The 144,179-nt window shown below is 45.4% G+C and overlaps 1 protein-coding gene, 1 non-coding gene and 1 pseudogene across 10 annotated transcripts; 1 reads left to right on the top strand and 2 right to left on the bottom strand.

Moving 5' to 3' along the window:
* The first annotated feature begins 56,061 nt into the window (after positions 1-56,061).
* GABRA5 (gamma-aminobutyric acid type A receptor subunit alpha5) lies at positions 56,062-135,847 on the top strand. 9 transcript variants are annotated; one of them, XM_008998268.5, is made up of 11 exons: positions 56,062-56,109; positions 57,621-57,680; positions 58,064-58,223; positions 69,949-70,070; positions 74,167-74,234; positions 74,334-74,554; positions 95,190-95,272; positions 122,445-122,588; positions 125,335-125,487; positions 129,210-129,421; positions 134,611-135,847. In XM_008998268.5, the coding sequence occupies exons 3-11, from the start codon at positions 58,138-58,140 to the stop codon at positions 134,908-134,910; spliced, it is 1,389 nt and encodes a 462-aa protein (XP_008996516.1). In that variant the 5' UTR covers positions 56,062-56,109; positions 57,621-57,680; positions 58,064-58,137; the 3' UTR covers positions 134,911-135,847. The 9 variants fall into 9 exon arrangements, with proteins under 9 accessions (XP_008996516.1, XP_035159436.1, XP_035159432.1 ...); XM_035303541.3 differs by having other exon boundaries at positions 56,103-56,336; XM_035303548.3 differs by lacking the exon at positions 134,611-135,847 and adding an exon at positions 129,661-133,334 and having other exon boundaries at positions 56,103-56,336.
* Positions 77,241-78,508, bottom strand: LOC128932484 (small nuclear ribonucleoprotein G pseudogene; annotated as a pseudogene).
* Positions 132,364-132,503, bottom strand: LOC118154834 (U4 spliceosomal RNA). Its single transcript, XR_013519441.1, has one exon. It is a non-coding gene; the product is annotated as a U4 spliceosomal RNA (small nuclear RNA).
* Positions 135,848-144,179: the final 8,332 nt, after the last annotated feature.

Below are 144,179 nucleotides of genomic sequence, written 5' to 3'. Positions count from 1 at the left end.
GACAAGAAGCCTCATCTCGTTTGCTGCTCCTCTCACAGGGATCACAGCCCTGAGCCCATTAGAGTTGCTGGGTGGAACCTGCAGACAGCTGCCAGTTAGCACAGACCTGCCTGCTTCCCTGCGAGAAAGGCTTCCGCTGCATCCCACCACACATTTCCGAGAGAGCAGAGGACAGATGAAAAAGGGAGGCTGACTGTGAGCCCACAGAAATGCTCATGTGTTTGTGACTAGTTTTCTAATGCTCTCAAATATACTAACTTTCTTTCTCTTTTTCTCTTTCTTTTCTTTCTCATGGTCTTGCTCTGTCATCCCAGCTGGAGGGTTAGTGGCACAATCATAGCTCATAGCAGCCTGGAACTCCTGGGCTCAGGCAGTCCTCCTGCCTCAACTTTCCCAGCAGCTATGACTACAGGCGTGCACCACCACACTTGGCTAATTTAAAAAAAAATGTGTACAGTTGAGGGTCTCACTAGGTTGCCCAGGGTGGTCTCAAACTACTGGCCTCAAGGGATCCTCCTGCTTGAACCCTAAAGTGCTAGGGTTACAGGCATGACCCACCGTACCCTGCCAGAACTCTCATTTTAAAACTTATTGGTGCCAAATTTATTGGTGAACAGAAAGTGGAAAAAGGTAAAAATTGTAATAATCACAATTTTTTTGCATAATATTCGTAACATATTTGCCTACAAGTGTTCAAGGGAAGGGGAAGCAGACACACCTAGAACGAAATATACTCCCGTAAGATTGAGACGAGACTTTCTCTCTGCACTCGTCATGGTGGGTCAGACATATACAGCCATGAATGGAGCAGAGGCCACTTTCTCTTGGCTCCAGTGCCCTGGTTTGAGAATAATTGCAGGTGTTCTCACTCCAGGGTCTCGGTGACGTGAACCTGTCAGGAGTATGGTACTAGTAGGTAAGCACCGGGAATAAAGGTAAATCGGAAGCTACCTGACGCTCTCCCCTTCAATCTGATGAGGAGAGTCAGGTAGCAGCTGCGACACGGTGCTTCCCATCTGCAGGAAGATTGACAAGGAGCCGTCTCCTGCTACTGGGGATCCTGCACTGGGTTCTGGCAGAGGTGAAAAGAAACACAAATATTGGAGGTAGTGTCACTGGATTCATCACGTTTTTACTATTGCTGCCACATAGAGACGATGTGAGACAGGCTGGACAGCAGAAGAATAGAGGCAAAGTCCCTGCAGATCTGTGCTACCACTGACAACGGTCATCCATTGCTTTCTTTTTCTTTTTTGAGATGGAGTTTCGCTCTTGTTACCCAGGCTGGAGTGCAATGGCGCGATCTCGGCTCACCGCAACCTCCGCCTCCTGGGTTCAGGCAATTCTCCTGCCTCAGCCTCCTGAGTAGCTGGGATTACAGGCACACGCCACCATGCCCAGCTGATTTTTTGTATTTTTAATAGAGACGGGATTTCACCATGTTGACCAGGATGGTCTCGATCTCTCGACCTCGTGATCCACCCGTCTCAGCCTCCCAAAGTGCTGGGATTACAGGCGTGAGCCACCGCGCCCGGCCCCCGTTGCTTTATTTTTCTACCAAGTCACATTAATATCAGCTTTTCACTCATTCAATTTAAACAATGTAACATAAAAGTCATGCTATACTTAATTTCTGCAGTAAGTCAAAGGAGATTGAATTGCATCCCAACAGAAAATCCACCCTTATGTTCAGTGTTGGAAAACAGATTCAAAGACGTCTGCACAGTGGAAGATACATCGCATTGAATGTAAGGTTGTGAAGGCAAAGAAACAAACTTGGTACAAGCTCGGGATCTCTTTGGCTTTGCTCACTGGAAACGGTAATTCTCTACATCCTCCACTTAGCCGTTCTGCTTACAGGGCTTACGGAAGCGACTCTGAAACTGGATTCTGTCCTGGGGGCAGCTAGTTCAGTGACTGCATCCTGTGGAACCCGGCACACAACGGTCTCTCGGCCTGATGTCACTTCTACCCCCTGACTGACCTTGGGTTGCTTTACAGTGGCTCTTTTCCAGCTTCAGTGCCTTTGGGAATCCTGGTACCTGGCTTTCTTCTTGTCTATGTTAATGGTGTCCCCAAGGGGTCATTAAAATGGTCCACTGGAGGTAGGAAATGAGACCCCTTTTTTATGGACATTAAAAAATTCTCCTTAGCATTAATGCATTTTATAGAAAGCATAAGAACATATGGGTAGGATTGAATTATATTTTACTGTTAGTACAGGTGAGCGAAAAGGCTTGGTGGAAGCTGTTTCTCCAAAGTCCTCCTTCCTTAGTCCACATTCCCTGAATGTGCTATGAAGGCGGCTGCTTGCCAGCAGTCCGCAGAAACTCTCCGCTTCCAGTGCTGGTGGGTGTGTCCTGCCGCTGGGCATGCTCTATGCTGATAAAATTGTGGGCAGAGCACGGGGCGGGCAGGAGGTGGGGGACGGCCCGTCTGGGGAACAAGGAAGTAGCTACGTGGAAAGTTCCAGGGACGTCAAGAGAAGATGTACGCTGACAGCTGTCAGTCAGCAGTAAAACGCAGCGAGATGCAGCAGGAGCTTCAGAGAGCACGAAAACTGACACCAACAGCAGAACCCAAAAGGGAAACTGAGCTCTCAGCGAGTTGCAGGCCAGGATCTCTCAGCAACAGGGCCTGCCTGCGGCCTGGCAGGAAGCCCAAGAACGTTACAATTCTGCAAGCACAAACCCGACAGATCAGGGAGCACTCTCTCCCACTTGGCGTTTTCCATTTTGTGCTCAAAATAATTCCATCAGTAAACTGTGTGGAAGGATGATCGGGACGATTTTACTGTTTCTATAATTTTTCGTAGATAGTCACGTATGAAAAAAGACAAACAAATACAGCATGAGACGCGTTTCGTTGGAAGGGACACACATCAGTAGGTCACTGCAATGAGGAAATGAGTCTCCAACGGGTCAGCGTTTATTGAGAGGTGCCTGATGTCTTTAAAATACTCTCATTTCACTGGTACAAACTGGATCACAGTTATCCAAATTCCAAATCAATAGAAAGATATTTTAGTGTCCAGGCCCATAAATCATTCAGTAAAATACTTTTAGCGTCCAAAATATAATAACCTAGCTTTCCACTTGTCAGCCATGACTGACTAGCTTTCAGGAGACCAATCTTCCCACTCAGAACAAGCAGAAAATAAATGGATAAAAATAGAAAAACCTAATGTATGAGGGCGTTTGAGAGCTCTTCAAGTAGCCAGGACTGAAGGGGCCAAAATCCTGGAAGGGAAACAGATTCATTGAGGTGAACCTGACCTTCCACGTCACGTTTGCTCTGCTGCCATGCTCCAGCAGATTTCAGTGCCTGTGTGTGAGTCTCAGTGCCTGACGATTTGGGGTTTGGGGAAGCTCAGAAGGCTGTTCTGAGCGCTGGCGGGCTGGATGTTAGGTGGGGGTAGGGTGGTGGATACAGACACTACTCCCTCCCAACGTGGCCCTTGGGAGTCAGTGCAAAAACCCCCTAGATCCCTCAACAATGAGGCATGACAAATCTGAGACAGGTGTTTTGAGCCATTTTCCAGAGCTTCCCTGAAGGGCTGAGCCCCAGTTGCTTCCCGTGGGAACTGGCTTAATGAAATAAATGTATTAGCTGCCCTCTCATCTCTATCATTTCCCCATGCCATGACCAGTGTCCCTTGCAGCCTCCAAATAAATGACTTTTACTGGAACATTTATCTCAGGGTCTGCACTAAGGCAGCCCAGCTGATGATTCGTGAGCCGTGTGGGGCAGAGGCTGCGAAGCTGAACGGAAAGCAGCTGTGAGGGCGGGGGGCCGAGCAGGGCTTTCATGAGGCTGGCAGCCCTAATGACATGAGCATGGAGGATCAGGGCTGCCACACAGCCAGGGCCTGCGAGGCCAAGATCCCAGAAAAAAAGAAGTGCAGAAAAGTGATTTCAAGAGTTTGACCCGTTACTGTCCTAGGGCCTTTGCCAGTTTCTGAGAGGCACAGGCCAAGCAAGACACAGAGAAGCTGAGCAGCTGGCAGGTGGTGGCAAGCTGGAAGGCTGAGGAGGGCCCCCAGGGTTCCCATCATCCTAGGAAACAAAAAACTGGGATTCAGAACTGGGCAGGGTGGAGGCCCAGGTTCTCATGCTTGGCTTTCATGTATGACCCTGGAACACCACAAACTAAGAGGCAGGGTAAACAGAGAGAGAGTCAAGGCAGGCAGAACTGTAGCTGGGCCACTGATCACAGTACGGTGATCTGCTCCTGCTCTACCTCCTGCTGGGACCTAAAGAATATCCTCTCTGGTGGGAGGAAATATCAGCCAGAACATGTGCAATATTTACCACACAGTGCCAGACAAGGAGCTTCATCTGGAACCGTGCAGACCAATGTCAGCCCCAAGCCACATGGGGCTATTGACATTTAAATTCACTGAAGGTATATAAAATTAAAAATTCCTTTCTCAGTCACACTAATCATAACAAACCTGTTCATGCGGCCAGTGGCTGCCATACGGGAGAGCACACACAGCACACACAGAGAACACACAGAGAGCACACACAGCACACACAGAGAGCACACAGAGAACACACAGAGAGCACACACAGCACACACAGAGAACACACAGAGAGCACACAGAGAGCACACAGAGAGCACACACAGCACACACAGAGAACACACAGAGAGCACACACAGCACACACAGAGAGCACACACAGAGAGCACACACAGCACACACAGCACACAGAGAACACACAGAGAGCACACACAGCACACACAGAGAGCACACAGAGAACACACAGAGAGCACACACAGCACACACAGAGAACACACAGAACACACACAGCACACACAGAGAGCACACACAGCACACACAGAGAGCACACAGAGAGCACAGAGAGCACACAGAGAGCACACACAGCACACACAGCACACACAGAGAACACACAGAGAGCACACACAGCACACACAGAGAACACACAGAGAGCACACACAGAGAGCACACACAGCACACACAGAGAGCACACACAGTACACACAGAGAGCACACACAGAGAGCACACACAGAGCACACACAGCACACACAGCACACACAGAGAGCACACACAGCACACACAGAGAACACACAGAGAGCACACACAGCACACACAGAGAGCACACACAGCACACACAGAGAGCACACACAGCACACACAGAGAACACACAGAGAGCACACACAGCACACACAGAGAGCACACACAGCACACACAGAGAGCACACACAGCACACACAGCACACACAGAGAACACACAGAGAGCACACACAGCACACACAGAGAGCACACAGCACACACAGAGAACACACAGAGAGCACACACAGCACACACAGAGAACACACAGAGAGCACACACAGTACACACAGAGAACACAGAGCACACACAGCACACACAGAGAACACACAGAGAGCACACACAGCACACACAGAGAACACTTCCATCTCCACGGAAAGTCCTACCGCACAAGATTGATCTGGAATTTTTATATTTTAAAGCAGATCTTTGGCATTAAGTCAGATTTTAAAAGCATACCAGGACCTAGCACCTGAAAAACTAACAATAAAATAAATGCTATGGTGAGGCAGATATTAGAGTTATCAGATACAGACTCTAACAAAACTTTCATTAATATGCTTAAGACACAGATGACAATGTAGAAAAAGACTTCAGAGAATTGAGACCTATATGAGCTAATTAAATGAAAAATCTAGAACTGAAAAATGCAATGGCAAATTAAGAATGCAAACTATGGGCCAAATGGCAGATAGGACACAACGAAGAAAGAAATAGTTACCTGGAAGACAGGTCAGTAAGAAATAACCAGACGGAAGCATGGGAAAAAATGAAGTATAGAAACACAGAAACAACAATAAAAGACCCAAGACGAAGGCAAAACAGGTGTAACACAGTCCTAACTGAAGTTCCAGAGGGGAGAACAGATCTAATGGCAAGGAAACAATATTTGAAGAGGTAATGGCTAAGAAGACATCTCTCAAATTGGTAAAAAGAGATTACGCCACAAATTCACAGGAACTATAAAACCAAAGCATCTATAAAAAAAAGAAAATGGGCTGGGTGCAGTGAGTGGCTCACACCTGTAATCCCAGCACTTTGGGAGGTCAAAGCAGGTGGATCACCTGAGGTCAGGAGTTCAAGACCAGCCTGGCCAATATGGTGAAACCCCATCTCTACTAAAAATATAAAAATCAGCCAGGTGTGGTGGTGAGCTCCTGCAATCCCAGCTACTCGGGAGGCTGAGTTAGGAGAATTATTTGAACCTGGGAAGTGGAGGCTGCAGTGAGCTGAGATTGCACCATTACACTTCAGCCTGGGCAACAGAGAGAGACTCTGTCTCAAAAAAAGAAAATGAAAGAAAAGAAAAAAGAAAATGATACCATAGTAAAAGTTTTGGAAATCAGAATCAAAGGAAAAATTGTACACACATCCCCAAAATGTACAAATTAACTTCAAAGAACAGCAGTAAGACTGATGGTGACTGACTTCTTAACAGAAGCAGGACAACAAGAAGACACTGGAATCCAGTCTTTAAAGTGATGAAAGCAGTACATGCCAACAAATAATTCTACTCTCAGTGACAACAGGCTTCACTTCTGAAGGGAAAATACATATCAGACAAGAAACTTAGAGAAATTGCTGTCAGATCACTCGCACTAAGAGATACGAAAAGGAGTCCTTCCTGTAGATAACAGAATTGCTAAGAGAAACAGAATAGTGTATAAAAACACTAGGAACTACATAGGTAGTAAATATGTCGGCACATCTAAATGAACATTAAATGTGTCAAATATACTTTCAGGCTAATTATAACAATTTGTAGGGTTTAAAATGTATATAGAATTAAAATTAATCATAATTGTGAAGAAGGAAAATTATAATTCCTTATGTATTAGACTCTAATAAAAGAATGCCTACCATGATATCTGTGGTAATCAATAAAAGAAAAATATAACTAAAAAGCTGTTTGATCAGCGGCATAAAAACAAAGTGCTGAGGAATAAATCTATCGTGTAGAAAATCTATGTGAGGAAAAGTACACAACTACGACCTCGATGAAAGAAATGAAAGATCTAAATAGACATTTCAGGGGCATGAACTGGAAAACTCAACACTGCCAAGATGTCAGTTCTTTCTAACTCGATCTATAGATTCAACAGAGTATCAATCAAAATGCCAGCAAATTGCTTTCTGAATGTTTACTAACTAATTCTAAAGTTTGTATGGAAAGGCAAGAGGTCCAAAATAGCCAACAAAAGACTGAAGGAGAACAAAGTCAGAGGACTGACACTACACAGCTTCAGGACTTATAAAGCACTCCCACTGCTGGGCATGGTGGCTCATACCTGTAATTCCAGGACTTTGGGAGACCAAGGAGGGTGGATCACAAGGTCAGGAGTTCAAGACCAGCCTGGCTAAGATGGTGAAACCCCATCTCTACTAAAAATACAAAAATTAGCCAGGCATGGTGGTGGGCACCTTTAATCCTGGCTACTCGGGAGGCTTAGGCAGAGAACTGCTTGAATCTGGGAGGCGGAAGTTGCTATGAACCGAGATCGTGCCACTGCACTCCAGCCTGGGCAACAGAGTGAGACTCTGTCTCAGAAAAACTGGCTTAAGCAAGACAAGGAAGCTGTCTCTCACCACTCCTATTCTCCTACTCAACATAGCATTGGAAGTCCTGCCCAGGGCCATGAGGCAAGGGAAAGAAATAAGGAGCATCTAAATAAGCAGGGAGAAAGTCAAATTATCCCTGTTTGCAGACAATATGATCCTGTATCTAGAAAACCCCATAGTCTCAGCCCAAAAGCTCCTAGGCAATACCATTCTGGACATAGGAATGAGTAGATTTTATAATAAAAGACAACAAAAGCAATCACAATGAAAACAAAAATTAAGAAATGGGGTCTAACTAAACTCAGGAGCTTCTGCACAGCAAAAGGAACAGACAACCTACATTGGGAAAACATTTCTGCAAATCATGCATCTGACAAAGGTCTAATATTCAGAATCTGTAAGGAACTTAAATTGACAAGAAAAAAAAACCATTTAAAAGTGAGCAAAGCACATGAACAGACACGTTTCAAAGGAAGACATACATGCAGCCAACAAGCATATGATAACAAGCTCAATGATCAGTGATCATTAGAGAAATGCAATTAAAAACCACAATGAGATACTGTCTCTTACCAGTCAGAATGGCTCTGATTAAAAAGTCAAAAAATAATGCTGGTGAGGTTGCAGAGAAAAGTGGTCACTTACAAACTGTTGGTGGGAGCGTAAATTAGTTCAGTCATTGTGGAAAGCAGTATGGCAATTTCTCCATGAGCTAAAAATGGAACTACTATTTGACCCAACACTCTCATTACATTATAAATCATTCTATCATAAAGTCACATGAACCTGTGTATTCACTGTAGCACTATTCACAATGCAAAAAACGTGGAATGAACCCATATGCCCCTCAATGTGTCCACGTGTACTCATCATTTAATTCCCACTTATAAGTGAGAACATGTAGTACTTAATTTTTTTGTTTCTGCATCAGTTTGCTAAGGATAATGACCTCCAGCTCCATCCATGTTCCTGCAAACGACATGATATACCCAAAGGAATATAAACTATTCTGTTATAAAGATACATGCACATATACATTCATTGCAGCATATTCACAATAGCAATGACATGGGATCAACCCAAATGCCCAACAATGATAGACTTGATAAAGAAAATGTGGTACATATACACCATGGAATACTATGCAGCCATAAAAAGGAATGAGATCATGTCCTTCGTAGGGACAAGGATGGAGCTGGAAGCCATTATCCTCAGAAAACTAATGCAGGAACAGAGAAGCAAACACCACTAAACATAGCCTATGTATACTGGCACATATATATGAGGCATATATATACATACATATATTTGCATGTGGACATCCAATTATTTCAGCACCATTTATTAAAAATTCTATCCTTTCTGAATTGAATGGCCTTTGCTATTTTGTCAAAGATCTGTTGATTACATTTGCATGAGTCCGTTTCTCAGATCATTGTTCTGTTTCCTACATATGTATTTGTGTATTCTTTTACCAATACCACACCCTCTTGATAACTGTAGCTTTATGGGAAGTCTTTTAACTTTTCTTTTAGGTTGAGGAGTACATGTGTTGGTTTATTGTACAGGGAAACTCAAGTCATGAAAGTTTGTGTACAGATTATTTCATCACTCAGGTACCAAGCCTGAGTACGCAGTAGTTATTTTTCCTGAGTCTCTCTCCTCCCATCCTCTACCCTCAGGTAGGCCCCCAGTGTCTGTTGTTCCCCTAAAACATCAATGCCATGGCCCTACACACCTATTAGATTGGCTAAATCGAAAACACTGACAACACCAAATGCTGGCTGAGCTGTGGACCAACAGAAACTTTCATTCATTGCTGGCTGGGAGGCAAAGTGGTCCAGCCACTTTGAAAGACAGTTTGACAGTTTTGTATAAAACTAAAGATATTCTTACCCTTGGATATGGTTTGACTGTGTCCCTGCCCAAATCTCATCATGAATTATAATAATCCCCATGTGCCAAGGGTTGTGTCAGGTGGAGGTAATTGAATCATGGGGGTGGTTTTCCCCACAGTCTTCTTGTGGTAGTGAGTAAGTCTCAAGAAATCTGATTATTTTATAAATAGGAGTTTCCTGCACAAACTCTCTTGCCTGCCGCCATGTAAGACATGACTTTGCTCCTCATTCACCTTCTGCCATGATTGTGAGGCCTCCCCAGCCATGTGGAACTGAGTCAATGAAATCTCTTTCCTTTATAAATAACCTGGTCTCAGGTAAGTCTTTATTAGCAGCATGAAAACAGACTAATACACCATTTAATACAGAAATCGTGCTTCTTGGTATTTATTAATTTGAGTTGAAAATGTATGTCCACACAAAAATATGCACACAACTGTTTATAGGAGCTTTACCATAATTGTCAACACTTGAAAGCAGCCCAGAGGAGAATGAACTTTGCCTGGAATGCTAACTGATTTGGTTTGGAGGTTGGGAGTGGTTGATATCTAGAGAAGTTTTAACTGTGAAGTTGTAGTGTAGCTGACTCTTTAAAGATTTTTAAAAAACTATTACACCATTAGTTTCCTTAAAATATAAAACTTCTAAACAGTTTCTGCAAGATTTTGTTGTCAGTTTGTTTCTTTCTAAGAGACTATCAACTGGAGAACATGATTTTATATGCACAAAATGATTGCATGGGCATTTCCTTGCCAGTCATTGTGGGGCGATTTGAGAGCACAGTGATACAGGTAAGGAATGTGTTTTCCTTTTTTAACTCTGCTTCTGAGTAGCCGTGTGATCTTGGACAAGCCTAAACTTCTTGGGCCACCTTTCCAAAAGTGGCAAATGAGATTTCTGAAGCTCCTTCTCATGCTAAACCACTCGATTTTAAACCTGCATACACTTAGTCCTAGAATCAGATGCCCTGAGAGAATTCAACAAAATATCCATTTAAAGTTACAACAGAATTATACAAGTTAAGGTGATACCATTTCATCATTATATTCTTTTAGTCTCTCTATATATCTTTCTTAACATAATTTTGACAAGCATTTCAAAAACAAAATACATAAAATAAGTTATGGGCTCATATTACAATCACTACTAATATTCATAGCATTAGTAGTAAGTGAAAACGTTTCACTGATAAAATGCAGGTATCACAGACTTACCTGGTTTCATAAATGGCATAAAATTTTCTGTGTTCTTTGACTGCATTCCTGAAAAAAACAAAAAGAACAAAAAAGATAAAATGTAACTTTCATGATTATTGCTAAGGTCTAAACTTCATTTAATAAGTATATTCTCAAACTGTGTCTATTTAAAATATCTTGACTAGCATTGTGTGAAATTCAAGTAATAATATTTAAAGAAATGTATACACACTTTAAAAAGTAATATACATCATATTAGATAAGGTTAGGCCCTGGTTTCTGCTCCAACAGTAGCTAATGTGGTTACTGAACCACTGTTTAAATATTACTGAAGGAAACAGAAAACCAATAATAAAGATAATTCCTAGTTGTGGTATGTCCAGTCACAAAATTAAAATAATATAACGTAATGGAAAATTATCTAAGAGAAATCATTAAATAGGATGCAAAAGAAATAAGTTTCACTGGCCAGGTTTGGTGGCTCATAACTGTAATCCCAGCACTTTGAAAGTGGGAGAATCACTTGAGTCCAGCAGTTCAAGACCAGCCTGGGCAACACAGTGAGACCCTGTCTCTACAAAAAATACAGAAATTAGCTGGGTTTGGTGGTGCAGGTCTGGTCCCAGCTACTCGGGAGGCTGAGGTGGGAGGATCACTTGAGCCCAGGAGGGTGAGACTACCGTGAACCAAGGTAGCACCCCTGCACTCCAGCCTGGGCAACAAAGTAAGACTCTGTCTCAAAAAAGAATAAAGTAAAATAAAATGAACAGGGCATGGTGGCATATGCCTGCAGTTCCAGCTACACAAAAGGTTGAAATAGAGGATTGCTGGAGCCCAGAAGGTGGAGGCTGCAGTGAGCCAAGACTGTGCTGCTGCATTTTTAGCTTGATGACATAACGAGACCCTGTATCAAAAAAAAAAAAAGTTTCCTTAGAAAATAAATTTGTCGTTGGAACCTAAGTCATAGAAGAAGTTAGCTATGAGATTTGTAGGAAAACAGAGGCAAGACAAAGTTCAACGTTCCAAAGGTGAAAATGCAATCACCCAACATCTTCACCGTCATCATACGATGCTGAATGATGATTCACCACTACGGTTTTAGAGGCACCATAAACCCACAGTAAAGGAAGCTAGACAGGATGGTATTGGTGAGAGGAAAGACATATAGGTCAATCAAACAACACAGTGACTCCAGAAATACAGCAGAGCAAATCTAGTCAAATGATTCTTGACAAAGAACAGGCTTTTCAGCAAATGGTGTTGGAACAATTGGATATTCACGTGCAAAACTAAACCTTATTGTGAATGGTAACAATAGAAATAATCATTATGTATTGATCACTATGCTCAAGGCACTGTATTTCTTATGCTGAAAGCGTCATTTAAAATAAGAATAATAATGCAAGTAAACAAGTGAAAGAAAAATCCATAATTAAAGGCAGGAAAACCATAACTGACAGTATAAAAAAAAAAAAAGTGCCAGTGATACAGAAGGACATGACCTGAGGCCTGGCCTTCAGCCTCCCTCTGACACCTGTCACCAGGCAGGTCAGCTGCTGCCTCACAGAAAATCGCTGGACATCTAAAAAGTGCGTCCAGAATTTAAAAAGAAAAAACTAGACGACATTTTTGACATGAAGTGAAATTTTTGAAAAAGATGAAGCAATAAAATAAAATATTCAAAAGAAAGATATCAAAGACACAAGAGAACATCAGTAGCATGGAGAAGAAATGACATGAAAAAGAATATGAGAAAGTATAAGTTATAAAACATGGACCTGTTTTAAGAAGGAACATGTTGAAATGACTGAAGAACAAGTGAATGGTCTGGAAAACCACACTGGAGTCTCAGAGGCAGCACTGAAGACTCAGGAGTGAGGAATCGCAAAGAGAAAGGAACTATATAGGTACAGGTGACGTCTGGATAACAGGAAATGCCAGAAGTGAAAAAAAAATCCCTCAGGAAAAAACTTATGTGATGAAATTAGAACAAATTTCCCAGAATTCAATAAGAAATATTTTAGATTAAATGAGTCTCTATAACACAAAATATATAAGCTAATATACCAAAAAATGAAGTTAAAGTGTCCTATAAAGGTTTCTATACTGCACTTAAGCAGTACAATGCTAATTCTAAACAGACTTTTAAAGATTCAGTATGTAGGCTGCAATCCCTAGAGTGATCACAAAAATACCTATACAAAGGATTGTATTTAAAATTAAAACATCACTTAAAATGAAGATGACAACAAAAATGTTCAAATAACCCTACATAAGGCAGACAGGATAAATGGAATAAAAACAGAGGGGGCAGCCGGGTGCGGGGGTTCGCGCCTGTAATCCCAGCACTTTGGGAGGCCGAGGCGGGTGGATCACGAGGTCAAGAGATCGAGACCATCCCAGTCAACAAGGTGAAACCCCATTTCTACTAAAAATAGAAAAAATTAGCCAGGCATGGTGGCACATGCCTGTAATCCCAGCTACTCAGGAGGCTGAGGCTGGAGAATTGCCTGAACCCAGGAGGCAGAGGTTGTGGTGAGCTGAGATTGCACCATTGCACTCCAGCCTGAGTAACAAGATAGAAATTCCGTCTCAAAAACAAACAAACACACACACACACACACACACACACACACACACAAAAACAGAGGGGGCAAAAAGCAAAAAATGATAAAATGATAGAACCCCATTCAAACATATTAATGTTAAAATTAAATATACGTGGCCTAAACACATCAATTAAAAGAGATTATTAGAATAGGGTAATAAAGCAAGACCCTATCGTACACTGCCGACAATAAACTAATTTAGATATAAGAACGTAAGTAGCTTAAAGTGAAAGGGTTTAAGAAGATATAGCATAAAAAGACCAATCAAAAGGAAAAACAAGTGGCTACACTAATATTAGACAAAGTAGACTTTGTAGCAGAGACAGTTTCTACTGACAAAGAGAAACATGACTTAGTGATAAAGATATACTATTTGTATATCTCTCCCTTAAGCTCTACAGATTTTTGTTTCATGTATTTTGAAACTCTAATGTTATGTGCGTACACGTTGGACTCTACACGCAGAGCAATCAAGTTACAAAATACATGAGGCAAAAACCTATAGAATTTAAGGGAGAAATAAATCTATAATATAGAGGGGACTTTAATATTCTCCTTATCACAGTAAACAGAGCTAATAGAAAGTCAGAAAGGATGTAGAAATCAACATCTTCAACCAACTGGACCTACTCTACCCAACAAAAGCAGAGTACATTCTTTTTATATGCTTGGTGATTAATGATAATTTAGCAAATTTACAATATGTTCTCTGAGCACAGTAGGAGTAAATTATAAATTAATAACAGAAAAATACCAATAATACCTGCAAACATTAAATAAAGCACTTATAAATAACCCTGGATCAAAGAGAAAGTATCAATAAATATTAGAAAATATCACCAACTGAATGAAAATGAAGACCCCTTACAATCTCATATAAGCCAATGAAAACAATTCTGGAAGCAAAAAAAGAGATTTTTCAAGATCACAGGATACATCGATATGCCAAAATTCAATTATATTTTTCTGTACTAGCAATATACAATTGGAAACAAAAATTATAAAAAAAGTTATAAATTACAATGTCTCCCAAAATATGGTATTTGTGTATGCATGTAAGAAAACAAGTTCACAATATGTATGCTAAAACCTACCAAACACTGATGAAAGAAATTTAAAAGATGGTTTTCAAAATTGGAAAGACATACCATATTTATGGAATAGAATATTTAATATTGTTACTATTTAAATTCTCCCCAAACTGGTATAGGTATAATACAACTTGAATAAATATCTTGGCTGGAATTTTTATACATATAGACAAGCTATTTTAAACTTCTTTTTTTTTTTGAGACGGAGTTTCGCTCGTTACCCAGGCTGGAGTGCAATGGTGCGATCTTGGCTCACCCCAACCTCCGCCTCCTGGGTCCAGGCAATTCTCCTGCCTCAGCCTCCCGAGTAGCTGAAATTACAGGCACACACCACCATGCCCAGCTAATTTTTTGTATTTTTAGGAGAGATGGGGTTTCACCATGTTGACCAGGATGGTCTCGATCTCTTGACCTCGTGATCCACCCGCCTCAGCCTCCCAAAGTGCTGGGATCAGAGGTATGAGCCACCACGCCTGGCCGCTATTTTAAAGTTTTATACAAAAATAAGAGAATACCTAAAACAACTATGGAACAGAAAAACAGTTGGAGAAATCCCACTACATTTTTAGAATTACCGTAGATCTACAGTAAAGTAACCTAGACGGTATGGTATTGGTAGAAGGACAGACATACAGGTCAACTGAACAAAATAGGGACTCTAGAAATACAGCAAAGCACATCTAGTCAAACGACTCTTGACAGAGAAAAAGGTTTTCAACAAATGGTGTTAGAACAAGCGGATATTCATGCGCAAAATTAAATTTTAACTAAACATCAAAACTTACACAAAATTTATCTCAAAATTAATCATATATCTAAATTTTTATATATCTATTTTTTTCCATTTTAGAAATTTCCAGAAGAAAATATAGAGGGGAAAGAAACTGTCATGGTCTGAGGTTAGGCAAATTATTCTTAGGCCTGGCACCAAAATCACGACCCAGTTAACTAGACCTTAATAAAAACTAAAAATGTTTATTTAAAGAAATAAAGTTTGGGGCTGGGCATGGTGGCTCACACCTCTAATCCCAGCACTTTGGGAGGCTGAGGTGGGCAGATCACTTGAGGTCAGGAGTTTGAGACCAGCCTGGCTAACATGGTGCAACCCCATCTCTACTAAAAATACAAAAAAAATCAGCCAGGCCTGGTAGGGCGCACCTGTAACTCCAGCTACTTGGGAGGCCAAGGCAGGAGAATTGTTGGAACCAGGGAGGAGGAGGTGGCAGAGGGCCAAGATCATGCCACTGCACTCTAGCCTGGCAGACAGAGTAAGATTCCGTCAAGAGAAAAAGAAAGAAGGAAAGAAGGAAGGGAGGGAGGGAGGAAAAGGAAAGAAGGAAAGAAAGAAAGATTCACTTAGGAAAGTGAAATGACAAGGTACATAGCAGCAGAAAATATCTGCAAATCACATACATGGCAAATAACTTGTATGCAGGATAAATAATGAAATCTCAAAATCTGGGAGTAAGAAATGGAGCAACCTAGTTAAAAATGTACGAACATTTTGAAAAGACCCTTTGCCAAAGAGGATATGGAAATGGCACATGAAAAGACGTTCAACATCATTAGCCATCAGAGTAGTGCAATTCAAAACACATTGTAGACCTCCACCCAACAACTAGAAACTCTCAAATTAAAATGCATGTGTGTGCGCACACACACACATGCACACACCACACATAATCCTGGCAAGGATGCTGCACAGCTGGAATTATCAAACATTTCAGGGAGTTAAGCAAAACCCTGCAGTCATCGTGCAGAAGAAGTGGGGAGTTTCTTATGAAGGTAAAAATATACTTTGCATATAATCAACAATCCCATTTTAGCATACTTCCTCTAGAGAAATAAAACTGTGTTTTCAAACACACACACACGCATTGTAGCAGCTCTATTCATAATCACCAAAAACCTGGTAACAATCCATTTCCTTCTATAGGTAAATGAACAGGCAAACTGTGCTTCATTCATTCGATAGACTACTACTCAGTAATAAGAAACGAGCTATTGATACACACACACAACAGCTGGATGAGTCTGAAAGGCAGGATGCTGTGTGAGACACGCAAGCCTACTGTAGTTATACACTCTACGACGCCATCATGTGACATTCTCGAAAAGACAGAACAACAGCAATTGAAATGAACTCAGTGATCCCTGGGGGCCAGAGATGGAGATTAGCCTGAGGGAGTTTTGGGCCGCCTGTTGGTCTGTTCAGGCTGCCATAACAAAATACCACAGGCCAAGTGGCTTCAATAACAGAAATGTGTTTTCTCACCATTCTGGGGTCTGCAAGTTACCTGGCTGAGACCTCCCAGAATGGCCTTCACATATGTTTCCACCAACACTGAACATCATTATTGATGTGTTCTTGACGGAGGCGGAGGTTTTCTTTACAGTTTGTTGCTTGCCTTTCTGAGTCCTTACAGAATCACTTCTACTGCCCATATTTCTTTATTTTTTTTCCTTTTTTTTTTTTTTTTTTTGAGACGCAGTCTCACTCTGTCACCCAGGCCGGAGTGCAGTGGCCTGATCTCAGCTCACAGCAACCTCTGCCTCCTGGGTTCAAGCCATTCTCCTGCTAAGCCTCACTGCAGTCCAGACCTCCCAGGCTTAAGTGATCTTCCCACTGCAACCTTCAGAGTCGCTGGGACAGAAGCTACTCTTTTGTGGAGCCTGGAAGTGCATAATCCAGGCCCTGCTGATGGTTCAGGTGAAGCCTGCCTTCCGGGCTTGCAGACCTCTGCCTTCTCCATGTCACCCTCCCTGGCATTTCCTCAGTGAGTGCGCATGGAGAGACACAGTGGGTGGGCAAGCTTTTTCTGTACCTCTTCTTATTAAGGACACTAATATTGGATCAGGGCCTCTTCGTGTGTGTGTGAGACGGAGTTTCACTCTGCCTCCCAGGCTGCAGTGCAGTGGCATGATCTCAGCTCACTGCAGCCTCCACCTCCTGGTTTCAAGCAATTCTCCTGCCTCAGCCTCCCTAGTAGCAGAAACTACAGGTGCCCGCCACCATGCCCGGTTAATTTTTTGTGTTTTTAGTAGAGATGGGGGTTTTACCATGTTGAACAGGCTGGTCTTGACCTCCTGACCTCAGGTGATCCACCTGTTTCAGCCTCCCAAAGTGCTGGGATTATAGACATGAGCCACCGTGCCCGGCCGGGGTCTATTCTTATGACTTAATTTAATCTCAGTTACTTCATAAGAGGACCCATCTCCAAACACAGTCACAGGGTGGGTTAGGGCTTCAACATAGAAAGTTTGTAGGAACACTTCCAGAAAATAACAAGGGTGACAGAATTACACTGTATCCTAATTCTGGTGGTGGTTACATGAGCCTATAAATATATGGAAATTCATAAAAATACATGGCAATTCATTAAAAAAAGCGACACCAAAAAGTCGCTTTTTCTCAAAGTTATATTTTTTAATGTTATGATAAATGCAAATAGATTTAAAACAAAAATTCAAAGACAAACACTTTCAGATTTAATTTATTTTTAACTGTTCTAAAATTTGTCAGGCTGGGCACGGTGGCTCATGCCTGTAATTGGGAGACTGAGGCAGGCAGATCACTTGAGGTCAGGCCAAAGTGGTGAAACCCCATCTCTACTAAAATACAAAAATTAGCTGGGTGTGGTGGCGGGTGCCACTAATGCCAGCTGCCCAGGAGGCTGAGACAGGATAACCACTTGAACCTGGAAGTCGGAGGTTGCAGTGAGCTGAGACTGTGCCATTGCACTGAGGCCTGGGCGTTGCATCGGAGGATGCAGTGAGCTGAGACTGTGCCATTGCACTCCGGCCTGGGCGTTGCATCGGAGGTTGCAGTGAGCTGAGACTGTGCCATTGCACTGAGGCCTGGGCATTGCATCGGAGGATGCAGTGAGCTGAGACTGTGCCATTGCACTCCGGCCTGGGCGTTGCATCGGAGGTTGCAGTGAGCTGAGACTGTGCCATTGCACTGAGGCCTGGGCGTTGCATCCGAGGTTGCAGTGAGCTGAGACTGTGCCATTGCACTCCGGCCTGGGCATTGCATCGGAGGTTGCAGTGAGCTGAGACTGTGCCATTGCACTCCGGCCTGGGCGTTGCATCGGAGGTTGCAGTGAGCTGAGACTGTGCCATTGCACTCCGGCCTGGGCGTTGCATCGGAGGTTGCAGTGAGCTGAGACTGTGCCATTGCACTCCGGCCTGGGCATTGCAGCAAGATTCCATCTCAAAAAAAACTGTTTTGTCTCCAGTAGACTTACTTAAAACAAATTTAAAAATAAAACAGAAGGAAAAGATATACCAGGTGAGATAACAAGCTTAATACCTGGCAGAAAAAAGTTATCTCAAAAATGTAAATAGACAAAGATAAATATCACATTTTTATGTTAAAATCCTAGAAAAAATTACCCTTTTGAACATACGTGCACGTAATAATGTAAGCTTTTAAAGTGTATAAGCAATATTAGATTGCATTGCAGGAGAAATTCATACATCAACTGTTTAACTCACCCCTTTCAGAACACAGTACATTTTAAATACGAGAATTACAATATCTACGTCGTTCAATTAGTAAACGTGAGCTGGCCGGGCGCGGTGGCTCACGCCTGTAATCCCAGCACTTTGGGAGGCCGAGGTGGGCGGATCACCTAAGGTCAGGAGTTCGAGACCAGCCTGACTAACATCGTGAAACCCTGTCTGTACTAGAAATATAAAAATTAGCTGGTGTAGTGGCAGGCACCTGTAATCCCAGCTACTTGGGAGGCTGAAGCAGGAGAATCGCTTGAACCTGGGAGGTGGAGATTGCAGTGAGCTGAAATCATGTCACTGCACTCCAGCCTGGGCGACACAGGGAAACCCTGTTTCAAAAAAAAAAAGTAAACGTGAGCCAATCTGAATGCTATACCTGCATAGAGACATTAAATGATCTGGTAACATATGCATTATTTAGGCCATAAAGGAAAATCTTCCACCAATTCCAACTAACCAGTATCATACTGATTTTTTAAAAATATAATACAATATGTTTGTGCTAACATTTTCCATATTTTTGAAAATGATCTTAGGTTTAAAATAATTTTGAGGATGAAAAATATTTAGAAATGGATGGCAATGAATACACTACATGCCAAAATTCCATTTAACTAACAATTCTGCATGAGAATTTACATCAGAAAATTTGTCAGTGGAACAAACCAAGTTGGAAGGCAGAAAAAGATATGTGCTTATCTCAACAGATTCAAAGAAAGCTTCTGAAAAATTCAAAAGCATTTTTATGATACTAAAAAGTAACTAAACTATCAGAAAACTTAAAGGCGCCACAAAACAACTATTAGAACAGATAAACTAATTCAGTAAAGTTGCAGGACACAAAATCCACATGCAAAAATCAGTAGCGTTTCTAAATGCCAACAGTAAACAATCTGAAAAGAAATTTAAAAAGTAAATCCCAGGCCAGGCGCGGTGGCTCAAGCCTGTAATCCCAGCAGTTTGGGGGACCGAGGTGGGTGGATCACGAGGTCAAGAGATGGAGACCATCCTGGTCAACAAGGTGAAACTCCGTCTCTACTAAAAATACAATAATTAGCTGGGCACGGTGATGTGCACCTGTAATCCCAGCTACTCAGGAGGCTGAGGCAGGAGAATTGCCTGAACCCAGGAGGCGGAGGCTGTGGTGAGCCAAGATCGCGCCATTGCACTACAGCCTGGGTAACAAGAGTGAAACTCCGTCTCAAAAAAAAAAAAAAAGAGTAAATCCCATTTACAATAGCCACAAATAAAATTAAATATGTAGAAATTAACCAAAGAAGGAAAAAACAAAAAAACTCTATCATAAAAACTACAAAACACCAGTGAAATAAAGAAGACAACAAAAAAAATCAAGAAATATTTCATGTTCATGGATTGAAAGAATCAATATTTATAAAACAGCCATACTACCCAAAGCAATTGCAAAGATTCAGTGCAATTCTTATCAAAATACAAATGACATTCTTCACAGAAATAGAAAAACAAATCTAAAATGTATATGAAATCACAAAAGACCCAGAATAGCCAAGCTATCCTAAGCAAAAAGAACAAAAGTAGAAGAATCACATTACCTGACTTCAAATTATACCACAGAGCTCATAGCAATCAAAACAGCATGGTACTGGCATAAAAACAGACAAGGAGACCAACCGAATAGGATAGAGAACCCAGAAATAAATCCACACACCTACAGTGAACTCATTTTCAACCAAGGTGCCAAGAACATACACTGGGGAAAAGACAGTGTCTTCAATAATTGTGCTGGGAAAACTGGGTATCCATACGCAGAAGAATAGAACTAGACCCCTATCTTTCACCACATTCAAAAATCAAATCAAAATGTATTAAAGACTTAAATCTATGCCCTCAAACTGTGAAACTCCTACAAAAAAACATTAGTGGAAACTCTCCAGGATACTGGTATGGGCAAAAATTTATTGAGCAATGCCCCACAAGCACAGGGAACTGAAGCAAAAATGGACAGACGGATCACACGAAGTTAAAAAGCCTCTTCACTGCAAAGGATACAGACAACAAAGAGACAACTCACATAATGGGAGAAAATATTTGCAAACTACCCATCTGATAAGAAATTAATAACCAGAATAGATAAGAAGCTCAAACAACTCTAGGGGAAAAAACATCTAATAATCTGATCAAAAATGGGCAATAGATTTCAATAGATGCTTCTTAAAAGAAGACATACAAATGGCAAACAGGTATATGAAAAGGTGCTCCCCATCACTGGTCATCAGAGAAATGCAAGTCAAATCTACAAGGAGATGCCACCTCACCCCAGTTAAAATGGCTTGTACCTAGAAGACAGGCAATAATAAATGCTGACAAGGATGTGGAGAAAGGACACCCTTGTGCACTGCTGAAGGGAATACAAATTAGTTAAAACACCATGGAGAACGGTTTGGAGGTTCCTCAAAAAGCTAAAAATAGAGCTGCCATATGATCCAGCAATCCCAGTGTTGGGTATATTCCGCAAAGAAAGGAAATCAGTACAGGGAAGAGATGTCTGCACTCCCATGGTTGTTGCAGGTCTGTTCACAATAGCTGTGACTTGGAAGTAACCTACGTGTCCATCAACAGACTATGGATAAAGAAAATGTGGTATGTACACACAATGGAATACTATGCAGCCATGAAAACAAATGAGAGCCTGTCATCTGCGACAACATGGATGGAGCTGGAGATCATTATGTTGAGTGAAATAAGCCAGGCACAGAAAGACAAATACCACATGTTCTCAATTATTTGTGGGATTTAAACATCAAAACAATTGAACTCGTGGATGTAGAGAAGATGGCTACCAAAAGCTGGGAAGGGGAGTGGGGAGTTTGGGGGGAGGTAAAAATGGTTTATAGATACAAAAAAACAGAAAGAATGGATCAGACCTACTATTTAATAGCACACCAAGGCGACTGTAGTCCATAATAACTTAATTGACTTAAGTTATAACTTAAGTTACATCTGAAAATAACTAAACCAATGTAATTGTATCGTTTTTAACACAAAGAATAAATGCTTGAGGGGATGGACACCCCTAAGAACATAATAAAATTATCAGGTGTCAGGACTAGAAAGGAGCCGATAAATCTATTGTTACGTGTGGATCATATGATAATTTGAATAGAAAAAATAAGGGAATAAACAAATACTTTACTAAAACAGGAGTTTGGCGAAATGTCAGATCTTGGTCAATTTCCAAAACCAACTATTTCTCTACAGAAGTAAAACTACTAAAAAATATAATACTTTACAAAATGTAAGACCATAATAAAAATAAAACATAATTAAATATTGTCATGTTGCTCTGCAGAAAGAAGATGGACCCCCCCCCCCATCCAGAATCTGCTTTAGCTGTTGACATACTCACACTGAGACCCTACAAAAGGTTTGTTATTCTCACAGCAAGGCTCTTGGGGGAGAGTGTGGCAGGCTTCCCAAGCTGGACTAAAAGTGGCTTGAGACAGTGGGAAAAGGGAGGAGACCGGCTAGGTTATTTCTGTTGCTGTTGTAGTTAATATGATACCCACAGGGTCTCACTATGTTGCCCAGGCTCTGCTCTCGTTTGACTTTAAGATTCTGGTGTTTGGTTTCTTGGTTCTTTACTGCACTCAGATTGAAGCCTTACAAAGGGAAAGCCTCCGGCCGTCACGGGTGGGACGCATGAAGGCCACTCACAGTTTCAACAGTAGAGAGGGAATGTCCTGAGACAGACTCCAGAGATGAGCGTCTCAAGTGCTCCAGTTCAGCTTTAAAGGCCACACGCGGCTGGCGCCCCGTCCCCATTCTACGGGCGGCACTCGGCGGCACGTCCTTGGGCGTTTCTGATGCTCTGCGGCTCAAGGGCTGGCACTTTTTTAACTATAAAAATGGGTGTTATTTTTATGTTTTTTGTAAAGTGATTTCGGTCTTCTGTTGACATTCGGGGTGATCCTGTTCTGCGCTGTGTACAATGTTAGATGCGCTCCTGGTGTGTCGCCGCGGCTTGGGGGTTGTACACAGCATTGGCTCACGTAACGCATTGCCTGTAGCAATGTAATAAAAAGCCTCTTTCTTTTTAAAAAAAAAAAAAAACAAAAAACAAAAAAAACTCAGCCTGCTGAGTAGTTGGAAGAACAGGCACATACCACCTCACCTCCCTTGGCTAGGGTTTTCTGTTGCATTTAGGGAGTGGGGCCTGGGTGAGGAATTCTGCACAGCTATAGGTGGTTACATGGTTTGAAACCCTAACTGGTACCCAAGGAGAGAGAGCACCGGGTTTTTTTCTCAGCTTGCGTAGAAATGAGGCACAAGGGTCAGAAGAAGGAACGAGGCTTAAAAAGCAGTCTCAGGAGGCCGGGCGCAGTGGCTGACGCCTGTAATCCCAGCACTTTGGGAGGCCGAGGTGGGTGGATCACGAGGTCAAGAGATCGAGACCATCCTGGTCAACATGGTGAAACCCGTCTCTACTAAAAATATAAAAAATTAGCTGGGCACGGTGGCACGTGTCTGTAATCCCAGCTACTCGGGAGGCTGAGGCAGGAGAATTGCCTGAACCCAGGAGGCGGAGGTTGCCGTGAGCTGAGATTGCACCATTGCACTCCAGCCTGGGTAACAAGAGTGAAACTCCGTCTCAAAAAAAAAAAAAAAAAAGCAGTCTCAGGAGCCAAACATTAAACAATTAGGGTCGGACTCTATTACAAACAGCAAAAAGATTAACACAAATCACTGTTAAAAAATAACTTTTTAAAGTGACATTTATACAGTTTTCTAAAACAAAAGACATTTCTTGCACATGATTAGGATGAGCTAAAAATATAAACATTTTAGTTATTCCTAAATTAATCTATAAATTCAAATCGTTTCAATCAAAATTCCAACTGGAGTTTTTGAGAAACTCAAAACTTTGATTAAAAAATTTATGAGATAAGCAGGGCGCGGTGGCTCACACCTGTAATCCCAGCACTTTGGGAGGCCGAGGCGGTGGATCACGAGGTCAAGAGATCGAGACCATCCTGGTCAACATGGTGAAACCCGTCTCTACTAAAAATATAAAAAATTAGCTGGGCACGGTGGCACGTGTCTGTAATCCCAGCTACTCGGGAGGCTGAGGCAGGAGAATTGCCTGAACCCAGGAGGCGGAGGTTGCGGTGAGCCGAGATCGCGCCATTGCTCTCCAGCCTGGGTAACAAGAGCGAAACTCCGTCTCAAAAAAAAAAAAAAAAAAAATATATATATATATATATATGAGATAAAGAATGTTTTAAATAATTAAGACAAAAAAAAAAGGAGCAAAGAAGAATGATTAAGCATATCAGATACTGAGATAGACCATAAAGTTTTGTAAAAAAGACCAGGACGGTGCTGGCTCAAAAAGGACCTGAAAGGCTAATGTAACACGATAGAGATCTCAGCGACATATTGAAGCCTAGTTAGGCTCATAAAATCTGGAAAAGCTGGCACCAAAAACCAGTGGACACAGGGATATTTCAGCATAAGGTTTTGGAAAAACTGAGTCCCTACAGGAAGAAAAATATAAAAATACAGTTTCTTGATTACCTTGAAATTAGTCTGACATGAATTATACATATTATATATTAATTATATATGACATTTTATATATATAATAAAATACCTTATATATATAATGAAAGGTAATTTTCTAACGTTTTAATTAATGGCATATACATGTATATATGTGTATATATAATGTGTACATGTGTGTATATATATGTATGTGTGTGTGTGTGTATACATACACATATATATATAAAACTTTAGAAAATTACTTTCCATAGGCCCTAGGCCTGGGCAATGTAGTCATTTGCCATTATTCTAGAACAATATGTGATGTGTTTCAAATAATGCAGGAAGCTGGAAAACTACTCAATTCACTTTTTCAAGACATTATAGATAATAACACAGAGTAGTTTGAAAGAAATAAAGTAGATTTTTCCTTTAATAAACCTAGCTGTAGCATTTGGTTCCAAGTATTTTAAAAAGTAAATGTGAAAAGAAAAAAACCGAATAGATGGCGATACAGGAAAATACATTTGTAACCTAAAAGCAAGGGGTGCTCTTCGTAAACTCAATGCCAAGAGCACCAATCGCAAGATCGAATACTGCTCTATTTGATACGTGATAACATCAGAAGAAAAAATTCTGTTCCAAAGAGACTATGACACAGTTTGCTGACTGACCACAGACTGAGGTTAAGTCTTTGCCAAGTCTAACACTGAAAAGCATCCATACCCAGATGATGCAAGGACTCCTTAAATAAACAAGAAGAAATGTAGGCACATCAACTGAAATACTAAGCAAAGGATAGGAAGAGATAAAGTAATGCAAAAAAGAAGCCAGAAAGCAAAAGAGCATTTGGAGAGTTGTTCAAACATGATAGTAATTAAAGGAATGCAAATTAAAACAATAATCAGCTATCGTTTTATTCATAAGAGATTGGCAAAAACAGCTGGGTAATACAGTGCGAGTAAAATTCTGGGGACAGAGGCAAACTAATCCGCAGCCAATAAGAATACAGACAGGTGCAGCCATTCTGCAGAGAACCTGGGAGCCCTGGTCCAGTTAAATACGCACAGGTGTTGTTGACCAACAGTCCTGCTGCTGAGACCATAGAGAACAGTTTCACCAATTTGATAATGGGATGTGTACAATGACATTCATCAGAACACTGTGGGAGTGGCGGTTAGAGGCAACCAAGTCATCCGTAACTTGGGGAAATGTAAGACATAATGGATTCATACTGGAAATATTACGCAGAAATAATAGGTCACAAAGTAGCTGTAAGAACTGAAATAGAAGATAGATTTTTAAAATACAAAAAATTAGCTGTGCATGGTGGTGGATGCCTGTATGCCCAGCTATTTGGGAGGCTGAGGGAGGAAAATCCCTTGAACCCAGGAGGCAGAGGTTGCAGCGAGCCAAGATCACACCACTGCACTCCAGCCTGGGCAACAAAAGCAAAACTCTGTCTCAAAAAAAAAAAACAAAACAAAATAAAAGCATAGATTGGAGTGGAAAATAAGAAATAAAGTCTTTATCAAAAGCTATTTGTTTAAGTACTTGTTCAGAAAGTAATATTACAAAATGTGTAAGAATGAATACAAATAGAATTAGGTATGAAAGAGAAAGAAAGTAAAATATCATCTATATATATATAAAGTCAAGAAAGAGGGGTTTTGCAAGGGCAATAAAGGGCACAATTACCTCAGAGTGAGCCTGAGGTTTACAAATATGGTGAAAAACCACCTTCCATGAGCTCTGGGTGTGGAAAACTTCATGGTAAATATTTCTGCGATTATTCTAGGACACTATATATTGTGTTTGAAAGCATGCAGTAAATTAGAAAGTTAATCAACTCATTATATTAAGACAGGTTACACACAAAATCCCAGTCTAGTTCCAAAGAAAAAGCAATCAAGTTTTTTTGATTCTCTGGACAAAAATCCTAAAAATAGTTCGGTCGATCTCAACAATAATTTTAAAAGAAAATTTTCAATAACCTAATAGTACTTATTGGATGAATGATTTTATTTCCCATTACAAAAATCTTACATCACATTACTTCAAAATAACAAATGGACTAGACTATGCCATCCCATCAACAGCTACAGAAGTGATATTTAATTAAAAACAGCACTTCTATTCTTTTTTTTTTAAATTAATTTATTTTTTTAAGACGGAGTTTTGCTCGTTACCCAGGCTGGAGTGCAATGGCCCGATCTCCGCTCATTGCAACCTCTGCCTCCTGGGTTCAGGCAATTTTCCTGCCTCAGCCTCCTGTGTAGCTGGGATTACAGGCATGCGCCACCATTTCCAGCTAATTTTTTGTATTTTTAGTAGAGAGGGGGTTTCACCATGTTGACCAGGATGGTCTTGATATCTTGACCTCGTGATCCACCCACCTCGGCCTCCCAAAGTGCTGGGAGTACAGGTGTGAGCCACCACGCCCGGCTCTTTTATTTTTAAAACAAAACTTTAATAAACTAAGAATAGGAATTCTTCTTATTATTTTAACATAATAAATACTTTACACGTTCTTCAACAAACCATGTCTAAATCCTCATGATACTTCACCCATAGTCCAGTGCTATTATGATTAGCAAATGATATGTAAATATCTTAAACTGTTAATATCTTCAAAATAATTTATACTAAAATTGAACAATGAATAGCTGGGTAGTAATTACAAATGTGGGAATCTGCCTATAGAAAACAACAGCTGATTATGAAAAAGCTGATATTTATCTCAATACATTTTAGTATTAAATATTAAAAACAGTATGTCCAAAAATACAGAAATTGCTCAATAAAATATGGTTACAGACTTTTAATGGAATGTTAATCAGGCATGTCATCTCTTGGAATAATCTTTTTGACATAAGAAAATGCTCATGATGTAATATTCAATGACATCCTAATACAAAACCTTGCCTGTGTGTTTAAATAGATGAAATTTAAATAATGCATAACTCTGAGTATTGAAATGAGTTAATTTTTGCACTGTCCAAATTCATATACCATTTCATAATCATAAAGTGACTATAAATTATAGATGAACCTAAAAAAATAGAATTTAGCTAATTATAGGAAAATAACTTTCATAAAATTTATAAAATCTCTTGTACTGTTAAACGTAATATATATTTTAGAAAAATTAAAACAATTAAGAGGATATATGTATATATATGTATGTATAGCTACGTATAGCGATTATATCCAAAAAATGAATGTAGCTCCAAGTATGTGAGCAGTCACGCGGATATTTCTTTTTCCCAGAACCTGCCGAGTCTTGAGTCGTGAGCAGCGTCAGACAATCAACAGTCATTAGAAGAAGAAAAAGCCTCAATGGCTGTTACAGAATTGCTCTTCAATAATGTAGTTTCTGATTGTTTGACCAGCCTCTTTTTACATTTTCTCCTGAGGCTCTGAAACTTTCTTAATCTTCTTAGTGATGAGAAATCTTTTGCCTTTTTTTCTTGCTCAGAAAAATATCTTTGGAGTAAATGGCTAGCAAATTGAATTTCTCTGCCTTGCAAAGCCCTTTTAATGCAATCAATTGCAATGGAAGTGGAAGCTGCCATTGTAAGTCTAGCACCACCAGTAATATTCACAGGAAAAAGCTACAAAATCAATCTCGGTATGGAAATATTTGTTGTAAAATCAAAGTAGAGCTTATTGACGAGGAAATTACTATGACTGTTCAAATAGGTACCAAGCCTTCCCACAACGCATTTAATAGAAGCCCATAATGGCTTCCCATCCTCATCTGCAAAACGCCAACACGTCTCTTCAGTCCCAGGCCTAGCTCTACTTTCTACATAGCTCTTGCTAACTTTTTTTTCTTTCTTTTTTTGAGAAAGAGTCTCACAGTGTCACCCAGGCTGGAGTGCAGTGGCAGAATCTCGGCTCCCTGCAACCTCCGCTTCCCAGGTTCAAAAGATTCTCCTACCTCTGCCTTCTAAGTAGCTGGGATTACAGACACATGTCCCCGTGCCCAGCTAATTTTTGTATTTTCAGTAGAGACAAGGTTTCACCATGTTGGCCAGGCTGGTCTTGAACTCCTGACCTAGGTGATCTGCCTGCCTCAGACTCCCAAAGTGCTGGGATTACAGACGTGAGCCACCACGACCAGCTACCTCTTGCTACTTTTAAAACATGGCCATTTTCTGATTATGAAATTAATTCAGGTTGATTACAGAAGTAGTGTGAATTTTACAGTCACAAACTCTGGTGTGCAAACACAACTATTTAATTCAAATAATTGTACCTCCCAAGCCACCACCTGCCAAGTGGCAGGCAATTGACGGTACCCATGTCATTTGCTCAGGCATTTCTGTCATTGCCACTTGGTTCTGAGTCTGCTGCTTCCATTCTCTGTCCTATCTCCTGGGGTGACCTAAGATGTGGGGATGCTGTTGTCCTGGCATGGTGGGAGGGTGAGACTCTGGGCCCACGTTTGTAGTCTTTTCTCATGGCTTGCTGAAATGCTACTGTGGAAAGTGTTGACTTCCTTTCCTGATGACAGAAGGTGGCTATTTTGGGGTGCGGGAAGTCCCGTTAAGTTCAAAGGATGTTGGCCTTTTACTTAATGATGACGTCTCCCTGACTGTATCATGCGAAAGTTTATGAACCAGTGTTTGCCAATGCAACCTCAGGGGACAAGAGTCTTTGGGCATGTCCTGCAAAACATTTGACTCCTACTGACTATGACCCTTAATTTACTCTGCATTGTATTTTTGCCACTATCAAACCGTGAGGTATAACGTCTAATCCATAACATCTTGCCCCCCCAGATTGCTCCCTCCTGCCTCAGCTCAGACCAGCTATTTTTCTAGCTTGCTACACAGCAGCTGAGAGCCGAATGTCAGAGGCTTTCGAACCACAGCGATTCCATTTTGATGAAGGGCTGGGAAACGGGGCTGGGACTTGCTAGGCTGCATTCTCAGAACGTCAGGCATTCCTCGCCTGTAGATGATCGTGGTGAAGGGAACAAATTAACAATGTTTAGTAAACAGACCCAGACTTGGGAGTATCAGGATATCGAGATATCTGGAGAACAAAGGTATTCCTAATATTGCTTTAAAAATAATAATATTGATTCTTGCAAAATATGGTAATTAAGAAAATGAATCCTTTATCACAAACCCTTGCAGCAGAGCACATCTCCCCATATGCACAAGCACTGTACCTGAGGGGACACGTTCCCCTTCTTACTTTCAGGAATGTCCTACTCTGTCTATGGAGTAGCTGTTCTTTTTCCACTTTACTCTTTTAATAAATTTGCTTTTTCTTTGCACTGCAGACTTGCCCTGAATTCTTTCTTGCATGAGATCCAAGAACCCTGTCTTGGGGTCTGGATAGTGGCTCCTTTCCTGTGACACCAGGACTTCCGATCACTGCGTTCACGTGTTGGATACAGTTCCCCGAATGTCAGGTTTCTTTTATTTTGATTTCCTCATGAATTTTACAGAAGCACATGCTGGAGTGAGTTCCTCAACATGGTACCCAGGAGGTAGCTCTCATAGGATGGCTCAGATTACCAGTAGCAGAATTTGTTGGAGGAAAAAATGGGAATGTAATCATTATTCACTTCCAGAGTCTATAAGTGGGTGGGAGGCACATTTGGATCCAGACTCTGAGCTATCCCTCTGTTACAGGAAAGCGGTCCCAATCCAGACCTCAAGACAGGGTTCTCCCATGTTGCACAAGAAAGAATTCAGGGCAAGTCTGAGGTGCAAAGCAAAAGCAAGGTTATTAAGAAATTAAAGGGCCAGGCACGGTGGCTCACGCCTGTAATCCCAGCACTTTGGGAGGTTGAGGTGGGCTGATCACGAGGTCAGGAGTTCGAGACCAGCCTGGCCAATGTAGTAAAACTCTGCCTTTACTAAAGATACAAAAAAAAAAAAAAAAATTAGCCCGGCATGGTGGCACGTACCTGTAATCCCAGCTACTTGGGAGGCTGAGGAAAGACAATCGCTTGAACCTGGGAAAGCAGGCCTTTCCCTGTTAACTGACACGCTGTTTGATATATACTATCCTTCACTGAAGTGTGCGTACATTACAGGTGAAAGCAGAAAGTGCTGTCACGGTACTAATAATTCTAGAATTTAGTGCTTGCTCCGATATTTGGGCACAGTAATGGAAAACCTGTGAAAACTGATGTATGTGCAATGGGTTCCTCCAGCCAGATATCTGCACTCTCATCCTTTTATTCAACTCCTTTTTGCATCTTTCAATGACTTTTTGTGATTATAGTCATTAAAACCTTAGTGTACTTACATTTGTCAACTATGTCTAATGTAAAACAGATTATTCTCTTTGTATTTCTACATACTTCTTGATGATTTATAAGCCTTCACTTAGAACACATGTGAATTAAGTAGCCAGCCACCTTTGTAAACTGTTAAAAAAAACTTCTAGTACCTATTTCAGTGTTTGGGCTGTCTCTGTATACAATGAAAGCTTGAGGCAACACGGTGAAACCTTGTCTCTACTAAAACTACAAAACTTAGCTGGGCATGGTGGTGGGTGCTACTTGGGAGGCTGAGGCAGAAGAATCACTTGAACCTGGGACGCAGAGGTTGCAGTGAGCTGAAATCATGCCACTGCATGCCAGCCTGGCAATAGAGCAAGACTCTTACTCAAAAAAAAAAAAAAAAAAAAAAAAAAGAAAAGGAAAAAAAGGCAATGGAGGTTACTTTAACACAAATACAGGAAAATGGTGATTGTATATATAGTTCAAAATTAAATTTTAAAACTGTCATTAAATATGACTAAAATATGTAATCCACTTAAAACAATTTTCAGATTGGCTGGATATTTTTCAAACAGCAAAATTCAACCACATGGTTTGCAAGAGACAGGTCTACTGTCTACCGTAGGATACATTGCTTGTGAATCATGTGTACTTACAAAAATGTCTATTGCAATTATGATCCAATGATCCAACTCAATAGAAAGATTAAAAATAGATACATCAGAAACAATTACCCTAAAGGAAACTGATGTGGCTGCAGACTTTAAGGCAATCAAAGTAGACTCAGACTTTAAGTAGACTTTAAGGCAAAATAATTACTGAAAATCAAATGGATATTTTAGAATTAAAAAATATCCAATTTGTTGAAAATATAAACTGTTTGAAATTTGTATTCATATACCAATGTATTTTTTTTTAACTTTCTTTTTTGAGAGAAGTCTTGCACTTTCACCCAGGCTGGAGTGCAATGGCATGATCTCAGCTCACTGCAACCTCTGCCTCCCAGTTTCAAGCGATCCCCTGCCTCAAACTCCCAAGTAGCTGGGATGACAGGTGCCTGCTGCCACACCTGGCTAGTTTTTTGTGTTTTTAGTAGAGACGGGGTTTCACTATGCTGGCCAGGCTGGTCTTGAACTCCTGACCTTGTGATCCGCCCGCCTTGGCCTCCCAAAGTGCTGGGATTACAGGCGTGAGCCACTGTACCGGGCCTCTTTTAAAGTTTTAAAGAAAACTTTTATGGAGTATGAGGGAAAACAGATTAATCTACAATAATGATGTAAGAATTTCAATATGCACATCTATTAATTATAGGCAAAATATTAGCGAAGGTATAGAGAACTTGAGCACAAAGATTCACAAAACTGACCTGATGAGCACACAAAACACTCTACTCAATAAATGTGGAATGCGTGCTCTTTGCAGAGTCAGGTGAAATTTTTACAATTGTTATTCTGCTTTACGGGCTGTCTCAATACATTTCAAAAGACGAAAGTCGTGTACTACTTTCCTTAAACAAAATGCCATTAATTTCAAAACCAATGGCAAAAGATAAATACAGAATGTCATTTGCTTGATGACCCATGGATCAGAGAAGAAATAAGGATTTTTAAAAACTCAAAATAAACCCTATTTTTAAACTATTTTGAACTTGTGGAAAACAATTAAAAATTATTTGGAGAAAATGTGTAGCCATGGATGCTTATTTTGGAAGACAGAAGATATCTGAAGACTCCCTGAAGGCAGGCAAAGAAGAGCAAATTCTTAAAAAATAGACGACAAGAATAATAAATAAACTAAATAGCAGAGATTACAGAAAAAGGAAACACACATAAAACAAAGATAACTAACAAAGGCAAAAGTCGATTCTTTGAAAAGACAAAAAATAATGACACTCCTGGTGAGATTCCAACCAGAATGAAAAAACAGCACACTTAATCAATATCAGGAATCAAACATGGGCAGAACTACAGAAACCACAAAAATGCTAAGAGGACATTGTGAAAACCTTTGTTTCAATATTCTTTGAAAATTTATATGAAATGATCACTTTCAGATAAAAATAAATCTTAACTAAGACCCAAAAAGAACAGAGAAAGTCTAGCAGCAAGAATACGGTAGCAACATAGTCTGTTGATTCTTGTTTGTTTGTTCCTTTATGTCTGAAGCTACAGTCATGAAATCAAACAAAGCAAGCAGGATGCCAATGTGGGGACTGGGGCTGGTGGCATCTTCAGCAGAATGAGGTGAGGAGGAGTCCCTGAAGCCCATGGTAGAGGAAGGCAAGCCAAGCGCAGGAGAGCTGCAAGTCCCCTTGGGACCAGCGGTGGCAGGGAAAATGAAAGCATAGCCTGGTCCTAGGAATCTTGGGATGAAAACCAAATACCCACCCACCCACCAGCCCCCCAACAAGACAACTGTAGGCTGAGCAAAAATCTCAATGAATGAATCCTAGAAAAGCCAGAACAGCCCCACAGGCTTTCCCTTGGTTGGAAGAAAGTTTAATGAAGGGTGAACATTACAGGGAAGCCGGCATCACACTTTCCTTGCAGAGCACAAGGATCCACCTGAAAGAAAAACGGATGGCAACGAGACCTAAAGTGGGCATCCTGGGATCCTAGGAAGAAGGCAGCCCCGAGATCGGGGCAGGGGCAGGGGCAGGGGCAGCAGGTGGCCCTATGGAGCCGGTAAAGGTGAAGGTAGCGCAGAGTCCCCACCTGCAGTGGGGACGGAAGCTTCCCCAACCAGACTGCATCCTGAGGGACAGGAGCAGGCACATGGGGATGTTTTTAATAGTTATAGGCAGTTGTCTATTTTTCTTTTTTTTTTTTTGAGACGGAGTTTCGCTCTTGTGACCCAGGCTGGAGTGCAATGGCGCGATCTCGGCTCACCACAACCTCCGCCTCCTGGGTTCAGGCAATTCTCCTGCCTCAGCCTCCTGAGTAGCTGGGATTACAGGCACACGCCACCATGCCCAGCTAATTTTTTGTATTTTTAGTAGAGACAGGGTTTCACCATGTTGACCGGGATGGTCTCGATCTCTTGACCTCTTGATTCACCCACCTCTGCCTCCCAAAGTGCTGGGATTACAGGTGTGAGCCACCGCGCCCAGCCTTTTTTTTTTTTCTTAAATAAGACAGAGTTTCACTCTTGCTACCCAGACTGGAGTGCAATGGCATGATCTTGGCTCACGATCCCAGCTCACTGCAACCACCGCCTCCGGGGTTCAAGCCATTCTCCTACCTCAGCATCCTGAGTAGCTGGGATTACAGGCACGCGCCACCAGGCCCAGCTAATTTTTGTGTTTTTAGTAGAGATGGGGTTTCACCGTATTGGCCAGGCTGGTCTCAAACTCCTGACCTCATGATCCACCCACCGTGGCCTCCCAAAATGCTGGGATTACAAGCATGAGCCACCGCGCCCAGCCTATTCTCTTTATTTATTTATTTATTTAGAGATGGAGTTTCGCTCTTGTTACCCAGGCTGGAGTGCAATGGTGCGATCTCGGCTCACCGCAACCTCCGCCTCCTGGGTTCAGGCAATTCTCCTGCCTCAGCCTCCTGAGTAGCTGGGACTACAGGCACGCACCACCATGCCCAGCTAATTTTTTGTATTTTTAGTAGAGACGGGGTTTCACCATGTTGACCAGGATGGTCTCGATCTCTTGACCTCGTGATCCACCCGCCTCGGCCTCCCAAAGTGCTGGGATTATAGGCGTGAGCCACCGCGCCCGGCCGACAGTTGTCTTTTAAGAGGGTATCCTTGAGCCATGAGTTGAGAGACCCTGGACAGCCACTGCTGTCACAGAGTTGTCCTGATAAAACAAACAAGTATAACAAAACACGTACTTGGGAAAATGTTTAAATTCCAACAAATGTTGAAACTACAGGGGGAAAAAAATGTGATGAAAAGAAACCTAAAGATGAAAGCGGCAGCTGGCGCTGTGGGCACCCCTCCTGTGTTCAGGGCATGCCAGCCCGCTCCTTGCATCTGCTCGGCATTGCCCGGGCCTCCTCTGCGGCTGTGCTCCTAGAGCCGCTGGGCCACCTTAGAAGCTCCTCCTGGAGCACCCCTCTCCCAGCGGTGGGGGTTGCTAAGTACCTAGCTGGAACACCCTTTGGGTGGCTTGTTCAGGAGAGCACTTTACCCCAGCTTTCTGAGTCCCCCAGGGGAAGACGCTACGTTCTGCAGAAAGGTAAGGTCCTTGATGGTGCGGCCTTAATGGGCCATGGCCCTTTCCAAGAAGCACTTCACCGTCATCCACTTCTCACGGTTTGCTTCTGGGAAAACACAAACTAAAGACAAAAACTCTAATATTTCAGAGTGATTGAAAATATAAAAACTTTAAGATTGATACATACCATAAAAAACATGCTAAGAAAAATTAAAAACAAAAAGAAGACTGGAAATGTTCAAAAAATTAATGGGAAAAAATATTAAAAGGGCATGAGAGAAACTAATACATGTAAGACAGGCAAGGAAGACCCAACGTGTGTAATACGGAAATTCCCAAACCAGTAGACTAGAGTGAGAAAACAGAACAAATATTTAAAATCAGAATTCTAGAGAGTTTTAACAAAATAAAAACATTTTATCGAAATATTGAAGACATATTGCATAAATGCAAGAAGCCAGTCTCCAAAGGACATATATTAGGTGATCCACTCTGACATTGAGGAAAAGGCAAAGCGGGGGAGACGGGAAGATGAGCAGGGGCTGGGGAAGCCCGGGAGGAACGGATGGAGCACGGGAGATTATGGGGGGCAGTGAGACTTCCATGTGACACTGTAATGGAGGCTGCATGACATTATACATGTGTCAAAACTCATAAAACGTACAGAGCGTGAACTCTAATAGTAACTATAGAGTTTAGTAAATGGTAACATCGATATTGCTTCATCAATGACGCCAAGCAACACACCTACGCCAGATGTCAACAATGGGGAACCGGAGGGAGAAGGGACCTGTGGGGGCGCTGTGGACTGTGCACTCAGCTCAATTTTTGTATAAACCGAGAACTTCTTTTAAAAATTCTCTATTAACTTTAAAAAGTGGAGGAGTAGTGATTTTTATATTAGGAAAGGTATATAATGTAATAAAAATATTAAATGAGAAAAAAGATGAGTATTTGTATAAAAGGCTACTTTCCCCTGTGGATATACAAAAGGTATAAATATCTATGCCCCAAATAAAAAATAAACAACTTTTGGATACAGGATATGAAAGAGATCCTAGGAGAGACAGAAACTCATAGCAAGAGGCATTAACATGCCTCCCTGAGACAAGGCCAGATGAAAGAGTCAAAACATTCGTTAGAATACAGAAGATCTCAAAGTATTCAATGAAGCAACTCTAATAGAAATATATTAACCTCAAAACTCTGCCATAAGGGAATTACCTTCTTTTCAAGTGCAAATAAAAATTTATACTATGTTAGGCCACAAAGAAAAAGAAACTCTGTAAACCACAATGAAAGAAATAATGTACCAAACAATAAAAGTAGGAAAGAATTAAATACACACATAGCAACAACACTGTATGTCTCTACCTATTCCCTAATAACGTGTCCCTTTAAAAAAAAGTCTTGGTTTAAAGAAAATATGCAAACTCTCTATAAAGTTGCACTGTTAAAAAACATGACAAGGCCAGGTACGGTGGCTCACGCCCATAACTGCGGCACTTTAGGAGGCTGAGGCAGGCAGATCACTTGAGGTCAGGAGCTGGAGACCTGCCTGGCCAGCACAGTGAAACCCTGTCTCTACCAAAAATCCAAAAATTAGTCGGGCGTGGTGGTGTGTGCCTGTAATCTCAGCTGCTTGGGAGGCTGAAGCAGGAGAATCAGTTGAACCTGGAGGCAAGATGGAACCACTGCACTCCAACCTGGGTGACAGAGTGAGACTCTGTCTGAAAAACAAACAAACAAACACACCCAGGACATATGAGAACCACAAAAATGTAATATAAAGTATATGCCTGAGAAAAAAATAATGTTTAATTAGTCACTAAATTAAGTAATATTAAAAGTATTAATCAAAATTACGTGTTAAAATAATTTAATATTATAAAGCTTTAAATACCAATAATATATATTTAAAATATAAAATATCAATTGATAATTACTAGGATTATTGATAATTAAATTTTAATTAATTTTGCATTAGCAAACATTGAAAATAAATGGATTAAAAATCCAATTCCAAAGAGTCAGAGGTTAATGATTGCTTCCACACCATGTGTGTAAGTGAAGCCAGCCTTAGGGACAGAAAAAAATAAAGGCAAACTCCCCTTATGATTTGGGGACATGAAGAAAGACCTACCATCTAAATATACTTCTTTTCCCTAGCTTAGATACGAAAAACATATTAAATATTACCCTTAGAAAATATTTCCTTTAGGTTCCCTTTCATATTGCATGATACCAGGTAAAATTAAAGCATATTAAAGATCGTTGGTTAACAATGAACCAGATAAATATTCCCTTAGCAAGAACGACGTGGGTAAAAACGGACATGGAGAAACTCATAACATAATTTATATATATAATATATATATAAATTATATATAGAAGACATTATATATAGAAAATTATATAGAGAGGAAATACAGGAGAAATTATATCATGGAAAATAACCAAAGCAGAAGGGTGAAAAGCCCCAATTAAAACCCAAAGTAATCAACAAATGCAAGCTACGGCTCAATAGTATCCGCATCACACATTCCGGCGTTTCCACGGGGAAGTGCTGAATTCCACTGAAAAATAACGTATTCCAGCATCAGGAAGTGCAGATGTTGTGTGAGGTCGGTACAGATGTGCCCCTGAAATGTGGCACAGCCCCGCAGGTCCCAACGTCCAGCCCAAGGCAATCACACCCTCCTACCTTGCAGAGCTGGATCCCCAGTGGGAATGAGTTTGTGGTTGTTTTTTGGATGGGGTGGATCACACTGAGCACATACAGAACTCAGCCCTTCCGCTTTCTTTTCTTTTCTTTTTTTTTTCTTTTTTTTACGAGACGGAGTTTCTCTCTTGTTACCCGGGCTGGAGTGCAATGGCACGATCTTGGCTCACCGCAACCTCCGCCTCCTGGGTTCAGGCAATTCTCCTGCCTCAGCCTCCCGAGTAGCTGGGACTACAGGCATGTGCCACCATGCCCAGCTAATTTTTTGTATTTTTAGTAGAGATGGGGTTTCACCATGTTGACCAGGATGGTCTCGATCTCTTAACCTCGTGATCCACCCGCCTCGGCCTCCCAAAGTGCTGGGATTACAGGCGGGAGCCACCGCGCCAGGCCCCCCTCCCGCTTTCTAAACATGAGAGCATGCTTTCAGATTAGTTACTTCTGAGCCTTAGTTTCCCTGGGCACCAAAAAGAATAATTAGGGAACCCACTCAAGAGGGGTTTGTGATGACTAATAACAAAAGTAGCAGGCTGGGTGCAGTGGCTTTTTCCTGTAATCTCAGAACTTTAGAGGGCTGGGGTGGGCAGATCACCTGATGCCAGGAGTTTGAGACCAGCTTGGCCCCACATGATGAAACCCTGTCTCCACTAAAAATACAAAAATTAGCCAGGCCTGGTGGCGCACGCCTGTGATCCCGGCTACTCCGGAGGCTGAGGCAGGAAAATCGCTCGAACCCGGGAGGTGGAGGTTGCCGTTAGCCGGGATCTCACCACTGCACTCCAACGAAACTCCGTCACAAAACAAAGCAACACAATGCAAAACAGTTGTGCCAAGCTCCTGTGCAGTGCCTACTGGGACAAACGCTCTCAACCTTTTTAGCTCATAAACTCCTCACTACTCCCTAAGCATCAGGCACTGGTGTTACCTCCAATGTAAAGAAAAAGGGAGCCGGGCGCGGTGGCTCACACCTATAATCCCAGCACTTTGGAAGGCCGAGGCCGGTGGATCATGAAGTCAAGAGATTGAGACCATCCTGGTCAACATGGTGAAACCCCGTCTCTACTAAAAATACAAAAAATTAGCTGGGCATGGTGGCGCGTGCCTGTGATCCCAGCTACTCAGGAGGCTGAGGCAGGAGAATTGCCTGAACCCAGGAGGTGGAGGTTGTGGTGAGCCGAGATCGTGCCATTGCACTCCAGCCTGGGTAACAAGAGCGAAACTCCGTCTCAAAAAAAAAAAAAAAAGAAGAAGAAAAAGGGAAAGCTGAGCTATCTGTCTGAAAAGGGGAAGCTGAGGCACACAGCTGACGCACCTGTCTGGCTCAGGACTGCGCCTGAGGGCCAGGCCGGTCCAGGAGACAGTCAACACACGTTAACTTCAGATAACAGGATTACGATCACAGCCACTTGGCATCTGTCTGGCGTGCAGCAAAAAATAACTGAATATGGTCTGTGAAATGCTCTTTGAGAAAGGGATTTTGGTGCTCAGTTACTTTGGGAATCATTGCATTTTTCTCGCGTTTAGACGGTCATAAAGCTGATTAGCATATGAAAAGCCCTGCGAAGCCTCCAAATCATGCATCTCTTTAAACCAGAATTTGATGAACTTAGTTGAACCAAAACCCCGCTGATTTTGCTTTTCATATGGTTGCTGCTGTCCTAAATATCCTAAATAATACTTTCACTAACGTACTGGAGGACAGCGTGGCACACTGACCTAATTGCGTTATAATAGCTCTCACTTGCATTGCATTCACAGATTCCCAAACAACTTGCTGTGCGTTTCTTTCATCTTGCCACAACAGATGTTTCCCTTATACTGGAAGAAGCTGAGGCAGAGAAAGCTTTGGAAACTTTGCAAGTTCACTCAGGTCCAGAACTCCTACAGGAACCCACTTCCTGTGACTTTCTGTTGAGTTCTTTTTTTTTTTTTTTTTTTTTTGGAGACAGTTTCGCTCTTGTTACCCAGGCTGGAGTGCAATGGCGTGATCTCAGCTCACCGCAACCTCCGCCTCCTGGGTTCAGGCAATTCTCCTGCCTCAGCCTCCTGTGTAGCTGGGATTACAGGCACGCGCCACCATGCCCAGCTAATTTTTTGTATTTTTAGTAGAGACGGGGTTTCACCATGTTGACCGGGATGGTCTCGATCTCTTGACCTCGTGATCCACCCGTCTCGGCCTCCCAAAGTGCTAGGATTACAGGCTTGAGCCACTGCGCCGGGCCCCTATTGAGTTCTTTAGCTCATCACAGACATGGGAGGATATTTCATAGGATGACTGGTGTGGTGAAAAAACACTTGCGTGCATCCGAGTTAAATCTGTCTTGCACTCTGGAAGTAAGGAATGGCCCTAAGGAGAGGAGGAACACCTCGTCAAGGTCCAACAGACACACACAAATGGTAAATAAATGAGAATCACAGCGATGATCCAGGTTAAAGTTATTTTTCATAAATGAGGAGACCAAGGCCCAGTGACATTCAGTGATCTGTCAACTTCGAAGGAGCGCATAGGCTGGTCTGTGTCCAGAAGGCATTGGTGCCCCCAGCCCCCTCTGCACTCCACCTGGTTTCTGCTCCTCCCATGGGCTGGCTGACCTCTGCAGTTTCCCTTTGTGAATCTTCTTTTCCTCCTTTAAACAAAACTTGGAAGGGCCATTATTCAGCCATGGAACATCACATTTCTATCTCTGCGTGCTCTTTACGCAATTCACAGTGTCTGCTATTCTCATTTTGCCTCTCCATGCTCCCTCTCCACCCTTCGCTGCCTTCTCTGTGTCTTGGATGTTCACTCTGGGGACCATACCAAGTGGGCTTCCTTGCCGTCTCATTTGGCCCAGTGAATGCGAAGTGTCAGCAGGCGATGGGTGAGCAGGTGGAGAGGGATGCTGGGAGTGCCGGTGCTTCATCTTCCTTACTGCCAGGACGTGGTCTCCCCACGGCATTGCCCTGTTGCCTGTGGCATAGCGCCTGCTGGTGGCCCCGCTCCATGGCTACAGACCGCCATCCCCAGATTCTACAGCAGCTTCCTGCTGTTTTCATGCTCTGAGTGCTAATGGTGACTGTTGTTGGTGCCCTTCAGGAAACTTTGTTCAACTGTCCCTTAGTCTGTGCCATCTTTTTCTTGACACTTCTGCATCCACAGACAACAGTCTTTGAGTGGAAGGGCACCTATATGTGCATCTCCATCTCAGATATCTCCCAAGAACCCATGTTTAATAAGCATTCCAAAATTAAAATGCCTAAGACCAAGCTCCCGATACTTCTTTCTCCCTCTCACATTTGATCTTCCCCAAGTCCTATGTGCTTTAGGTAACTGCCAATCCTTCCAGTTCAGAACTTAGCTTCTCTGTTTCCCACACACCTCATGTCTGAATGGCAGCTAGTCCGTGGCTCTGCCTTCAACCAGCTCTAAACACCTCTGCTGCTGACACTTTGGCCAAAACTATCATCATCTCTCATCTCAGTTATTGCAACTGGGCCCCACCCTTCTGCCCTGGCTCCCAGGTGTCCCCTTCTGTTAAATTAAAAGTGGCCCGAAACTGCCTTTCTACTTTGAGTTCCGGCATAGAGGACCGCAACCTAACTTAGTACGTAAAAAAACAACTGCAAACTTAAGGGTGTTTTTCTTGTAACATATCTTGGTCTCAGCCAGTCACAGGGTACCGACTCATCAGACCATGCAAGTGCCTCGTTGCCACACAATGACCAAATAAGGCAGATGCTCCACCGTGACGACTCAAGCTGCTTCCGTACAGCACTTCCCTTTTGTACGTGTAAGCACTGCCTGCCCATGCTGCCGGGTGGAACTCTCTGAAACTCTAGCTGTTCAGGGTGCTGCCCAATTCATGAAGCAAATCATTCTTTGCTCAGTTAAATTCTGTTTAGTTTAATTTGTCTAAAGTACTTTTTTTTACACTTCCTAACACAGATATTGCTAAAAGGACATCAGAACATGCCACTGCTCTGCTCAAACCTGGTGGTTTCACTTCTCAGAGTAAACAGCCAGAGGTCTTGGTGTGACCTATAAGCTCACATGGCTGGTCCTAAGACTTCTCTGCCCTCGTTGCCTCGGCCTCAGTCTGCCACCGCTCCCTCCACACTGACCTCCACTCTGACCTTTGAGTATACCGGGCGGCCTTCTGCTGATAGTTCTTGAACTCGAAGTACTTTTCTCCTCGATGTTCCTGTCCTGGATTTCTGAAGGATTCACCACTTGACTTTCTTCAAGTCATATGTTATTTTCTGTGGACACCGTAGGTGAAACCTCAAAACTGCTCCTCCTCCAACACGTGCTGTCTACTTTCATTTTATTTTTCTCCTTATCTTTTATCCCTAGCTAACATACCACACCTGTCTTCTTTCAGGTTTAACATGTCTCCACTAGAACACAAGCTCCGTAAAGTTAAACTTTGTTTCCCATCTTACAAACAGAAAGGCTGGGGACTCACGGACTTGAAGTGACTTGAGCCACACGCCAGGGCAAGCAAGTGAATAACCTGGGTCCACGTGACAATCTTTCCAGGATCTTCACTAAGAAGAGGTGCCTTAGAGCCGTGATGAAGAGCTGGATAAAACATGTGGATGTGGACACAGGCGACATGGGAGAATGTTCTAAGGGGACATGAAAAAATGACACTTTATAGCAATAGTTCATGCCTGTGGGGGAAGAAGAACGTTGCTTGTTTTTGTCATATGCCTGAACGTTTCCTTCTGTGTTAAAGTGTATCCTGCTTACGTGGATGAACAGACGGTCAAGCGAGCAAAAGGGTGGTCTGACAGCGGACAGTCACTGGGCACCTGGGCTGGGTGGGCACACCATCTTCGCATACGTTATCTCAATTTCTCCACACCTCCCTCCTAGGAGGCGACTATCATCATCCTGTTCAGACATGAAAGCCCAAGGGACCCAGAATCCCTTGTGCAAGGTCACTCAAATGGTAAGGTGCAACATCAGCACTTGGACCCAGATCTGTCTTACCCCAAAATCTGTATTCTGAACGATGACTCCTGACTGTCGATACTGCTCTCGGCAGACCAGAGTCCCCGGAATCTCAGTTTCCAGTCGCTTAGCAGCAGCTTCATCTGTCGAGTGTGTATTGGAAGCCTTCTTTGCTTACGTTAGGAGAAATCATTACGCTTCTTTTAAAACTATGTGGCTCGTTGATGTTAATCTCTTCTAAGCGCTTAAGAAGTATTTTAATTTATGCTGGCATTTGAATTAGTGTGGCATTATTTCAAAAGATGACAGTAATTCAAAATTCTGAAGGCTGGAAAACATCCAATCAAAACAAAACCAAAAGCTAACATCAGAGTCGACGGCACCTTTCCTTGAGGAAGGCACAGCGTTCTGCAGGCACAGGCCAGATCGGAGACGTCTCTGTTACCTTGACAAAGTGGGGGTTTTAACCACATTTAGCAAGTACTGCTATAGAGCCTGCGGATGTGAACGATTTAACTAAAATGGAAGTTCAGTGTGAGACTGAATTTCCCTGGTGCTTGCCACCTCTTTTGTATCACATTCTGAATTCAGATCAGTGTAATGTGGTCTATTTTTACCACCCCAACTCAACCTACTGTTGGTTGTGTACAAATATGTATCGGGTGTTCCATCAACCAATGGTTTTATTGTTCTTAAAAATATATGACAGGCCGGGCACGGTGGCTCATGCCTGTAATCCCAGCACTTTGGGAGGCTGAGGCAGGTGGATCACGAGGTCAAGAGATCGAGACCATCCTGGTCAACATGGTGAAACCCCATCTCTACTAAAAATACAAAAAATTAGCTGGCCATGGTGGCGCGTGCCTGTAGTCCCAGCTACTCAGGAGGCTGAGGCAGGAGAATTGCCTGAACCCAGGAGGCGGAGGTTGCGGTGAGCCGAGATCGTGCCATTGCACGCCAGCCTGGGTAACAAGAGCAAAACTCCATCTCAAAAAAAAAAAAAGAAATGATATGACGTCTTAGGTTTGCTTAAAAGTAATTCTGAGGGGATGAGAGGGTGATGGTAGGGATGTCACAGGACTGGCCACAAGCGGACAGTGGTTGTGGCTGGGCTGTGTGTGCCAGACAGCACGTCTGATACTAGCACCAAATCACCATGGTTACCCTCATAGAAACATCAGGATGCATATGCATAATTTTTTTTTAGTTTTTGAAAATAATTGTATTGTAAAAATCACATGCAAAATGCACACAACAAAATATTTAGGACAACAATTTATCATAAAGTGAACATCTGTCGGGAAACGGTGGTCATTTGTGCCCTTTCTTGCTTCTCTGTGGGCTTAGTGATTTACACTAACCACTAAGTTGATAAGTTATAAGGTTATCCCTAAGCATTGCTTTAACTTTACCACACAAGTTTTCATATATTGTATTTCATTATTACATTAAAAAATATATATATATACATTAAAAATATATATATATATATATATATATATTTTTTTTTTGAGACGTAGTTTCGCTCTTGTTACCCAGGCTGGAGTGCAATGACGCGATCTCGGCTCACCACAACCTCCACCTCCTGGGTTCAGGCAATTCTCCTGCCTCAGCCTCCCGAATAGCCGGGATTACAGGCACGCGCCACCATGCCCAGCGAATTTTTTGTATTTTTAGTAGAGACGGGATTTCACCTCGTTGACCAGGATGGTCTCGATCTCTTGACCTCGTGATCCACCCGCCTCGGCCTCCCAGAGTGCTGGGATTATAGGCGTGAGCCACCGTGCCCGGCCGAAAGTATTTTCGAATTTTCCTTGTAATTTTTTTTTGGTGATCTATAGGTTATATACATGTGTTACTAATCTCGAAATACTTAGGGGAAATTTTCAGAAAGCATGTCCATTTTGACTTTTAGAGAACCTGCCAAGATTTTTATGGAGACAGCTAAGGTTGTATTGATCATGGTGACAGAGAACTAGTATTGTGAGTTACTCGATCAATGAATAGAGGTATTTATTCATGTAGGACTTAATTAATTTCACTTAATAATGTTTCATGGTTTTCTGTGAGGAGATTCTGATTATTTGTTGGATTTATTCTCAGTTTTTTAAAGAAATTTAAGTGCTAATGTAAGTGGTATCATTATTAGAATTTTATTTTCATATTGGCATTGTATCTGATGTTCATTTCTTAAAAACAATTTTTTTTGAGTCGTATTCCCAGTCTGTTGCCCAGGCTGGAGTGCAGTGGCATGATCTTGGATCACTGCAACCTCCACCTCCTGGGTTCAAGTGATTCTTCCAGCCTCCCAAGTAGATTATAGGTGCCCACCACCACGCCTGGTTAATTTTTGTATTTTTAGTAGAGACGGGGTTTCACCTTGTTGGCCAAGCTGGTCTTGAACTCCTGACCTCAGGTGATCCATCTGCCTTGGCCTCCCAAAGTGCTGGGATTACAGGTGTGAGTCACCACTCCTGGCCTTCTGATGCTCTAAGTTTCTGTTTCTTGTAACTGATGTGTTGATAATAGATCTTTTATCAGATCAAATATATGCCTTTAGATACTTCATGTGGCATTTTAATTATGAAAGATTATTTGTTCTTCTGTATTTACTAAATGAGAGTAAGATTTTTTTGTTGTTACTGGTGAGCTGTAAGAATTGTGCAAATGTTAAACTGACTTCAAATTCCAGAAATGAGCCCAAGTTGGTCATGATATTTAGCATTCCTATAAATTGCTGGATGTTATCTGATATTTATGTATTTGTACTTCTTTTTATGAGAGAGATCATCCACAATGTTTTCCTTCTTGTAATTTCCATTTAGATTTTGGTATCACAGTTTGGCTTTAGAGAAACATTGGAAAATGTTTTTTTATTCTTTGAAGAATAGGTGAAATACTTCTGTAAGTCTTTTGTATAGAAAGACGTTTTATATCTTTCTAAAATGTTTTATAGAATCAGGCCTAGAGTTTTCTCCATTAATTTTAATAAGGGATTCAATTTTGTTATTAGTAATGGTATTCTACTTGAATTTTTCATGTATCAGTTGTGAGAAGTGTGTTTTTCTAGGAACTTGTTCATCTCGCTTAAGCCGTCAATTTTCATCATAAATTTTAAAATAATTTTTAAAATCATATTTTAATATTTATAGGATCTGCAGTGATTACCCTTTTGAAATTCACAATAGCAATTATTTGCACCTCGCCTAACCTTCCCTCCATTGTTCCTGATCAATCTGGTCAGGAGTATATCATTTTTATTTATCTTTTCATACCAACTTTTGGCCTTTTTACTGGCTATTGCTATTGTTTGAATATTTGACCCTCCAAACCTCTGTTGACATGAGATCCTCAGCCTGCAGGTGGCAGTATTTGGGTTATGGGGGTGGATTAAAAGATTCATGCCCATCCCAGGAGGGAGGGAGAGAAGCAGTCGTTGCTCTGTTTGTTCCCAGGAGAGTTTGTTATAAAGAGCCTGGCACCTCCCTCTCCTCTCTCTTGCTTCCTTTCTCACTATGTGATCTCATCACACTCAGGCTCCCTTTCCCTCCCACCTTGAGTGGAAGCAGCCTGAGGGCTCCCTAACGCAGCACCCTGCTTCCTGTACAGCCTGCAGAACCAGGAGCTAAATAAACCTCTTTTCTTTATAAATTACCCAACCTCAAGTATGCCTTTATAGCAACACAAAGACAGATGTTGTTTTTAAATTATTTCTACTCTTGTTTTTATTTATTTATATATTTATTTTATGAGGCGAAGTTTCGCTCTTGTTACCCAGGCCGGAGTGCAATGGTGTGATCTCGGCTCACTGCAACCTCCACCTCCTGGGTTCAGGCAATTCTCCTGTCTCAGCCTCCTGAGTAGCTGGGATTACAGGCACGCGCCACCATGCCCAGCTAATTTTTTGTATTTTTAGTAGAGACGGGGTTTCACCATGTTGACCAGGATGGTCTTGATCTCTTGACCTCGTGATCCACCCGCCTCGGCTTCCCAAAGTGCTGGGATTATAGGCGTGAGCCACTGCGCCCGGCCCTCTTATTTTTAAGAGCCAAGTTCTCACTTGTCTCCCAGGTTGGAGTGCAATGATGAAATCATAGCTCAGTATAACCTTGAACTACTGGGCTCAAGAAATCCTCCTGCCTCAGTCTGCTGAGTAAGGACTACAGACGCATAATACCGTGCCCAGCCAAATTTTCTATTTTTTGTACTAACAGGATCTCACCATGTTGCCCATGCTGGTCTCAAACTCCTGGCCTCAAGTGATTCTCCTGCCTCAGGCTCCCAAAGTGCCAGGATTACAGGTGTGAGCCACTGTGCCTGGGCTCTCATTTCTATGTATATTTATTTTTACTTTCTTTGTATCTAATATGTTTTCATTTTTGTAAATTTTTTTATTGTTAGACTTTTTTCTGTATATATGTAATTTTCAATTCTCATCAGATCATAACTTTGGCTGTCTCTGGAAGTAGTGATGTGGCATATTTTTTATCATTCAGTTTAAAATATTTTGAATTTTTGTGAGTTCTTTTTTGACCGAAGAGTTATTTAAAAGTATGCTTTCTAACTTACAAATATTTTGACATTCTACAGGCCTTTATTCACATTCTGTGAGGATTTTGCTTATATGTCTTTGTTTTTGATTTTCAGCTTAATTCACCATACTCTGAGATCATACTTTTACTGCTTTCTTACCCAATCGATGTGTGTTCTACCTTGTAGGGTACGGTGTTTTCAGCGTGTGGCCATGTAACTTTAATCAGTGTTAAAAACAGGGAATTCTTTAAGTTTTCTGTATATGTACCTATTCTTTTCAGTTGCTTTTTAAAAATCACTTGCTGAGAGAAGTGACTAAAATTCTTTCATGTTGATTGCAGATTTTCCTCTTTCTTTCTTAAGTTCTAATAATTCTGACAATTTATATACATTTGAGTCTAATTTTTTAAAACATACTACAACTTTGGAATTATTTGAAAATTTGGAATTATTTGAAATCTGAAATTAGTGTATCTTATTAGTAAATGATGAGATACCTCTCTTTCTCTAGAAAATTTTTTTGCTTTAAAGTCTTCTTTATCTGATACTAATATGACTACATTGGCTTTCTTTTGGTTAGTGGCTAAATGGTCTATCTTTTCTCATCCCCTACTTTCAAACCTTCTATTTTTTTTTTTTTTTTTTTTTTGGAGACGGAATTTTGCTCCTGTTACCCGGGCTGGAGTGCAATGGCGTGATCTCGGCTCACCGCAACCTCCGCCCCCTGGGTTCAGGCAATTCTCCTGCCTCAGCCTCCTGAGTAGCTGGGATTACAGGCACGCGCCACCACGCCCAGCTAATTTTTTGTATTTTTTTAGTAGAGACGGGGTTTCACCTTGTTGACCAGGATGGTCTCGATCTCTTGACCTCGTGATCCACCCGCCTCGGCCTCCCAAAGTGCTGGGATTACAGGCTTGAGCCACCGCACCTGGCCAGATTCTTGTTTTTAATGGGTGTTTCCTTCAACGGCACATACGGAAGTTATCTTTAACACTTCTGTATGGTTACTTTAGAATTTCATGTATCCTGAAATATCACAGTCTAAGATGAATAATTACTTTTACAAATTCCCAGACAAATGTTGATTAACTTGTGATTTCAGTCTCACACGAGTCTCACTTTTCCTAAAACAATTAGTCTTGACCTGAGAGGTACCCGTAGTTCACAATTCTTATGAGTTGGTGGAATTACCTGTTGACCTAATGGGCCATAAGACTTGCTTTTGCACTTTGGGAGGCCGAGGCGGGTGGATCACGAGGTCAAGAGATCGAGACCATCCTGGTCAACATGGTGAAACCCCGTCTCTACTAAAAATACAAAAATTAGCTGGGCATGGTGGCATGTGCCTGTAGTCCCAGCTACTCAGGAGGCTGAGGCAGGAGAATTGCCTGAACCCAGGAGGCGGAGGTTGTGGTGAGCCGAGATCGTGCCACTGCACTCCAGCCTGGGTAACAGGAGCAAAACTCCGTCTCAAAAAAAAAAGACTTGCTTTAGGAGGGTGATCATGATTCTGCTTCTACTGAGCTTTCTATGGAGCTGGATAAGCTCCCCGTGTGTTAATTCATAGCTAAAACATAAATGCTCGCCAGCTTTATACAGAACTGGCCAGCTGGAGTTCCTAAAACAGATGATGCAGCTCATCCTCCCCATTTACCATCAGAATATGGATGCACCTATTAAAGGTCAATTCTTTGCCTTTCTTGATCTCACAACCACAGAAAGAAAAAATTGAAACATTTCTAAATGTAAGCCACATTAGAATAGGTATAAACTTAGAATAGAAACGTCTATTTCTGGAAATATAATGGGATTCTCTAAATGGCTACCTACACAATGAAAGTAAAGCAAGGATAAATTATGACAGACCTATTCGTGTAGTGAAGTGCTTCTCAGAAAGAAGTGAAATTCCCAAGGGTGAGTGCTGAAGGACACAAGCTGGTCCGCCGGGCAGTTACCTCGGAGAAACGGAAGACCATGCATCGGCCAAGGAAAGTGGGGTCCCAACCGGATCTTTCTGCATTGAATCAGGAGCTGCAAACTCCTGCAATCACAGGGAAGAAGGGGGGCAGCTGAAGAGCCACTCTCCAGAAAAGCGAAGGTTTCAGGGAACTTGTTTCTGCTGCAGATTCTAAAGAAAAGAAGAAAAAGGAGAAAAAAAAGAGGAGAGGAGGAGGAGGAGAGTCTCTTATGAATGTGTGAGGCTGTAGAACTGTCTTGAAGTTTGGAAGTCAACTCTACACCGACCTCTTCGTCAGAGAAAAATCCCAAACAACAACAAAACATTAGATTAAAGTAAATCCAGGTTGGTAAACCCAACGCAAGTGGGAAAAAAGTGGAAATCCTCATGGAACAGTATTCCCAATTTCAGCCTGCAGAATTCACACGCATAAATTACCCGACACCAAGTAAATGAGACATCATCATAGCGGCAGTGAATGGGAGAAACAAATTAGACCCACAAAGCCTCGGGTCCGGGAATATTCAAATATCTAAATAAAACGGCCATGCCGGCATTACTATATATTTTAAATACCATATATATATGTATACATATAATTCTTGTATTTAAAATATATATAAATGCTAGAGGCTGGGTGTGATGGCTCACGTGCATTTTGGGAGATTGGCGTGGGCGGATCACTTAAGGTCAGGAGTTCAAGACCAGCCTGGGCAATATGGTGAAACCCTGTCTCTACTAAAAATACAAAAAAAAAAAAACTATCAGGGCATTGTGGTGCATGCATGTAATCCCAGCTACTTGGGAGGCTGAGGCATGAGAATCCCCAAAACCTGGGAGGCAGAGGTTGCAGTGAGCTGAGATCACACCACTGCATTCCAGCCCCGGCGACAGAGTGAGACTCCATCTCAAAATAAATAAATAAATAAAAATAAAATGAAAAGTCAGCAAGGAACAGAAAACTGTCAAAATGACAAGGCACATTTGACAGATAAACCAAATTCAACTTTTAGAAAATAAACGCTTTCATTAAGACTAGATTCTTATCCATAGCATTAATAAATGAGACAGCATAAAGGAAAATTCACAGACTGGCAAATAAAAACAAATGTAGCACGGAAAAGCTAGTTGAAAATATGTGAGGTTAAGAAATATGGATGACAGAGCAAGAAGTCCTAATGATAGCTCGTTAATATGCAGGAATGAGAAAATAATTACGACATAATTTTTATAAATGTATTAAAACCACAAAGTCATACAATAGAAAAGCATACATACATTCCACATAGAAAAGCATCTAAAAATGTACACTTAGACACACTGAGTATACTCAAACAACAAATAACACTAAAAGAGAGTAAGAAGGAGAGAAGGGGCCAGACGCGGTGGCTCACGCCTGTAATCCCAGCACTTTGGGAGGCCGAGGCGGGCGGATCACGAGGTCAGGAGATCGAGACCATCCTGGTCAACATGGTGAAACACCGTCTCTACGAAAATTACAAAAATTAGCTGGGCACGGTGGCGCGTGCCTATAATCCCGGCTACTCAGGAGGCTGAGGCAGGAGAACTGCCTGAACCCAGGAGGCGGAGGTTGGGGTGAGCCAAGATCGCGCCATTGCACTCCAGCCTGGGTAACAAGAGCGAAACTCCGTCTCAAAAAAAAGAAAAAAAAAAAAAGAAGGAGAGAAGGGGAGGGCCTTATCAAGGCATTTTGCATTTTTCAGATTGAAAAAATTCCCAAACACACACACACACACACACACACACACACACACACACACTCCGAAGGCCTGCAATCCAGCAGACATATACTAAGGAAATCTAGGCAGTGAACTTCACCAGAGAAGAGGAAGAAAAAAGAGGAAAAAAGATGAGGAAAAGAAAGTTTTGACAGTAAAAATAGTGAGAAAAAAGGTAAATTTTTAAAAATCTGTGTAAAAATTACAGTAATAACAGTATCTAATCCATGGTGTTATAAAAAAGAGAGATTTCAAATAGGGACTGGAAATGACATGTGTGCCCAATCAGGGATGATAGGCGCTCAGATTTTAAAAGCACTTAACTTAATAGACAGGTGGACTCTTGATGAATTTTAGACTCTTAAAATTTAATTTTTAATTTTTATTTTTTGAGATGGAGTCTTGCTTTGTCTCCCAGGTTGGAGTGCATTGCCATGATCTTGGCTCACTGCAACCTCCACCTCCTGGGTTCAAGGGATTCTCATGCCACACAGCAGCTACTCGGGAGGCTGAGGCACGAGAACTGCATGAACCCGGGAGGCGGAGGTTGAAGTGAGCTGAGATTGCACCACTGCACTCCATCCCGGCGGCTGGCGACTGAGCAAGACTGTCTCCAAAAAAAAACAAGATACCCCTTTACTCCTGCAACAACAGCCATTATTAAAAAGACAGAAAACAACAGACTTTGGCATGAATGTGATGAAAAGGGAATGCTTATACACTGTTGGTGGGAATGTGAATTAGTACAACCTTTATGGGAAAAAGTACAGAGGTTTCTCCAAGAACTAAAAGTAGATCTACTATTCAACCCAGCAACCCCATACCGTGTATCTACCCAAAGGAAAAGAACTGACTAAATCAAAAAGACCTGCACGTGTACGTTAATCACAGCACAGTTCATAATTGCAAACATATGGAATCAGCCTCAGTGGCCATCAACTCATGTGGATAAAGAAAATATGGTGCATATATACACCGTGGAACACCTGCTCATCCAAAAAAAAGGGCAAGACAACATTGTCTGCAGCAGCTCAGTAAGTAACTCAGGAACAAGTAACCAAACACTGCATGTTCTCACTGAGAAGTGGGTATGCAGGGACATGCAGAGTAATGGATACTGGAGACTCAGAAGGGAGAAGGATGGGGGGGAGGTGAAAAATTACTCTGTGCACAGCGTACACTATTTGGATGACAGATGCACTAGAAGCCACCACTTCACAACTATACAATTCATCCACGTAACCAAAACCGCTTGTGTTCTTAAATCTATCGAAATTTTTGCTGAGAATGATGTCCTCCAGATTCATCCACGTCCCTACAAAGGACATGAACTCATCGTTTTTGACTGCTGCATAATATTCCATGGCATATATGTGCCACATTTTCCCAGTCCACTCTATCAATAAAAGAAAATAAAATAAAATAATAAAAAATTTTTTAAAAAGTCAAAAAAAAATCTATCGAAATTTTTTTAAAAGAAGGACATGTCAACAAGAGTTGGCATCTTGATATTCTACATTCACAAACAAAAAAAAAAAAAAAGAAATTGATTGTTAAAGTAAAAGATAAGTCGCCGAATGCAGAAGTCATATGTGTGACAACAAGAGTGAATAGGACAGGAAGAAAATAGAAATATATTATTGCAAGTTTCATACCGTACATGAAATGGAATTATGTTAATTAAAGGTAGGCTGTAGGCCGGGTGTGGTGGCTCATGCCTGTAATCCCAGCACTGTGGGAGGCTGAGGCAGGAGTACTCCTTGAACCCAGGATCCAGGACCAGCCTGGGCAACATAGTGAGACCTGTTCTCTACTAAAAATTTAAAAAGTAGCTGAGTGTGGTAGTGCTTGCCCACAGTTCCAAGTAGTTGAGAGGGTAAGGTGAGAGAATCACTTGAGCACAGGTGTTTGAGGTTGCAGTGAGCTGAGATTGTGCCACTGCATTCCAACGTGGGCGAGAGAGCAAGACCCTGTCTCAGAAAAAGAAAGCTTTGATGAGTTAAAGATGCCTGCTGTAAACCCTAGAGCCACCACAAAACAAAATGAAATGTGGTAAAACAGAAATATGATAAATAAGACACTACTTGAAGATAAAATAGATACAATGAAATTAGAAAAAAATTAATAATATTTTAAATGCCCCATTTGCCTCTATTTTCCTGGTTACAGAAAGGAGACAAAGTGTGAGAAAGAATAGACCATGTTGCTTTAAGAACCCTGTCAGGTGTCAGTGGAATGGAGGTATGCAGGAGGGTGGGAATGGGTGCCCAGGGTTGGTAAAGCTGTGGGGGTATCTTATCTTTTTTTTCTTTTAATGCAGAAATATAGATCTGTTCATTCATCAATTCACTGATGTACAATCTGGTTTCTAAGGTGTTCAGCTTGCTGGCTGCTATGTGTGTACTTCACCACTACACTCACTCACATTCCGATCACCTCGCAGAGCTGCCCTCTTGTGTGTGTGAGATGAGAACATGTCAGATCTCCCCTCTCAGCAAGTGTCAAGTATACATGAAGGTGTTGTCAGCAACAGCCACTGTGTTATACAGTGGATGTCCAGAATTTATTCATCTCGCGTAGCTGAAATTTTGTACCCTTTGACCAACGTCTCCCCATCTCTCTTTCCCCCAGGCCCTGGCAACCACTATGCCCAGTAATCCCCATTCTGTGGATATAGCCAAGGGAATAAAATCAATACCTGGAAGAGGCATCTGAGCTGTCAGGTTCGTTTTGCCATTTTTTTTACAATAGCCAAATAACGGGAACAAGCTAAATGTCTGCCAAAGGATAAATGAATAAATAAAGTGTGAGACAGACACACACACACACACACACACACACGTATATACACATACATACACATACAGCAGAATATTATTTAGTCCTAACAAAGAAGGAAATCCTGCCATTCTTGATCACATGGATGAACCTGGAGAACACGCTTGGTGAAATAAGCCAAGCACAGAAAGATAAATAAAACATGCTTCCACTTTGACGGTAAGCACCGCGTTCATGTCTCGGCCACACCCACCCACGCAAACGCAGCCACGGTCTCGGTACCTGCCCCTGACTGCGGTACAGGGTGGGTGCTGTTTGCGCACGTGTTCTGCTCATGGCCCAGCTTCCCCACCTTCAGCTATTTTGAGCTCTCACGCTGGAAATGAAATTCTTATCAAGACCGGTCCAAGGCCGAGGTTGTGTGGAACTAGGGTGCCCTCTACTGTCTTCCACAAAGATCACGACTTTGCTTGATTACGTTCAATACAGAGAAAATGCTCATGGAACAAATGGGAATGCAAGGGATGGCCTACTATTTCTCAGCACCAATACAGAATTCCACCGCCAAACAAACATCATTGAAATGGTAGTCAGTACTCTTCTAGCAATGTGAGTTTCTGTAAGATCCCGACAGGTCTGACGATGTCACTGTCCCTTCAGGGCAGTGAGGCTATGTTACATAAACACTAGGAGGAGAGAGAGTGCCATGCCATTTCATCACAGGGAGGAGAAAAGAATTTAAGCAACATGCTTAAATACAGTGTTAAAGAATGACTCTAGCTTAAGATCATTTTTATATATTCAGTAATATGTGTTGTGTGCATATAAAACTGATAGCAAGTGTACCAAGAAAACATGGGAGTTTTAAACGCAATCCATCAAAAGAACATATTCACTTCCAGCTGACGTCTTTCGTCATTAAGAATTAATGTTTATAATCCTCACTAACACAAAAGTCATCCCTTGTTGACATACACTGAATGACTTTGTGTGACAACTGTGAAGTTTTAAATCTCCCAATTCTTCCAACTCTCTGATTTGCCTTACGCTGTTTAATCCCGAGAGAAGAGCAGTTGTCCCTGGTATTTCTAAGTCTAGAACTGCAGCACCTAATAGCTGGAACTGATAGTAAACAGATCATAAAAGCATGTTGCTAACTTTTAAAAATTTAGTGCCTGGCAAAGAATTTCACCTTAGTGGTACATCTTCTGAGAGATGGGAAAATGAAAGGCATGTGCTCAGCTCTGTTTTAGAATTAGAAAATTCTTTCCAATGAGCGTCTCGTTTCATTCACATTCTGTGACGAACCACTGGAAACAGTCACTTAATAGTGTGGCTAAACGCATACTCAGAGTAACGCCTCCTGTGTATTTGCACATTTATGTGTATTTGTGTCCCGTTCCTGGAATGGAGTTACCGTTTTTTTTTTTGCAGAAATGTCCAGCGTTTCGGGAATGTGCAGAAGGACTAGCAGGTAACTTAGATCTGGAACCGGCTGTATGAGACATAACTGGGAAGAGGCTTCCCGCACTGGGAGGCCAAGGATCTTTCGCGGAGGAGAGTTCGGAATTTGCCTTCTTTTACAATCATGCTGTGAAGAGGGACTATGAGCAGTGCAGTTGCACAAAAGGCCCGGGACAGCCGTGTAAATAAACCTCCCCATCACGTTCTGGGTGGCTTTCCTTTAAGTCTGGAACGTTTTCCAGCGGGCGTGACCGTCCAGAGCCCCCCACCTCCAGGAAACCAGGCCCTGCGGCCCGACACGACGGGCTGCGGCGCTTTGGCCTCACCTTGCTCGCGTTGTCTGAAGGGACCCTGGTGCCGCGCGGCTGTCCTGAATGCCACCGTCCGCACCCGGACCTGCAGCGCCCGGACGGACGGGACGCCGGCCTCAGGACCTTAGTGAGACCCCACGCGCGGGGCTGCTGAGGCTCGGAAGCCCCGCTGGGGAGGCCCCGGCCCGTCGCCCCGGGCGCGCTCTCCGACCTGCAGCCCCAGGCCTCCCGGCCCTTCCTTCCCCGCGGCCACCGCGGCCAGTGGTCAGGAAATGGGACTTGAGAAAAGCCCCAGACGGACAGCGCGTCGGGCAGGGACTTCGCTCTGACCGAGTCCACGGTGACCCTGGCTCCTGCGCTCCCGTCCGAGTGGGACGAGAGGGTCTGCACAGGCCAGTTTCCCTCAGAAGCGCCCGGGGAGACGCGCGCGCGCGCAGGGGTGCGGTGGAGCTCCGGGGGACCCAGGCCGGGACAGGGAGGCGCGGGGCCGGGGCAGGGAGCAGAGCTCTGGGAGCCCCGGCCGGTGCCACGCGGGGCTGACGCCGCCCTCCCGGCTCTGCCTCACGAGGGGCGGCGGTGACCGCGGGCGGCGCCGCAGACCCCGTTGGCGCCCTGAGGAAACTTCGGGCGCGCAGGGCCTCTCCCGCGCAGGCCGAGCCGCGCGCCTGGCGCCCTCCCCTCCCCCTCCGCCGAGCCGAGACTCGTTTGCTGAGCGTCTGGCGGCCTCTACCGGAGCCTCCGCAGAGGGCCGGTCTCCAGCCGGAGACGACATGTGGCGCTCGGGCGAGGTGAGAGCGGGCGCCGGTGCGCCGGGCGCTGGGGGCTCTGCGGCGGGCGGCGCGCGGCCCCGGGCGCGGCGGGAGCGGAGCTGCAGGGCGGCGGCGGGAGCGCGGGGCGCCGGGGAAGTTCGCGCGGGCAGCATGGGGCGGTGACGCCGCACCGGCCTGGCGACAGCGGGCGGCGGCGGCGGAGGATGCGCCCTCACCGACGGCTCCTCCCGGGCCGGGGCCGCGGGGTAGGAGGACGCGGCGGGGAGAGGACCCCCGGCCCCGGCCCGGCCCGCACCTTCTCCTCGGGGCACCCGCGCGGCGGGCTGCGTGGCCGGGGAGGGGCGTTGCGGGGCCAGGCCGGGGCGCAAACTTTACCCCGGCGACTGCGGGGCTGAAGCGGGCGCTGGAGTCGCGGGGTCCGGGCGGCTCAGCCCTGCGGGACGGGGCACCGGGGCGCAGCGCCGGTTGGGGGGCGAGGGACACCCGCGGCCGCCGTCTCGGGAGCTGGAGGGGCGAGGTCGCCCCCCTGCAAGGCCAGGGTCAGCCCCGGGGCTCTGAGGCGCGGCGTCTCGGCGCTGCTCGCAGGGTGGACTCGGACCCCGCGGGGGTGTCGCGCGCGTGTCGCGCGGGCTGCTCGAGGCCAGGGGACTCGGAGCCGCCGCTGCACCGCGCGCTCCCAGCCCAGGAGGAAGGCGCTGCCGGGCGGAGCGCTCGGCGGGGACCCGGAGCGGGACCCGGGAAGGTCTGCCAGAGCCGGGAGCGAGCCGGGGAGGGCCCGAAGCGGGAGACCCTGTGCGCGCCGCTGCGGACCGAGCGGGTGGAGACCGCGGCTGCCTGGGCGGCCCAGGCTGCGGCTCCGCAGTGCAGCCCCCGCGCCCACCTGCCCTGGCGCGCCGGCCCTGCCGAGCCTCGGTGGGAGTCGGGGGGTCGCGGGAGCGCAGTCTATCCTGGGGGGCCCTGGCTCAGGGCTGAGGGGCGGCGGGAGGCGCCGCCCGGGTTTCCCGCATGCAGCGCCGCGTGCTCGCCGCCTGGCTCTGGCCCGGGTCCCGCGACGAGCCCCAGGACGTGCCCAGGCGACCACCGCATGGACTCTGCCCTTCTTGGCAGGAGTCACCGAGGGCCTTAGCTTCTGAGGTGGAAGTACCTGTTGTGTCTCCCGATTCCAGAGTTTGCGGGGGTTGGGGGTGGGGGGGCTTCCTGGGAAAATGCTTCTTTCGGAAGCATTCTGTTCGGAAGCTGAGAGCCCCTATTTGCGTTATGCGCATATTGAGAAATGTATGTTTTCACTAAGGTTGGTCGCTGAGCCCAGGGACAATGTCTGCCTGGATCTCAAATGCATTGATGAGGGTGCAGCACGGAGCCGAGAGACTCGCACAGAGGCAGTGGTTAAGTTGTGTAGTCGCGGGGACCCAATGCCGGCAAAGTAGCCACACTCTGTTGTCATAGGCGGTCGTTACAGTATCGTGATCCTGCAGAAAACCTGGTTCTTAAATGTGCTTTTTCCTGCTTCTTTCCTCCTACTTTCTCAGTGCCTTGCAGAGCGAGGAGTAGCTTGCTGGCTTTGAACGCGTGGCAGATATTTCAGAAAGGTAAAATTATTACACTTGTGGATTTGACAGATACAAAATACAGTTGTTCAGATAAGTAATGCGTTAATTTTAAAAATTGGACTAATCGTTTATTTGGTAACATACTAAAAAACAAAACAGTACTTGAGACATAGAAAACCATAAATTAGGATGATTCTGCACCCGGAGTGGAAGGAAAAATAAGCCTCTGGATACTTACTTTTATGCTCCAACTCACTGCCCAGTGAGGCTGCTGGAAAATAGCTGGCGTGCGGCTGTGCTGGGGACGGACAGCCGGGCTCCTTTCTTTGTAAATTGTGGTGCTAGCAGTGTGATTTGATTCCAGGGACTCTGACACAACAGCATCGATGTTCACGTGCGTCCCTGCTTTGTGTGCTTTTCAGCTTCGAGATCAAGCTGGAGAAGGGAAGAGTTATTCCTCCACATTCGCCTGCTTCAACTACTCTTCTTATTGGGAATGGACAATGGAATGTTCTCTAGTTTTATCATGATCAAAAACCTCCTTCTCTTTTGTATTTCCGTGAACTTATCCAGTCACTTTGGGTAAGTTACCATCTGTGCTTTTATATTACGATGTTAGGGACACTGGTGCTTTTCAGACATGCTACAGGAGCAGCACATCCGTTGAGCCAGCCCTCGCCGGCCACCTTTGCAGCCCCACGCCCTTCACTTGTTGTAAATAAATGGAGTCCTTGCCCTGACCCACGCTTTCCTCCTGAGCAAGGCTGCTCCCACGTGGGGTCTCTGAAGTGAGTCAGAGAAAAAAGGCACATTATGTTTTCAGAAATGGAAACTGAAGATGATATCCGAGTCAACCGTGCTTCCTCCTACTCGGGTTAAAACAAGATTCGGGAGTTCACGTGCATGAAGGACAGTCACTGCTTGTTAGACAAGCAGTGTCCAACATTTCAGTTGCCCTCCACGGTTCCATTATGCAATCGAAGTTGCCTTGAAAGCCAGGCCCCTGCTACTTGGCATTGAAAAGGATCCACAGTGGTCCTGGCCTGAGTCAAGGCCCTGGCACTGTGACCATCTGAGCACAGGTGCAGACGCTGTAAACCACAGGTGCCTGAAGATCTGAAAGACACCCCTGAGGTTCTGGCATTATCATTTCCATTGACCCCTCTTTCATATTAGCCTTTAGTATCCGTTTACCAACTCTCACCTTTTTTTTTTTCATGAAACTAGTGATAACGACATCCTGGTGAATGTTCCTAGGAGGCTGCTTTTCCTGTTCTGATCCCTGCCCCGGAATTGTTCTGGTTAATCAAAAGGATTGTAACTTGACATTGATGGCATATAATTAAGAAATTAAATGTCAGGATGAAAGTTGCCAAGCGTTAGGGCTGCAAGAATGAGGTCCAGAGGTTTCACAGCCTGTCCGCACTCATGTTAACCATCACCAGATGGAGAATACACAGTGGCTTTGTAACAGCCTGGAGACAGCCTTTCCATCCGGGAAAGAGAAGGACGTCCCCAGGGCCAAGACGTTTTCTGTGTGTCCTCTGTTTATGATCTGCTCTTCTGTCCCTTCTAGATCTGGGCAGACGAAGGGGTGGGTGTTGGGGGCTGGCTGAGATGCAGTGGCTGGTGGAACACGGTACTGGGACTGTAGTCTAGTCCACCCAGGAGCTAGCCTGAGCCATCAGCTGGGCCTCTGTCCAGCAGAGCTGAGCCAAGAAAGATGCCTGTCCCTCACCAACAGAAGCCAGGCAGCCTGCGCACTCTAACCACACCGATAGGAACAGGCGCGCCGCAGGCCTCAGGCCTTTGAGCCGTTCTAAGTATTCCCTTGGGAAAGAGCATTGCTGCTTATCTGGAGTGGACACCTCTCTTCCCATGCCTTGGGATTTTTTTTTTTTTGTCTGTTAAATGAAGGTTTTCCTTTACAAGTTCTCTGCAGCTGTCAAACCCTGTGAACTAGCATGTTCACAATGTTCTTCTGAATGAAATGTCTGCACGTGGTGAAATCACACAGAATCTTCGAATTGGCCAGCTAATGCATTAGGTAGTTGATATACAATATATATTGTTTGATATACCGCATATATTTGGTAGCGTTTTGGAGGTGAGGAATATGTCAGGGTTGGCATCTTATCTTTTCTTTAAAATATCTTGGCCAGGCCAGGCGCAGTGGCTCATGTCTGTAATCCTAACACTGTGGGAGGCTGGGGCAGGGGGATTGCCTGTGGTCGAGAGTTCGAGATCAGTCTGGCTAACATGGTGAAACCCTGCATCTACTAAAAGTACAAAAAGTAGCCAGGAGTGGTGGCACATGCTTGTGTGCCTATAATCTTAGCCACTCAGGAGGCCGAGGCAGGAGAATCACTTGAACCTGGGAGGTGGAGGTTGCAGTGAGCTGAGATTATGCCACTGCATTTCCAGCCTGGGCGACAGAGCAAGACTTTGTCTCAAAAACAGAACAAAACAAAACAAAACAACATCTTGGCCAAATGTATTGTGAATTTGCATTGACTAAGCATGAAATGGTTTCACCCCCTGGTAGACTCAGGTCTGAAATAGGAAGTAATGTGTATACGAGGTTAGCCCCAAGAAGCAATTATGTTTTCTTACTTAGTTCTGTAGCCTTCTGAGATCTTCAGAATAGAGGGGTATCTTAGTCTCTGAATGCTAGCAATGAGTAAGTGGTAGAATACCCCTCAAGGTCTCCAGAAAGTTAACTGTTGGAACAGTTTTTAATCTTTTAGGTATACGGTCAGTAGTCCATCATAAAACAGCACCTCCTAACTGCAGCAAATATGTGAGATACAGAAAACAATGAATGGAATCTATTCAATTCCACTCAGAGACAACCATGCTTCTCCTTTGCTGTGCTGACTTCCCCTTGCTTCTGTGCATGTGTTTACACAGTGGGGACCAGGCTGTGTGGTTTAGTGCTATGCTTTTTTCATGTCTAATACAGTATCACAATTTCGTCAAAATGGATTATTTTAAATAGCCGCATATATGACAGGGCATGAGCGCCTTGTGTTATAGCTTCTTCCCTCATTGGGGGTGTTGACGTAGTGAATGATTTTGCTGTTATAGATTTTCCTGTAGCGAACAGATCTGACTTACAAGTTTTCTTAGGTATTTGAGATGATTTATATTAGAAGATGCTTTTGTAAGAGGAATTTTATATTGGGTTCTTGGAGGACTTTTCACGCTTGACCCTGCACACCCAGTGGCTTTTGATGAAGTGGGGTTTCCAGCAAAGCGGGAAGCCAGGCTCACACCCTCTGGCCAGCAGGGCGTGTCTTTCAGCAGTCACGAAAGACATCATAAAAGGCATCAGGCGCTATTTCTTTCCCTTCCTATAGAAGGCTCCTCTCACTTGTATGTTATCTACATGGACTTAAGAGTAATTGTATCAAATCCCAATTGAAGTTTCCTAATACTTAGTTCACTTTAAATCTTGAAAACATAGCTACCACAATGTGGAGCACCTGTCTTTATGTTCCATGTTTTGGGTGAATCCTAGGAGCCACTGTACCAGCTGAGCACCGCTAGCCCGTCTTTTAGATGGGAAGGCGGGAGGATGCATGCATGACCTTGGGCGCCTGAGCCCTTACTCAGCGCTTCCTGTGTGACTCTGCCTGGGTACTTCCTGGGCTCCCTGACTTGAATGTGCTCAGTTTGCAGGGTGGCGCTGGGTCAGACTAGTCTAGACAAGAGGGCACTTAATTCAGAAAGGGTGGAGAGAGTTTACAGTACTTGGGGATTGGGGGGAAAAAGAGCCTGGGTCAGCTCTGTCTCTTTCCCCCCCACAAGAAAGAGTTTATGCGATTGGATTCAAAAGAAAGAGGAAAGGAGACGCACCAAGGGGTTTAATTTGAACATGATTCTAGGACAAGAGAAGTGCTGAGTCCCGAGAGGCCGGAGAGCTGGCAGAGCATGAGGAGGGCTACAGAGAATCAGGCAGGGGAGAAGAAGGAAGATGAAGGTGTAGGACTGTGCGCACGGAGCAAGCCGAGATGCAGCGTTCGTGAAACGCGTGTAGCACTGGCAGATGGAAGATTTACAGATGTGATAAGTGCGGTGTTCTTGGTGATTGTATAGGATAATAGATGTGGAATTGCTTTGGAAATACATGTGTTCTTCTCCCTCTCTTGGTCATATTCTAAATTTGATCAGAGTCACCAGCAGCTTCACTCTCAGTAGCCTTTCTAATTCTTTGTTAGTTTTAAATTATGGAACGGAGCCCGAGTCAAGCGTGCAACAGAATAAGGCTGTTTTTGGGCAGTCAGTCCTGTGCTGTTGTACATTTGAAGACCGGGGATTATTTGAGGCATTATATTTATTTCAGTAAGGCCAGGAAACAAAAGTACATAGTATAGGAAAACCGGCACAGAAACAGTATTGGCACCCATATAATGTCAAAATACGTAATAGTAAATTTAAACTGGAATTAATTTATTATCATTAAGAAAATCATACTTTATCAGACTTGATAGATCAGTGATAATCGTGAGATAAAATTGAGGATTATCAGCTTAGTAATAAGGTATAGTCTGAGTCCATTGATTTTTAATATATTTTGGAGGTTTACTGATTGATAAAAAATGTGTTGAACAATTTTACTACTTGGGAACCGCAATTCAAACAGACTTTGGAAAACAGTATTTTGTAATCGGCAATTAAAAGTAGGTTCTTACAGAAGTAGCTTTTGAACATGAGCAGATACGGTCTTCTTTATCTGTCTACACAAGGGTGCCAGTGTGGACTGCTGGTTTTGTGAAGAGGGCCATTTCATAGGCACACTCAAGGACCGTTCACTTCTTTTAAAAAGAACAGAAAGTACCTTCTCTCTGAATCACGCAGGTACTCACGATGTTTTTTTAAATGGAAAGTTGTCTCTTGTGAATCCTCAGATGAAAAATTTTTCCTGCACCATAGCTGTGGGTTCATGAGGCCCAGGACAAATAGTCATGGTAACAATTCTAAAAAACGCCCAGAGAGCCCAGTGAAGGACTTAGCGGGAACGCAAGTGGCAGCACCTGCAGGCGTCAGCGGCCTCAGAGAGCCAAAAGGCGGTTCTTGCATGTGGCAAAAAAATGTAGGTGGCTTAAACAGGGCTACAGGGGAATGTCCAGCATGTTTTTTGAAGGTCCCAAAAGAAAATACTTCCCAGTTATCTGCTTTATAAAGAAAGCTGTCAGCGTGTTCATCAGGCACTGAGCGGGCTAGGAGTTGGAGCGTGTGGGCTTTCGCGTTGGTACAAAGGTTCAGATGTGTTTGTACAAATTGCATCAGATGCACATTTTAATTAATAAGAAATTTCAGAGGAAAGTACTACAAGCAGAAATAGGAAATCTTACCAGAGAAGTCTGGTGGCAGGAACAGTAATTGTCAGCATGTATATGAGCGTAACTGCTTAATATTCAGAATGCATTTTTTAAAAAATGCACTGTTTAATTTACAGAAGAGAGAAAAGAGCTCAGGCGTTAGCGCTTAGAGAACTGTGTGCAAGTTTCACCATCAGAAAGTGGTAAAGGCAGGGCCTCCCTGAGAGTGCAGGCTGGGCCAGCATGTTCCACCACAGAGCCTGCTCCAGAAGGTCCTCATTTTTACTATGGTGCCATGAAAAAGGAAAGACGGCAGGGGGACTATTTATGGGCAACAAAAGAATGGCCTAATCTAGAACTCACATGGTACCACCATACAAACGTTGTCTGTTGCAGCCCAAAGAAGCTCAGGCTCGGAATACAGACTGAGCTGGAGTGCTGGAGAGAAGCGATCCTTCGCTGGTGAGAGTCAGACGAGCAGTGGAACAGGCTTTAGCAGTTCTCTGAAAACTCCATTTTATTTCTGTTCATTTAACAACGTATTTTAAAAGCAAAAGGCCACCAGACAGTGAATGAAGCACAGAACCAGTTAATTGTTTTCAGTTTTAACAAAAACAGTTGGGCCACCATTGCACTGTCAGTTTGGTTCCTGTTTCAGGACCGCTGGTGAATATTTAGGATATGTTAAGTGTCATTTTGACAGAGGGCGGCATAGCTGCCCAGCTGCGATCTCTGTCCACACGCTCTCTGTGTAACGTCAGAAGAGTTCCTTAACCTGCCTGCAACTCAGTCTCTGATCTCAAAGTCAGATTAGTCGTGGGTCTAGGATCAAAAGGCTGGTGTGAAGGATCAGTTGCCAACCTATGCCAGATGCTTCCACAAGTCCAGGTCTGTGTCGGGAGAGAGTGTGCTAAGGGCAGCAAGCCATTCTGGGTGCGGTAACCAGGAGACTCCTGGGGTTCACTGGACCCAGAGGGTGAGATGGCGCCTGGCCTCAGCCTGAGCACAACAAGTCACTGCCTTGCCCACGTCTGCAGTGTCTCCCTCACAGGAGACGTTGCCCTGCAGCGACACCAGCGTGGATTGTGCCCTCACCATGCATCAAGCACTGTTGCAGGTGCTGAGGTACACGGAGGGCGCGGGGCAGAGTACGGCCTGCCTAGGAGGGTGCACTCTGGAGTGCACAGAATAAGTGTCAGTAGGTTACAATGATTGCTATGAAGAGTAATTCAGAGTAAGAGATTATGCGTGTGCTGGAAGGAGATGCTTGAGCAGAGATCCGAGGGAGGTGAGGATGTGAGCAAAGTTGTTGGCAGAAAACCCTGCACTGGCAAGAGGAATGGCGGGTGAATCCCAGGCTGTGTGGCAGGTGCATGCTTGGCATGTTAGGAGCAGTGAAGGCGGGCGTGATGAAGAGGGACGCTGAGAGGGAGCGTCGTGAGGGAGGAAGGGCTGGGGTCGGGATCATATTCTGAAGGGGCTCTAGGCCATGCAGAGTAGCATCAGGAAGGACAGCTGGCTTTTGTCTGGAAGGGCAGTGAGGGCCACTGAGTGGTTTTGAGTAGGTTTGAAACATGAGCCAATTTAGATGTGACAGTGATGTGACTTACACGTTGAGGCTCACTCTGGGTGCAGAGTGAAAGAATCGAATGGAATCTGGGGCGAGATGAGAGGCCATTAACCGAAGACACAGTGGGGACAGTGAAGAGGCCACTGGGGAGTGGCTCTCTTGGCCAGCAGCATTAGTTGATGGGTTAATGTGGGCATGAAGGAAAGGGACAAGTCAGGGATGACCCCCAGGTGTTTGACTAGAAAACCCGACAGGTTCACCAGCCTATCATTGAGCTGGAGAGGGCAGTAGGGAAGAGGTTCAGGTACAGCAGGAAGGTCACAGGTGCAGGTTCAGGTATGGAAGGTCACAGGTGCAGGTTCAGGTACAGAAGGCCACAGGTGTAGGTTCAGGTACAGAAGGCCACAAGTGTAGGTTCAGGTACGGAAAGCCACAGGTGCAGGTTCAGGTACAGAAGGTCACAGGTGCAGGCTCAGGTACAGAGGGCCACAGGTGCAGGTTCAGGTATGGAAGGCCACAGGTGCAGGTTCAGGTACGGAAGGTCACAGGTGCAGGTTCAGGTACGGAAGGTCACAGGTGCAGGTTCAGGTACGGAAGGCCACAGGTGCAGGTTCAGGTACGGAAGGTCACAGGTGCAGGTTCAGGTACGGAAAGCCACAGGTGCAGGTTCAGGTACAGAAGGTCACAGGTGCAGGTTCAGATACAGAGGGCCACAGGTGCAGGTTCAGGTACGGAAGGCCACAGGTGCAGGTTCAGGTACGGAAGGTCACAGGTGCAGGTTCAGGTACGGAAGGTCACAGGTGCAGGTTCAGGTACGGAAGGCCACAAGTGCAGGTTCAGGTACAGAAGGCCACAGGTGCAGGTTCAGGTACGGAAGGTCACAGGTGCAGGTTCAGGTATGGAAGGTCACAGGTGCAGTGGTGGGTGTGGGAAGCCCCTGGAGACACCACTAGCTCTCTGCGTGGATGTAGAGGTCTGAAAGACAGAGGGACTGGCCTGGAGGTGTGGACCTGAGGTGTTTCCATACACTGGGAAGTATGTAAGCCACTGGATTAGATAAGACAGTCAGAGGTTAGGTGCAGACAGAAAGAGAAGGGTATCTGGGTTGTTCCGTGGAGCATGCCTGTGGTCTGAAGGCAGGAAGGTAAGGCGGCAAGAGTGGGGGGAAGAGGCATGTGAAGGAAAATACAGAGCCATGCCCTGAGGCTAAGTGGAAAGGACTAGGAACACTGCCCACAGGTCACCTGAGCCGAGAACCAAGACTTGATCTTTGGATTGGCCATGTGGAGTTCACTCCTGGCCTCCAGAAGAGAAGCTTCCGTGGGCTGCAGGCAGTGAAGGCCTGGCAAAGTGGTTGCAAGAGAAGGGAGGGGAGGCAGCGGAGTTGCTCGTATGGACAGGTCTCCCAGTGAGTTTTCATGAGAAGAGGGGCAAAGAATGGAGCAGTGACTGGAAGGGAGTTTGGGGAGAATGAAAGGCTTTTTTAAGGAGTGGTGGTGCTCACTGATGGGGATGGCGAGGGAATGGGGAGAGTGATTGTGAGGACCGGAGTGGAACATCACTGTGTCATCACCCATGCAGGTCCTCCAGGGTGGCTGAGAGGAGGGACGGGGCTGAGTCCAGGAAGGAGGGCAGGGTGGGAGAGGCTCCTCCAGCCTGTGGGGCCACTGGGCGTGGGTTTTGCCTTGTGGGCAGCAGGGTCAAGGACAAGAATGGAAACCTCCATGAAGAGTGAGGAGTACACTTGAGCATGATTTCCGGAGCTGCAGGGAGGACTGGGGGACTTCAGGATCTCGGAGGAGTATTGGAGGGTTCCAGTTTGAGGTTCCATGGCACAGACTCAGCGCCTCATAAAACAATGTGGTGCCTGTCCTTGCTTTCCACTGTAAGAGGGGAACCCCGGGATTGACCCTCAGTGTCCGGCCAGTGTCCGTCATAGTTTTGTTTTTCTGTTACGTTGTTGTTGCTTTTCTAGTATTGTGCTTAAGAGACGGGTGGTGGGCATTTGCGGAAGACATCACACGCTGGTGCCACTTAGAGGTACTCATTTAGTGACCTGAAAGTCACGGACAAATAAATGGAAGAGACGTTTCTCAGAAGTCATTAAATACTGGGGAAGAACGAAATTTAAGAAGACAGATAAGCTGCAGCTTAGAACCAACCCAGTTCAACTCCCAAAGTAATTTCCAATTAAAATACGTCTGCAGTTGCTATTATCGATTTCATTCTATGTACGTCAGAAGTGGTCATCTATTTACAGAAGGCAGCATCGCAAAGAACCACATCACGCACCGCCTTCACCGGCCCCGGTGCTGGTACGGCAAGGCCAAGAAGCTGTTTTCTTCTCCAGAACTGATGCCATAACTTGTACCCTTTCAAATACCAAATTAAGGAAAATGATGGAACTGAGAACATGGCGTAAGTGGGACATGTTTTGTAGAGAATGTCCATTAAATATAAGGAAATAATCCCTATTTTATGAGAACATAGTGAAATTAACCTAGACTAAAGTCGAAGGGTAAGTCACCAAATTTTCAAGTATTTCTATCACGTCTAAGACTCTTTTTCGGGAAAAGGTATGTAATCTCAGCTCCCAAAAACTCTCTTTCCCAAAGAGCGGAGCCTTTACTTGTCCCTGAAGCACTTGTGCCCTCCGGTGGACCCCAGGATGAGCAGAGCTCCTGCACTGTACTCAGTGCACTGGAGAAAGCAGAAGTGGTGTCGGGGAGTCCAGGCTGCCTGCTGACCCTACCTGGAGTGAGTGTCCTTGTGATGAGGACATCTCTGTCTCCACCTGCGGGACTCACCCGTCACACTGCAGGTTGTTGCTCACCAAAGGCATGGCCCTGTATCTCTCTGTTACTCTGTTTTTGAAGTGCTTTCAGTGAGCCAGATGGAACAAAGCGCTCTGAAATTCCTCCTTCGCTTAGCAGCAGTTCTTGAAGATCCTGCAGCTTGGTAGAGGCGCTAGCCAGTTCCCTTGGCATCCGTGAAAGTGTCCTTTATGAAGGCACTCATACACCAGGAGCTGAGAAAACACAGCATTTGCCTTCTGTGATACAGCACGGGGCTTTCTCTCCATGGCGGAGAAAGTGGTGTATTTCGTAACCATGCACTACAGATGCAACATTTCTGAGGAGGGCCTATGGAGAGAGGAGGGCCTCCAGTTCATGAAAAAACAACCCCTCTGCTCCCACCTAAAGATAGGCATCTTTGGAACTTTCTGAGAATCTGTTTCTTCCCCTCTACTGGCTATCTTCAGTTATTACAGCAAGGAAAACACTGCAAATCCCCAGCTATGGCCTCTGTCATACAAAGGTCTACAGATAAATGCAAAAGGCAGTTATGGCGGGAAAGGCCAGACGCTGAAATTCCTCCATGAAAAGTGTAGTTATGTGCAAATGTGTGAAGATATACAGAAACCAACAAAAACGGGTTTGATCCAGAAGTGGAATCCAAGCTTTGAAATTCTTCAGCAAAGCGTTCTATTCCATCACTGTGGGAAATGATTAGGGTATTTGTGAGTGGGATTTGGAGCCCACTGGGGTGCTGTTACCCCGAAACCGGCCGGACAGTGTGTCTTTAACTCTGCTCCTGGAGAGAGCCACAGAAAACAACGCTCACAGAGGCATCGGTGGCTACACAGTCTGCAGATGGTCGGTCGTGAAGTCAAGCCCTTGTGACGGCCGGGGCTGTTACCGTCAGACCCGATTTAGGAACATTTTCACCGCAGAGGATGGAGTAGCTTAGAAAACTTCAAGTTAAATGTTAAGATGGGCTTTTTCTCCTAGTGCACATGCTCTCACTTCAATTTGTAAGGTAAAGAGACAGCCAAGACCTTCCGAAACCTGAGCAGCTTGGACATGGCCAGATCTGGTGTGACCAATAGTTACACACTGGGCAGGTAGGAAATAGAACCTTCTTTTTCCACCCCCTTCCCCAAAACCTTGAAGAAACCTGTTCATTGGTATGAGCCTGCCGGGCATAGCGCTTTGTCCTTCGGAAATGGCATGGATGTTAGAGGAAGGGGAATTTAATGTTTATAAATACGAAATCGCAGAGTTAAAAAAAAGTATACCTCTGTGGGCTCCGTACTAGCAGGAATGAATTTTAGCTCGTTAGAGCTTCAACTCTATGCATTTCTATGGTGATGTGAAAATTAGATCAAAAGAACTTTATTCTCTATTCTCTTGTTCTATTCACAATGGAATAGCTTTAGGGCCAGCAAAGAATTGATCTGTGAGATGCAATCAGTGACAATGACAGACTTTTAAGAACAGGATGGAGCAGGCAGGCCTCGATTCTGACCTCACCGTCTCTCCAGGGCTGGCCGCTCACAGCTCTGATTTCAGCCCTTTCATGGGAAAGAAAGTGCTTTAAGCAGAGCTTGGGCCCCACAGCCAGGCACTTCAGGGACATGCGGGGAATCATGTGTTCTTCTCCCAAGTGCCCAGGGTGCTTCCTTCTTGGGAGCCATAGCTAGCTTTCAGTTTGGTAAGTCCCCTTGAAGCCAAATTTGCAGTCAACGGCTCAGTAATTAAAAACTGACTGCTGTTTGCACATGTGAAAGCAGCTGTAGAAACCGGAGGTGGGATCCATGCTCCTCAGCTGTGGTGCTGCCTTCTGGGCCTGTGGACTCCCCGTCCCCCTAGACACTGTCCTCGGTTTGTCTAGGGCAGTTTCTAGTTTTGTTCTGCTCATAGTGCATAAGCTTTGGGAGCCTGGCTCACTTCACCCAACAAACAAAAAATGTTCTCCTGTCTTCCCTGAGGCTCAATCCACTCTTCTCGAGGGTTTGTGTGACACTGGGTCCCACAGAATGTGCTGTGAGCAAGCATCACTGAAGGGTTCGGGACCCCGGAGATGACACAGGCTCCGCCGTGTCTGCCACTCGCTCTCCAATTCTGGCATATTCTGCGCAGCACAAACACTCCCAGCCCAACTAAGGATGCAGCGAGGTTTGAGCACAGCGGCCTAGTGAAGGTTTTCAGCGTCCCCTCCACGCCCCGGCGCCCAGTGCAGGTGACCCTATGAATACGAGGACTCAGTTTTGTGTGTTCAAACCAAACTTCTGAAATCCCGTGAGTGGATTAGACTCCGCCGGTCCGTGCGCAGTGACTGGTCGTTAACATGGTACCATTGACGTAAACCAGCTCCTTAGAATCGCGGAATGATAGACTGTGAACCTCAGGTCAGGTGTTTGGGTTAGTAGCTCCAAGCGGGGTATCCTCGGATGTTCAAGAGCTGAGGTGTGTCTCAGCCAGACAGTCCCCCAGGCAGTGTGGGAGCTGTGTTCTCAGGTCCCCATCTCAGGAGACGAGCCTCCACGTGTCTCCCTGGTTTTCTGTAGCTTGAGAAGAATTTGTAAGAAATAATACATTTTAATGCTTCCTCTTGTTTCTCTTCTTAAAAGCTTTTCACAGATGCCAACCAGTTCAGTGAAAGATGAGACCAATGACAACATCACCATATTCACCAGGATCTTGGACGGGCTCCTGGATGGCTACGACAACAGACTTCGGCCGGGCCTGGGAGGTGAGTGTGCCCCCCTCTGCCGGGCCTGGGAGGTGAGTGTGCCCCCCTCGGCCTGGCCTGGGAGGTGAGTGTGCCCCCCTCGGCCTGGCCTGGGAGGTGAGTGTGCCCCCCTCGGCCTGGCCTGGGAGGTGAGTGTGCCCCCCTCGGTCTGGCCTGGGAGGTGAGTGTGCCCCCCTCTGCCGGGCCTGGGAGGTGAGTGTGCCCCCCTCTGCCGGGCCTGGGAGGTGAGTGTGCCCCCCTCGGTCTGGCCTGGGAGGTGAGTGTGCCCCCCTCTGCCGGGCCTGGGAGGTGAGTGTGCCCCCCTCTGCCGGGCCTGGGAGGTGAGTGTGCCCCCCTCGGCCTGGCCTGGGAGGTGAGTGTGCCCCCCTCGGCCTGGCCTGGGAGGTGAGTGTGCCCCCCTCGGCCTGGCCTGGGAGGTGAGTGTGCCCCCCTCGGTCTGGCCTGGGAGGTGAGTGTGCCCCCCTCTGCCGGGCCTGGGAGGTGAGTGTGCCCCCCTCTGCCGGGCCTGGGAGGTGAGTGTGCCCCCCTCGGTCTGGCCTGGGAGGTGAGTGTGCCCCCCTCTGCCGGGCCTGGGAGGTGAGTGTGCCCCCCTCTGCCGGGCCTGGGAGGTGAGTGTGCCCCCCTCGGCCTGGCCTGGGAGGTGAGTGTGCCCCCCTCGGCCTGGCCTGGGAGGTGAGTGTGCCCCCCTCTGCCGGGCCTGGGAGGTGAGTGTGCCCCCCTCGGCCTGGCCTGGGAGGTGAGTGTGCCCCCCTCTGCCGGGCCTGGGAGGTGAGTGTGCCCCCCTCGGTCTGGCCTGGGAGGTGAGTGTGCCCCCCTCTGCCAGGCCTGGGAGATGAGTGTGCCCCCCTCTGCCGGACCTGGGAAGTGAGTGTGCCCCCCTCCGCCAGGCCTGGGAGGTGAGTGTGCCCCCCCTCTGCCGGGTCTGGGAGGTGAGTGTGCCCTCCTCTGCTGAGCCTGGGAGGTGACTGTGCCCTCCTCTGCCGGGCCTGGGAGGTGAGTGTGCCCTCCTCAGCCAGGCCTGGGAGGTGAGTGTGCCCTCCTCGGCTGAGCCTGGCAAAGATCCGGAAACGGCCTATGCCTCATCTCAAGCTTGTGTTTGCTCAATTCAAAGAATTCCTAAAAGCTTCCCTGCAAGGCTCTTGGTTTGATGGCTTTCCAGCCTCGCCAAGGGTCCGGCATTCTTTGTTATTTTCTAGACACAAGAAGCTGGAGGAAGTGGTCTCCCCAAAGCTCCTTTGCAAGATCTGCTCTTCCCAGATAACTGTGATGTCTAGTCTGTTATCGAAAGGAGGAGCAGCTTTTTGGTGTTACCAAAGCTGAGGTTTACCCTGTGTTAAGAAATAATATAAAATGAACCTCATACTCCTGTGTCTATGTGAGTCCTTCTCAGAAATGCGCTGTGGAAGGCAGTCATCCTTTCTATCCTTACGGGTTATACGGTTAGAGATTTAATTCTTCATGACGGCCGTAATCACAGTATTTACTTTGACTTTATGGAATTCTGTAAAAATGAACGGATATAATCAGATTGTGCTTGTAGGGCTCACCTGTCACAGCTTAATTTTTGTGCTAGGAATGTGTGCAGTTTCCAGGCACGCGCAGTGCCCTTGGCTGTACAGTTTCGCTGTGGCGTCTGAACTTGTTGGGTTAGGCGAGGTGGAAACTTTCCTGGGAATCCATTGCTGGAGGAAAAAGATTAGTTCTGCAGTATTTGCATTTTTTGTGTGAGACAGAGTTTCGGTCTTGTTGCCAAGGTTGGAGTGCAATGGTGTGATCTCATCTCACTGCAGCCTCTGCCTCCTGGGTTTAAGCAATCCTCGTGCCTCAGTCTCCCCGGTAGCTGGGATTACAGGCTCCCGCCACCACGCCCGGCTGATTTTTGTGTTTTTAGTACTGACGGGGTTTCACCATGTTGGCCAGGCTGGTATCGAACTCCCAACCAAAGGCGATCTGCCCACCCGAATCCCAAAGTGTTCGGATTACAGGTGCGAGACACCGCACCTGGACCAGTATTTTCATTTTTAACTGGGAGATCCACTTAAAGTGTGAGTTCCCACTCTGACTTTTGGGCACAGGCCTGTTGACAGTCTTTTCCTTTGCCCTCTGAATCATGTTCCCAGGCCTCTGTGCCCTGCAGTCCAGTCCCTTGAACACACTCAGAAGGGTCCGAGCATCTAGAGAAGCCCTACACTGCCATCAGTGCTTGTGGCATTCCCTCATCCTCCCTGCCTGCCAGACCTGCAGAGACGGAGAATACCACAGAGAGCCTGCTGGGCCACCCTGCTGGGGCTGGCATCTCAGTGAGGAGACAGGCACACTGCATCATACAACACACAGCATCACACAGACACCTGCATCATGCAGTACACACATCACACAGGCACACTGCATCATACAACACATGGCATCACACAGACACCTGCATCATACAACACATGGCATCACACAGACACCTGCATCATACAACACATGGCATCACACAGACACCTGCATCATACAACACACAGCATCACACAGACACCTGCATCATGCAGTACACACATCACACAGGCACACTGCATCATACAACACACAGCATCACACAGACACCTGCATCATGCAGTACACACATCACACAGGCACACTGCATCATATAACACATGGCATCACACAGACACCTGCATCATACAACACATGGCATCACACAGACACCTGCATCATACAACACATGGCATCACACAGACACCTGCATCATACAACACACAGCATCACACAGATACCTGCATCATGCGATACACACATCACACAGACACGCTGCATCATACAACACACACATCACACAGACACCTGCATCATACAGCACACAGCATCACACAGACACCTGCATCAAACAACACACAGCATCACACAGACACCTGCATCATACAGCACACAGCGTCACACAGACACCTGCATCATACACCATACACATCACACAGACACCTGCATCATTACAAAACACAGCATCATGCAGACACCTCCATCATACAACACACAGCATCACACAGACACCTGCATCATACAGCACACAGCGTCACACAGACACCTGCATCATACACCATACACATCACACAGACACCTGCATCATTACAAAACACAGCATCATGCAGACACCTCCATCATACAACACACAGCATCACACAGACACCCGCATCATACCACACACATCATCACACAACACACAGCATCACACAGACACCTGCATCATACAAAACACAGCATCACACAGGCACCTGCATCACACAATACAGAGCGTCAGTCAGACACCTGCCCACACACAGGTGCACACCGTGAGGACAGGTGATCACCCTCCGAGCTGATGGACAGGCAGGCTCACAGAGCAGCAGGGAGTTACTTGGTGTGTGCTTTGGTGCGCTTTGAATTTCTTCCTGCTCATGACCACAAGGACTAACAGGGCCCTGGCAGTGCTCAGGGAACACACAGGTTTCCCCCCAAATAGTATTAGCCACTTGTATCCCTTTACCAATTTCCAGGAATTTTCTTTGCAGTCACGGTCTTCCATGATAGGGCTTTCTGTAATTACAGTTCAAAACGCTACATAAGGAGACATGGGTCTTCCTTTCTGTCTCAGGGCACACTGGGCAGGCTCTCATCTGTCCTTTCCCGGACACCACCCAGGGCCTCCAGCTTTGATTGGAAGTTCAGCTCCCCGCACCCCGAACTGCCTGACCCTTTTCAAAGCCCCTCTCTATGGGGACGGCATGGCTCTGTGCTGTCAGGCTGGCATCATTGTTCCAGGTTTACAGAGGAGGAAATGGGAGCTCAGGTGTTTGCAAAACCCCAGAGGCCTCAGCCTGGGTCTTCCCAGGACTGCTCCCAGGGGGCAGGAGGAGCAGAGCCAAGCTGCCTTCTGTGCAGTGGGAATTTCATGTCAGGGTGCATAGTGGGGAGCAGCTTGGTTTCATCTGGTAATTGTCAAGACCTCCACATTTACCAAACGCACCGCAAAGGCCCCCGGTGGCAGAGGGTGACGCCGGTCAGTGGACTGAGAGCGTGAGGGAGTGGCAGGTGCACCCGGTGAGTCGGTGCAGCCCAGGGACCTGTGTCTGTGTTTCAGAGCGCATCACTCAGGTGAGGACGGACATCTACGTCACCAGCTTCGGCCCTGTGTCCGACACGGAAATGGTAGGTCCCGGGGCGTGGCCGGGCACACGGTTCCAACTCAGCGCCGCAGGTTCCTGCCCGACCCACACGCTGACCGCCTGGCGCTTTCCTTTGCGCTAGGAGTACACCATAGATGTGTTTTTCCGGCAAAGCTGGAAAGACGAAAGGCTCCGGTTCAAGGGTCCGATGCAGCGCCTCCCTCTCAACAACCTCCTCGCCAGCAAGATCTGGACCCCCGACACGTTCTTCCACAACGGGAAGAAGTCCATCGCGCACAACATGACCACGCCCAACAAGCTGCTACGGCTGGAGGACGATGGCACCCTGCTCTACACCATGCGGTGAGCGCCCCAAGGGTGGCCGGGGGCGGGGGCCGGGGCCGGAGGCCTGCGTGGGTGCACTTCCTCCATTGGGGCTGCGCCCCGAGCTGTTCCAAGCGCAGGTGTGAGACCGCAGCCCGCAGGCGCTGGCGGTTCCCGGTGCCATCTGCCCGCACCCACCCTTGGACATTCTTTCCCTGGGCTGCCGTCGGTCCGTGGCCATTTGTCATTTGTCCTCATTTATTCGGTTCAAGCTCAAGAGCATATTTGGAACCGTGGCCCAGTTAATGTCAGACGGAAAAATTATTATAGAAGATTTAACTCTCTAAAGAGCACCGGACGTGCAAGGCGACTCGCGCCTGTACACCTGCAGTCCCAGCACTCTGACGTGCAAGGCGACTCGCGCCTGTACACCTGCAGTCCCAGCACTCTGACGTGCAAGGCGGCTCGCGCCTGTACACCTGCAGTCCCAGCACTCTGACGTGCAAGGCGGCTCGCGCCTGTACACCTGCAGTCCCAGCACTCTGACGTGCAAGGCGACTCGCTCCTGTACACCTGCAGTCCCAGCACTCTGACGTGCAAGGCGGCTCACGCCCGTGCACCTGCAGTCCCAGCACTCTGACGTGCAAGGCGACTCGCGCCCGTACACCTGCAGTCCCAGCACTCTGACGTGCAAGGCGGCTCACGCCTGTACACCTGCAGTCCCAGCACTCTGACGTGCAAGGCGGCTCACGCCTGTACACCTGCAGTCCCAGCACTCTGACGTGCAAGGCGGCTCACGCCTGTACACCTGCAGTCCCAGCACTCTGACGTGCAAGGCGGCTCACACCTGTACACCTGCAGTCCCAACACTCTGGGAGGCTGAGGTGGGAGGTTTGCTTGACGCCAGGAGTTCGAGATGAGCTGGGGAAACATAGTGAGACCCTGTTTCTACCAAAAAAAATGAAAAGTGCCTCTGGTCCTACCTACTTGGGAGATTGAGGTGGGAGAATCGCTTGAGACCAAGAGTTAGAGGCTACAATGGGCCATGATTGTACCACTACACACCAGCCTGGGTGACAGAGTGAGACACTGTTAAAAAAAAAAAAAAAAGAAAGACAGAAAGAAAGAAAGAAAAAATAAAACCTAAGGGGATTTTTTTCCTTTCCTTTCCTCTTTTTCTTTTGTTGCAATTCTGTAAGTTTTAAAAGCCCATTTCTCACATGCTTTGGTAACATTCCAATGTTAGAGTTAACTTTTAGTATTTATAATTTAAACTGTCATTTTTTAAGTTTTGAATTTTTCATTTTCCTGAAGCAAATCAATAAACCGATCAGTGAGAAAGGCTTCTTTAGAGTTTTTCGAAGTTTCCAAAGTGGGTCTACGGAAGTAGGCTTCAGAAAATATTTTTTAAATTGAAAAAAAGGCAGCAATAAAGTCGAGTTTAAAAAAGGAAGCACAAGCCTTTTGCGTAGGTATGGGAATTTCTCTATCTTGCTATAGTTTTTCACAGTGAGCTTCATATTTAAAAAGAGTAATCCTTGGGAGGCCGAGGCGGGTGGATCACGAGGTCAAGAGATCGAAACCGTCCTGGTCTACACGGTGAGACCCCGTCTCTACTAAAAATACAAAAAAAATTAGCTGGGCATGGTGGTGCGTGCCTGTAATCCCAGCTACTCAGGAGGCTGAGGCAGGAGAATTGCCTGAACCCAGGAGGTGGAGGTTGCGGTGAGCCGAGATCGCGCCATTGCACTCCAGCCTGGGTAACAAGAGAGAAACTCCATCTCAAAAAAAAGTAATCCTAGTGGAAAGTAATACCGATACTCTCATCTTTGGTCTGTGTTTCCTAGTGCATGTTCTGGTGAATACTTTGACACACTGTCTCCTGTTGATTAAAGGGAAACAACTTAAGCTTTTATTCTTTTCTTTTTTTGAGAGGGTGTCTCACTCTGTCACCCTGCTCACTCTGTCTCATTGCTGGAGTGCAGTGGCGCCATCTCAGCTCACTGCAACCTTTGCCTCCTGGGTTCAAGCGATACAGCTTTCTCAGCCTCCTGAGTAGCTGGGATTACAGTTGTGTGCACCATGCGCAGCTAATTTTTGTATTTTTAGTAGAAAGGGGGTTTCACTACCGAGACCAGGCTGGTCTTGAACTCGTGAGCTCAGGTGATCCAGTGGCCTCGGCTTTCCAAAGGGCTGAGATTACAGGTGTGCACCGCCATGTCCGGCCAATACATGCAATTTTAATTCTAGAAGATAATGGGACACTCTCTCATCTGAAACATTGTTGCCCGCACGGGATGCTGAGTCAGTGTCATTGCTTACAAGGGGAAGAGGCAGGAAGGGGGTCTCTTACTGAGTCTGTATAGCAGGCAGATTCAGTCACAGCATCCTCCAGCGCTCAGACGACCTGGCCAGCCAGGTGACACCGTGCCCATGAATGGACAGAGAGAGGACGGCTTAGGGGTGTTGGGTCATCAGCCCAGTATCACACACAGTGATTTGAGCTCAGGTATGAGCAAGGTTCCTGTTTAATCCACCACCTTAGGAAATTGGAGGGACACCGCATCATCAGGTAGAGAGTGGCTTTTTGGGAGTGTCACGCCCAGAAGGAAGCCAAGGAGAGGTGAGAACCAGAGCGACTTGCCAGTGGTAATTAGTGGCTGTTTGTGCAGAGGAAGAGTCTGCTAATGAGCTGCAAGGTTGATAATGAGTTTCTTTCTCAGTCTTACACAACATTTGGACAGTGGAAACAGGCCCAGTTCCAAGCGTTGTGAATTTTGATGAGATAGAGCTAGAGCCGGAATGCCGCAGCGGATTTACCTATCGACTCAGCAGAGCTGGTGAAATAGGAATCACCGCAACACCAGTCACCCCGTGGTTGGGCCCTAGAGCGCTGGGTCCTTCTGGTCAGCAAGAGGCCACGCTGTCAGGCCATGGAAAGCCGACGGTGTAGGCTGACGCAGTCATTCCCACATGGCGTCCATCTCAAGGAAATCGTTAGGACCGTGGCGTAAGCTTTATGCGCAAAGGTGTCCATTATGTTACTTACGAAACCAAATACCAAACATCGGAAGAAGTAGGAAAATTTGGTCAATTTTTCAAATACAAATGTATCTTTAACTTCTTTCTGATCTTAGGCCTAAGTAAAAGGATAAAATATGAAAATGTAGAACAAACTGTGTTCCCATGATGCCCCCCCAACCTTTTTTTTGTTCACATTTAACAAGATTCGTCCACTTTAATGCATAAAACCCTTTTAAATCAGTGTCAACCAGGAAAATGCACATCAGAAAAAGTTGGAATGAGAGCTGATATTCTATATTCAGACATCTGAGAAGACATTTTTGACTATTACAAAAGTTTATTTAACAAAAAGTCTAATATGAAAATGTACATGACCTAATTTTTTCTTTTTTTTGAGACGGAGTTTCGCTCTTGTTACCCGGGCTGGGATGCAATGGCATGATTTCAGCTCACCGCAACCTCCGCCTCCTGGGTTCAGGCAATTCTCCTGCCTCAGCCTCCCGAGTAGCTGGGATCACAGGCACGCGCCACCATGCCCAGCTAATTTTTTGTATTTTTAGTAGAGACGGGGTTTCACCATGTTGACCAGGATGGTCTCGATCTCTTGACCTCGTGATCCACCCGCCTTGGCCTCCCAAAGTGCTGGGATTATAGGCGTGAGCCACCGTGCCTGGCCCCCTAATTTTTACATCATAAACAGGCCCTACGGAGAGAGGACGTGGGTTTCTCCGCTGAACGGCCATTATTTGTACTCGTTCCAAGGCTTCTAACATGATGATACTATTTCCTCGTATCACCACCATTGCAATATTGTTCTGTTGTCCACTAGTCGCCATCTCCACACATTCATCTATCACAAGATTCATAAAGGGATCAAATCCCCGCAATACTCCTTGGACATGTCTGCCACCATTTAATTTCAATTAACTTCTTGTCCATAAGTTTTTTCAACTCGGGAGGGTGAGCTTTGCTTATGATGGCTACTCTGAGGGCACACAGAGCCTTTTTTTTTTTTTTTTAGATGGAGTTTTACTCTGTCACCCAGGCTGGAGTGCAGTGGTGTGATCTTGGCTCACTGCAGCCTCCGTCTCCCAGGTTCAAGTGATTCTCCTGCCTCAGCCTCCCAAGTAGCTCGGATTATGGGCACCCTCCACCATGCCCAGCTAATTTTTGTATTTTTAAAGTAGAGACGGGGTTTCACCATGTTGACCAGGCTGATCTCAAACTCCTAACCTCGGGTGATCCGCCACCTTGGCCTCCCAAAGTGCTGGGATTACAGACGTGAGCCACTGTGCTTCGCCCCTGTGATCCCCTTTAACCTGAGATATCTATGTAGAAATGTTGGCAGGAGTTCAGTTACCATTTTCTTTAAAGCATACCTTTGTTGACCTGTGATAATTGTACGTCTATATGAAATACAGACTGATACGTGTATTCAGTGTATAGTGACCAACTACCGTTTCTTTATGTTGTAAACATTCAAAACCCTCTCTTCTGCCTTTTTGAAAATGTACAATAAATTATAGTTAACCGTATTGAGTAGGATTTTCTAATGGGAAACTGCTGCCATGTTCCAGAATCCCTTTAAATTAGTATTCAGAGAAACGCACAATTGAACGAGCTGGAATTCTTTCCATTTGAGATTCGAAAGAAGCCAAGAGAATGTAGTGTCATTTGCTCCCCAGTCGTCTGGCAGTAAGCCTGTGGCACTTTTCCGGAGCTTATCCGTGGTGTTGGCTCTGAAGAACTCCTACCACTATTGGGTCATGCGTTCATGAATTTTACGAGTGAAATTCTGCAGCTTCTCAGCATCAGCCCAAAGAGGGCAGCGAACATTTCCTGTTGCATCCTCAAGAGGATGCCTGTAAGGTACTGACCAATTTCTTTGAGGACCATCTTTCAGCAAATGGAGTGAGCCACTCGACCGAGCTGTGCCCAGAGTCAGGCTTCCAGCATCAGGCAGGGCAGTCAGGTCACTCCAAGGGAAGCTCGGAGCAGTTCCTCCCCGCCATGCCCTCCTTGGCAGGGCTGGAGAGGTGAGGGGAGCTGAACCCAGGGACCTGAGGTTGTCTGGGAACTGGAGGGTGACTGTCCCCTAATTGTTTTCTTGGGTGAGGGGAGGTAGAGCTTTTGGTTGTCATTGTGTAGCAGCAGTCCCTGGTCCCCTCCAGATAAGTGCCTGAAGTACAGGGTGGCCACCTGTCTCGGAGAGCACACCAGATCCGATGATACCTACACCCTTATGTAAGCTACATAGCGCACGGAGAGGTAATAACCGAGTGACTTGGGAGGCAGCGGCTCCCTTTCATCTCCCATCTTCCCACACCCTCTAAAAGTGCAGGCTCCTGTGAGAACACACAGTGAGGCCACCTTACGGAATGTCCCCTGGTCTTGGGGCTCCCAACAGGAAAGCAAGCCCCCCCCCGTGCAGCAGGCAAGGAGGGTGTCCCTAGAAGGCTGCTCTGCCAGCCCACATGGTCCTGCCTGGCCCAGAGAGCCCAGCAGCTGCTCCACCCAAGATCACTTGCTTGTGGCTATGTAACAAGCGTGTGGGCAAACACCATAGACAGTTGTACGCTGGTAAAAGAATACGCTGCCCCTACTGAAGTGACACGAGACAGTTGTGAACTGAATCCACTCTGCATCGTCTCTTTTGCACGATACGTATTCCCCTGGGTGTGGTTTTTACTTCGAGGAAGACATATTTTTATAATTGCTTACGCTCCGTTTAGATGTTTTGCCGTGAGTGGAAACCATTGCTTAATTTGTGAACTGGGGAAATGTGATCTAGTGAAAAGTTCCTGGACTTTGGAGTTGGGCTGACTTAAGTTCAGGTCCTGACTGTCACTTAGTAGTCATGAGTCCTTGGCCATTATATTTTAATCTGCTAGAGCCACTGTGTGTGTGTGTGTGTGTGTGTAGCGTGTGTTGCATGTGTGTGTGCGTGCGTGTGTGTTTTCTTTGTTCGGTAGGTTTTTTCTCTCTTCCAAAGCTGTATAGCAGAGTGTTTCATTATTTGAAAACTGCTAGTAAAGATGCGTATTTCTTGAATGGCCACCTGGGGGCAGCATTGCAGCATTGTCACGAGTCCTTGGCCATTATATTTTAATCTCCTAGAGCCACTGTGTGTGTGTGTGTGTGTGTGTGTGTGTGTGTGTGTGTGTGTGTGTGTGTGTGTGTTTGTTTTCTTTGTTCGGTTGGTTGGTTTTTTTCTCTCTTCCAAAGCTGTATAGCAGAGTCTGTTTCACTATCTGAAAACTGCTAGTAAAGATGCGTATTTCTTGAATGGCCACCTGGGGGCAGCATTGCAGCATTGTCACGAGTCCTTGGCCATTATATTTTAATCTCCTAGAGCCACTGTGTGTGTGTGTGTGTGTGTGTGTGTGTGTGTGTGTGTGTGTGTGTGTGTGTGTGTGTGTGTTTGTTTTCTTTGTTCGGTTGGTTGGTTTTTTTCTCTCTTCCAAAGCTGTATAGCAGAGTCTGTTTCACTATCTGAAAACTGCTAGTAAAGATGCGTATTTCTTGAATGGCCACCTGGGGGCAGCATTGCAGCATTGTCACGAGTCTTTGGCCATTATATTTTAATCTCCTAGAGCCACTGTGTGTGTGGGGTGTGTGTGTGTGTGTGTGTGTGTGTGTGTGTGTGTGTGTGTGTGTGTGTGTGTGTGTGTGTTTTCTTTGTTCGGTTGGTTGGTTTTTTTCTCTCTTCCAAAGCTGTATAGCAGAGTCTGTTTCACTATCTGAAAACTGCTAGTAAAGATGCGTATTTCTTGAATGGCCACCTGGGGGCAGCACCGTCACATTTTTGCTTCATCATTGGTAGTTAATAAATAGCGTAGTAGGTAGCTTGGCTACGTATATATCTGGAGGTTTTGAACTAGACACTAGGGTGTGTTTGTATGTATGTACAAGCATGAGTAGCTATACTTGCCACGTTTGAAGCTTCTTTCATGAAACTAGATGTGTTGGGTGACTTGCAATTTTTAAGGTAACACATTTTATATTGGCAAGGAACAAATATGATTTTAAAATTTGTAGAACATAGAAAATTACAAAGTGTGAATTTTATGATAACACCAAGACCAAAGAGAATGAGGGTTACTGTTTCTGTGTGTATCATGCTTCGGTGTCTCTGTAGACACATACGTGTATGCCCGTGTGAGAATCAGTGCTACTGTCTGTGTGTATCATGCTTCTGTGTCCCTGCAGACACATACGTGTATGCCTGTGTGAGAATCAGTGATACTGTCTGTGTGTAGCATGCTTGTGTGTCTCCCTGCAGACACATACGTGTATGCCTGTGTGAGAATCAGTGTTACTGTCTGTGTGTATCATGCTTGTGTGTCTCCCTGCAGACACATACGTGTGGGCCCGTGTGAGAATCAGTGTTACTGTCTGTGTGTATCATGCTTCTGTGTCTCCCTGCAGACACATACGTGTATGCCCGTGTGAGAATCAGTGCTACTGTCTGTGTGTATCATGCTTCTGTGTCCCTGCAGACACATACGTGTATGCCTGTGTGAGAATCAGTGCTACTGTCTGTGTGTAGCATGCTTGTGTGTCTCCCTGCAGACACATACGTGTATGCCTGTGTGAGAATCAGTGATACTGTCTGTGTGTATCATGCTTCTGTGTCCCTGCAGACACATACGTGTATGCCTGTGTGAGAATCAGTGCTACTGTCTGTGTGTAGCATGCTTCTGTGTCCCTGTAGACACATACGTGTATGCCTGTGTGAGAATCAGTGATACTGTCTGTGTGTAGCATGCTTGTGTGTCTCCCTGCAGACACATACGTGTGGGCCTGTGTGAGAATCAGTGTTACTGTCTGTGTGTATCTTGCTTGTGTCTCCCTGTAGACACATACGTGTATGCCTGTGTGAGAATCAGTGCTACTGTCTGTGTGTAGCATGCTTGTGTGTCTCCCTGCAGACACATACGTGTGGGCCTGTGTGAGAATCAGTGTTACTGTCTGTGTGTATCATGCTTCTGTGTCCCTGCAGACACATACGTGTATGCCTGTGTGAGAATCAGTGCTACTGTCTGTGTGTATCATGCTTCTGTGTCCCTGTAGACACATACGTGTATGCCTGTGTGAGAATCAGTGCTACTGTCTGTGTGTATCATGCTTCTGTGTCCCTGCAGACACATACGTGTATGCCCGTGTGAGAATCAGTGCTACTGTCTGTGTGTATCATGCTTCTGTGTCCCTGTAGACACATACGTGTATGCCTGTGTGAGAATCAGTGCTACTGTCTGTGTGTAGCATGCTTCTGTGTCCCTGCAGACACATACGTGTATGCCTGTGTGAGAATCAGTGCTACTGTCTGTGTGTAGCATGCTTCTGTGTCTCCCTGCAGACACATACGTGTGGGCCTGTGTGAGAATCAGTGTTACTGTCTGTGTGTATCATGCTTCTGTGTCTCCCTGCAGACACATACGTGTATGCCTGTGTGTGTGCATACATAGTCTACAGTTTTTGACTGGCCTCATTCACTGAAAACTTTTGTGAGTAGCTTTACAATTTAAAATATACAACATTGAAAACACTTTCCCATGTCGTTAAACTGGCTTTGAAACTTTATGATACATGATGTGCCCCATCATGTGGCTAACCTGAGTTTGCATAATTTCTGCTGAAAAATCATGTATCGATTTTTTTCTCTGTGATAACATTGTGGTCCAGGCACCTATGTATATCCTTATAGTAAATCCTAGGAATTGGACAAAACATAAACTTTTGATATTAATACAAATTTTTAAACTGTTCTCTAGAAAAAGTAGTAGCAGTTTCACTTCCATCGTTGAGAGCAGAGATCATCTGTGACTTCCTCTCTGGCATCTTATATATGAAAAGGAAAGTGGCGTTTCAGCCCGTTTTGCTACATGAGGTGCAATTAGCCAGTCCCTTAGAAACCATATATAAGTTACTCATCTCAGAATTTGCAGTTACTTCAGCTTTGCTTTTGTGCTTTGGGACGTGCCTCACAGAGGTCCCTTGTCCTTACTTAATTCGGAATGAGCTATTCCCGAGTTTGGAGACACAGAGCCTGCCTGGCAGACCCCTGCTCTTTCCCCTCTGCTCCTGCTGACATCCCTGCCTCATGTCCTCAGTCACTGGAGACAGAGGCTTTGCAACAGCCTGCTGTGGAGGGAGACAGTGGGGCTGGGGCGGCATGGTGGGCACACTGCCTTTGACTTCCCGGCTGAAGTTCTGTGTCCTCCACTGAGCGTCTTTTGGACATACGTGTCTCAATCATGTATGACACATGTGTGTTACGCGTGTCCTGTGTAATTCCGTATACTCCATGTCATCCTGGCGCTGGGCATTCAGGAGGAACATCTGTGTGCTTGTGAATGAGTGAGACTACCTTTTCCTGAATGAGGCCATCTCACCGCTCAGACCTTCTTAGGAGGGACTTGGAAGGAGACCCAGAGTGTTGCTGTTTCACAGACATGTTCTGTGCTTAGGATTCTGCCAGTTTAATAACAAGTCAGATTTGTGTTTGCTAAAAATTGTTCTTGCAGCATACAGATAAGGACGTTCAACACACATTTCTTGCATGTTTAGTTTGGAAACATGACCAGAAGTGTTCTGGGCGTTTTGAGAAGACCAGCAGTCTGCACCCACTTCAGTCGGTGGCGTCTGGCCAGGCCACACTCTGGGCTGTCGGGCACACGTCTCACACGGGACCACATCAGCCTTTGCAAATGGACCCTCTCCAGCACATATTTGCTTTCTTAAGTTCTGACCCCACAAAGGCTTCAGACACCCTTGTCCTAGTGAGAGAGGAACCAGAGCTTTAGAATAGAAACCCATTTAAACTGCCTAACACCCTCAGCATCGGGTAGGATCCTCATCCTCTTCATGGAGGAGATAAATGAGACAGATAAAAATGCATGCATGGCAGTGAACCCATGGAGGGTGTTCCAGTGCCAAACCTCCCAGCGTCTCCCTGTTCTCAGAGATAGAATATCTATGGGGCATGCAACCAATGCAGGCGTGGGGACCGAAAAGTGTCCACGAGGTGGTGCCGTGGCCTCACGCATGGAGGGCAAGGCTGGCAGGAGGGCGTTTGGAGCCTTGTGAAAGGTGGTTGCACAGAAGCAGGTTGGGGAAGACCGAGTGCTGCTTCCCTCTGCAGTGTTGGGAGGTGCTTGGCTCAGAGCAAGGGAGCCCGTGCGCGGCCCGTCCTCCCTCGTGTGCAGCCAGCCTGCACCCACTGCTGCCCCTGCGGACCTCAGGCTCAGGGTCACCTCCCTCCCAGCCTCCTGGTGTGTTTATGTGTGGTGGGTGTATGGTGTGTGGCGTGTGTGTGTATCTTGTGTGTGTATGGTGTGTGGCATGTGTATGGTGTGTGGCGTGTGTACGTGTGTGTATGGTGTGTGGCATGTGTATATATGCTGTGTTGTCTGTGTATGGTGTGTGGCGTGTGTATGTATGCTGTGTTATGTGTGTATGGTGTGTGGTGTGTGTATGTGTAGTGTGTTGTGTGTGTGGTGTGTGGCGTGTGCATATGTGTTGTGTGTGTATGGTGTGTGGCGTGTGTCTATATGCCGTTATGTGTGTATGGTGTGTGGTGTGTGTGGTGTGTGGTGTGTGTATATGTGTTGTGTGTGTATGGTGTGGCATGTGTACATGTGTGTGTATGGTGTGTGGCATGTGTATATATGCTGTGTTGTGTGTGTATGGTGTGTGGTGTGTGTATATATGGTGTGTCGTGTGTGTATGGTGTGGTGTGTGTACGTGTAGTGTGTTGTATGTAGTGTGTGGCATGTGTATATGTGTGTGGTGTGTGTATGGTGTGTGGCGTGTGTATACGTGGTGTGTGGTGTGTGTATATGTGGTGTGTGTGTATGGTGTGTGTATATGTGGTGTGTTGTGTGTGTATGGTGTGTGGCGTGTGTATATATGCTGTGTTGTGTTTGTGTCGTGTGTGTATATAGGGTGTGTGCTGTGTGTATATAGGGTGTGTTGTGTGTATGTGTAGTGTGTGTGTGGTGTGTAGCGTGTGTATATATGCTGTGTTGTGTGTGTATGGTGTGTGGCATGTGTATATGTGGTGTGTAGCGTGTGTATATATGCTGTGTTGTGTGTGTATGGTGTGTGGCGTGTGTATATGTGGTGTGTGGTGTGTGTATATATGCTGTGTTGTGTGTGTATGGTGTGTGGTGTGTGTGTTGTGTGTGTATGGTGTGTGGCGTATGTATATGTGGTGTGTGGTGTGTGTATGGTGTGTGGCGTGTGTATATGTGGTGTGTGGTGTGTGTATGGTGTGTGGCGTGTGTATATGTGGTGTGTGGTGTGTGTATGGTGTGTGGCGTGTGTATATGTGGTGTGTGGTGTATGGTGTGTGGTGTGTGTATATATGCTGTGTTGTGTGTGTATAGTGTGTGGTGTGTGTATATAGGGTGTGTTGTGTGTATGTGTTGTGTGTATGGTGTGTGGTGTGTGTATATGTGGTGTGTGGCGTGTGTGTATGTGTTGTGTGATATGTGTATGGTGTGTGGCATGTGTATGGTGTGTGGCATGTGTATATGTGGTGTGTGGCGTTTGTAGGGTGTGTGGCTTGTGTATATGTGGTGTGTGGTGTGTGTATGGTGTGTGGCGTGTGTATATGTGGTGTGTGGTGTGTATGGTGTGTGGCGTGTGTATGTGTGGTGTGTGGTGTGTGTATGGTGTGTCGCGTGTGTATATCTGGTGTGTGGTGTGTGTATGGTGTGGCGTGTGTATATGTGTTGTGTGTGTATGGTGTGTGGCATGTGTATATATGCTGTGTTGTGCGTATGGTGTGTGGCGTATGTGTAGTGTGTTGTGTATTGTGTGTATGCTGTGTTGTGTGTGTATGGTGTGTGGCGTGAGTATATCTGGTGTGTTGTGTGTGTATGGTATGTGGCGTGTGTATATGTGTTGTGTGTGTATGGTGTGTGGTGTGTGTATATGTGTTGTGTGTGTGGTGTGTGTATGTGTTGTGTGTGTATGGTGTGTGGCGTGTGTATATCTGGTGTGTTGTGTGTGTATGATGTGTGGCATATGTATATATGCTGTGTTGTGTGTATGGTGTGTGGCATGTGTATATATGCTGTGTTGTGTGTGTATGGTGTGTGGCATGTGTATATCTGGTGTGTTGTCTGTGTATGGTGTGTGGTGTGTGTATATATGCTGTGTTGTGTGTATGATGTGTGGCGTGTGTATATCTGGTGTGTTGTGTGTGTATGGTGTGTGGCGTGTGTATATCTGGTGTGTTGTGTGTGTATGGTGTGTGGTGTGTGTATATGTGTTGTGTGTGTATGGTGTGTAGCATGTGTATATCTGGTGTGTTGTGTGTGTATGGTGTGTGGCGTGTGTATATGTGGTGTGTGGCGTGTGTATATGTGGTTTGTTGTGTGTGTATTGTGTGTGGTGTGTGTATATCTGGTGTGTTGTGTGTGTATGGTGTGTGGCGTGTGTATATGTGGTGTGTGGTGTGTGTATATGTGGTGTGTGGTGTGTGTATTGTGTGTGGCGTGTGTATATATGCTGTGTTGTGTGTATGGTGTGTGGCGTGCGTATATGTGGTGTGTTGTGTGTGTATTGTGTGTGGCGTGTGTATATGTGGTTTGTTGTGTGTGTAAGGTGTGTGGCGTGTGTATATGTGGTGTGTGGTGTATGGTGTGTGGCGTGTGTGTATGTGTTGTGTGTGGTTTCAGTGATTTGCACGTATTTTCTTCCTTTTTAAGGGCTGTGAACTATCTGTGTATGTGTGTTCGTGTTGTCTCTGCAGAGTAGCCAAAAGTAGCTTTGCAAAAGAGGCGTGTGAAATAGGACATAATTTCTCTCAAAAATTGAATTGTTTTAGCCCTGCCTTGAAATCTCGCTGACCAGCCATCGTGATTTAACTGATTCCAGTGGATTTCCTCATGGTCAGTGTGAGTCTCTGTCCCATCACTGTCAGGCCAGAAACCCAGCGGGTGGCGGGTGAGATGGAAATTTATTGGATATGACTATGGGCTGAATTCTATTGCTTCCAAATTTGTTTTTTTTTTTTCAGGGGAAGGACAAATAATGTTTAATAGAAATAAACAATCACAAGATTGTCTCCATCTTTTCATTTAGCCAGGCCTGTGTGATAGGCAATTACTACTTTGTAGTGATTTTTTTTTTTTTTTTGAGACGGAGTTTCGCTCTTGTTACCCAGGCTGGAATGTAATGGTGTGATCTCGGCTCACCACAACCTCCGCCTCCTGGGTTCAGGCAATTCTCCTGCCTCAGCCTCCTGAGTAGCTGGGATTACAGGCACGTGCCACCATGCCCAGCTAATTTTTGTATTTTTAATAGAGATGGGGTTTCACCATGTTGGCCAGGATGGTCTCAATCTCTTGACCTCGTGATCCACCCGCCTCAGCCTCCCAAGGTGCTGGTATTATAGGCATGAGCCACCATGCCCGGCCCAAGGTGTATTATTTTTTAGAAAACAGTAATAAAATGGGCACTAAAAAGCCCCTCCATGGGTCGGCTGCATCGCCGGGGGCACAGGGGATGTGTGACAGGTGGTGTTGACTGGTCTACTTCTTTAAAGTTAGTGCAGCAAAGAATCAGAGACTTGTGATGGAGGAACTGACATGTAACAGGCAAAGCAATCAGAGGCGTCTTGTTCCACCCTCTCTGATTAAAAGACATTTGAACCCTGAAACTTTAAATGTTATCAACAGGTAACTTGTACGTCTGTTGAGTTTGTAAAGAAATGGATCGACACCTTGAGTGTAAAGCTGGCGTGGCGTGTCGACGGAGTCAGGGCTCTCTACCTGCAGAGCGCTGGAGCTTTTCACTGTTTCTGGAGCAGTCTGCTGGGGCTGCCATCACAAAGTACTGCAGGCTGTGTGGTTTAAACTACAGACGTGTAATTCCTCATACTTCTGGAGGCAGAAGTCTGAGATCAAGGTGTCGGCAGGGGAGCTCCTTCTGAGGCCTCTGTGCTTGGCTTGTGGGTGGCTGTCCTCTCCCTGTGTCCTTGCATGGTCTTCCTTCTGAGTGTGCCTGGGTCCCAATCTTCTCCTCATCATATAAGGATCCAATCACAGGAGATGAGGGCCCTTCCTAATGACCTCAGATTCACTTACTTACCTGTTTAGAACCCCATTCCCAAACGCAGTCACATTCTGACAACTGAGAGGTTAGGACTTCGACCTAAGAATCTGGAAGCCACAAAGGCACATCAGGTAGCTGCTCTGGCTGCTTCAAATTCATGCTCGTGTGTTCACTATGATAACAGCAGCGACTTTGGGAGGCCGAGGCGGGTGGATCACGAGGTCAAGAGATCAAGACCATCCTGGTCAACATGGTGAAACCCTGTCTCTACTAAAAATACAAAAATTAGCTGGGCATGGTGGTGCACACCTGTAATCCCAGCTACTCGGGAGGCTGAGGCAGGAGAATTGCCTGAACCCAGGAGGCGGAGTTTGCGGTGAGCCGAGATCATGTCATTGCACTCCAGCCCGGGTAAAAAGAGCGAAACTCCGTCTCCAAAAAAAAATAATAAAAAAATAATATACCTCTTCCAAGTTGATGACACTTGGGCACTGGTAGCCCTGAGCTCAGTAATTTAAACAATAGCAAGAACAACCTGAAACCTTTTCCTCATTCGCAGAAACTCCAGATGGTCCCAGAATATTTGCCTTGCCACTTGGGGGGAATGATAGAGTGATATACAGTGAGTTGCCATGGTAGAAAATAGAGCATTCTGAAATGTGCAGTGGAAAGAAGAGGGTTAGGGTCAGATCACTTTCACAGAAATTGAGAAGAATGCTACTGATTGGCAGTTAGGTGGAAAATTGCTGTCAAGTCTCCAAGTATGGAAAAACAAATCCTCTCCTCAGTGAGTCAAGGCCCACAGAAAATGTGACCTGAATCCTTCAGGGCGGAGGACTCCGCACAGCCGTTCTGGTGAGGCTTCCCTCAGGCGGGCTTCGGAGTGGCACTTTGTACATCTAATTTCTGTCCATTCACCCACAGGCTTCAGCAGCCCCTTTTCTCTCCACTCCTTAGAGGGGATGTGGTGCCATCATTTGAAAGAGTCTGGGTTGGTAAAGCACTTAAATGGTATTTTAAATACTAGCTCGAGGTAGTCATTCATTGTCAGAGGCATTCAGAATTCTGGAAGAGGAGATCCAGGGATTGAAACAGCAGCATTTGTAGGGTGGAAGACTGGCACCTGCGGGAGGGACCCTGTGAGCTTCACACCCCCAGTCAGGATTCCCTCTGACCTGCCTGAGAGCCCTGCAGGCTGTGGGCTTTCTCATCTCCATCTCATTTATCCAGTCTTTATTTCATTTTTTCAGTTAACTTTGGGCTTAGCATGCTCTTTTTTTTTTCTCTAGTTCCATAATGTGTAAAGTTCAGTTACCAGTTGAGATCGTTTTTCTATTTTAATTTAGGCATTCAGAGCTATAGATTTAATCCAAGCACTGCTTTTGGTGCTCCCATAACTGTTGATAACTTGGGATTTTGTCTTCATTTATCTCAACATATTTTCTTTTTTTAGGGACAGGGTCTTGCTCTGTCATCCAGGCTGGAGTTCAGTGGTGCCATCATAACTCAGTGCAGCCTGAACTCCTGGGCTCCAGTGATCCTCCCACCTCAGCCTTCCAAGTAGTTAGGTACATGCAACCATGCCCAGCTAATTTACTTTTATTTTTGTAGAGACAGGGTCTTGCTATATTGCCCAGGCTGCTTAGAAACTACTGGTTTTAAGCAGTTCTCCCACCTTGGCTTCTTAAAGTGCTGGAATTACAGGTGTGAGCTACCACTTCTGGCCTCAAAGATTTTTAAATTTCTCTTAAGATGTATTCTTTAACCCATTTTTACTTAGAAACGTGTTTAATTTCCATATATTTGTGAATGTTTCAATTTTCCTTCTGTTATTGATTTCTGGTTTCATTACATTTGTTCAGAAAAGATACTTTGTATGATTTTAGTTTTTTTTGTTTTTGTTTTTGACGGAGTTTTGCTGTTGTTACCAACACTGGAGTGCAATGGCGCGATCTCAGCTCACCGCAGCCTCCGCCTTCTGGGTTCTAGCAATTCTCCTGCCTCAGCCTCCCAAGTAGCTGGGATTACAGGCATGCGCCACCATAACCAGCTAATTTTTGTATTTTTAGTAGAGACGGGGTTTCACCATGTTGACCAGGATGGTCTCGATCTCTTGACCTCGTGATCCACCCACCTCGGCCTCCCAAAGTGCTGGGATTACAGGCGTGAGCCACCGCACCCGGCCTGTGTGTCATATTTTGACTGGCTCACTTCGCTTAGTAAAATGCATTTAAGTTTCCTCGGCATAACACCGCATTGTCTGCATATACTGTTAGTTTATTCATTCATCTATGGAAGGACATCTTGAATGCTTCGAAGTTTTGGTAGTTGTGAATAAGGCTGCTATAAACATTTATGTGAAGGCTTTTGTGTGGACATAAGCGTTCAGTTCCTTTGGGTACATAACAAGAAACAAATTCATGTTTCTCAGGAGGACATTGTAATGATTGGCGAGAGACTGGAAATATTTTTGTTTGATTAGTTATGTGCATCTGCACAGCCCGTAATAAATCTTAACAGATCAAATGTACCAAAAATGCACATAAGCCTGATTTTTAAAAAATACTACAAAAGAGAAACAGCACAAATGCACAAAAGTTTCTCGAAATAAAATTCAAAGTTTAACTTTAAGAAATGAAAGCCTTTCTCTCATCATAGAGCTAGGAAAGAAGAGACTGGGGAAAGATACACAAGGAGAATAAGGACTGTGAAGGTCCCACTCACACCAGGTAATCTAAGAGGTCATGTGCCTGCCCAGGCCTGGACACATACTGAGAAAATACCTAGAAAGACCCAAAGTTTTCGTGACTGGCTACCTTCAAACTCCACACAAGAAAAAAGTGAAATTGTAGCGAAGTTGTAAACCGCCTGGCGAGGCACTTAAAGAGCCTTCTAACATGCATGCAGACTCTAAAGACTGGGAGGCTTGTATTGTTTTGGTTTTTAAATTTCGGTTGCAGGCATTAGAAATATGTCCATCAAATAATTAATTGACCAATAAACTAAGGAAAGAGTGACCCCACAGAACAAACAACACAGTTTACGAAAACTCACCGACCAAGCAAACAACAGTCACGACAGGCATAGACACACACACACAACCACTGTGGACGCCGGAGAATGTGACACCCGGCGTCACCACATTCTAATAATCAAAATGTCCTGTTTTCAAGGAAGAAAAAGGAGACGTACAAAGAAACAGTGGCCTGTTCTAAGTGAAAAATAAATGAACAAAAACTGTCTCTGAGGACACAGACGTTGGACCCTAAGCCCTCAATTACCGTCGTCATCCTTACCATAAAAGTTCATTTGGAGGCCGGGCGCGGTGGCTCACGAGGTCAAGAGATCGAGACCATCCTGGTCAACATGGTGAAACCCCGTCTCTACTAAAAATACAAAAAATTAGCTGGGCGTGGTGGCGCGTGCCTGTAATCCCAGCTACTCAGGAGGCTGAGGCAGGAGAATTGCCTGAACCCAGGAGGCGGAGGTTGCGGTGAGCCGAGATGGCGCCATTGCACTCCAGCCCGGGTAACAAGAGCGAAACTCTGTCTCAAAAAAAAAAAAAAAAGGTCACTTGGAGCAGACTTGGATGTAAATCTAAGTTGAAGCAATTTTCGTAACTTATAAAAATGCCCCTTCCCTTACCCTAAAATGAAGATATTGTTCAGAAATGAGATATTTTGCTTCAGTAAGTGAATGCTCGAATGTCTCATCAGAAATGGGACCTTTGGAAAAACTACTGGATTCCTGGATTTTCCAGGAATTCAGTGAAGTCTTTCCACAGCCAGTTTCTTAATGTAAAAAGTGAGGGTTTCAAGCAGGTGACCTGGCTGGCTCTCCTGTGCTGTGACAGTCACGCACTCCACAGAGGCCTTGATCTCAGCTCTGCGTAGAGGCGGCTGGTTCCGCGTCAAGTCGTTCTACGTTTCAAGAGCCCCATGCATAGAAGGCTTTCCTTCACCGAGAGAGACTTTTCAAGTATTGTAAAAGCATAGGCCATTTTCGAAATGTTTAGAGGGATCGAAACTTTAAATTTATTTCCTGACTGAGGCTGAAACAGTTCTGAGAGATTTATCTGAAGAATACATTCATGTGTTAGAAAAGGGACACTCTCATAGATGAAGTAGACTTTCCAGAGGTTTAGAATGTTATTTCTAAGGAGCTCTATGAAACTGGGAGAATTCACAAGGCTCTAATAATACCATTTATTGAGATGGTGATTGTAGAAAAACTCTTGTTTACAATTTTACTGGAATTTTTTTAAGCTTCCTTTTTTTTAGATCCAGCTAAATTCTGTCCACCTGTGTCTGTGTGCCCTCCCTGCCCCCACTCGTGCTGTATGCACACACACTCTCACACATACTCACACACACGCATGTGCTCCTGCAATATCCTAAAAGCCGGCTCCTCGGTGTGCATTGCTTGTCAGAATGTCATCTTTCACCATCATCAGTGCAGTAGTTTTCAGAAGGTGGGCGGTTCTCAGGGCCAGACAGCTAGAATGAAGCCCACCGTGGCAGAAAGACTGGCTCTGATCCCTTTATAAGCACAATGTTGGCCAGGAAAGGAGGAGGAATGAACCAGGAGCTGGCAGAGTGCCTCCCAGGGCCTGGGGGATCAAGTTTCCCTAGGGTCTCCTGTGAGAGTAAGGGCATGCAATGGAAATGTCCGTTCTGGTGCCTGCAGTGGCCTCGTGGATTGGAGGGGGATGCCGGCACAGAGCAAGGGGCAGGTGGTAACTCAGACTCTCCAAGTGGTCAAGAACGCAGGCCATAGACTGACTTCCTGGCAGCCTTCAGACCCAGTGGGAAGCTGAGTGCCTGCTAGGGCTGGCGGACGTGGCAGTGTCTGACAGAAGGCAGCCCTCTCCACGTCCACGCCGACAATGGCATAGACTTGTGGGTTAGAATGCGTCACCGTGAGGGCTGTAAGCGCAGAGCTAGGGCTGCTGGCTGAGGTCTTCAGTAGCGCATCTGGGCGAAGATGTTCAAGTCACTTGAAGCACCCTCCCCCACCACCACCTGTCTGCTCCTGTGTCAGTTCCGAGTGTTACACCCGTGGCCACAGATGGTTAGAGCTGAGGCCACAGGCCAGCGCAAAGTGTGCCTCTCCTGCTCAGATGCCTTCTAAGTTGAATGTTTTGTATCTTCATCTTTCATTGTCTGTAATATCATTTATCTGAAATAATGGAAAGAAAGCTGAGAAACAGACGATAGGCTCCTTGTTAAAGTTTAGAATCATCCCTAATTGGTAAAGGTGGCAAGGAATGAAAGCACCAGGGTGTGGCGCCTCTGGGAGTGCACTGGCTTCCTACAGAGCAGAGCCCTGCGCATGCCACGTGTGGCGGTGCCCTTCAGAAACCACTGCAGCCAGGGCCAGGCAGCCTGGGTGACAGTCATGGCTCCACCACAGAGCAGCTGTGCGTTGTTGGCCCGATTCCGTAACATCCGCGCATCACTTTTCTTCTTGGTGAACTGGGGTGGTGATAGCACCAGGTTTCCCCGCACTGCTCGGCTGAGAGGAGTCAGTGCTGATAGAATACCTCACAGGCTGCCTGGCACACACACGCCAGCTCTGGCTGCCATCATTATATCGTATCGGTGACAGAGGTAGTGCTCGGTGATACTATAATTTGGAAGGCTAGGCCTGGTTTAAGAAAATAATAATTAGGTGTACCAGGAGATTGTTCTTTTGTTTTGTTTTTTGTTTTGAGACAGAGTTTCGCTCTTGTTACCCAGGCTGGAGTGCAACGGCGCGATCTTGGCTCACCGCAACCTCCTGGGTTCAGGCAATTCTCCTGCCTCAGCCTCCTGAGTAGCTGGGATTACAGGCACGCGCCACCATGCCCAGCTAATTTTTGTATTTTTAGTAGAGATGGGGTTTCACCATGTTGACCAGGATGGTCTCGATCTCTCGACCTCGTGATCCACCAGTCTCGGCCTCCCAAAGTGCTGGGATTACAGGCTTGAGTCACCACGCCCAGCCGAGATTGTTCTTACATTACAGGTTCACTTACTATACAGTTTCACATTGGCCCATTACACGGTGGTTATAGCCAGGTTCCCGTCAAAATTTGGACAAATCGGAAAACTCTGCACCAAATGTACCACATGGAGTTATAAGTGAAATGGTAGATATTTGTAATTCTGTTATTTAAACTTTTCATTTATTTTCCTATACTCTGTGAATACATGTGCATTTATCCTACATTTACATTTTCAGGCTTATGAACCATTTTAGAAAATGGATAGGTTTTCAGCCTCGTCGAGGAAAGCTTTATAGATAATGCTCAGTAAGGGATAGGAAACAAAGAATAAGTAACTTCTAAAGGCATCTTAAATTGTTTTATAAGCAATTTGCCCTAAGCCACCGAACTCCCGAGTGGTTCTGATTTAAGCCTTGCTTCTGAATCAGACTCACCTACAACGCCTACTTATGTAATTTCGTGGGGACAGTTCAGATCATCTCATAAAAGACATTAATTTTTAAGAGTACTTAATACGGCTTTCTGGGACATGATGGCGGCTCAGTGAGCGGCGAGGGTGAGGGAGGCACTGAAAGGTCTTCGTCTCTTATTTTTCAGCTTGACCATCTCCGCAGAGTGCCCCATGCAGCTCGAGGACTTCCCAATGGATGCGCACGCTTGCCCTCTGAAATTTGGCAGCTGTAAGTTATTTTCACAAGTGAGATCCCTGGACATATACTTTGGGGATCAATTCCACATTTATTCAGAAAAATTTAGGCTCTGCATATACACAGGCAGAGCCTAAATTTTACACAGCAGGATGCAGTCTGTTGAAGAAGGCTGGAGAGTGTTTTGTTCTCCCCAGAAGAGCTTTCTTGTCTGTAAAATGGAGCTGATTGAATGATTTTTGCTCTTCATTCTGTTAATGTGGTGTATTACATCAATTGATTTTCATGTGTTGGACCTTCTTTGCATCCCAGAGATAAATTCCACTTGGTTATGAACTTCTTAATGTGTTGTTGAATTCAGTTTGTTGGTATTTTATTGAGGAGTTTGGCATCTATATTAATCGGGGCCACTGGCCTGATGTTTTCTTTTCTTGGAATACTTTTGACTGCTTTTCAAAAAAAGAATGCTTTTTAGCATTCTTTCAGGTTGAAAACTCTCTTTAGTATTTCCTGCAGGTCAGGTCATGTGATGATAAAAGGGTGTGTCTTGCCTTCATTTTTGAAGGAGCATTCTGCCAGGTATACTTCCCCCCCCAGAATTTTGACTATGTTTTTTCATTTCCTGCTGTCCTGCAAGATTTCTGATGAAAGAAATCCATCCATAGTCTTATGACATGAATGCATATAACAAGTGGCTTCTCTCTGGCAGCTCTGAAAATTCGCTGTTTTGACTTTTGACACTTTGTTTATAATGTGTCTTGGTGTGGATTTCTCCGAGTTTGTCTTGTTTTGAATCTTCTGTACTTCCTAGATCTATTTCTCCATTTCCTTTCCCAGATTTGGAAATTTTCGGTATTTCTTTAAATATGTTTTTTTTGTTCTTTCTCTCTCTCTTCTTCTGCAACTCAGTATACATATTAGTCACTCGATGGTGTCCCATAAGTCTCTTAAGGTTTCTTTTCCCTTCTTCATTCTTCTTTTTGCTCCTCTTACTGAATAATTCTCAGTGACCTATCTTTTAATTCATTGATCTTTTCTTCTGTGTAATGTAGTCTGCTGTTGAATCCCTCTGAAGATTTTTTTCAGTTCAGTTATTGTATTCTTTAGCTCCATGATTTCTGTCTGGTAATTTAAAAATATTTTCTTTCTCTTTATTGAAAGTTCACTTTGTTCAGATATTGTTTTCAGTGAGCATCTTTATGATGATTATTTTGAATTCTCTGTCAGGTGAATTATATAACTCCATTTCATTAGGATCAGTTTCTGAAGATTTATCTTGTTTTATTTTATTGAACATATCTCCCTGTTCCTCATTTCTTTATATTCTGTATTTGGTGTACACATTAAATGAAACATTCACCTTTCCCAGTCTTCACAAACTGGCTTTGTACAGGGAAAGACCTTCACCAGCCGGCCTCTGCCAGAGATTCCAGGGGCTTCTCTGATCTTGGTGCTAGTCCAACTCACGTTTTTTATTTTAAGCAGCTCCTAGGCATCTAGGGTATGCCGGATCCCACTAGCACTCAGAGACAAACAAAACTGAAATCAGTTCCTAAGGGAGCCCTCAGAAAAGCTGTGTTTGTGCACTTTCTGCATCATGTGATATAATCATGTGAATTTTCTTTAGCCAGTTAAGACGGTGGGTTACATACCTGCCTTGCAGCCCTGGAATAAACTCTATTTGGTCATCGCGTATAATTATTTTCATGTATTGTTGAATTCAATTTCATAATATTTTGTAAATGAGTTTTTGCATATACATTCACTTTCTATGATATCTTTTGTTTTGGTGCCAGGGTAATCCTAGCTTTATAAAGTGGGAAGTATTCCCACCTTTTTTATTTTCTGGAAAATACTGTGCATAATAGGTGTTGATTCTTTAAGATGTTTGTTAGAATTCTTCATTGAAACCATCAGGGAATTACGGTAACTGTTTAGGGATATGTTTATGATTTAAATTTTCTTAGTAATTAATGGTATTTGAATTACCTACTTCTTATTAGGTGAGTTTGGGTAAATTGTGTTTTTGAGAAATTGGTTCATTTTACCTAAGTTATATTAAATTTGTTTAGCGTTGTTCATAGTTGTTGTATTATTGTCTCGATGTCTGTGGTGTTTATAGTGATACCTCTTATTTCCGACGTTGGTCATTTGTGTTTTTCTTTCAGCAAGATTAACAGAAGTTTGTCAGTTTTATTGATCTTATTATTTGTAGCTCTGATTTCTCTCTTGCTTTTCTATTTTTTATTTCACTGATATCTGCTTTCATCTTTATTTTCTTTCTTCTACTTACTTGCATTTAGTTTGCATTTCCTTTCTTGTAGATTCTTAAGGTGGGAACTTAGGTTATTGATTTGAGACTTTTTTTTCTGTACTAATGTATTCATTTAATGCTATAGATGTTTCTATAGCACTTCCTTAGATGATTTGCTTGAATTTTTAATCACTGTATTTGCCTTTCATTTTATTGAAGGTATTTCTAAATTTCCCTTAAGACTTTCCCTTTGACCCACATAGTGTTTAGATATATGTTATCTAGTTTCCAAGTGTTCGTAGACTTTTCTGTTATCTTTCTGTCATTTACTTCCAGTTTAAGTCCACAGTATCCAGAAAATGTCCTCTGTATAATTAGAATTCTTTTAAATTTTTTAGGATTGTTTTATGCACAATATGGCCTACTTGATATTTGTTCTGTGAACATTTGAAAAATATGTGTATTTTGTGGCTGCTGGATAGATGGTCTACAAATTTTGATTAGATTCTGTTGATTGTGATGGTGTTGAGTTCTCCTCTATCCTTGATGATTTTCTGTCTCGTTGCTGTGAATCCATTGTTCATAAGGTACTGAGGTCTTCAGCTATAATTGTCTATTCGTCCATTTCCACTTTGAGGTCAATTTTTGTTACACATATATTTTTAGCTGTGTTATTTGAAGCATACACATATATAATTGTTTGTCTTCACTATTTAATGTTTCGCTCGTCTGGAAAGTTTTCTTTGCTTTGCAGCCCTCATAACTGGATATCAATATAGTCAGTCTTGCTTTCTTCTGATTAACATTTGAATGATAAGTATTTTTCATGTTTTTACTTTCAGCGTCTATATATTATTATATAAAAAGTGAATTTCTTATAGATAGCATAACTCAGATTTTTAAATTTACTTTCCCAGTCTTTGACTTTTAATTGATATATTTATACTCCTTTTATTTAATGTAACTATGTAAGTGTTGAAATGTTAAGGCTTCAGTCTGCCATTTCTTTGTTTTCTTTTGTCTGACTTACTTTGGACATTTATGTTATCATGTGTATATTGTTGTACAGCTTTTCCAGTGCTTCTTCTAGGTATTACTTTATTCATTCATTAATTTAAGAGATGGGGTCTTGCTTTGTTGCCCAGGCTGGAGTGCAGTGGGGTGGTCATAGCACACTGCAGCCTCAAACTCATTGCCTCATCCAATCCTCTGGCCTCAGCTTCCCAAAGTTCTGGAATTACAGGCATAAGCCACTGTGCCTGACCAGTATTACTTTATTTTATTTATTTATTTATTTATTTATTTATTTATTTAGAGACAGAGTTTCGCTCTTGTTACCCAGGCTGGAGTGCAATGGCGCGATCTCGGCTCACTGCAACCTCCACCTCCTGGGTTCAGGCAGTTCTCCTGCCTCAGCCTCCCGAGTAGCTGGGATCACAGGCACGCGCCACCGTGCCCAGCTAATTTTTTGTATTTTTAGTAGAGACGGAGTTTCACCATGTTGACCAGGATGGTCTGGATCTCTTGACCTCATGATCCACCCGCCTCGCACTCCCAAAGTGCTGGGATTACAGGTGTGAGCCACTGCGCCCGGCTCCAGTATTACTTTATATATACAAAGTTTATCACTGTCTACTCTATGCTCCTTTTGCCATTTCAAAAATGGAAACCTTACCTCCCTTTACGTCCCTTTACCTTTACCTGATCATAACACAGTTGCCTTAAATATTTTCTCCATATACATCTTGAGCCACATCAGAGAGAGTTGCAATGAGCAAATTTAATTTTGAAAACTCAACAGACAAAGGAAATTGTATTATATTTGGCCATATTTTTACTTACTGTGTTCTTTTTTTCTTCTCGGTGTTCTAAGATTCCTTCTTTTATGGTTATTTTTCTGTTAAGCAAACTGTGTGTGGCCTTTGTTTCAGGGTAGGTTTGCTGGCAATAAATTCTCTTAGTTTTTCTTCGTCTGAGAATATCTTGATTTCTGCCTTTGATTGCTGAAGGATATTTCACTGGGTAGAGGATCAAGCTTTGGCAGTTTCTTTTGGTACCTGAAAAATGTGCCACTTCCTTCTCACCTCCAGGTTTCTGATGAGAAATCTTCTGTCTTTCAAATCTGTTTTTCTTTACAGGTGAGGTCTCATTTGTCTCTTGTTACCTTAAGGACCTTTCTTCTTTTTTTTTAGTGTTCAGAAATTTGACTATGTCGTTGATTTGTGTAGACATATATACGGTGTTTATAGGTTTATTCGTCTGTGCCAGTAACTTTCTGGTGGGCTTGTTTGCTTCTGTAGAATTTGGTCGAGTTTGGGAAGTTTTATGAATTAATTCTTTGAACGCTCTTTCTGGCCCGGCCAGTTTCTGTTCTTCCCTGACCTCCAGGACGCGGATCTCAGCTCTTTCATTATATTCTCACAAGTACTTGGTGACCTTTTCATCTTTATCTGTTTTCTTCCGTTTTATAGATTGGACAGTTTCTTTTGTTCTCTCTGCAGTTCACTGATTCTTGCCTTCGTCCCCTTCATCCTGTTTCGTTCGTCTAAGGAACTTTTTGATCATGCGTATTTTATTTTTCGGTTCTAAAACTTCATTTATTTTTCTCCTGTAGCTTCTTTTTCCGCGTCGAGACTTTCAGGTTTTTTAAAGTTTGTTGCAAGCGTGTCTGCAGTCGGTCGTTGCATGATGTCGCCACGGCTGCCTTAAAAACGCGTTTCTCCAGTGATTTTGACGTCTCTGTCGTCTCTGCTGTAGCATCTGTTCATTTATTTTCATTCAGTTTGATCTTCCACATTCTTGGTTTGATGAATAATTTCCTATCGTAACCTGGATATTTTGTATATTATAATACAAGGCTCTGGATCTTGTTTAAACCTCTGTTTTAACTGCCTGCCTTTTTTTTTTTGACATTGCTTTGTCAGGGGAAGGTGTGGTTCAGCCTCAGTACTACTGGGTCAGGGTAGAAATCAGCTTCCAGCTTAGCCTCTCTTGATCCAGGAGGGCCTGGGCTTCCCTGTTAATGCTGGTGGGTACAGGACTTCCAGATCCATGGTAGGCCTCTTCCCGAGATGGGAGGAGCTGGGGTGATTGTCACTTTCCACATAGCTTCCACTGACACCGTTACGCGTGGCCTCATTACTGCCGAGCGGTGGAGAAAGTTTGGAGCCTCTGCTAATTCTCTGACCCGACTCCCATAAAGAGCAGGACGGAGTTGCTCCTGCCGGTTTAGGTGAAACTCCAGGCTTCCCACATGGCTTTTATCACTATCAGGGGATGGGCCTCATTGCAGCTTGGCAGGAATGAATGTCCTGGCCCCTGACTATGTGGCCTTCTCTGGTGTCACTCCATCAGTGGGTTGAGCGCTGGTGAGGGCAGAAGTCTTAGCTGCCTGTTCAGTATTTGCTGGCGTGGAATGGGGTGGGGCCACATTTTTTTCTGGGGTGCTTGGTTCGAGTACAGTGGTCAGTGTCTAAAAGTTTCTTGTCCTGTGGCTAGATCACACAGGCATCAGTTTTAGTGTTTGTACCCCTGGGCATTTCCAAGTTGCCATCTTCTTCAGCTCCAAGCCTGGGGTGTGTAAGACAGGAAGAAAACCAGACAGAAACCACAGGGCCATCCCTTGGGTGCCAAGGCCTGTCTGCCAGCTTCTTTCTACCATTCAGATTCTTCCTATATTTATTTTATATAGAATATGCATTTTTTTTATTGTTTAAGCTTAATTTAATTTTATTTTTTTTGGTGGGGGAGGAAGGCAGGAAGGGAGGGAAGAAGGACGGTAGGGAGGAAGGAAGGGATGAAGGAAGGAAGGAAGGGAGGAAGCGGGGAGGGAGGGAGGGAAGGGAAGGAAGGAAATCAAGCAATGAGAGAGACATTGCGGACCTGGATCTAGAGGTTTACAAGTTGATTTCTTTTTTTTTTGAGAGAAGGAAAGAAAAAATAATAATAAGTAAAGGAGAGGAAGAAAGAGGAAGAAAAAGAGGGAGAGTAGATGGAAATATTGCTTTATTTTGAAAACAATTGGGTATTAATAATGGCCAATCAATGTTTCATTTAAACTTATGGGTAGGTGTGATGTGGTATTGACAAGAATGTATATTTTGTGTATTTGAAGTGGAGAGCTCTATGAATATTTATTAAGTTTACTTGTTCCAGATCTGAGTTCGAGTCCTTGATATCCTTATTAATTTTCTGTCTCATTGAATCTAAGTCTCGTATCTGGGTGTTAGGATCGTTAGCTCTTGTTGTTGCATTGATCCTTTTACCACTGTATCTTTCTTGCTTTAAAATCTATTTTATCCGATGCGAGAATTGCAACTCCTGCTTTTTATTTATTTATTATTTATTTTTGCTCTCCATTTGGTTGGTAAATCTTTCTCCATCCCTTTGTTTTGAGTCTTTGTGTATCCTTGCATGTGAAACAGGTCTGGATGTAACATGCCATTAGGTTTTGGCTGTGTCTTTTGATTGGGGGATTTAGTCAATTTAAATTTAGGGTTACTGCCATTTGATGTTGACCGGCTGTTTTATCCATTCGTTGGTGTAAATCCTTCTTTATGTTGGTGCTCTTTACTTTTTGGTGTATTTTTAGAAAGGCTAATGCTGGTTGTTTCTTTCTGTGTGTAATGCTTCTTTCAGAAGCTCTTGTAAAGCAGGCCTGGTGGTAATAAAATCTCTGAGTTCTTGCTTGTTCATAAAAGATTTTATTTTTCCTTCAGTTGTGAAGCTTAGTTTGGCTGGATATGAAATTCTGGGCTGAAGGTTCTGTTCTTTGAGGATGTTGAATATTGGCCCCCACTCTCTTCTGGCTTGTAGAGTTTCTGCTGAGAGATCTGCTGTAAGTCTGATAGGCTTGCCTTTGTGGGTAACATGACCTTTCTCTCTGGCTGCCCTTAGTATTTTCTCCTTCGTTTCAACCCTGGTGAATCTAACGATTATGTGCCTTGGGGTTGCTCTTCTTGAGGAATATCTCTGTGGTGTTCTCTGTATTACCTGGGGTTGAATGTTGACCTGCTTTGCTAGTTTAGGAAAATTTTCCTGAATAATATCCTGAAGGGTATTTTCCAGCTTGGATTCGTTCTCTCCATCGCATTCAGGTACACCTATCAAACGTAAATTTGGTCTTTTCACATAGTCCCACATTTCTTGGAGACTTTGCTCATTCCTTTTTATCCTTTTTTCTCTAATCTTTTCCTCACGTTTTATTTCATTAAGTTGGACTTTGACCTCTGATATCCCTTCTTCTGCTTGAACAATTCGAGTGTTTAAACCTGTGCATACTTCTCGGAGTTCCTGTATTGTATTCTTCAGTTCCATTAATTCACTCATACTCCGCTCTAAGTTGTCTATTCTCAATAGGATTTCATCAAACCTTTTTTCAAAGTTCCTAGTTTCTTTACGTTGGGCTACAACATGTTCTTTTAACTCACCGAAGTTTGTTATTATCCATTCCTTGAAGAGTGATTCTGTCATCGGGAGGCGCTCGTTCTCCATCAAGCCTTGTTCCATTGTTGATGTGGAACTGTGATCATCTTTAGAGGGAGAGGCGTTCTGACTTTGAGTATTCTCAGCTTTTTTACGCTGGTTTCTTCCCGTCATTGTTAATTTATCCTCCTGTCCTCTTTGAAATTACCAACTTTCAGATTAGGTCTCTTGAGTGGGCGTCCAGGTTGTTAGTTCCCAGGGCCAGAGCAGCGGCGTTAAAACTGATGGTGCTTTTCTGCCCAGGATTTCCCTGTCTGGCTTCCTTCTTGTGTCCGTAGTAGGCGACTCTGCCTTCCCGGGGCTCCAAACCTCGGTCAGAAGGGGAGCCGGTCCCGTTTACTCTGTGCCGAGCGCTCTCGCGGAGGTGCCGTCTCAGCGGCTGCGCCGGGCTCTGGTGTCCTGCTGGGGACCCACGTGGGTCCTGCGAACCTGTTTACTTTGCTCCGAGAGCTGCCGCGTCGAGGTGCCGGCGGAACTGCTGCGCCGGCCACGAGAGTCGCGCTGGCCACCCGTGTGTTTCCTCCACTGGGGGATCTCCTGCTGCGTGAGCGACCAGAATTTGTCTGAAAGTGTGGCGTCCTCTAGTTCTCCGCGCCTTCCCTGAGAGCTGCAATCTCGGGATGTTAGCGATCGGCCATCTTGGATCGTTCCTCTATAATATGCATTTTTATTTATAAATATGTGTATGATATTTATTTTTAGTGGGAGGAATAGAGAAAAATGTGTTTTCATCTTTCTGAAAGTGGAAATCTTTCTAGATTTGTTTTCATTTTAGTGTATACTTCTTGTGGTTTACTGAGGCTCTTGACTCTAAATGTCCCTTTCACCAAATTTGAGGCATTTTGGCCAGTGTTTTTTCTAATTTTTTTTTCCGTCTCATCTTCTTTCTCTTTTTTATCTGAGGTTCTAATTACGTGTACTCTGCCTTTTGGTATAGTCCTGTCGAACACTAGGAGTGCATTCATGTTTTTAGCCATTGTCTTCCCTCTATATTTTTTATATTGGATAATTTCTATTTAGTGCCTCAAGTTCACTGACTCTTTCTTCAGTCTTTTTCAATCTGTCGTTAAGCCTAAACGATAAATTCATTATTCAGTCTATGATATTTGTCAGGTTTAGAATTTGTATTTGTTTCTTTTAAGGTTTTGATTTCTCTACTAAGATTTACTGTTAGTTTTTTATGGCAGCAATTTTTTATTATAAAACATTACGTATTCTCTTTTCTATTCTTAAGCATATGTATAACAGCTACTTTGAAATTCTTATACACTAAATCCATCGTTTGAATCCTGTTGGAAGTATTCTGCATCGTTTGCATTTCCTCTTGAGCATATGTCCTTTTCTTCTGTTTCTTTTACGTCTATTAATTTTGAATTGCTTTCTGGATATTTTATCGTTACATTGCACAGGCTCTGGATTCTGTTAAATTTTGTGTTCATTTTTATTTATTTGTTTTTAAGCCAGTTAACTTGGCTGTGTGTAAACTGCGAGCTGTCTTTCCCGTGGCAGGCCGGCCATGAGATGCAGGTGGTTCTCGTGCTGGGGTTGGGCTGGTAGGCTTCTGCTCCCCACTCGCATATGCGTAATTGAGGGGCGAGCTGGAGATCCGGGGAGAGATTATGTATGTCCGTATCCATCACGTTGGGCCTCCCTCGTGGCTCTTTTCCTTCTAGAATTTTTCACCTCACTCTCCAGCTGCTCTGATAGTTCCAGACTCTTCCTTACGGTCTTCAGGCCAGGGAGATGGAGGGGTCCTCCCTCATCATCAGCTGCCTTTCAGCCTCTTCAGTGAAAAGCCATTCCTTCCTCTGAGTGGCGACTCCCGTCTGTTTCTGCTCGTCTTTGCATCTCTCCGGGGATTTCGGGGAGTCGTTTTTCATTCGACATCTAGAGATAATGGGTGTTACCTAATAGCGGGCACTCTGTCATTCCTGGAAGCAGAAACTGTTTTGATTTCAAGAATTTTGTCTGATATTACTTCCATCATTCCAAAGAGATTTTTGGAATTAGGAGAGGAAGTATGTGTGATGAGCTGAAAGTTAGGTTAGAGGGAAATAACTCAACGTTTTCAAACTATGATCTTTAAATGCTGTGCAGAGATTAAGCTGTACATTCATGTGAGGGAAACACTATAATGGAAAGGGGCTATTTCTGGGATTTATTTGAATCATTTGCTCCCATGGGCCGGCTGTGGACATACTCGGAACAAAGGACCCTCTGAAGATCCCTGAGGCATTTCATTTGGGCGTCACTGATTGACGTCTTTGAAAGAAAATTACTTGCTTACATCCTAGAGGAAGCGGAGTTATACAGCTTGAAATTATGCCACTCTTTGTATATGATACCCCGATGTAATGGTGATGGTGAGCCGGGCAGGCAGCCCAAGAGTAAGTTTTGGTAAAGAAAACTATGTGACAACCTGATTCTTTCTTAAATTATCATACTTAAAACCAGCTAACTGCAGTTAAATCATTTATCACACTGCAAGCTAAAATGCTCATTCAATGAGATCTCTTCAGTTTCTATATTCAATCAAATAAAATAAGATTCTTATTATGTATAAAAAAATAAAACCGATTTGATCAGGAGAGGGGACTCAAGATGGCGCTGTGAGAACAACCCAGGATTGGAGCCCGCGTTGAATTCGCAAACGGTGAGTCAGTGCTGCATTTCCAGACTGATCTTTGTTGCCCACAGAACGGGGAAACTCCCAAGTATAAAAAGACACGGGACGCCAGGCAGTAGGTCTGCCTGGCGAAGCCGGCAGCCGGGGCGGCGGCGGCCGGCCCTACCCAGCAATCCCCACAGGGCGCGCTTGTCCGGGTGCCTTGTTGAACCGGCAACCTGAGACTTGAGAGGGCTGGACTTGAGACTGAACGAGACTTGCACAGTAGCCCAGCCCAGGGGATTGCAGGGACAGATCGTTTGGGATACCCAGTGGGACGAACAAAACCACGATTTCAAACTATCCCGGGCAGACGGTCCGAGACGCTCTGTGGGGGAGGGGCGTCCACCACTACGGAGGCAACCCGCCCCAACTGATATACACGCCCACTGCTGACGCAGCCAGCCGTTGCCGAGGCAACCCGCCCCAACTGAGATACACGCCCACTGCTGACGCAGCCAGTCGTTGCCGAGGCAACCCGTCCCTACTGAGATACACGCCCACTGCTGACGCAGCCTGCCGTTGCTGAGGCAACACGCTACAACGAAGAGACTCCGCCGCAGGGCGTGGCGGAGACCACAGCAGAGCCGGCAGGAACAGCGCGAATCACACAACAGCAGGGCAGAGCCTCGGCAGCCAAACAGTGGCTAGTCTGCCTTTGAGCTGGGCAGGACACCTGATCGGACATCCAAAAATAAAGCCCAAACCCCTCAACACAGAGCATTTGAGAAAAAAAAAAGGGTTGTTTAATGAGCTGTGTTGCAGCAGAATCAAACATAGCAGCCTAACAGCCCTGAATGAACAACAGAGTGCACAGCTCAGCAATTAAACCCCTATAAAGTACAAACTGTCTCCTCAAGCAGCTCCCTGACCCCTCTATATCCAAAAGACTGTCATTAGGCAGGCATCATCCTGGGACAAAGAGGGCAGAAAAAGAAACTGGTAGCATCCCTCGCTGTGCCACGGCTACTAGAGGTGCACCCCAGACAAGCAGGGTCTGGAGCGGACCTCAGCACTCGTACAGCGAAGGGGCTAGACTGGTAGAAGGAAAACCAAGCAACAGAAATACTTCATCATCAACATTCTGGGTGTCCACTCAGAGACCCAAACGAAAAGTCAGCAACTACGCAGACGACCAGCGGACAAATCCACAAAGATGGGAAGAAACCAGCGCAAAAAGGAGGAAAACAACCGAAACCAGAACACATCGCCTCCTAGAAAGGACCAAGACTCCTCACCAGCAAGGGAACAAAGCTGGACGGAGAATGACTGTGACGAAATGACGGAATTAGACTTCAGAAGATGGATAATGAGAAACTTTTGTGAGCTAAAAGAACATGTTTTAAATCAATGCAAAGAAACTAAGAACCTTGAAAAAAGATTTGAAAAAAGATTCGAGGAAATGATAACAAGAATGGATACCTTAGAGAGGAATATGAATGAATTAAAGGAGCTGAAAAACACAATACGAGAACTTCGCGAAGCAAACGCAAGTTTCAATAGCCGAATTGACCAAGCAGAAGAAAGAATATCTGAAGTCGAAGACCAACTCAATGAAATAAAACGAGAAACCAAGATCAGAGAAAAAAGCGCAAAAAGGAATGAACAAAGTCTCCAAGAAATGTGGGACTATGTGAAAAGACCTAACCTACGTTTGATAGGGGTACCAGAAGGGGATGAAGAGAATGAATCCCAGCTGGAAAATACTCTTCAGGACATCATCCAGGAAAATTTCCCCCACCTAGCAAGACAGGCCAACACTCAATTGCAGGAAATACAGAGAACACCACAAAGATATTCCGCAAGAAGAGCAACCCCAAGGCACATAATCGTCAGATTCAACAGGGTTGAAATAAAGGAGAGAATACTAAGGGCAGCCAGAGAGAAAGGTCGGGTCACCCACAAAGGGAAGCCCATCAGACTCACAGCAGATCTCTCGGCAGAAACACTACAAGCCAGAAGAGAGTGGGGGCCAATATTCAACATTCTTAAAGAAAAGAACTTTCAACCCAGAATTTCATATCCAGCCAAACTGAGCTTCAGAAGTGAAGGAAAAATAAAATCCTTTGCGAACAAGCAAGTACTCAGAGATTTTGTCACCACCAGGCCTGCTTTACAAGAGCTCCTAAAAGAGGCACTACACATAGAAAGGATCAATCAGTACCAGCCATTCCAAAATCACACTGAATGCTAAAGAGCTTCAACATAATGAAGAATCTACAACAACTAACAGTCAAAACAGCCACTTAGAATCAAAATGGCAGTATCAAATTCACACATAACAATATTAACCCTAAATGTAAATGGACTAAATGCACCAATCAAAAGACACAGACTGGCAAATTGGATAAAAAGCCAAAACCCATCAGTGTGCTGTATCCAGGAAACCCATCTCACATGCAAGGATACACAAAGGCTCAAAATAAAGGGATGGAGGAAGATTTACCAAGCTAATGGAAAGCAAAAAAAAGCAGGAGTTGCAATTCTCATCTCTGATAAAATAGACTTTAAAGCAACAAAGATCAAAAGAGACAAAGAAGGCCATTACATAATGGTAAAAGGATCGATACAACAAGAAGAGCTAACGATCCTAAACATATATGGACCCAACACAGGAGCACCCAGATACATAAGGCAAGTTCTTAATGACTTACAGAAGGACCTAGACTCCCACACAATAATAGTGGGAGACTTTAACACTCCACTGTCAATACTAGACAGATCAACCAGACAGAAAATCAACAAGGATACCCAGGGCTTGAACTCAGACCTGGAGCAAGCAAACCTGGTGGACATTTACAGAACTCTCCACCCCAAATCCACAGAATACACATTCTTCTCAGCACCACATCACACCTACTCTAAAATTGACCACATAATTGGAAGTAAAGCACTGCTCAACAAATGCAAAACAACCGAAATCATAACAAACAGCCTCTCAGACCATAGTGCAATCAAGTTAGAACTCAGAATACAGAAACCAACCCAGAACTGCACAGCTTCATGGAAACTGAACAACTGGCTCTTGAATGTTTACTGGGTAAACAACGAAATGAAGGCAGAAATAAAGAAGTTCTTCGAAACCAATGAGAATGAAGACACAACGTGCCAGAACCTCTGGGACACATTTAAAGCAGTCTCTAGAGGAAAGTATATAGCAATAAGTGCCCATATGAGGAGAATGGAGAGATCCAAAATTGACACCCTATCATCAAAATTGAAAGAGCTAGAGGAGCAAGATCAAAAAAACTCAAAACCCAGCAGAAGACAAGAAATTACTAAGATCAGAGCTGAGCTGAAGGAGATTGAGACACGAAAAACCCTTCAAAAAATCAATAAATCCAAGAGCTGGTTTTTTGAAAAGATCAACAAAATAGACAGACCACTAGCCAGATTGATTAAAAATAAAAGAGAGAACAACCAAATAGATGCAATAAAAAATGATAAAGGGGAAATCACCACAGATTCCACAGAAATTCAAACCATCATCAGAGAATATTACAAACAACTCTATGCACATAAACTAGTAAACCTGGAAGAAATGGATAAATTCCTGGACTCCTGTGTCCTCCCAAGCCTAAACCAGGAGGAAGCTGAAACTATGAATAGACCAATAACAAGGTCTGAAGTTGAGGCAGCAATTAAGAGCCTACCTCACAAAAAAAGCCCAGGTCCAGATGGGTTCACAGCCGAATTCTACCAGACACACAAGGAGGAGCTGGTACCATTCCTTCTAAAACTATTTCAAACAATCCAAAAAGAGGGAATCCTTCCCAAATCATTTTATGAGACCAACATCATCCTGATACCAAAACCCGGCAGAGACCCAACGAGAAAAGAAAACTTCAGGCCAATATCCATGATGAACATAGATGCAAAAATCTTCAATAAAATATTGGCAAGCCGATTGCAACAGCAAATCAAAAAACTTATTCATCATGATCAAGTAGGATTCATCCCAGGGATGCAAGGCTGGTTCAACATACGCAAGTCTATCAACGTAATTCACCACATAAACAGAACCAAAAACAAAAACCACATGATTATCTCAATTGACGCAGAGAAGGCATTTGACAAAATTCAACAGCCCTTTATGCTAAAAACCCTCAATAAACTCGGTATCGATGGAACGTATCTCAAAGTAATAAAATCTATTTATGACAAACCAACAGCCAATATCATACTGAATGGGCAAAAACTGGAAGCATTCCCTTTGAAATCTGGTACTAGACAAGGATGCCCTCTCTCACCACTCCTATTCAATATAGTACTGGAAGTTCTAGCCAGAGCAATCAGGCAAGAAAAAGAAATAAAGGGTATTCAAATAGGAAAGGTGGAAGCCAAATTGTCTCTATTTGCAGACGACATGATAGTATACCTAGAAGACCCCATCGCCTCAGCCCAAAAACTCCTGAAACTGATAAACAACTTCAGCAAAGTCTCAGGATATAAAATCAATGTGCAAAAATCACAAGCATTCGTCTACACCAATAACAGACTTAAAGAAAGCCAAATCAAGAGCGAACTGCCATTCGCAATTGCTACAAAAAGAATAAAATACCTTGGAATACAACTCACAAGGAACGTAAGGGACCTCTTCAAGGAGAACTACAAACCACTGCTCAACGAAATCAGAGAGGACACAAACAGATGGAGAAACATTCCATGTTCATGGTTAGGAAGAATTAATATCGTGAAAATGGCTATACTGCCCAAAGTAATTTACAGAATCAACGCTATCCCCATCAAGCTACCATTGACTTTCTTCACAGAACTGGAAAAAACCACCATGAACTTCATATGGAACCAAAAGAGAGCCCGCATAGCCAAGTCAATTCTAAGCAAAAAGAACACAGCGGGGGGCATCACACTACCGGATTTCAAACTATACTACAAGGCTACAGTCATCAAAACAGCATGGTACTGGTACCAAAACAGAGATATAGACCAATGGAACAAAACAGAGGCACCGGAGGCAACACAACATACATACAACTATACAATCTTTGATAAACCTGACAAAAACAAGCAATGGGGAAAGGATTCCATGTTTAACAAATGGTGTTGGGAAAACTGGCTAGCCATGTGCAGAAAGCAGAAACTGGACCCCTTCCTGACACCTTACACTAAAATTAACTCCAGATGGATTAAAGACTTAAACATAAGACCTGGCACCATAAAAACCCTAGAAGGAAATCTAGGCAAAACTATCCAGGACATAGGAGTAGGCAAGGACTTCATGAACAAAACACCAAGAGCATTGGCAACAAAAGCCAAAATAGACAAATGGGACCTAATGAAACTCCACAGCTTCTGCACGGCAAAAGAAACAGTCACTAGAGTGGATCGGCAACCAACAGAATGGGAAAAAATTTTCGCAGTCTACCCATCTGACAAAGGGCTGATATCCAGAATTTACAAACAACTCAAGCAGATTTACAGGAAAAAAACAAACAAGCCCATTCAAAAGTGGGCAAAGGATATGAACAGATACTTTACGAAAGAAGACATATATGAGGCCAACAATCATATGAAAAAATGCTCATCGTCACTGGTCATCAGAGAGATGCAAATCAAAACCACATTGAGATACCATCTCACGCCAGTTAGAATGGCGATCATGAAAAAATCTGGAGACAACAGATGCTGGAGAGGATGTGGAGAAAAAGGAACACTTTTACACTGTTGGTGGGAGTGTAAATTAGTTCAACTATTGTGGAAGACAGTGTGGCGATTCCTCAAGGCCTTAGAAATAGAAATTCCATTTGACCCAGCAATCCCATTACTGGGTATATATCCAAAAGACTATAAATCGTTCTACTATAAGGACACATGTACACGAATGTTCATTGCAGCACTGTTTACAATAGCAAAGACCTGGAATCAACCCAAATGCCCATTGATAATAGACTGGATTGGAAAAATGTGGCACATATACACCATGGAATATTATGCAGCAATCAGAAATGATGAGTTTGTGTCATTTGTAGGGACATGGATGAATCTGGAGAACATCATCCTCAGCAAACTGACACAAGAACAGAAAATGAAACACTGCATATTCTCACTCATAGGCGGGTGATGAAAAATGAGAACACATGGACACAGAAAGGGGAGTACTAAACAGTGGGGTCTATTGGGGGGAAAAGGGGAGGGCCAGTGGGAGGGGGAGGTGGGGAGGGATAGCCTGGGGAGAAATGCCAAATGTGGGTGAAGGGGAGAAGAAAAGCAAAGCACACTGCCATGTGTGTACCTACGCAACTGTCTTGCATGCTCTGCTCATGTACCCCAAAACCTATAATCCAATAAAAAATTTAAATAAAAATAAAAATAAAACCAATCGAAGTGCTTCTTGAACTCAGTAGGAATTTTGAACTCTTATGTCAAATTTATTTTTATCTGCCTGCTATTAAGAGTGATTTGATTTGCTTCAGAGATTGATCATTCATTTATATTTACTATGAAATACAGTAAGAATGATTTTATTTACATGTCCTGTATTGTTTGTATGCTGTTGACCGAGAGCTAGAAACCTGTACACACTTCACCTTTCCTCAGTTATATGGTTTCAGCTCAGCACACAGTAATTTTAAGAGAGTTGTTATTCAACAAAGTTTTTTTCTTACTTGTCTTTCATCTTCTAGATTTACTAAGAATAGATGCTTGGCCAACTTGTTCACTTATGCCACTGGCGTCGGAGCATGCCGAGGCTAAATGTGATAGTATCATAGTTTCAAATTACTCAGTTCAACAGTTCTCTGCTATTAGGAGACAAAGGAATGCAGTACGTGTCATTATTCTAACGAGCCACTTGCTCTGGTGTGTCTAACGCAGAACAGACTTCACAGACATTTCTGTTATTGCCATCTCTACTCTCAAGAATTCCAACAGATTGAAATTAGCCTTAGCTTACAAAAGGGTGTTTCTTGGCCAATAAGGAAATTCCTTAAATATAATGGCATGGTGTCCATTTGGAAGCAAATACTTTAATACAGCAAGACTAAGAAAAAATATATTCAAGTTACGTTAATTCATTTTATTTGTGGAGGGATTCATTCAATATTTGATTAAGTCATGAGCTGACATCTGGATTCACAAAAATATATACTAAATTAGAACTGGAAGTTTCTTTGGTGGTCATGTAGTGGAGAGAATTTCAGGAAATGAGGGGTTGCATCCGTCATCCCCAGCGTGTACCGGCTCGGCATGCATGTGGATGATCTAGAACACAGGCTTCTGAGTGCCTCGTGTGAACATGTGACAGTTTCAAAAGTCGTACAAACACACTGAAGTTTTGTCTGTGCGGTGTCTGAATTTAGGTGGCTTCAGCAGGGTTAGTTACTGTTGGTTGTCACTGGAATCTGAATGTTTGTCTCCTCCCCCAGTCATGTTGACACCCAATCCCCAGTGTATTAAGAAGTGCAGCCCTTACGAGGTGATTAGGACGTGAGGGCGGAGTCCTCCTGTGTGGGATTAGTGCTCTGATAAAAGAGGCCCCAGAGAGCTCTCCTGTCCCTTCTGCCACCTGAGGACACAATGAGAAGGCACCCAAAGCAGACTGACAGCTGCCCTCTAAGAGATGCCAAGTGTTACCTTAGCAAGGTTTGGCTGTTATAACAGAATACCATAAATTGAGGAACTTAAAAACACCAGAAATTTATTTCTCACAGTTCCAGAGGCTGGGAGGTTTTGGGTCAAGGCACCAGCAGTTTCCGTGTCTGGTGAGGGCCTGCTTCCTGGTTAAGACGGCACCGCGGCACTGTGCCCTCACACGGTAGAAGGGGTGAGTGAACTCCCAGGGGCAGCTTTTATAAGGGCATTAATCCCATTCTTGAGGTTGTCATACTCACAACCTAACCACCTTCAAAGACCCCCCATCTGCTAATGCCATCATCTTGGGGCTGAGGGTTTCAACATGAATTTTTGGGGGGACACGAGTTATTCCCGCCCCTGGACACCCAACATTTATGCCCTTCTCACATGGTTTCAATGCAAAAGTCTAAAGCCCAAATTCTTATCTCAGTATCATCTAAATCAGATATGGGTGAGACCCGAGGTACGATTTGTCTCTGGGCAGGACTCTTTTCAAGCTGTGCAGCTTTGAACCAGATAAGCGTCTGTTTCCACAATACAATGGGGGCAGGCACAGGATAGACATTCCCATTGCAAAAGGAAGAGATGAGAAGGAAGAATGGAGTGGCAGGTCCAGGGAAAGTCCAAAACCCAGCAGGACAAGTCCCATCAGACCTGAAAGCTTGAGAAGAGCCCTCTTTTGCTCACGCTCTGCCCTGCAGACCCACGGGGAAAGAGATCCCGCCTTCCAGTCACACTGGGGCAGTGGCTGCGCCCCAGCAGTTTTGCCAGGCAACGATTGGGCCGCATGACTTTGGGGATCCCCTGCCCCTATGGCAGTTTGTGCCTGTGCCCCATGGCTCTCTGGGACTGGGGTCCTAATGGCTGTGCCGGGAAGCCATGTGCTTTGAAATCCAGATGGAGACCGTCCTCCCTCTGTTTTGTTGAGCGCAGTACTAACCACACCAGGGCTCCCCAGAACCCCTGCTGGGGTGGCTGAGGAGTGTGGGGCTGGAGAGCAGGGAGCAGAGCCCAAGAGGTAAGGCAGTGCGCATCAGGGCAGGGCAGGGCACCTCTCTGTCCTGCAGGTGCCAGCATCCCTTCCTCCTTTGCATTGTCCCGACGTCTTGCACAGCAGCTCCTGGCTTCTGTTTGGATGGCTGACTAATGAAAGTCTTTATCAAAGGGCCTTTGGCCAGCCCACCCCCACATTGTCTCCCAAACAGGCTTTCTCATTCCTTTCAAAATAGATAGGTTGAACATTTCCCAAATCTTTAAATTCTGCTTCCTTCCTTTTTTTTTTTTTTTGGTTGATTTTTGAGATGCAGTTTTACTCTTGTTACCCAGGCTGGAGTGCAATGGCACAATCTTGGCTCACTGCAACCTCCACCTCCCAGGTTCAAGCAATTCTCCTGCCTCTGCCCCCCAAGTAGCTGGGATTACAGGTACCCACCACTATGCCCAGCTGATTTTTGTATTTTTAGTAGAGATGGGATTTCATCATGTTGGCCAGGCTGGTCACAAACTCCTGACCTCAGGTGATATGCCCACCTCGACCTCCCAAAGTGCTGGGATTACAGGCATGAGCCACCGTGCACCGCCTGCTTCCTTTTTAAGTAACAATTCCATCTTTAAGACATTTCCCTCTTCTCCCATTTTACAATGACAGTCAGAGAAACAAGCCACTCCAACACTTTCTTTAGCATATTTCCTCAGCCAGCATTCAACTTCATTACCCCCGGTCTGCCTTCCACAAAAACTATGAATGGAACAGGAACACCGGTCAGCCAGGCTCCATGCCACTTGGTAACAAGGGTCACCTGTCCTCCAGTTTCCAGTAGGCATTCCTCATTTTTGTCTGAGACCTCATTGGAATGACCTTTACTGTCTGTATTCCCGCCAACATTCTGCTCAGGATTGCTTAGATATTCTCTAAGGAAACAGAGACTTGCTCTGCAACTCTCCTCTTGGCTTTCTGGCCCTTGCCAGAATTACCATAAACAGTCCATTCGCGGAAATGCAGGCTTCTTCCAGCTCACATCTCTTCCAGCCTCTGCCCTTAACCTGGTCCCAAAGCCACGTCTGCATTTCCAACTATTTGTAACCGCAGCACCCCACTCTTGGTGCCAATTCCTATCTGAGTTCCTTTAGGCTGCTATAACAGAATAACAAATGTTGGGGGGCTTATACATAACAGGAAAGTGTTTCTCATGGTTCTGCAGGCCGGGAAGTTCAAGGCCAAGGTGCTAGCAGATTTGATGTCTGGTCAGGGTGTGCTTCCCGGTTCACAGACAGCCATGTTCTCACTGTGCCCTCACATGGTGGTAGGGGTGAGGGATCTCTCTGAGACCTGTTTTCAGAGGCCTCCCCCTCATGACCTAATCACCTCTCAAAGGCTCTTAAGACCAATCCCATTTATGATTATATTTTAACGTAAAAATTTTGTGAAAGACACAAGTGTTGAGTCTACAACAGGCACACTTAGCATTCAGCACTCAGTGAGGTGCAGTGAGGAGCCCATTCAGCACTCAGTGAGGTGCAGTGAGGAGCCCATTCAGCACTTGGCGAGGTCAGTGAGGAGCCCATTCAGCACTCGGCGAGGTCAGTGAGGAGCCCATTCAGCACTCGGCGAGGTCAGTGAGGAGCCCATTCAGCACTCGGCGAGGTGCAGTGAGGAGCCCATTCAGCACTCAGTGAGGTCAGTGAGGAGCCCATTCAGCACTCAGTGAGGTGCAGTGAGGAGCCCATTCAGCACTCGGCGAGGTCAGTGAGGAGCCCATTCAGCACTCTGCGAGGTGCAGTGAGGAGCCCATTCAGCACTCGGCGAGGTCAGTGAGGAGCCCATTCAGCACTCGGCGAGGTCAGTGAGGAGCCCATTCAGCACTCGGCGAGGTGCAGTGAGGAGCCCATTCAGCACTCAGTGAGGTCAGTGAGGAGCCCATTCAGCACTCGGCGAGGTCAGTGAGGAGCCCATTCAGCACTCGGCGAGGTCAGTGAGGAGCCCATTCAGCACTCGGCGAGGTCAGTGAGGAGCCCATTCAGCACTCGGCGAGGTCAGTGAGGAGCTCAGAAGTATGAACTCTGGTATGTTTCCAAGGAGTTCCTTATGGGCACCTTTGGAAAATTAGGTTAAATGCCTTTATGCAGTTGAAACCATTTGAAATTCGTAGATGGGAATATTTATTATGAGGATAATGCTTTGAGCTGAACATGGTAGGATTTGAATAGAAGGAGGTGTATGATGGAACCCAGTACAAAATACAGATGACCACCAATCACTTGTCAAGGTATTGAGCCAAAAGAGGAGCCTCATCTCGGGGAATGACAGGATGCCATTACCACTCAAATAGGAAAGGTCTCAAGTATGAAAGAGTCAAAGTAGCAGGCAGGATACCCAGAAAATTGAGACTGGGCCCCTCCCTTATGCCTTATACAAAAATCAAATCAAGATGGAGTAAAGACTGAAATGTAAAACCCAATGCTATAAAAGCCCTAGAAGAAAATCTCGGCAGTACTATTCAGGACATAGGCATGGGCAAAGATTCTATGATAAAAACGTCAAAAGCAGTTTCGAAAAAAGCAAAAATTGACCAATGGGATCTAATTAAACTAAAGAGCTTCTGCACAGCAGAAGAAGCTATCATGGGTTTGAACAGACAACCTACAGAATTAGAGAAGATATTCACAAAGTATCCATCTGACAAATGTCTAAGATCCAGAATCTACAAGGAACTTAAACGAATTTACAAGGAGAAAACAACCCCAGTAAAAAGCAGCCAGAGGACATGAACAGGCAATGCTCAAAAGAAGACATGTATGCAGCAAGAACATGAAAAGAAGCTCAACATCACTGTTCATTAGAGAAATGCAAATCCAAACCGCAAGATACAGTCTCACATGTGAGACTGGCAATTATTGAAGTCAAGAAACAGCAGATGCTGGTGAGACTGTGGAGAGGTAGGAACACTTTTACACCATCAGCATGTACATTAGGTCAACCATTGTGGAAGGCAGCATGATAATTCCTCAGAGACATAAAATCAGAAACACCATTTGACCCAGCGATCCCATGAACTGGGTATATACAGAGGAATATAAATCAATATATTATCAAGATACATGCACTCATATGTTCACTGCAGCACTATTCACAATAACAAAGACATAGGATGTCCATTTATGATAGACTGGATAAAGAAAACCTGGCACATATACACATGGAATACTACGCAGTCATGAAAAGGAGTAAGATCATATCCTTTTCTGAAGCCAGCATCCTCAGCAAACTAACACAGGAACGGAAAACCGAATACACATGTTCTCACTTATAAGTGTGAGCTGGGCAGGGTGGGAAATAACACATACTGGGGCCTGTGGCAGGGTAGTGAGGGGAGGGAGAGCATCAGGAAAAATAGTTAATGAATGCTGAGCTTAATACCCAGGTGTTGGGTTGATACATGAGAAAACCATTGTGGCACACGTTTACCTATGCAACAGACATGCACATCCAGCACATGTATCCCGGAACTTTAAAAAAAAAAAAAAGGCAGACAGGGTGAGTGGTGTTTATTGAGCAGAGGAAAAACGTGCACAAATCACTATTCATGGAGCTGAAACCAAAAGCTGGGGATTCCCGTGACGCCGTTAGAAGTGAGGGAGCAGAGAGCAGGGTGGGGGCCAGATGTGTAAAGTGGATGTAGCCGTGCGCGGTGGCTCAAGCCTGTAATCCCAGCACTTTGGGAGGCCGAGGCGGGCGGATCACGAGGTTAAGAGATGGAGACCATCCTGGCCAACATGGTGAAACCCTATGTTGTATTTTAGTCTCTACTAAAAATACAAAAAATTAGCTGGGCCTGGTGGCACGCACCTGTAGTCCTAGCTACTCAGGAGGCTGAGGCAGGAGAATTGCCTGAATCCAGGAGGCAGAGGTTGCAATGAGCTGAAACTGTGCCACTGCACTCCAGCCTGGCGCCTGGTGACAGAGTGAGACTCTATCTCAAAAATAAAACTGGATGTAGAGGCCAGAGGAGGGACGCGACTCAGACAGCCAACCAGCTTTAAGATCAGGTGACTTGGGAAACACCGTTTCCCGTGAGGAAGTTGAAATAATTGTACGGAGCTGGTGGACAGAAGGTAAAAACGCCGGTCGGTTTACGAGGGGTGAGCGATTGTTCCCTGAGGGACTTGCCCTACACACCCCTGGCCTCCTGCCCCACTTCTCCTGCTGCCTGCAAAGCAGAGGATCTTTTCTGCTGGGAGAGTGACAGTCCTTCTCCTTCTTTCCTCATCTTGGCCTTAATTTCGTAAGCACTAACAGCATGGTCTGACTCTCTGCATGTCAGACTAGTCACAGCCATAACCCTTTGTGATTTTGGGAGGTCTTACTGAGGCGCAGTGATGGGAGTGGAGTTTCATTGGTATCTGGGCAGGTGTGTTATCTGTTCGTCCCCATTGGCTTATTCCTCTTGCCTCCTGTTTGACTTTGGGCAAGGAAAAGGGTGTGGCCAATTTCCACTGATGTCATTTTTACTGTCAGATTTAAAGCAGAGATATTGGGTGTCCAGGAGGCCATCAGAGATAACGCCTTTATCTTGAGTGTTTTTCAAAGTTGTATAATTGAAGTGTTAGGTGCTGACCTGGGGTTCAGCTGAGGAGGCTGCAGATGGTCTCATCGGAGTGCTGTGACAAGGTATTGTGCTGCTGTTACTTCGCTCATTCCCACCCAGGCTTTCAAAGAGAGGGGAGGCCAAGGTGGGTGGATCACTTGAAGCCAGGAGTTCAAGACTAGCTTGGCCAACGTGGCAAAACCCTGTCTCTATAAAAAATACAAAATTATCCGGGCATGGTGGCATGTGCCTGCAATCCCAGTTACTCTGGAGGATGAGGTGGGAGAATTGCTTGAACCCAGGAGATGGAGGTTGCAGTGAGGCAGTGAGCCAAGATCTCTCCACTGTACTCCAGCCTGGGGCAACAGAGAGAGACTCTGTCTCAAAAAAAAAGAAAAGAAAAAGAAAGAATGAGAAAGTGAGAGATACAGGTTTAGATAACCCTAACCCTGTACATTTTCAAATCACAGAAATTCTAAGCACCTCTTCCATTCTAATCTGCATTTTCTTTTTTTTCTTTTTTTGAGACAGAGTTTCGCTCTTGTTACCCAGGCTAGAGTGCAATGGCGCGATCTCAGCTCACCGCAACCTCCGCCTCCTGGGTTCAGGCAATTCTCCTGCCTCAGCCTCCCGAGTAGCTGGGATTACAGGCGTGCACCACCATGCCCAGCTAATTTTTTGTATTTTTAGTAGAGACGGGGTTTCACCATGTTGACCAGGATGGTCTCGATCTCTTGACCTCGTGATCCACCCGCCTCAGCCTCCCAAAGTGCTGGGATTACAGGCTTGAGCCATCGTGCCCGGCCCTAATCTGCATTTTCATAGTTGTGAACACACAGAGTCATACAGTCACCTGAGCTGATCAAGGACTCACAAACTGAGTTTGCTTTGCATCAAGAATAAGAAAGTGAATTAAAGTAGAAAGACCTTTTCATACGACTAGATTTGACACCAAGCAGAAATCATTCCCCACATGGTTATGCCCATTATACCTGCTGTTTATGAAGCACCTGTTGTGGGTCAGGTGTGTGCTAAACACTCAACATTCACATATCCACTTTGTCATCAGTGACCTAGGAGATGGGGGTATTTTCTCCAATCTACAGATGGGGAAATCGAGGCTGAGGGCTCAAAGAAGTTGCTGAGGGCCACTGGCTAGCAAGTGCCAGGCGTGTGCTGCCTTCCTTCCTTTGTAGTTAGTCAGAAGGCCCGTGGTTTCCGTAAGACCTCACGAATTTGTGCCACTGCCGCTTCCCACTCAGGATTCGCAAGGCTAGGAGAGGACAAACAGGGTCAACCGAGGGGAAGGAGCCTCCTGGAAAACTGTGATGAATTTGCAAGCCCAATGCGAGTGAAAACGTTTCAGACCTTCTTGCCTGGCTCTGCTGATGTGTGGTCGGGGAGGGTGAGCTTTATGTTTTCCAGAGCTCTAAATCATGACAGATGCTGGCACTGCAACCCTGATTGCCTCATTTACTCTTGTCCCGGCAAAAAGATTGAATACCACACTGCTGACACAGAGGAGGAATTTAGTGTTGCTTGCTAAACAGTGGGGCTGAAATGGACGGGGTGGGGGGGGGCGGGTGTCATTTCTTCCCACCCTTAATGTGGTGAGGAGAGGAGATTTTGGTGATGTCCGCTGGACATGTGGCGACCACATTGTCTCTTGCTGCTGTTGTTGTTAATGCTATTAATGTCGTCAATATCAGTAAGTCATTTAATATTCACTGGTAGTTTGAGAAACAAGATCACGTGAATGATGACGATGCACTGGGTGCCACTCAGTGATTCTAGGCATTTTTTTTGTCTACTTACAATGATTGTTTTATTGGATTCTGACTGTAAGGTAAGGGTTATCGTCCAACCCCTACCCACCAACCAGGGAGAAAGGGACTCACGGTACTTGCGCCCAGTGAGACCTCCAGTCAGGCTAGCCTCGGCCTCAGCCAGTCCCCCCACAGCCCTCCCTGATGGCAGTGCTCAGGCACATGCCCCTGGTCCTGCGTTAGTGTGCCACTCGGCCTCCAGCCCAGGAGGAGCCGTCAGTGACTGTGTGCCGTCCCAGTCCCGCTGAGGAAAGGGATGAGCAGGCAGCAGCCTCCACCCTCCACGAATCCCATCTGTGTCTCATGTCTGCAGTCTGCCTCCGTCCAGGCCTTTGAAGGAGGCACCTTCAGCCTCAGGCCTCTCCCACTCCCAGAGGACCCCTATGTCCTCCTCCCTGCATCTCTCCCTCTCTTCCCCTCCCTGCTCCCTTTCGTCCTTGAGCAGATTTGGCACTGAGTTGTCAGCTCCTCATCAGCTCGTGAGGGAAGCTGTGACTCTACACGCTGTTTAGAGGAATGTTTGTGTTCTCAGGTGGTCCCTGATATGGCTTGGCTCTGTGTCCCCACTCAGATCCCACCTTGGATTGTTATAATCACCCCATATCAAGGGAGGGACAAGACAGAGGCGACTGGACCGTGGGGGCAGTTTCCCCGTGCTGTTCTCATGATAGTGACAGCTGATGGTTTTATAAGTGTCTGGCATTTCCCTTGCTAGCACTCGTTCTCTCTCCTGCACCCCTGTGAAGAAGTGCCTTCCAACATGATTGAAGTTTCCTGAGGCCTCCCCAGCCACGTGAAACTGTGTGTCAGTAAACCTCTTTTCTTTGTAAATCACCCAGTCTTGGGTATTTCTTCATAGCATTGTGAGAACAGACCAATACAGTCCCCGACTCCCAGAACTGATCAGTCAGCGCAACCTCCTGCCCTAAGCTTTGAACACCTCTGCCAGCCTCCAGATTCATATGTCCCAGCCTAGTCACACCTTCTAAAGGCTACCCACTCTCTTCGGCTTTTGGCCCCCTTTTCCCTATCCTCAAGCCAGCAGTGGTAAGTGGAGCCCTTTTTTCATGCTTCTATCTCTCTGATTGGAGGAAGTTCCGTGTTTTTAAGGGGGCAAGTGATTAGATTGGGCCTCCCGGGATAATCCCATAAATCTTCTGACATCAAGGTCCAGAACCCGAATTCCATGTGCACAGTATCTCTTGCCAAGTAAGGTACCATATTCACAGGGGTGACACCGGGGGTGCAGGTCCTGCCTGCCACAGCACCTCCACACTCAGGATGGCATGCACAGCAGGTGCCTCTTGCAGAGTGGAAGACTTGGAGTAGGGAATGCGTTCGGGTGCTGCTTTGGGTGCTTCGTGCACTAAGTCTTGGTGTAGGCCATGCAGACATAGCCAGAGCCCTCAGATGTGGGTGCTGTTTTTACCCCGTTCTACAGTTGCAGGGACTGAGGCGCAGAGAATAAGTCACCTACAAAGTCAGAGCTGGAGGGACCCAGGCACTCGGGTCTCAGATCCCGTGTTCTCGCCTGCTGCACCATCGTGTGCTCTGCAGAGAAACACACACATACCAGGAAGTGCCAGGCAGCAGCCTGGCACCCAGGCCTTCCCCCGTGAGAAGAAGCTGAACTGCAGTGGCGTCTGCTCTGGTCCAGTTAACCTGCGCACTCTTTAGGTCACATGATCTTGACTTTTCAAACCTCCCATCCTCTCTTGCTACTTAGTAAAAGCTTCTACGTTTTCCAAGTGTGGCGTGATTTCATGTTTGTGTCACTTTCTGCCTCCTCCTCGTGCAGATGCCTACCCTAATTCTGAAGTCGTCTATGTCTGGACCAACGGCTCCACCAAGTCTGTGGTGGTGGCAGAAGACGGCTCCAGACTGAACCAGTACCACCTGATGGGGCAGACGGTGGGCACCGAGAACATCAGCACCAGCACAGGTGAGGGCTCGGCACGCACTGTGCTCCCAGGCGCACGCAGGACAGATGAGGGCTCGGCATGCACTGTGCTCCCAGGAGCACACAGGACAGATGAGGGCTCAGCACGCGCTGTGCTCCCAGGCGCACACAGGACAGATGAGGGCTCGGCACGCACTGTGCTCCCAGGTGCACACAGGACAGATGAGGGCTCAGCACGCGCTGTGCTCCCAGGCGCACGCAGGACACCGCACCCTCGGAGAGCTTGCCGCTCTGGGCACCCCTCTGCAGGGGCTACATGGGAAGCAGCACAGCAGCCAAGCACACCCTGTCCTGGCCAGCTGCTCTCCCGGGCCACAGCTGCGTGAGAGCTGGGCAGGGAGTCCTCCCAGCCTGCCCCTCCTTGCTGCTGCACACAGCGGCACCAGCTGTGGCCGGCGGTTGCAGCGGACCTGCTTATATAACAGCCCCCTAAGCAGGAAAGTTAGACAGCTTCCTGCAGATACCTCCAGTCACCTGCTCCCCACCTCCTGCTTTACACAGTGCAGAGATTTCCCTGGAGTTGCGGTTGGGAAAGCACAACCAGGCAGCCTACAAAGAGCTGAAAGGTACAAGAAGGAAGCAGACGCTCTCAATGCCACGTGCCCTGGGCTGGCATGAGCCCTGTAGGGCCAGTGCAGCCCCATCCCAGCCTTGCTTCTCCTGACACAGAGGTGGTGGGGAGACCAAAGGAACAGGATGCACCAAGTCTCCAGAGCCTGCAAGTTATGTGGCCAGATGTCTCCAGAGTAGGCAGGCCCAGCCATAGAGGTCAAGGTCACCAGGCAGTGCCATGAGCAAGGGAGGGGGTTTTGAGCTCCGAAGAGCCTCGGCAGCCTTGGAGAAAAGCCTAAAGGGAGGGAGGGAGCTCTGAGGGCAGAATGAGCTCTAAGCCCCAGAGAATACCCTCAGGCAAGCCCACTGTCGGCATGGCTGATTGTCAGCACCCTACCCTTGCAGCTGGCAGAGCACACAGGCCGTTCAGTGCACAGCCCGTCCTGAGTGCATACGCATGGGGTCAGCGCTCTGTGGATTCACGAGCAAGCCGTGCATCCTTGGGGGCTGTGAGAGTCTGGGAGGACGGCTTCATCGTTTGGTTACCAAGCTAAAGGGAAAGGCAGAGGGAACGGGCCGGTTCTATGCAAACCAGTGGAAGTTGGTGCGGCAGAGTTTGGGGTAAGCAACCGTGACGCTGTGGGAGGACGCTTCAGTTTGGAGCCGTTTCACGTAGTTCTTTAAATACTAATAACTGGGATTGCTAGTCCTGTTTGCATTTTACAGTCTTAAAAATCACTGCCAAATTTTCCTACCCTCAACTCAAAAATGAAACAAAATAAAAAGACTACTGCCAAAAGAATGAGAAGCAGGAGAGTAATTTCAAGCCCTGCTGGAAAACGAATGCCGTTTCACTTCTGCAAGTGCCAAGGAGACACAGACTTGGATCATCAGTAGAGGCCCAGTCCCCACTGCCAACACACCCGTCTCCCCATCGCCCATTCCTTCCTGTGGCGGGGGCGGCTCTGCTCCCTCACCTGCTCTCACCTGCCGTGGACTGTGGGAAAAGTGCACCTTGGCACAGCTGGCCTGTCCAGGCTCTGCTGAGAGTGTTGGCTCCTGTGGTGGCAGAGGGCAGATGTTGCCACATGTGATTGCTCTGGTTCCTTTGTGTCCGAGAAACAACATGTTTTGAGCCTGTGCTCAGTGAAGCATCCACAGTGGGCTTCCATCCCAACAGTCAGCACTGCAGCTGTGCTGTCAGACTCGATGTCCCAGCACTCAGTCCCTGCACCAGCAGACCCCTGCTCCGACGGACAGACTAGGCCTGCGCTGGTGGAGCCCCCATGCCTGTTCTCCCTGCGTTCACGGTGCATCCCGCTCTCCGGCCACACCATCCACTCCTTGCAGTTCAGCCACAGTTCTTTGAATTGCTCTGCCTCCACCCCTCAAAGAACAGTCCCCGTCTCCCCTCTCACGCAGGGAGAGGCAAATGCAGGTAGCAAGAAGGCTGGCCCAGCAGGCCTCCCACTCCCTGACCACAGCCGCCCACCTCAGCTCCTTACCAGTTCACCATGAGGACCGCATCATTCTCAGCAATGAACGGGAGGTCCCCTCGTGCCTCCCACACAGCCAGGCAAATCCAGAGGAGGCATTGGGGCATCGCCAAGGGAATGCCCCTGATTTCAGAGAATAGGCAACACCTTTCTGCTAGGTGGTAGAAAGGATGGGCTGCCAGGGTCCAGGGCCTCCTGAGCTGCTGCATCTCACCCTGCACCTGAGATGCAGCCAGCACAGAGCCTACTGCTGGTGGGAGTGGTCGTCTCACCTCCCTGGAGCCTCTGGGCTGGAAACAAGGACTCTGTCCACTCTCTGCAGGGCTCTGTGAAATCCTGGGAGGCTAAATCCTGAAATCCTAATTGCAGAAGCAGGCAAGGGGGTGGGAGGGGAGAGGCACAGATTGTGACTGGAGATTAGTAAAACACGCAAATCTGATTTTCCCCCAGAAGAGCATCCATCAGCAGAGGCTCTTCAGAGACCAGGGGTCATAAGACTTACTTATAAAATGACTGTTAAGGAATCCATGCATCCTCCTGTGTCCTCTCCTCAACCCAGATCACACAAATGAACGCTTGTCCAGCCCCACGGGAGTGGAAGGGAGGCTCCGGGTGAACTCCCGGGATGCAGCAGGCGGAGACTCTGGGGGCCTGATGTGCGGTCATTTGCTGGTTTGCAGGCGAATACACAGTCATGACAGCTCACTTCCACCTGAAAAGGAAGATTGGCTACTTCGTCATCCAGACCTACCTTCCCTGCATCATGACCGTGATCTTATCCCAGGTGTCCTTTTGGCTGAACCGGGAGTCGGTCCCAGCCAGGACAGTTTTTGGTGAGTGTCCCCAAGCCAGGCCTGGCCACAGGTGTCTTACCACTGACCCTGACCACCACGCAGCAGCAGCACGAAACTTCTGGTGCCCCCTCTTCATGGTGTGACCTGGAAAACAAATTGACCGATTAGTTAAGAATTGAGTGTCAAGGATTAGGGTTTAGGATTTCTCTTTAAAGAAGGGTTTAAGGAATATCACGTGGTCTATTGGATGGTTATTTCCTTGTTGAAAAGCCTTGTGTGGTTTGACACTGTCAGCGTGTATCTGTTTTATGTGAGATTCTGCTCTGCACGCTGAGCATTCCTTATCCCAAATGCTTGGGACCAGAAGTGTTTCAGGTATCAGATTTATTTAACATTTTGGAAGAATCACATGATACCATTTGAGCATCTCTAATCTGAAAATCTGAAATGAGCTCCACGGAGCATTTTCTCTGAGCCCTGTGTCAGTATCCAAAGAGTTTTGGATTTTGTAGCATTTCAGGTTTCAGATTTTTAAATAGGGATACTCAGTCTGTAGAATGTTAGTTCTCATAAAGGATGACTTTGTAAGTTACCAGGCAGTTTTCTTTGAAATATACTGCTTTAAAATTAACCACAAAATAACAATTGATGAGATACAATAGTAACGAACTAAATCTGTATACCTGATGAAACTCTAGAGCAGCGTTATTTTACAGCCCTAACACACAAACTGCGTTGGGAGAGCTCTAACTCAGGAGTTACCTCGGCACAGCTGACGCAGTTGAGAGTCTGAGTCTTTTTTTTTTTTTTTTGAGACGGAGTTTCGCTCTTGTTACCCAGGCTGGAGTGCAATGGCGCGATCTCGGCTCACCGCAACCTCCGCCTCCTGGGTTCAGGCAATTCTCCTGCCTCGGCCTCCTGAGTAGCTGGGATTACAGGCATGCACCACCGTGCCCAGCTAGGTTTTGTATTTTTAGTAGAGACAGGGTTTCACCATGGTGACCAGGATGGTCTAGATCTCTTGACCTTGTGATCCACCCACCTCGGCCTCCCAAAGTGCTGGGATTATAGGCTTGAGCCACCGCGCCCGGCTCGAGAGTCTGTCTTAATTACATCAAAGCTCAGCGTCCTCAGAAGGAAGATACTGAAGGCGGTTTTGCCACTCGGGTCATCCTGGATGCTCACGTCTTTGTAAACTGTAACGCATGATCACCACCAGCATTTGCTATTGCACTTACCTTTCCAAAGCAGGAAAAATCTTAGCATGTGTTTTATCTGAATGCTCCCCAGAGCGTAGGATGCCCAAAGGCTCAGGGAGTTCAGGAGTGGATGGCACGGGGTGCTCCCACCTGATCATCCCTGTCTCCAGCCACAAGTCCAGCTTCACTTGCCAAGCCTAAACGAGCTTCAGGATTGTTTCAGGAGGGTGTGGAAGTTGGCTGGTGACTTGGCAGTGCTCCCCAAGTTAATGTTCCTGATGAAAATCTTTAGTGGAAATTTAGTTGGTAGGCAGAAAAAAATGGGGAGGGTATTGCTTGTTCTAGTCGGTATTTTTTTTTGGAGGAGGACAGGGGATATTCCCAGTGCATATTAAGATGTTAAAGGCTCATGATCATGCATAGAAGAGGCTTGTTTCTGATCATGCATAGAAGACTCCCCCTCAACACAGTGATTACCTGGATTTCTAAAAAACAATCAGCCGGGTGCAGGTGGCTCACCCCTGTAATCCCAGCACTTTGGGAGGCCGAGGCGGGTGGATCACGAGGTCAAGAGATCGAGACCATCCTGGTCAACAAGGTGAAACCCCGTCTCTACTAAAAATACAAAAATTAGCTGGGCATGGTGGCACGTGCCTGTAGTCCCAGGTACTCGGGAGGCTGAGGCAGGAGAATTGCTTGAACCCAGGAGGCGGAGGTTGCGGTGAGCCGAGATCGCTCCATTGCACTCCAGCTTGGGTAACAAGAGTGAAACTCCGTCTCAAAAAAAAAAAAAATCAAAGTTCTCTATTGATTCCTTTGGAAGTGTTGATTTCATGCACGGAATGACATTCAGTGAGTACATGTAGAGCTTTGAAGGATGGCATTGAATGAAATTCATGGTGGCCATGACCCCAGCCGTACGATGCGACCTTGGTGCTGCGCTGGTTTCCTGGGGCTGCCGTAACCAAGTCCACACACCAAGGGCTCAGGCAGCAGAAATGAATCGTCTCACAGTTCTGGAGGCTGGAAGGCTGGGATCAGGGTGTGGACAGGGCTGCCTACTCCTGAGGCCTACAAGGGAAGGGTCTGTTCCTGGCCTCCCTTCTGGCCTCTGGTAGCTGTTCAGCTTGTGGCAGCATCCCTCCAGCCTCACACGGCACGCTCCCTGTGTGCACGCCTGTCTCCAAAGTTCCCTGTTTTATAAGGGCACCAGTCATAGCAGGTGAGGGTCCACCCCAGTGACCTCATTTTAACTCAATTACTTCTTTAAACACTGCATTTTCAAATAAGGTTATAATCTGCAGTACTGGAGGTTAGGACTTAACCCTAGGAATTTCACGGGCACACGGTAGCAGGTGTGTTACACCCCCATCCCCCACACAGGTGCACGCTTATGCAGACGGCAGGGTCAGAAGGTGGAACCTATGTGAACTGCAAGAGACCAGCAGTCCTGGCTCCCACTGCGGGCAGTCTCATCTACCTGCTGGTGAACTTGAGCACCTTGCTAAATACTTTTAAATCTTCAGGCTTCCCACCTGTCAATCAGGGATCCCGACACCCATCCAGAATGCAGCTTAGACCAGAGTCTGACAGTCAGTGGACCCAATAGCTGGCACATAGTCTAGTTCCAGTCCTAAGGAACATCCCCTTCCAGGGATCCAGCCTTACGGTGTGATCACTGCAGAGTTTCCCTAGTGGCCACAAGCACCTTGTACAGCAGACTCCAGGGGACACTCTTCCCTCTTTGAGGGAGTGACATGCCCAGACCCAGACTCAGATATGGTGCTTCTGTTGCCCTCTGGCTCTTACAAGTCTGCATGTCAGGTTAATCCCTGTGAAAGCCTGTCTCACATTTGCAGGGAGCCCACTACTTCCAGATGCATAGTAAATCACTGGGAGGCACCTGCTGGCTGCCGTGTGGATGTGAGTGTCATTCTGCCGTCCATCTTGCCCTAGTGCTGCAGAAACGCGTCACTGGCTCACATATCTTTGTGGAGCACTGGCTTCCGGCTGGCTTTGCTCATGGCCGTGGGAGCCAAAATCAGACCTGAACCCCTGCTTCCTCAGTTCACATTCTAGAGCAAAGGGACAGTTAGGACACAGAACGTCACCACTCATCGAAGTGCTGTGAATTTGCTAGATGTCAGCAAAACACTAGAGGAAGGCACAGGCTAGATTAAAATCACCTCCCTTGGGAGACCTAGGCGGGCAGATCGAAAGAGGCCAGGAGTTCAAGACCAGCCTGGTCAACATGGCGAAACCCCATCTCTACTAAAAATACAAAAATTAGCCCGGTGTGCTGACGCCTGCCTGTAATCCCAGCTACTCAGGCAGTGGAGGCACAAGAATTGCTTGAGCCTGGAAGCCCGAGCTTGCAGTGAGCCAAGAGTGCTCCACGGCACTCCAGCCACGGTGACAGAGCAAGAGTCTGTCTCAAAAACATAAAAATAAAAATCACTAGTCCCCTTTGTGTCTGTCACTTGGGGCATGTTGTACTGAGGTCCCAGGGGCCGGCACTGACCTCTGTTTCCTTTTTCACTCTGCCCCATCCGACCCCCACAGGGGTCACCACGGTGCTGACCATGACGACCCTCAGCATCAGCGCCCGGAACTCTCTGCCCAAAGTGGCCTACGCCACCGCCATGGACTGGTTCATAGCCGTGTGCTACGCCTTCGTCTTCTCCGCACTGATAGAGTTTGCCACGGTCAATTACTTTACCAAGAGAGGCTGGGCCTGGGATGGCAAAAAGGCCTTGGAAGCAGCCAAGATCAAGGTACTGCATGTTTCTCCTCCCTTCTTCCAGGTCCCCTTGACAGAGAAAGGGTGCCTGATTCTACCCAAGCATGAGACGAGGTGCTGCTCCTTCCTACCCGCCTGCCCCCACATGCTCCTTCCCTTTTTTTCAAGGCCCTTACAAAGTCTTACTGACAGCAGGTCCAGCTTCACTCCAGCAAAAGGTGATGTGATGTGAGTGGCGTGGGCCTGTTTAAATTCCAGCCTATTATTTTGCAGAAGTAACTCCTGCCTCTTGAGGGACGACCTGTCTGGTTTGAATTGTGGAATCTGTTCCTCCGTGCGTTTTATACCATTTCACCGTGCCGGGTGTCCTCTTCAGGTGGCCTTTGGGTCGAGAACGGGGCATCGACTTAATGGAAGGAGTTTATCAGCGAAGCACACCCAGCCCCACTCAATACGTGACTTAACCCCCTTACATCAGGCAGTTGTTGCTAAAGCGTTACTCTGTTCTAAGCAGATAACCATCGAGGATTTAAAGGGTGATTTATGCCCAAATCTTAAGAACATTTGAAGAAAAAAAATTGACCAAGATTCCAAGCTGCGCTGGTCCCTTGGGGAGACGAGAATAAGGTACATCCACAGTAAATAAAGCAGCATGTGATGAACTGCTAATTACACCAGGCAGAAAACAAATGCGCTGACCTCTGCCGAGAGAACAGGAGGTCCGAGCCGTCAGGGTGACCGGAAAGTAAAATGTAATCTGTCCTTTGGAAAATCAGCATGCAGGGAGTCCTGGAAGCCATTACAGAGGCCCTAAAGTGTAGGTCCTGAGCTCCCAACCAGGGGCCACAAGCCAGGTACAGCACAGCCAGAGGCCCTGGCTCCACCCAGAGACCAGGTTCCATCCCTTCCACAGCCCTGTGCTTGCTCTGAGGGCTTGACTCTGCCTTCAGGAGTTCTGGCCTGACCTCGCCCATCGGCCTCTGGCTTCCTCCAACTGCCAGGAGCCCCTCCCCTGCTGCAGCTTCACAATAGGAGCCCCACTTCCAAGCCTAGATCCCTGGCTGGAGGAAGTCCTGAAGGGGCCCATTCTGGGTGCTCTCATGGAGGGAGGAAGGGCCTTGGCTGCGGGCATGCTTTGGGGGCTGGGAGGATCTACAGGAGTGGTCTGACCACACTGGGTGAGAGGGACTGGGGAGCTGGGAGCAGGGTGTTCTCAGATGATGGAGGTTCTCGGCCAAAGCGTTTGAACTTGTTCCTGCAGACCGGGGGTCAGAGAAGGTGCTGTGCAGGGAGAAAGGAGAATGGATTCTGGGGAAACAGGGATTCCCAACACCCAGCTATGTGTCGCTGAGAGGTGCGCGTTTGCAGCCTGCCTGGGACTTAGATGGTGCCTGATGGATAGCGGGCTGGAGCCCAGTCTGAAGTCAGGGGGCAGCCAGAGTCCCTGGCAGTCCCTGAGGCTGTCGGGCTCACGCCTGTGAGTCTAGGAGGAGCGTGAGGCGCTGGGTGAATGGAGAAAGCACACTCCATGTCAGGTGTTGTTGAGTGTCGCCTTCACTGTCAGTCACCACGACCGCTCTGCCCCCTGCGGCCCTAATCTAATCGCCATTCGGAACAGAGGCTTGGAGGGAGGAGAGAGGGTGAAGGGGACGTGCATTGTCTAATCTGACATGAGCAAAGGGTCTTCTAGAATAAGCCGCGTGCCTTGGGCTGGCTTGTGGAACACCAAGACCCTCTTGTTCCGGGGAAGGCAGTGGTGCTGGAGTTCCACCCCTGTTGTCAGGAAGGCTCTGTGCGCCGGAAACTGTGGTGCATCTGCTGGCATGCAGGTGGCACACCCCGCGGTCAGACACTCGCCTCGAGCGTGGATCCGCCAGCCTGCTGTCAGCCTACTCAAGTCAACTCTTCCATGGAAGTAGAGAGGACTTTAAAAACATGGACAGACTGTGTTCACCATTGTTTCAAGTTGGGATCTCCAGAGCAAACATTGGCTCAGAGTTTGGGGTGTAAGGCAGTTTTCAGGGGTGGCCGTTTGGGAAAGGAAAGAGGAGGCAGTGAGATTCAGAGGAAGAAAGTGAAGCATGATGCAAGCCCAGCAGAGCACAGGCTAACCCGCCGGGGAGCGTGGAGCAGACGTCCAGTGGAGTTGCCCGGTGTCAGGGACATGGGCAGGGCTTTAGACTCCTGCCTCGCTGCCCACCAGATGCGGCTGGTTTCCTTAGGAAGGGCATGACCGGCCAGGCAGCCCCGGGCAGCTCAGGCTGACAGAAGAGCCAGCACCCGGCCACACTGCCAGGAACACGTCCTTCCTTCGAGGCAGATGGATTCGGGGGTGCGTGTCCATGTCTACCACAAGCCCTGTGACTATGCTGAGTCCCAGGCAGGTACTCCCCACCACCCACCCCCACCCACACCCCTACTGCACATTCCTTCCCAGTAAAAACCCACACTCTCAGTGCAGAGAGTAGCTTCTAAAGGGCCTTGCCTTCACTTGGTTCCACCCAGAGCTAGAACCATTCTCAGCAGTCACATGCATTTGTGGTTTTCTTCTGGCGGATCCGCATGAGGGCTCACGTAATGGTGGGGAAGGCGGGGTTGGCAAAACGAGGGTCCTCGTGCCCCTGCCCCTGGCCTGGTGTTGGTTCACCTGTTTCCCTGGCTCCGGCTCCATGCTTGGCCTCTCTGCTTTTTATCTTTCCCTTATTCTTAACGGTTGATTCATCTTCTTTCCTATCTTGTGTTTTTCAAGTTTTAGTTAATGAGGCTATATTACTTTAGCTTTTCTAACATTTTATTGTGCACCTTTTTAAACATATAGCATTGCTTGAAGAGGTTCCCAGTGAAAACCTGTCTGCTGTTAACATTTACCTTTGCCTGTGCCGTTACCACCTGTCACCTCTCTCTCTATCCGTTCATCAATACGCCCATCTTCAATCCATCTTATTTCATTATTGTTATTATTTTTGTTTTTAATCAGTCTCGGTATACTGTGAAAAATTGCCAGTGCCGACTGTATTTCAAGTTGTCATGGCAGGGTATTGGGAAAAGTTTTCAATTAGCAATAACCGTGCCTCGGATAAACCTCATTGGCTCCGATACTGCCACTGCGCAAAGCTTATTGTTATGTTTTTGAGATGGAGATTCACTCTTGTTGCCCAGCTGGGGAGCAGTGGCGCGATCTCAGATCACCACAATCTCTGCCTCCTGGGTTCAAGCAATTCTCCTACCTCAGCCTCCTGGGTAGTTGGGATTACAGACACGCACCACCACGCCCAGCTAATTTTTTGTATTTTTAGTAGAGACAGGTGTTCACCATGTTGGTCAGGCTGCTCTTGAACTCCCGACTTCAGGTGATCTGCCCATCTTGGCCTCCCAGAATGCTGGGATTACAGGTGTGAACCACCGTGCCCGGCCAAGCCATCTTATTTTTTGCTACATTTCAAATGAATTTCAGATGGCAGTGCATTCCCCACTCCATGTGCCAGCATGCATGTCATTAACTAGAGTCTAATACTAGCTTACTGTTATATTCCTTTGAAGCAAAATTCATAGTGTAAAATGCACAAGTATTAACGGCATGTTTGCTGAGTGTGGACAAATACGTACATTGTGTGTAACTCAAATCCCTGCCACAGTAGAGGACGTCACTGGCCTCCAGAAGGCTCATCGTGCTCCCTCCCAGGCAGTGCTCGACCCCACCTATCCAAACACATCCACTTTTTTGATTTCTTCCACCATAATGTATCTTACCTATTTAGAATTTCATATCCAAAAAAAGAAAAAATACAGGCCGGCGCGGTGGCTCACACTTGTAATCCCAGCACTTTGGGAGGCCGAGGCAGGAGGATCACAAGGTCAAGAGATCAAGACCATTCTGGTCAACATGGTGAAACCGCATCTCTACTAAAAATACAAAAAATTAGCTGGGCATGGTGGCGTGTGCCTGTAATCCCAGCTACTCAGGAGGCTGAGGCAGGAGAATTGCCTGAACCCAGGAGGCGGAGGTTGCGGTGAGCCGAGATCACGCCATTGCACTCCAGCCTGGGTAACAAGAGCAAAACTCCATCTCAAAAAAAAAAAAAAGAAAAGAAAAAGAAAAAATATGTCTTCACAAAAAATGTATACAAGAACGTTCATAGCTGCTTAATCCCTAAGGGTCAAGATTAGAAGCAGTCCAGCTGTCCATTGATAGGAGAGTAAGCAAACGGTGGCACATTCATAAAAAGACACATCACTTAGCCACGAAAAGGAGGGCGTGACGGATACATGGGCGATTCTCAGAAGCCTTGTGCTGAGTGGAAGACGCCTTCCCAAAAGTGCACTCTGTACCATGATGTTTAATCGCTTCCTTCCTCCTTCCCACGAGGTCGCACCTTAGGGCTTCCCTTACATCCACACACCTTATTCCTTCCTGCTGCTGCGTTTGAAGGTAAAGACGTGATGGCTGCCTTGCAGGGGAAGTCCCAGTTCTGTTTGTGCCAGGATCTTGAGAAATGCGAGACTTTTTTTTTTTTTTAACTTACTTTAAGTTTGGAGGTACACGTGCAGGTCTGTTGTACAAGTAACTCATGTGACGGGAGTTTGTCGTACAGATCATTTCATCACCCAGGTACTAAGCTTAGTACCCAATAGTTACTTTCTCTGCTTCTCTCCCTCCTCCCACCTTCCACTCCCATGCCTGTTGTTCCCCTCTTTGTGTTCATAAGTTCTCATCATTCAGCTTCCACTTGTAAGTGAGAACATGTGGTATTTGGTTTTCTGTTCCTGTTTTAGTTTGCTGAAGATAATGGCCTCCAGCTCCATCCATGTTCCTGCAAAAGACATGATCTCATTCTTTTTATCGTTCTTTTTTAGGGCTGCATAGTATTCCATGGTGTATATGTAGCACTCTCTTTATCTGATCTGTCATTGATGGGCATTTAGATTGATTCCATGTCTTTGCTATTGCAAAAAGTGTTGCAATGAACATTCTCATGCATCTGTCTTTATGGTAGAATGATCCGTATTCCTCTGAGTACATGCCCAGTAATGGGATTGCCAGAGTTGAATAGCAGCAATGGCTCTCATGTGTGCGCAGTCTGCAGGCTACCTGGAGGCATCAGTGGAGAAGGACCCTCTCCCAGGCTACATGGGTTTCTCTCTTTTGAGAGATTTACCTTTAGAATGCCAAGGGGAGCTGACCATTGCCTTCAAGTGTCTTTATGTTTCTATTATATTTTGCAGAAAAAGCGTGAAGTCATGCTAAATAGGTCAACAAATGCTTTTACAACTGGGAAGCTGTCTCACCCCCCAAACATCCCGAAGGAACAGACCCCAGCAGGGACCTCGAACACAACTTCAGTCCCAGTAAAACCCTCCGAAGAGAAGACTTCTGAAAGCAAAAAGACTTACAACAGTATCAGCAAAATCGACAAAATGTCCCGAATCGTATTCCCAGTCTTGTTTGGCACTTTCAACTTGGTTTACTGGGCAACGTATTTGAATAGGGAGCCAGTGATAAAAGGAGCCGCCTCTCCAAAATAACGTGCTGCACTCCCAAACTCCAAGACAGCCATACTTGTGGCGAAATGGTACCAAGGAGAGGTCGTGCCCACCGGGGGGCTCTGCATACGTGGGCACTATCTTTCAGGAAAGTTTTGCATGTTTAATAATATGTAAAAATAATATTGCCTTGATGTTTCTATATGTAACTTCAGATGTTTCCAAGAGGTCCCATTGATAAATCGAGCAAACAACTTTCTAGAAAAACAGAGATGGTGACTACCACTCAGATGCCCAGTTAACAGACGTTGATAGTTTACAAACAAGATACGTATATTTTTCACTGCTTCACGTGTTACCTAACAACGTTTTTTATACTTCGTCATTTCATACAAATTTTCCCAGCGAATAAATATTTTAGGAAACTCTCCACGGTGATTACTTGACCAACTATATTGTGAGAAACAGAGAACACGAAGGGCACATTTTTCTTGACGAGAAAACTTGGACACTTCCATACAAAATGAATTGCCTTTGATAATTCTTACTGTTCTGAAATTAGGAAAGAATTGCATGATCTTACATGAAGAATAGGGTAGGCAACATGAATGACAGAAATGCATCACGTGTTAGATACACAAATAAAGTATTTCCCTGGGGAAAAAACTAACTGCTTAAATATTTTGGGAGGGAAAAGAAACATTTCTTACCCACCCCACAGCACCCACTAACTGAACAATAGCCAAGAAAGAAAAGGAGATGTTCAGACACAGAGTCCCACCCGGCCATGTGAGTGCTGTCTCTGAAACGCCGACCACCTCTCCCTGCAGCCAGCGTGTAGTGCTTCAGTGGTGAGAAGTTGTAATTGAGTTATTTTCCATTTTGTTTCCTTGTATGTATTTCATGACTGGACTTACTGCTCTGTTAGCTTTTGTATATGAATCTTAAATGTTCATTACAAAATAAAAAAATGAACTGATCTTGTGGACATATATCATTCTTTTTTAAAAATTTCCTGTTTTGGTGGACTCATTTCCTAGAAGTGATGTAAATGGAACCCGTCAGGAAATCGTTTGGGAACAAAGCAAAGCAACATGAAACGCTTGGTGGGTCGTCTCTGGTCCAGTCTAATTTTATAGAGTAGCACCTGGAAAGAAAACATCCTTAAACCACAGTGAAGGTGACAGGTAAAAGCAGGTATAGCCCGGCTGGGCGCCGTGGCTCAAGCCTGTAATCCCAGCAGTTTGGGAGGCCAAGGCGGGTCTCATAAAAAAAGCAGGTATAGCCCATCACAGATATCTCAGTGTGCAGTGAGGCTTGGGCCTCTACTTGACAGAGCCTTCTCTGAGTGTGGTTTGTTTTTTGTTGTTGTTTCTTTTTTGAGACGGAGTTTCACTCTTGTTACCCAGGCTGGAGTGCAACGGCGCGATCTCGGCTCACTGCAACCTCCGCCTCCTGGGTTCAGGCAATTCTCCTGCCTCAGCCTCCCGAGTAGCTGGGATTACAGGCACGCGCCACCATGCCCAGCTAATTTTTTGTATTTTTAGTAGAGACGGGATTTCACTATGTTGACCAGAATGGTCTCGATCTCTTGACCTCGTGATCCACCCGCCTCGGCCTCCCAAAGTGCTGGGATTACAGGCTTGAGCCACCGCGCCCAGCCCGATCCTGTTTTCATATACCATGTAGTTATACTTCTCTCTTATAATCTGTAGAGTTTAGCTTTGCAGTGTTGTTTGGAGAAAAATATTCCGCGTTTTGTCCAGAAGGCTACATGTGTAAACACTCACTTTGAACATCTCAATCCTAACGGAAAACGACGTCTTCCACACCAGGTTCTAGTAACTTCATTGACAAGTTCTAGCCTTCATTACAGAAAACCTCCAGTGAGCTCCAGCTTGAAGATATGCCTACCATATTTACAAGCTGCTGAATCTTAATTCTGATGAATATTTAGTCAAAAAGGTCATTATTAGTTTCCTATTTTCTGATTTTGTATTGTTGATATTTCAGTGTTTGCTATTTTTAATGAGAACCTAATAAGAATCACCTTGGGGATAATAAGGCAAGATATAAGAAGTTCTGAGATTAATTATAAATTACAGTGCCCTACTTTTAGAGGCAGGATATTTAGATGTATCTATTTTGACATCACCACAAATAGAATATTCTAATATGTTGTTAATCAGTATTATTTCTGTACTTTCTCTGGAATCTAAAGACCTATCCAGGAGAAGCCTTGACTAACACTGACCTCAAAGTATGTGTCTGTGTGCAGTAATTGGGTTCAAATGCTCCCAGAGTAGCTACAAAACTTGAAATAGCACATTAAACATCCTTTGTTGAAGATTGGCAGGGAGGCTGTACATCTTCTGACCTACTAGTCATACTCACGTCTTAGAAATAATGCTTTATGTCTCTCATAGGGACTGTGAAAAGAAAATAAATCTCAGGACCCCAAAATCACTAAAGCAAGGGAGAAGTCAAGCTGGGAACTCTGCCAGGCAAAGCTGCTCCCATCTTACTCCTAAACAAGATGGCTGCAAAGACAGGCAGCTACATACCTCCCTCACAGTTTGTCCACAAGGCAGTTCCTTGGGGACAATGCACAGGCAAAACTCAAAATCATCCCTCTGCTCTCCTGAGACAAATTCCTTTGCCGTATTGTTTGACTAATCCAGACTGTCTGCCTATGACCTGGAAGCCCCCTCCACACTTCCAGTTGTCCCACCTTTCTAGACCAAATCAGTGTACGTCTCACATATAGCAATCGACGTCTTATGTTTCCCAAAAATGTACAAAACCGAGCTGTGCCTCAACCACCTTGGTCACACGTCATCAGGACCTCCTGAGGCTGTGTCCTGCATGCCTCCATAACCCTGGTAAAGTAAACTTCCTGGCCTGGCGCGGTGGCTCACGCCTGTAATCCCAGCGTGGATCACGAGGTCAAGAGATCGAGACCATCCTGGTCAACATGGTGAAACCCGTCTCTATTAAGAATACAAAAAATTAGCTGGGCATGGTGGTGCGTGCCTGTAGTCCCAGCTACTCGGGAAGCTGAGACAGGAGAATTGCTTGAACCCAGAAGGTGGAGGTTGCAGTGAGCCGAGATCGTGCCATTGCACTCCAGCCTGGGTAACAAGAGCGAAACTCCATCTCAAAAAAATAAATAAACTTCCTAGCCGGGCGCGGTGGCTCACACCTATAATCCCAGCACTTTCGGCAGCTGAGGGGGGTGGATCATGAGGTCAAGAGATCGAGACCATCCTGGTCAACATGGTGAAACCCTGTCTCTACTAAAAATACAAAAAATTAGCTGGGCATGGTGGCGCGTGCCTGTAATCCCAGCTACTTGGGGAGGCTGAGGCAGGAGAATTGCCTGAACCCAGGAGGTGGAGGTTGCGGTGAGCCGAGATCGTGGCATTGCACTCCAGCCTGGGTAACAAAAGCAAAACTCCATCTCAAAAAAATAAATAAATAAAAATAAACTTCCTAAGTTGGTAACAACCTGTATCAGACACTCTCGGTTTACAGGACAAATTATGGGGAGCAGGTACCGTAAATGAGTAAGCTCTATTTTATAAACAGGGTTGCTGCAACCCGAAGTTAGATTAACCCGCTGGCTCAGAATCATATCAGAAGTTAGGAGGTCATAACTCGCCCTCATCGTCTCTAACCCGGGGCTCACAACACCAGGCACTTGCTTCCAGATGGAAGCTGGTTTAGAACCAGAATGTGAGCTGAAATGGAAACTTTTGCTTCAAGCCCTGGTTGAATGATTATCTATTAACAATACTTGAGAAAGACTTTTTTTGCCCTGAAAATATGACTAAGTTTGCTGCTGCTTTTTTTTTTTTTTTTTGAGATAGAGTTTCGCTCTTGTTACCCAGGCTGGAGTGCAATGGCGCGATCTCGGCTCACCGCAACCTCTGCCTCCTGGGTTCAGGCAATTCTCCTGCCTCAGCCTCCCGAGTAGCTGGGATTACAGGCATGCACCACCATGCCCAGCTAGTTTTTGTATTTTTAGTAGAGACGGGGTTTCACCTTGTTGACCAGGATGGTCTCGATCTCTTGACCTCGTGATCCACCCACCTCGGCCTCCCAAAGTGCTGGGATTATAGGCGGGAGCCTCCGCGCCCGGCCACTGCTTCTTATATAAACCTGTGCTCCTGTAATCTTCAAAAGCTGTTGTGATGGAATGGCCCTATTAGGGTAGCACTCCCCCCAACTTCCCTTCAGGCAGAGAGAGAGAGAAGCACTGACTGATTAGAGCCAAGGATCTTGATGTGATTGCTCCTCCCAGAGCTCCTACCTGAATGATTAGGTGACTGCCTTGGGAAGGTTCTGTCAGGAGGGAAAGCATAACTGTGAAGCTGAGTCTTCAATCAATATCATCCTTCATTGTAGGAACTAACTTCAAATCAAAAAGAACTCTTTCTTTGAAAAATTGGAAATGCCACAGTTTACTCAGCGAAAACAGTATTTTAAATATTTAAAAATTAGTCTTAATGTATTTTCACAATACACTAGCACATCTGGGACAATCAGTGCCCTGAATAATCATGTCGAGTATTTGAATATGAATTACTCTGATCACTGAAATTACTTGCCAGGTTTGCTGTGATATAAGGTGATGATTCTGAAGTCTGCAAAAAGGTTCATTTCATCAGAGATTTACATGATTATCTGTTTGTCACTGTCACTTTCAATAGACTGCCTCAAGTCTAAACTGAAATGCTCTGTGGCCTGTTTTGAAATGAGTATGGGTTCTTTATGGAAATCTGTGATTTGAAAAATATTTACTGTTCAGAATTTCCCTAATATAAAAGTCTGAAGAGATGTTTAAGGGAAAAAAAAAAAAGTCTGAAGAAATGTTTACTTAGCTTTTCTGAGGTCAGATTGAAAATCAAATAAACCAGGGATCAGGCACTCCATTTTGCAGTGTAAGACCTCGAAAGGAAAAATCTGAAGTGAGCTCGAATTGACCCAATATACTCATTTAAGTCCAATTTATTCTGCATTCTTCATGCTCCTATACTTGTCTCCCTACCAGCCAGCAATACGACCAGCCAGGCCAGTAGCAGGAGCTGGATGAATGTGACCTGACTCAAGAACCGAATCCTGGTAATTGGGTGGACTGGATTTGTTGACACTCCTTCAGGTAGGGATTGCAAGTTGGTGGTTATTTTCCACCCAAAGGAAATCTTTTCTTCAGAATTTACAAAATAAGAATTTCTTTTTTTTTTTGAGACGGAGTTTTGCTCCTGCCTCAGCCTCCTAAAAATAAGAATTTCAGAGATGTTTACTGTCCTATCCATAGTTGCATAGTTGACCTAATGACAGTAGGAATACAGTCCCACATGGTGACAATTGTCTGGGCTTGAGTGGCAGGTTGCTTCTGTAGGTAGGGTGTCCAGGTAAATGTATCCAGATGTGAGACTTCTATAGCGGTAGATTGAGGTCCTCAGTGAATCCTCTCCCCACAAAAAGCAATGAAAACACTGGCAAGATTATATAAAAGCAGGCATTTCGGGCCAGGTGCGGTGGCTTACACCTGTAATCCCAGCACTTTGGGAGGCCGAGACGGGTGGATCGCAAGGTCAAGAGATTGAGACCATCCAGGTCAACATGGTGAAACCCCGTCTCTACTAAAAATACAAAAAATTAGCTGGGCATGGTGGCGCGTGCCTGTAATCCCAGCTACTCGGCAGGCTGAGGCAGGAGAATTGCCTGAGCCCAGGAGGCGGAGGTTGCGGTGAGCCGAGATCGCGCCATTGCACCCCAGCCTGGGTAACAAGAGCGAAACTCCATCTCAAAAAAAAAAAAAGCAGGCATTTCAATACTCTGGAAATATAACCAAAGGCACACAAGGAATTAAGAGTGTTTGTTGAAGAAACAGTACTGAGCTTCAGGAAGAACAGTGAGGTCAATGCCATCTTAACTGACAGGTAGCCCTGTCTCCCTATCAGCTCCTTAGCACAGTGTCATGAAGACTAGAACCCTTGCTGCCACCAGAGGGGATGATTTAATCGGAATTCTACGAAACGCCCCATCCCCAGAGTTTTGCCACTATTGAACCTGTCTTGGGGCTCCATGGGAAAATGTTGTTCCCAAAGCATTGTTGACAATGATGATCAGTATCATTGAAGGCAGCCTGTAAGGCAGTGATGCCAGCCCAGGCAAGAACGAGACCAGCCAGACATGTACAAGGAAGATCGGGGGAATCAGATCTAGTTCACAGTGGGCTATAACATCTCAGACATAGTCCTGAGGATCCGAAAGCCTGTGTCTGTGTGCAAGGTCACGTGAGCAGTCAAGAGCAGAGAGAGCCTCAGTTATGTACTCACCCCGGCTGACCTTGATACCCTGTGAAAGCAAAAAGTGAAAGACAAGGAAGACCTTTAATCTTCCCAAACTTTGAAAACGTGCTGCAAACCACACATAGACCCTCATGGCAAATGGTGAAAAATGTATCACCCTAAAACTTCAAGAACATTAAAGACGCATCATTGGCTGCCGTGAGCTGTGCTGACATATGGGTGACCCTACAAAGCCAGGACTAATGACGAAAACAGAGACCTTGGTATAGGGGACGCAAACACGAGCACACTCGTCCAGGAAAGCCATTGGACAAACCCTAGCCCAACAGCAGCAAAATAAAACAATGAACAGCGGGAGAAAGGAACGATCCGGTTTCAAAGGTGTTGAAATATATGGCTACTGTTCCCACTTTTCTTTCTTTTTTTTTTTTTTTTTGAGTTGGAGTTTCGCTCTTGTTACCCAGGATGGAGTGCAATGGCGCAAGCTTGGCTCACCGCAACCTCCGCCTCCTGGGTTCAGGCAATTCTCCTGCCTCAGCCTCCCGAGTAACCGGGATTACAGGCACGTGCCACCGTGCCCAGCTACATTTTTGCATTTTTAGTAGAGACGGAGTTTCACCATGTTGACCAGGATGGTCTCGATCTCTTGACCTCGTGATCCACCCACCTCAGCCTCCCACAGTGCTGGGATTACAGGCTTGAGCCACCGCGCCTGGTGTGTTCCCAGTTTTCAACAAATATTAGGAGGCATGCAAAGAAATTTGGATGTGTAGCCTGTGTACAAGAAACAAAAGAATTAAAATATACTGGCCCAGAGGGTGCCCAGAAGTTGGATTTAGTAAACAGATTTAAATCAGCTATTTAATAATAAGAAGAAATACTGGCTGGGCGCGGTGGCTCAAGCCTGTAATCCCAGCACTTTGGGAGGCCGAGGTGGGTGGATCACGAGGTCAAGAGATCGAGACCATCCTGGTCAACATGGTGAAACCCCGTCTCTACTAAAAATACAAAAAATTAGCTGGGCATGGTGGTGCGCACCTGTAATCCCAGCTACTCGGGAGGCTGAGGCAGGAGAATTGCCTGAACCCAGGAGGCGGAGGTTGCGGTGAGCTGAGATCGTGCCATTGCACTCCAGCCTGGGTAACAAGAGCGAAACTCCATCTCAAAAAAAAAAAAAAAAAAAAAAAGAAAAGAAAGAAGGAAAAAGAAAAAAAAAGTCGTTAATCTACTTTGAGTTGACTTTTGTATACAGTGTGAAATAAGAGCCCAATTTCACTCCTCCACATGAAGATTCTAGTTTTCCCAACACCATCTATCACAGAGACTGTCCTTTCCCCCTTGTGTGTTCTGGATACCAGTGTAGAAAACTGACTGACTCTACACGTGTGAGTTTATCCTTGGGCTCTCTGTCCTATTCCATTGGTCTACGTATCTGTTCTTATGTGATTACCATAGTGCTTAAATTACTGTAGTCTTGTATTTTGAAATCAGGTCGTATGATGCCTCCAGCTTCATTCATTTTGTTCAAGATTGCTTTGGTTATTTGGGACCTTTTGTGATTCCACAAAAATTTCAGAAAATTTTTTCCTATTCCTATGAAAAAAATCATTGGAATGGTGAGAGGGATTGCATCGAATCTTTGATTGCTCTGGGTAGCACGGACATCTAAATAACATTAATTCCTCCAATCCATGGATGTAGGACATCTTTCCTTTTATTTATGTCACCCGTAATTTCTTTCATTAATGTTTTATAATTTTCAGTATATAGATTATTCACATCTTTGATTATATTTACTCTTAATTTTTTTTTTTTTTTTGAGACGGAGTTTCGCTCTTGTTACCCAGGCTGGAGTGCAATGGCGTGATCTCGGCTCACCGCAACCTCCGCCTCCTGGGTTCAGGCAATTCTCCTGCCTCAGCCTCCCGAGTAGCTGGGATTACAGGCATGTGCCACCATGTCCAGCTAATTTTTGTATTTTTAGTAGAGACAAGGTTTCGTCTTGTTGACCAGGATGGTCTCGATCTCTTGACCTCGTGATCTACCCGCCTCGGCCTCCCAAAGTGCTGGGATTACAGGTGTGAGCCATGGCGCCTGGCTACTCCTAAGCATTTTATTTTATGATGTTACTGTACATGGGATTGTTTTATTAATTATTTTAGGATAGTTTGTTGTTAGTGTAGATATGCTACTGATTTTTCATGTTGACTTTGTATCCCATTAACTACTGAATTTATCAGTTCTAACACTTTTTGGTAGAGTCTTTTGGGTTTTCTACATAGAAGACTTTTCATAAACAAAGACAGTTTTCTTTCTTCTTTCGCCTTTTGGATGCCTTTATTTCCTTCGCATGTTTAATTGGTGTGGCTGGGACTTCCAGAATTATACTGAATAGAAGTGATAAGAGTCAGCGTCGTGTGTTATTTATGATCTTAGAGGAAAGCTTTGAACTTTTCACTAGTGAGTATGATGTTAGCTGTGGGCTTGTCATATATGGCCTTGATTGTGTACACTAGAAGAAAATTTTAGAGAATTGTTTGGTGACATTGGTCTGGGCAATAATTTTTTGGATAGGACCTCAAAAGCACAGGCAATGAAAAGCAAAAATAGACGAATGGGATTGTATGAAACTACAAAGCCTCACAGCAAAGGAACAAAACCGCCAGCATGAACAGAGAACCCGGGGGCTGCACTGGGAGAAAATTTTGCATATTTGACACAGATTCGCCCTCTGTCACCCCGGCTGGAGTGCAGTGGTGTCATTAGGCTCACCGCAATCTCCGCCTCCCGGGTTCAAGTGATTCTCCTGCCTCAGCCTCCCAAGTAGCTGGGACTACAGGCACATGCCACCATACCTGGCTAATTTTTGTATTTTTAGTATAGATAGGGTTTCACCATGGGTCTCGAACTCCTGGCCTCAAGTTATCCACCCAGCTCCGCCTTCACAGCATTACAGGCCTGAGCCATTACACACGCCCCAAAAGTTTTTTA

The sequence above is a fragment of the Callithrix jacchus genome, chromosome 6 (genome assembly GCF_049354715.1).
Source record: "Callithrix jacchus isolate 240 chromosome 6, calJac240_pri, whole genome shotgun sequence".
In the NCBI taxonomy this organism is placed as follows: Eukaryota; Metazoa; Chordata; class Mammalia; order Primates; family Cebidae; genus Callithrix; species Callithrix jacchus.
The sequence above is the reverse complement of the archived record's forward strand: the minus strand, read 5'-3'. Positions and strand labels throughout refer to the sequence as shown.

Bases quoted from the DNA above. Each gene is read 5' to 3' on its own strand.
- GABRA5 (XM_008998268.5), top strand. From the start codon at position 58,138: ATGGACAATGGAATGTTCTCTAGTTTTATCATGATCAAAAACCTCCTT. The intron at 95,273-122,444 runs GTAAGTTATTTT...CTCCTCGTGCAG, and splicing joins CCCTCTGAAATTTGGCAGCT to ATGCCTACCCTAATTCTGAA. The intron at 122,589-125,334 runs GTGAGGGCTCGG...GCTGGTTTGCAG, and splicing joins GAACATCAGCACCAGCACAG to GCGAATACACAGTCATGACA.